This window comes from Mesocricetus auratus, unplaced genomic scaffold, assembly GCF_017639785.1.
Source record: "Mesocricetus auratus isolate SY011 unplaced genomic scaffold, BCM_Maur_2.0 Super-Scaffold_100007, whole genome shotgun sequence".
Taxonomy (NCBI): Eukaryota; Metazoa; Chordata; class Mammalia; order Rodentia; family Cricetidae; genus Mesocricetus; species Mesocricetus auratus.
In genome coordinates this window covers 65,134,493-65,270,388 of record NW_024429191.1, presented here as the reverse complement: position 1 = coordinate 65,270,388, position 135,896 = coordinate 65,134,493, and the positions used below count along the sequence as shown (strand labels likewise).

The window sequence follows — 135,896 nt, the reverse complement described above, 5'->3', positions numbered from 1 at the left end:
GTACACAGAGAAACCCTGTCTCAAAAAAGCCAAGAGAGACACAAAGAAAATCCAGGGAAAACAGAGAGAAGAATATGCCTATCATTTCAGCACTTGAGAGCTAGGACAGATGATCAGTCTGGACTAGGTAGCAAGATTTGTCTTGGAAAAACAAACGTAGATAAACTGTACTGTGATGTCATCTGTTAGCCATAAAATAAAAGAGTTGATCACCAAAATTAAGAGAATAGATTCTGAGGGAAGAGTCAAGGGAGCGAAGGGGGAGTGGGCATAGGGGGAGGCAGAGATTTAGAATCTGTCCAAAGGAGATGAAGAAATTGTGGTCTGAGAAGCAGAAATGGAGGGAGCCCATGTCCTCAACCTGTGAAAAAAGGTGTTTATCAGTATATCCCCCTTGACAGTGAGTGGAGAAGGTAGCAGCTGAGAAAGGATGCTAGCATTTGGTTTTCAGGAGGCAGCTGTGACTGGTGTCTTTGTTTCTCCCCTTGATGGGACTGATACCAAACTACAAAGGGAAGAGGGTGTTGAGTGGCTCTCAATGAGGCCAGTAACACTCAGCCACTTATTCAAAGAAGGAGAGAACCAGAGAACTGGGACATTTGAAAGGGCAGCAGTATGGTGTGTTCTGAAAGCAGAGGCTCATGAATGTGTGAAAAAGCCCTAAACAAGGATAACGTAAGCAAAACCTGGGTTGTATCAATTCACCTTTTAGCTAAGACTAACCTGGTTATAAAGCCTTCAATGAGTATTGAGGAATGCCTGCCTCACCAGGCCACTGGGTTACAGCTGTGAACCATCTCAAAGAAAACCTGCTCTTGATGCTTGTGGCTAGGAAAGGAATCCAGAGCTGAGTGTGTGTTTGCTTTGGCAGGACTGCTGGGATTGAACCCAGGAATTAATGCCTCTGCAGCATTGTGCCCTGTTGCTGAGTTGCATAGCTGTGGGATGGGGTTGGGGGAGGTAGGGGAGATGCAGCAATAAGGTTGATAAAAGATAAAACAAGAATGGTGCTGCCTTGAATCCCAGCACCGGGGAGACAGACAGAGGCAGGAGGATCCCTGTGAGTCTCTATAGCAAGTTCTAGCCCAGTCAAGGCCGAAGAGTGAGACCCTGCATCAATGTATAAATGAACAAACACAAGAGGATAAAATAGCAGACTCAAGTGGAGCCAGGATCAGCCTCCGATGCCCTTTCTTTACAAGGGTTTCAAATGTTTGGGTGTGGTGGTGGTGAAGTCTGTAATCTCAGTGCTTGGGAGTTGAGCCATAGCAATAGCCCCAAGTTTAAGGCCAGCTTGATCTACACAGTGAGTTCGAGGCCAGCCAGGACTATTTAGGAAGACCCTGTCAAAAACTGGGAAGATGGCTCAGTGGGTAAGATATTGCAGGGTATCTGTTTACATTGTGTGAAGATGTGTCATTGGGATTGGTTTAATAAAAAGCTGAATGGCCAATAGCTAGGCAGGATTTCTGGGGAGAGAAAGGAACTCTGGGAAGAAGAGAGGTGGAGAGAAGCTAGCAAGACGTGGAGGGAGTATGACACACAGAATGGGAGAAAGGTAAAAAGCCATATGCTAGAACATTGATTAATAGAAACAGGTTAATTCGAGTTATGAGAGTTAATTGTGAATAAGCCTAAGCTAAAGGCCAAGCTTTCATAATTAGTAATAAGTCTCCATGTCATTATTTGGGAGCTGGCAGTCCCCAAGAGAAAACCTGACAAGAAAGACCTACTACAGTAAAGCACTTGCTGTACTACACACCTGATGACCTGATTTTGGATTCCTAGAACTCATGTAAAAGCTGGACACAGTAGTGTGAGTATCTGTAATCCCAGAGCCACCCAATAGGGAGAAAAGAAACTGAGGCAGGAGACTTGCCAGAAGTTCAAGGACCAGCTAGTCTGATATATGCGGCAATAAGAGACCCTGTGTCAAACAGGCGGAAGGTGAGGATGACACATAGGGTTGCCACCCCTATGACCTAATTTAGCTTTACTTACCTCTTTTAGGCTCTGGTTCCAAATATAGTAGCTTTATAGGATCAGATGTGTGGATTTGAATGGGAATACACATTCTGTAACAGACAGGGATAGAAGTCAAAGTTGGGGGAATCGGAATCTGGAGATTGGTTATTTATGGGAGTAGGTTGAAACTGGGAGCTAAGGAAATCTAGGCAAGTTGGAAATAAAGATCTCATAGCCAACAACCAGAGATGGCTACAACACAGAGGAAATCTAGTATGCCCAAGAGTGTCAGAGAAATGTTGATGTGTGTTTCTTGGTGTGATGGTTCCTCTTCACTATCAACCAGATGCTGGGAGACACACTTCTGGGCATGTTAACATGAGAGAAGACTCACCCTAATATGGGTGACACCATCCAATAGGCTGGTGTCCCAGACAGAATTAAAAGGGAAAAAAGGAGGTAACTAGCTAAGCACTCATGACTGTGGCCTGCTGGGCACTTCCACCACCATGCCTCCCAGCTACTGTGGGCTGTGTCTTTTCTTAAACCAAGATAGAGGTCTTCCCCTATGCCACTTCCGTCAGGTGTCTTGTCACAGCAATGGGTTCTCCATGATGTAGGGTAAAAAGAAAGAACACCCTGGCCCTGAGACCAGAGTCAAGGAAACACACCCTGGCCATATATCATTTTATTATTTTTAAATTTAAATTAGAAACAAGGTTGCTTCACATGTCAATCCCAGGTCCCTCTCCCTCTCCCTCCTCTCCCACCCTCCACTCCCAAATCCCACTACTTTCCTCCCTGAAGAGGATGAGGTCCTCCATGGGGGGTATCCATAGTCTGTCATTTCATCCAGGGCAGGGCCTAGGCCCTCCCCCTAAGAGTCCAGGCTGAGAGAGCATCTCTCATTGTGTGATGGGCACCCAAAGTCCACTTGTATGCCAGGGATAAATACTGATCTACAGGCTGGAGAGATGGCTCAGAGTTTAAGAGCACTGGCTGCTCTTCCAGAGGTCCTGAGTTCAATTCCCAACAACCACATGGTGGCTTACAGCCATCTGTAATGAGATCTGGTGCCCTCTTCTGATCTACTACCCAAGGCCCCATAGATTGCCTAGGCCTCCTCACTGACACCCACATTGAAGGGGTCTGGATCAGTCCCATGCTGGATTCCCAGCCATCAGTCTGGGGTTCAAGAGCTCCCTCTTGTTCAGGTCAGCTGTTTCTGTGGGTTAAACAAGCCCAGTCTTGACCCCTATGGTCATCAATCCTCCCTCTCTGACACTGGGTTCCTTGAGTTCAGCTCAGTGTTTAGCTGTGGGTGTCTGCTTCTGCTTCCATCAGTCATTGGTTGAAGGCTCTGTTTCCCAGACTCTCTGGCAGTGGGATTGTAGGCTGGCACTCCCCTGATCCATGTCCATTTATGAGTGAGTACATACCATGTTTGACTTTTTGTGACTGGGTTACCTCACTCAGGATGGTTTCTTCTAGTGCTATCCATTTGCTTGCAAATTTCAAGATTCCATTGTTTTTTTTTTCTGCTGAATAGTACTTCATTGTGTAAATGTACCACATTTTCTCTATCCACTCGTCAGTTGAGGGGCATCTAGATTGCTTCCAGGTTCTGGCTATTACAAATAATGCTGCTATGAACATAGTGGAACAGATGTCCTTGTTGTATGAATGTGCATCTTTTGGGTATATGCCTAAGAGTGGAATTGCTGGGTCTTGAGGTAGGTTGATTCCCATTTTCCTGAGGAATCTCCATACTGATTTCCATAGTGGCTGTACCAGTTGGCTCTCCCACCAGCAGTGGAGGAGTGTCCCCCTTTCACCACATCCTCTCCAGCATAAACTGTCATTGGTATTTTTGATTTTAGCCATTCTGACAGGAGTGAGATGGTATCTCAGAGTTGTTTTGATTTGCATTTCCCTGATGGTTAGGGATATTGAGCACTTTCTTGAGTGTCTCTCAGTCATTTTAGAGTCCTCTATTGAGAATTCTCTATTTAGTTCATTCCCCCACTTTTTAATTGGATCCTTTGGTGTTTTGGAGACTTGCTTCTTGAGTTCTTTGTAAATTTTGGAGATCAGCCCTCTGTCAGATGTGGGGTTAGTGAATATCTTTTTCCATTCTGTGGGTTGCCTTTTTGTCTTGTTGACTGTGTCCTTTTCCTTACAGAAACTTCTCAGTTTCAGGAGGTCCCATGTATTAATTGTTGACCTCAGTGTCTGTGCTACTGGCATTTATGAATCAACCAGTCCCCAAGCATGAAAACCAACCAATCTCTGAGCAAAAAACCCAACTAATACCTCGCTTGTCCCAAGTTCAGGACTTGAGATCTTACCAATTCCCACCCTGAAAATCTTCACCCTGGAAATCTCCACCGCTTAAGAAACCCCATGTAAGTTTTGTATCTGTTCAGTTTGGGGCTGCCTTTTTCCACCCTGGTAGAGGCAGTCACTCTCCTAGATTCCTTCCTCCCAATAAATCTCTTGATTGAAGTTTGGTGCAATGACTTTCTTGGAGTGGAGTGGAGCAGAGCTGTAGCAACTTTTACTGAAGCCAATCAGAGCTCTAACAGCTCTCACTGGAGTGGAGCAGAACTGCTACACTTCCACAGGGAAACTTTCCTTAGCTGCGCAGCACTGTAAAGAATTGCACCAGAGCAAGGCCAGAGCAGAGCAAAACTGTACCACTTTGGCTAGGGAAACTCTCCCTACTGGAGAAGAGCTGTTAACACTCCAAGGGATCTGAACAGAGCTGTAACACTTCTTGGGAGCAGCACAGAGCAGGCTGGGGAAACCCTCCCCTGCGGGAGCAGAGTTATTATACTTGCATTAGGAAACCTTTCCTAGATCAAGGACTATAACACTTGGCTAGGGAAACCATCCCCACCCCACACTGGAACAAAGCTGTAACACTTCTGTTGGGATACCTTTCCCTTTGGAACTGTAGGTATTCCTTGGCTTCTGACTGCCAGGATACCTTTCAATCAGAGCTGTAACATTTGTAAATGACATTTAGAGAATTTCAGAGTGCTAAGACCAAATGGGCCAAAGCCGGGCATTGGTGGCGCACGCCTTTAATCCCAGCACTCGGGAGGCAGAGGCAGGCGGATCTCTGTGAGTTCGAGGCCAGCCTGGTCTAATGAGTGAGTTCCGGGATAGGCTCCAAAGTTACACAGAGAAACCCTGTCTCGAAAACCAAATAAATAAATAGATAAACAAATAAATACCAAACAAGCCCATGGACTCTTGGTAAGATAAAGATCTCAAATATTTTCATTCAAATGAAGCTTCAAAGAACAGTTATTTGATGAGGTTGGAGAGCAGGTTCAGCTGTTAAGAGTTCTGCTCTTCCAGGGGACCTAGGTTCAGTTCACAGCAGCCACATGGTGTCTCACAACCATCCATGATTATCTTCAGTTTCAGGAATTTGACATCCTCTTCAGGCATAAGCATCCATGCAAGGAAAGCACACATGCACCTAAAAATAAACAAGTAAACACACAACAGTGAGTCTGAGCTTAGGGACTGTGGAATTATGGAAAAACTATGAACTGGTGTTCTCTGTAGATGCATCTGCATTGAAGATTCTGTAGATGGCTGACCTTGGCTGACCATGCACTATGATTGTAGAGAGATGGAGTGTTGCAAGGCAAGAGACTGACTTATCTTGGGTCATCTGAAGACCTTTAATAGCCACTGTTGCAACTGATCTCATTGTCTCTTGACTATGATATAAACTTCTCAGAATATGTTATTAAGTAGAGCAGGTCTTAGCCTAAGGCCAAGAATACGGTCACATGTGACATTTGTGGGAGAGAGAGAGAACTCTATTTGGTGATAATGTTACACCCAGTCCATTGTGCACCACAAGGAAGGAGATAGATAACACTTATGGGTTCCAAAGACTTAAATAATCACATTAGTGTGGAGTCGCTGATGGATCAGGACTGCAGGACAAAGACTTGGGAGCCTTGCTATTCTTGACAGCCTTAAATAGGGGCAGAAGCAGGGTTTATGAGCACAAAACTCACAAATATTTGTTGACAAGTTAAAGCCACAATTTTCACCAATCAGAAAATTAGGGACTTTCTTTGTATGTTCTATCATTGTCAACTGACACAAAATGGGAGCTTTTCAGTCCAACCAATCAGATTCATTTGTTCTTTCTGTTGTTAGGAACAGTCATAACGTTTTACAGAACTAAGGGGCATAGCAGACTATTTTTATTGTCTGAGGTGGTTGATTAGCCATTGGATAGTTCTCAGCTCCCCTAGGGCTTGGGAACCTGGACTTTTTTTTTTAACCATACAGGTAAAATGGAGTCTGAAGTCAAAATGGCAGTACTTAGGACAAGTTATTTTGCCTACTCCCTTCATTCCCCATGCCTTTGTCTTTGACTTGGGATTTTCAGGCTGTTAAGAGGGCAGGCAGGAGTGGTGTACTCTCTTCTGTACTTACTTCCAGCTGAAACTGGTGTGTCAGTTGTCAGAGCCCAGGAAGGCTGAAGGGTTAGTCAAAGGCTGGCCAATGGGGCATTTATAAGGAGCATCTGATTAGCTGTTCCAGGTGAAGGGACAGGTAGTAATCACATTGGCTGGATGGTTCACATCAGCTTCCAGCAAATTCAGAGCTCAGCAGTTTGCAGTCTGCAGGTGCTCCCAGGGTGGTGTCGGTTAAATCTGCTGAGACAAATATAGACTAAGGACAGAAGTTAAAAGTTAGGAGCTTAAGCCGGGCGGTGGTGGCGCACGCCTTTAATCCCAGCACTCGGGAGGCAGAGGCAGGCGGATCTCTGTGAGTTCGAGGCCAGCCTGGTCTACAAAGTGAGTTCCAGGACAGTCTCCAAAGCTACAGAGAAACCCTGTCTCGAAAAACAAAAAAATAAAATAAAATAAAAGTTAGGAGCTTAAAAGAAAATGCTATATTTGGAACTTTTACTTATCTGGAGTCTGCCCTGTGACAGGTGAATTCAAGCTTCATGGCCTTTTTTAACTCCCTGAAGCTTACATGTATTTTTAGTTTACCAAAAGAGAAAAAAAATTCTAGATATATTAGCATTTTCATTATACTGAAATCCACATTGTAAAAAATAAGTTAGGCTGGGCATTGGTGGCACACACTTTTAATCCCAGCACTCGAGAGGCAGAGACAGGCGAATCTCTGTGAGTTCGAGGCCAGCCTGGTCTACAGAGCAAGTTCCAGGACAGATCCAAAACAATACAGAGAAACTCTGTCTCGAAAAACAAAACAAGGAGAAGGAGAAGGAGAAGAAGAAATTGTTGTTAATAGGTATCTTCAAAACAGCTGGAACAGATTTACACCTTGGAGACATAGCAAAAGCTATGGCTTTGGGTTACTCTGATGAGAAGTACCTTTAAGTCTATACTTAGAAGACACAAAGAAAATTAAACTCTTGATCTTATGACTGAATAAGTAGTCAGTGTTCTACCAGTTTATCAGAACTCCACTTACCAATGTTAGAACTTCGAACCCTTGAAATCTCAGTGTAACAATATTCCTTTGCAGCTTGTATTTATATATAGTCGCCAGAATATAGTGAAGTCTGCAAGTCATACGAGGTGTATGAGATTAGTGTCTAAGACCAACTGTCCCGTCAAGCTGTATGCTTCTTTGACTACTAAGGGAACAAACAGAGACAAACAAAGCAGCCTGAACCCTTCATTGCTTGAGGGGGAGCATCAGTAGCTCAGGAACTGGAAGGCACAATGTGCTCCAAGAGTCATGGACTCTAACCTGAAAAACCTATGACACAGGCCTCTCAAGGAAACTAGACCAAGCCAATGCCATGATTCTCTGCAATTTCTTCTCTTTCCTGTTTTCTTTGCATTAGCATTTGACATTTTATATATGAACTAATTTGATTATAATTTTCTCTCCCAACATCATTAGAAAGTGACCTTTCTGAGAAAAAGACTCCATGTCAAAGAATGAGTGCTTTTGAACTTTTTGTCTTTTTATCTAATCGTTTACCAGAGACAGGAGTAGTTATTATATTCTCTTAGTAAAAAATTATACCTGAAACCTGTTTATTCTTTAACATGAAGTTTGTGAGCAAGGTAAACCTGTTTGCCTTATCTTAACAAATGAACTAGTAGCTATAACTAATGAATTGACTAATGAACTAACAAGATGGCTGTAGCCTTGAGGGAACGAGCTTATTGTCTGTTGTTGCCCAGCAGACAAAGCAGTTAGCCTAGCTGTCAATGTGATCAGAGACTTGAGGATTAACCAGAAGGGCAGAGACTAGTTCATAGTCCGTATTCAGATAGATATCCCAGGATCCTGTGGTCTCCATGGCAATGAGAGTACAGGTAACAGGATAGCCAGGCCTGGAAGATGAGAGACTTTTCTATGGAGGAGGACTATGGGTGGACTGACCTCACCTTGTCTAGGCAAAGTGGGGCAATAAACTCTCCAGTGTCCTGCTTGTCCACAATTCAGGCTGCACCCTGGACAAGCAAATGAGCCATTGGGACAGCCTTGCCCCGTATTTAACATCCTAGTGGTCCATCATTGTGTCCATTATCTTCTTGGAGATCCCAGTCACTTCTGGGATCTTGGACTCCCCATCTGCCATATGTTTAAATATCATAAATGCCACATTCAGCAAATCTCTGTCAGTTTGAGGGCCTGAGTCAAACAATCCCGGTTTGTTTTCAGTTATTTGTTTTAGGCTATACCTTGAAAACACATAAGGAACTAAATAAAGTTTTCCTGTGCTTGACTATAAGTATGCAGCATGACTATTAAGTATAGTTCTGAACATCTCAAGGCTCAGTCAACTTCAACAGTTTATAAAAACATAACAATTTGTGAATTGAAGGCATTTCAGTATACTCATAAAGAGACTGGAAACTTTCCTGATCCTCACATAGTGTACCATCATAGAACATACTAGTTTCTTGTATGACTCAGTTTACCAGAATAGTTACAGTTTAACAATGCTAGCAAAAACAAAGAGGTTATATACACATTCTTTAATGTTTTTGTAAGTTCTTGTAAGCTTGACTAATCCTTAAGGAGAGACATTCTTTAAGCCAATAGTTTTTTTTTAACTTTTTGTGGTGCGTTGTTATGCAAACATCTGGCATGTAGGCCACCCTAGGCTACTCCTGTAAAAAGTCTTTTGACCCCAGAGGGTCAAGACCCATAGGCTGAGAAACCGCTCCAAGTTCTTTGTCAGACTGTTTAAGGCCATCATCTCACTACATCGTAAGATAGAAATATCCCAGTTTCTGTTGCTTAGCTTCGGCCCTAACTATAGTTGGCCAGTGTGTGTTTGGGACTCCAGTGCAGTCAAGAGCCTTTCTCAGGATGGGCCTTTAAGGATATAAACACCATGTTTCAGGTTGACACATTTCAGTTAACAAGAACATTTAGTGAGAAGCAGCACTAAAGGGTTAAGAGCAAGGTTAGCACATTTGAGTATTTGCCCAGAACTATAAACATTGATGGATTAGGTCTTTGTTTTAATATTACCTATGTAGTTTTCTGATTATTAACCCTGTGTTAAAGTTTTAAGTGAACCTTTTTGTTACAACTATGACAGATTTTTAACCATATCCAGTAATTTATAAACCAATAATTTCTTAGCCTCTCCATTCTTGGTCTTCCTGTCTGCCAGTTTTTTGACCCCAGTCACAGAGACTTTAAAAGCAAGTCTGGTCCTGAGAAAAAGGAGTGGGCCATAACCCACTCTCAGAGGCAGCTCTTCAAGTAAACAGAGCAGCATAAAACAACTTTAATATTGTGTATACTCAGATGACATTTGAATCCCTATGGCATCAGATCCAGTGGCCAGAAAGCCCAAATATAAATTCTGAGCCTGGAGGCTGGCTGCAACAGTAACAGCTGAGTTGTCACCAAGACACACAAAACACAGTAAACTCATACTTTCAAGACCAGTCAGACACAGACATGAGGTGGCCACATTCATACGTTCAAAACAGACAGACTAAACTTTCCTTACTTCCTCCAGCTGTAATTTCAAGGGCGGGAGAGGGAGGAGACACACCAGATGTCCCACCAGTGGGACCTAGACATCCCACTGATCTATCAACTGGGCTCAAGAGGCAGATTGAGGCATCATCCCTGGGAAGACAGTATCTCCTAATGTATAAAACTTTCCTTTGAAAATCTTTGAAGCCTGTAGATCCAGGGTGTAAGAAAAGTTGAGGTAGTTTGCCCCATAATCTCAAAGTATAAAAAAGAGACCAACACAAAAAAGCAATACTTAAAAACAAAGCTGACAGTTATAAGAAAAATGAGAAAGGGAAACCAGAAGTTGAGGTGAGAAAACAACGACAGACTGACATAAAACACGAGACAGACAACGGACAAGATGGATAAATGAGACGGACAAGACTTCAGGCTATAAAGACACCAACCCGGCTTGTGATCTGAGACTCCAGGTCCCAGCCCAGGAAGCCCCTGGATCCTGCCCCACTTGGGATACTGAACTTATCTCACGTAACTGGAAACACCTTGGTCCACCAAGCCGGGAACGCCCTGGTGTAAGAGAGAGAGAGACGACTCTCCTCTTCCCTGGACTCAGGAGTTCTGCCATATCCGGCCTCTTTATTGAGTCCAAACCCTTGGCACCAAAACCTTACCTATCTCTGGAGGACTCACAGACTCCCCCTATGGGGCATCCGGATCCCGTTCCTCAACAGGAGCATCTTGGGGGAACCTCCAATGTTACACCCAGTCTGTTGTGCACAAGGAGGAAGGAGAGACAGCACTTGTGGATTCCAAAGACTTGAACAAATAACCACATAAACAGGGTCATTGACCAGTCGGGGCTGCAGGACAAGGACTCAGGAGCCTTGCTTTTTCCTGACAGTTCCAAACAGGGGCAGAAGTGGGAATTATAAGCACAAAAATCACGAACATTTGTTATCAAGTTACAGTTACAATTTTCACCGGTCAGAAGTCAAAGATTAGGGACTTTCCTTGTGTGTTCCATCATTGTCACAAAATGGGAGCTTTTCAGTCCAACTGATCCATTTGTTCCCTCTATTGTTAGGAACAGACATAATGTTTTACAGAACTAAGGGCATAGCAGGTTGGTCAGCCATTGGAAAGTTCTCCCCCAAGACTTGGGAACCTAAGCTTTTTTTCACTGTACAGGTAGGTAAAATGGAGTCAAGTCAAAATGGCAGCACTTAGGCCAAGGTGCTTTTGACTGTTCCCTTCGATAGCTCCCCTACTGGTTCCCCACCTGTGTAATCAGGAAATGTGCTGTTGTATAACCTTTTGTTCTGTGACCATAAAGTTAATGAGACCTCTTGTACAGTGAAATGCGTCACTCAAGGGAATGAAGCAGTGTTCCCAGGTCACACTCAGAATAAATTGTTTTTCAAAACAGAGTTGTTCTTTTACAGCAATCATATTTAGATTTTACTCACTTTTACGTGTATTCTCATGTGTTTCGTAAAATCATCTGGCAGAATAGTGAATCTTGTCACATTTCTATTTTCCACATGGCAACTAAACGTTAGATGAAACTTACAAAGGTAGTCTACAAGGTCACCTGCCTCGAAGTGGTGGCTTAGTTGAGGTAATCCTCCTCCTTATCTTCTGAGATTTTCGTTTACTTTATGTGGATAAATGTTTGCATGCATGTGTGTATGTACACCACATGCGTGCCAGGTGCGTGAAAAGGACAGGAGAGGACATTGGATCCCTTGAAGCTGGAGTTGCAGGCCATTGTGAGTGCTGGGAACCAGGTGCCCTGCAAGAGCAGCAAATGCTCCGAAAGACTGTGTCCTTTCTCCAGCCTCATGCTGGGATCTTCTTTACCCTCTCATCTACTGTGGTTTTTCTGATTTACCATTCAAAGATGACAGGTAGAGGACAGGCTTACAATATGAGGACTGGGAGACGGTGGCACATGCCTTTCAGCCCAGTATTCACTCGGGAGGCAGAAGAGAGTTTGAGGCCAGCCTGGTCGATAATGTGAGCTCCAGGACAGTCAGACTGTCACACAGAGAAACCCTGTCTCAAACAAAACAAACAAACAAACCCAACAAGCAGAGAAGGTTATTTTGTTTTGTTATTGTCTGTTTTGGGGATGATGGGAGGAGGTAGTATCTCACTCCATAGCCCTGGCTAGCCTGGTATTTGCTCTGTAGTCTAGGCTACCCTTGAATTTGTAGCATTCCTCCTGCCCCAGCCTCCTGAGTGGAGGGACTATGGGTGTATGCCACCACATCTGACTTGCAATACTGTCCTATAACAAGTGAGCTTTCCCAATATGAGTTACTAAAGGGAATCTCCCCACACATCAAATATTCTTGCTCTTCTCTGACGCTTCTTAAAGAATGTTGACAATCCTAGGGTGAGGAAAAGCAGGTCATTATTCCCAGCAGTGACCAAAAGTATTATTTATAAGGATGCTTGGAGAATTGAAACATCACTTTTTTGTAAACAGAGTAAGGGCCAAGTCGTGGTGGTACATGCCTTCAATCCCAGTGCTTGGGAGGCAGAGGCAGGTGGGTCTCTGTGAATTCCAGGCCAGCCTGGTCTACAGAGAAAGTTCCAGGACAGCCAGGGCTACACAGAGAATCCCTTAAGGAATCTCTGTGGTGCTGGAGAGATGACTCAACAGTTGAGAGCAGCTGCTATTCTTCCAGAGAACCACATCAGGTGACTCACAATCACCTCTAACTCCAGCCCCTTCCTCTGGGCCTACAGGCACCTTCACATACATGGCACACATACACAGATACACAGTCACACATACACATAAATAAAAATAAATCTTGAGAAGAAAAAGAAAAGAAAAGAAGGGCTAGTGAAATAGCTCTGTGGGTAGGGCTCCTGCTGCCAACTCTAGGGTCCACAGGATAGAAGGAGAAAAATGACTCTTACAAGTTGTCCTGTGACCTCCATATGTACAATGTGGCATTTCCATACTATACACACAAATACTCAATAACATGGAAACACACACACACACACACACACTCACATACACACTTTCATAAACTTGTTAGATCTGCAATCCCAGCACTCTAAAAGCTGAAACAGGACTGCCGTGAGATCAAGGCTAACTTGAGCTATCTAGTCAGTTCTAGGCTAGCCTGGGCTACAAAGTGAGATCCTATCTCTTTTCCCCATCCTAGAAAGAACAATCTTTTTTTCTCCATGCAAATTTTTAAAAATTTTTAAATTTAAATTAGAAACAAGCTTGCTTCACATGTCAATCCCAGCTCCCTCTCCCTCCTCTCCTGTCCCACCCCCCACTAACCCCCCAACACCCCACCCAATCCCAACTCCACTCTCCAGGGAGGGTGAGGCCCTTCATGGGGGATCTCAAAGTCTGTCATATCGTCCAGGGGCAGGGCCTAGGCCCTCCCCCATGTGTCCAGGCTGAGAGAGCATCACTCTATGTGGTATGAGCTCCCAAAGGCCATTTGGATGCCAGGGATAAATACTGATCTGCTGCCCGAGGCCCCAAAGAATGCCTAGGCCTCCTCACTGACACCCACGTTCAGGGGGTCTGGATCAGTCCCTTACTGGCCTCTCAGCTATCAGTCTGGGGCCCATGAACTCCCCCTTGTTCAAGAAATAACAACTTAAGAGAAAAAACAGCCAGGCCTTGGTGGCGCATGCCTTTGATCCCAGCACTTGGGAGACAGAAACAGGCCGATCTCTGTGAGTTCGAGGCCAGCCTGGTCTACAGAGTGAGATCTAAGACAGCTTCCAAAACAATACAGAGAAACCCTGTCTCAAAAAACCAAAAAGAAAAGAAAAAGGCAAGAATGGTGACTGACACCCATAATCTCAACATTGGGACACTGGGGCAAAAGAATTGCCTAGGGTTTAAAAGCAACCTGGGCCACACTGAGTATAAGACCAGCCACGGCTATGTAATAAGATCCTCTCTCGCGCTGTCTCTCTCTCTCTCTCTCTCTCTCTCTCTCTCTCTCTCTCTCTCTCTCTCTCTCTCTCTCTCTCTCTCTCTCTCTCTCTCTCTGTGTGTGTGTGTGTGTGTGTGTGTCCGTGTGTAAAACCTAAAACATTAAACATCTTTGAGCCTAACACCTTATGTGTATGAGTGTTTTGCCTGCATGTGCCTGGTACCCTTGAGGTCAGATAAGAGCACCAGCTCCTCTGGAACTGGAGTCACAGACAGTTGTGAGCCACCATGGGTGCTGGAAACTGAAGCTGAGTCCTCTGCAAGAGTAGCCAGTGCTCTAACCACTGAACCACTTCTCCAGCCCCATTCTAGTTTTTTCTACTGAAAGAAGCACCTTACAGAAGGAGACAGAGGGCAATTTGAGTCCTTTCCTGGTCCACACTCTACCCTATTAGGAGACCGGAGAGAGGGAGATTAATGTTTATTCTCTCGGGTCTCTCTCTTAGATCACTTTGGGCTACAGTCCTGTGGCAGAAGAGCAAGCATAGGAGGAGGCTTCTTCTTGCCTGGGAAGCTTTCCCCTTGCCTCTAATGACAAGTAGCTTTTCTCCAGAGCACACTGTGTGAGAGCCGCCCTTCCTGTCTGAGCATCTTTCTTACCCTTGGGAGGTTCTGCCACACCCTGGTAAATGGACTCCTGTTAAACAACTGCCTTTATTCTCATTGCCTCTGCCTTTATTTCCTGCTTGTTCTCTGGCCAAGTCATCTGGAAAATCAGCCACAAGACAAGTCCCTGGACATTTTCTTCCTCTTATGTACGTCCCCTCCTCTCCCCTCCCCTCCCCTCTTTTCTTCCCCTCTCTTCCACCCCCCCCCATCTCTTTCTTGAACACTATGTCATGTAGCCAAGCCTGGCTTTCAACTTCTGATCCCCTGCTTCTGTTTCCCAAGAAGTAAAGGATTACAGGTATGTTCTACTGTTGTGCCAGATTTGCGGAATCCCAGAGACTAACCCAAGGAGTCGACACTCTGATGCAAAAGCAAAGGTTTCATTTATTGTCAAGCTGGCCAGCTGGGTCTGTTTCCATGGCAGAGGAAATGAGAAGCCAACCAACCAAAAAGAGAAGCATTTTAAAGGGGCAGACCAGGGGCTGGAGAGATGACTCAGAGGTTAAGAGCACTGACTGCTCTTCCAGAGGTCCTGAGTTTAATTCCCAGCAACCACAGGTGGCTCACAACCATCTGTAATGAGATCTGGTGCCCTCTTCTGCCGTACAGGCATACATGGAGGTAGAATGTTGTAAGTAATAGGTTCAGGCATTATGCTGGCCTGCCCTGTTACCTGGCAAGATGCACTCAGGCAGCACTCTGGCCAGCCCAGAGTTCTGTGAGAACCACACAGGTGCAAAGGACCCCTTTAAAGGACTGACCCCTGCCCATTTGCCGTTTATGCTCTCTTACTCTCGTCTTCCTCTCCATCTTATCCTCTTACTCTTCTCCCTCCCTCTCTCTCTCTCTCTCTCTCTCTCTCTCTCTCTCTCTCTCTCCCCCTCATCTCTGCATGGGTTGGTTACCTCTCACCCCCCCTTTCCCTCCCTGTCTACCAATAAAATTCCACGTGGGATCGTTGAGTCACAGTTTGTGTCTCGTTACTGGGTAAACCTAGACATTTTAACAACATTGGTTCTTTGACCGGGAACCTAGACATTTTTAAACATTTTAACAACAGTAAGCATTTTAAATATATCAACGGATAAATCTTAAAACTAAAAAAAATAATAATAATAAGCGGGCAGACCATAAGGTTGAAGGCTACAAATTTCAGTTTCCATAGTTACTTAAGGTCATACAAAGTACAGAGTAAAGCAGTAGCTATATATTTTAAGCAAGATACATTTCAGTGAGATAAGACAGGGCATGGGCTTGCAGGGTCATGGGGGTCATAGGGTCTGTCAGCTATCCCCTGCCTGGGCTGGGGATCTTTACAAGTGGCAGGGGACCTTTGTGACCAACAATTAGCAAAGGGATGTTAACAGAAGTGGTGGACAGTCACTCCCTTCTCTGGGAGCAGGGGCTCAGGGGCCAGACATGGATGGCACGCCTGATTTAAGGAGTTAAATTACAAGTTCCCTTTCTTTGCATAGATTTTAATTATTGGTCCCTCACTACCATAGCTGATGTTTGTAAGGAGCTGGGAATCCAGCACAGAGCACAGTGTGGTTCTGTGGTAGAAGGCTAGTCCAGCATGTGGGAGGCCCTGGATTCAATTCCCAGAACTAACCAGTCTGAAGGAAGAAAGCAAACAAAATGGGTGGCAGGCTTGAGTCCCGGAGCAGGTAAAACCAGTTAGTCTTCAGCCCTCATAAAGCCTTCTGACACAGGCGTATCTTCTTAATACGGCAGTAAAGAAGGTAGAAGCTGCCAGTCGTAATGATACACGACTCTAGTCCCAGCACTGGGGAGGCAGAGGCAAGCAGCTCTCTGAGTTCAAGGCCAGCCTGGTCTACAAAGCAAGTTCCGGGACAGTTAAGGTTACACAGAGGAACTCTGTCTCAAAAACTGAAACAAAACAAAAACAAAACATATAAAAGGGCAGAAACTGGGAGTGTGACTCCCACAAGTAACCCTGGCACTCCGGAAGTCTGAAAAAGGAGGATTGTTACCAGTTTGAGGCCAGTCTGAGTTACATGGTGAGTCTGAGGCCAGCATGGTCAACGCTGGAAGTTCCAGATCAGTTTGAGTTACACAGGGAGCTTCTTTCTCAAACAAATAATAAATAAATAAGATAGGTGTAAGCATATTTTAAATTAAAAATAAAAATAATAAAGTTTGCCAGCTGTTATAATATGGTGCAAGAGGGACCTTGGTGGGGGCATGCAGATAGCGTACATGGGAAGTCTTATTGGGGGAAGGGAAGGAAGAGAGGGGAGAGAGACAGAGTGGAGGGGAGAGGGATGGACAGGGGATAAAGAGGATGAAGAAGAGAAGGGAGTAGGCAGAGTTCCGCTTTTTAAAGGGACCACACAGCAGGCCTGCCTGTCTGCCATGTGCACAGGGGTGGTGCCCTCTGCTGGGTCCCCAAGGGGCAGGGCCAGGTGTGTCTGGATTCTAACATTCCTCTCTTATTTACTTAAAAAGGTGAGGAGTTAGCCTGGCAGGTTCCAGGAATGAGGGCTCTGAGCTCTCGAGACCGCTTCCTGCTGACTTGTGAACAAGGTTAAGTTTGGGGGAAACTTTTTTTCTTAGGTTCTGGTAATTGAGGGAGGGGAGTGTCAAGACCAGGGGAAGGTGGGGAGGCTTAGGCTGTTTAGGTCCTGGTAATTGGGGGTGCATCTGACCTGTTCAAGGTTGAATCCAAGTTGACTCCCTGGAACTTACAAGAATTCTTAGAGTTTGTGAAAAGATCAAATTTAGACACATTAGTATTCCCACTGTTTGTAATCTGAGCTGAAATCCACATTGCAGAAAAGGTGGTGTACTCACATTGTGGCAGTATTCTGCCAGGTTAATAGCTTATCAGGATTTTATCAATTAATGTTAAGAATAAGAACTTTTGGAGTCTTGCCGGGTGTTGGTGGCGCACGCCTTTAATCCCAGCACTCCGGAGGCAGAGGCAGGCGGATCTCTGTGAGTTCAAGACCAAGCGAGTTCCAGGACAGCCTCCAAAGCCACAGAGAAACCCTGTCTCGAAAAACCAAAACCAAAAAAAAAAAAAAAAAAAAGAAAAGAAAAGAACTTTTGGAGTCTTAATATAACTATAGAGCGCTGGGTGATGGTAGCGCACACCTTTAATCCCAGCTCTCGGGAGGCAGAGGCAGGCGGATCTCTGTGAGTTTGAGACCAGCCTGATCCACAAGAACTATTTCCAGGACAGGCGCCAAAGCTACACTACTGAAGACTAAGGCAGAAGAATAATAAATTTGAGACTAACCTGAGCTATGTAGTAAGCACTAGGCTAATGCAGCCTTCACTACATTGTAAAATGTTGTCTATAAACAAATTAACTGTCTGGAATTATATGCTAAGTGAATTAAGTTTCAATGAAACTTATTGATTTATTAAAATCAATTCTTTGTATGTCTAAAAATACCCCGGACAAGGTCAAGAACTTTTGTTGAAACATGATAGTTTTTTAGATTTATTCATTCTATTAGTGGTTTTTCTTATGTATGTAGTGTACCATGTGAGTTCCTGGTTCTCACAGAGGTCAGACTCCCTGGAACTGGAGTTGTGAGTTGCCATGGGGTGCTGCAAATTGAACCCCAGTTCTCCACAGTAGCAACAAGTATTCTAGCCGATGAGCCATCTCTCTAGCCCCAATTGTTATTATTGTTTGAATTCTTTTGTTTGTTTGTTTTTCAAGACAGGGTTTCTCTGTAGCTTTGGAGGCTGTTCTGGAACTAGCTCTTGTAGACCAGGCTGGTCTCGAACTCACAGAGATCTGCTTGCTTCTGCCTCCCAACTGTTAGATTTAAAGGTGTGCGCCACCACAATCTGGTTTATTTTTATTTTTTTGGTTTTTCGAGACAGGGTTTCTCTGTATTGTTTTGGAGGCTGTCCTGGAACTCGCTCTGTAGACCAGGCTGGCCTCATATAGCCCATATGGGTCTCTGAACTCCTAACCCTCCTCCTAGTACCACCCTGAAAAGTGATGGGCCAACCGGAGTGTGCCACCATGCCCACTAACCTGAATTTTTGCTTTCCTCTTTTCTTCCCCAGAGCTTCTAACCCAATATGAAGCATTGGCAGGTTATTGTTTTAATTGCCTGATATCTTTGCCATTTTACAGTCTTGTTAGTGTGATTAATTAATTGGAATCCAGAGTAAATGAGGTGTCAGTATCATTCTGAGTTTGTCACTTCTTCCTTTGACAAATTATTCCATGCTGCTGATGTTATAATTTTAAAAATGGCCAGGAAAGCCAGGCGGTGGTGGCACACACCTTTAATCCCAGCACTCGGGAGGCAGAGGCAGGTGGATCTCTGTGAGTTCGAGGCCGGGCTGGACTGACAGCCTCCAAAACAATACAGAGAAACCCTGTCTCGGAAAACCAAAAAAAAAAAAAAAAAAAAAAAAAAGGCCAGGAAGAAGTCACACCATGCAACTGGGATCACTTGGGAGGTTTATTGGAAGAGGAAAGAGAAGGTGCAGAAAAGGGAACAGAGGACGGAGTAGAGACAGGTCCCTGGGGATGAGTAACAAAAAAGAAAGGGTGGGGGGGCAAGGCCAGCCTTTTATAAGAGACTATAGGGAATGTGCAGGGCGGGGCGGGCACTTGCTCTTAGTGGCTGCAGCTGAGGGCCTATCCTGACAGGACCCTCAGGGCAGGCCAGTAAAGATGGCTGAATACTGATAGCTGAACGTTGGCCATCTTCCCTTGAAAACTAAAGTTTCTGTCCTGCCAGGTCCTGCCATCCTTCAGCCCCAAATAAGCACACAGAGACATATTATTAAACTATTGGCCGATAGCTAGTGTTTCTACTGGCTAGCTCTCTCTTAATTATTAACCCATAACTATTAATCTATGTATTTCTACATGGTCTTGTCTTACCAGAGAACGCCTGGTGCATCTTATTTTCTGTCTCTACATGGCATCTCCTTCTCCTTGTCTGCTAGCACCCCCCATGCTTCCTGGCTGGCCATGGGCCAATGAGTCTTTTATTCATCAACCAATAAGAAAAACATATACAGAAGGACATCCCCCATCATTCCCTGGCACCTGTGATATAGTCACATGTTGTACCGCTTTTAATATTTTAAATACATCAGCAGATTTTTGTTTGTTTATTTTGTTTTTCAAGACAGGGATTCTCTGTGTAGCTTTGGAGCCTATCCTGACACTCACTTTGTAGATCAGGCTGACCTCAAACTCACAATGATCTGCCTGTCTCTGCCTCCCAAGTGCTGGGATTAAAGGTGTGTGCCACCACTGCCTGGCTGCATTAGCAGATCTCTGGAGCACAGGCTTGTAGTTCCAGTGTTTAGAAAGCAGGTGCAGGAGCCGGGTGGTGGTGGTGCACACCTTTAATCCCAGCACTTGGGAGGCAGAGGCAGGCGGATCTCTGTAACGAACGTTCGAGACCAGCCTGAACTACCAAGGGAGTTCCAGGACAGCCTCCAAAGCCACAGAGAAACCCTGTCTCAAAAAAAACAAAACAAAACAAAAAGTATCTGTTAAAGTAACAGGAAAGAAGGTCTTGCCTGGGCTCTGAGTTGGAGGGTGCATTAACAAGGGGGTTCTAGTGGCAGGAATGAAGGTACTTGGTCTCACTGCATCCGCAGTCAGGAAACAGGCTGGGGAATTCCTGTGCTTGCTTCGCCTTCTGTGTTTTATTCATACCAAGGCACCAGCTCATGGGCTGGAACAACACATTCAGGATAAACTTTCCCAGCCCAATAAACGGAACCTAGATAACCCACACACATTCCCAGCAGCTTATCTCCAGGAGATCCTATCAAGACAGCAGCTTTAACCATCACACTCTGGATTCAGCTCTCTTCTTCCGCTGTGGTTCAGGGGTCAGCAGAGGTCAGCTCAGGTCGTCTGGCTTGGCAGCAAGCACCTCTATCCGATGAGCCACCTTGCCACCCCAAGGGTCCTAGATTGTGGGCTTTCTTGTGTCTGCTGGAGGACGTCTGTGTCGTCTTCACCTTGGATCTGGCAGAGGTCATGACCTACCTCCTTCTATAGAAATCTAGAGGGAAGTGATGAGGGTACTGCTGGATCAGGAGTTTTGAGAGGGACCGCTCATGCTATTATGTCTCCTCCTTAGTTGTTTATCTTCTGTGCCAAGAAACTGTATATACCAGATAGCAGTTGTTCTGTCACTGGCATAGCCAACCTCCCGTACAGTTGACGGCTACAAAGGTACATTGCCTACAGTGTAGAAAGCGCACCCATCACAGGGAGATTTCAAATGCTGGTATCTGTGGTTTGTGGGTGTGGCTGTGCAAAGGAAACACATCTGGAGATAGGTGGAGCTGAGCGCGTGGGAAAGAATGAGGAACTTGCTTACCTTCCTTGAGAGGAATGCCCCGGGAGCCTGCATCCCCTCAGTCACTCTCAGGCACTTTAATTTTTGTTTAATTTAATTTAATTTTTGTTTAAAAACTTTTTAAAAAACATATTCTTGCCAGGCAGTGATGGTGCTTGCCTTTAATCCCAGCACTCGGGGAGGCAGAGGCAGGCGGAACTCTGTGAGTTCGAGACCAGCCTGATCTACAAGAGTTAGTTCCAGGACAGCCTCCAAAGTCACAGAGAAACCTTGCCTTGAACCCCCCCATAAAAAAACCCAAAAATAAAAAACACATTTTTATAAGCTACAGATAGCTTAATTTTTTAAAGGTTTCCTTCAATTGGAACTTCTTTTAGGGACCCACCAGTTTGGTGGTAAGACAAAAATTCACACACACTCATATACATACACACAACTTTTGTTATACCGATTTTTTGAGAAGTTGGTCTTAATCACCTACCCTTCCCTCAACTAAATGCATATGAAGTATGTGATAGATGCTCCTTAAAATTTCAAGTACAGGGGCTAGAGAGATGGTTCAGTGTTAAGAACACTGAGTGGGGGCTGGAGAGATGTCTCAGTGGTTAGGAACACTATCTGGTCTTCCAGAGGTCCTGAGTTCAATTCCCAGCTACCACACGATGGCTCACAATCACCTGTAATGAGATCTGATGCCCTCTTCTGGTGTGCAGGGATACATGCAGGCAAAATACTGTATACTTAATAAATACATTAATTTTAAAAAAGAGCACTGGCTGCTCTTCTGGAAGAGCAGGAGTCAATTTCCAGCTCACAGTGGCTCACAACTGTCTGTAGCTCCAATGCCAGGGGAACCAACACCCTGTTTGATCTCTGTGGGTGTGCCCATGGCACACGGACATACATTTAAGCAAACAATAAAATCAAAATAAATAGAAAAAATAAAAAATTCAAGTATGCAGTGTGCATTCGCATACAAATGAACATGCATAGACACATACAAACCACATACACACAGAAAAAGAATCAAAGTAGTGCTGCATTTCCTACAATTTGCATAGAGACGATGAGCATGGGTTCTGTTCACTAGGATGAGGATAACATGCAATTTCATGCAGTACTACTGCCTTAGTCACAGTTCTGTTGCTGTGAAGAGACTCCATGATACCAAGGAATCTCATAAAAGAAAGCGTTTAATTGGGGGCTTGTTTACAGTTTCAGACCATGAGCTGCATGATCATCATGGTAGAGAGCATGAACACAGGAAGGCAGGCATGGCCCTGGAGCATATCTGAGAGCACATCTGATCCACAAGATGAATGAGGAGACTGGGCCTGGAGTGGGAGTTTGAAACCTCAAAACCCATGACTCCATGACTGCCTGCAACTCCAACTCTAGGAGACCTGGCGCCCTCTTCTGGCTCCAAGTGTGCCTGCACTCACATGTGCACACACCTATATATACCCACATAATTAAAAATGAATCTTTTAAGAGTATCCTTTGAGGAGAAATGAATTTTGATCTAAGGGGAGGAGTTGTGGAGACTGAGCAAGGTTATAAATCCAATTCTGCTCAGACTGGCCCAAGTCTCTCTGGCATTGGCCAACCCAGTAAGCCAGTGGGTACACCATCACTAAGTAACCACTGTACTCACCCTTCCACATGGTCCAAGATAGGCCTAGAAGCCTGCTGTGGAATGATCCTTCTGTACACTCTAAAGATGTATTGCTGTCATTGTTAATAAAAAGCTAATTGAACTGGGTGGTGGTGGCACACGCCTTTAATCCCAGTACTAGGGAGGCAGAGGTAGGTGGATCTCTGTGAGTTCGAGACCAGCCTGGTCTACAAGAGCTAGTTCCAGGACAGCCTCCAAAGCCACATAGAACCCCTGTCTCAACCTCTCCCCCACATACACAAAAAAGAGCTGATTGACTGATGGCTACACAAGACTTTTGGGGTAGAGAGAATGCTGGGAGGAAGAAGGGTGGAGTCTCAGGAGTCAGGAGGAGACACCATGAGACACAGAGCAAGCAGCATGAGGTAAAGGAGCCTGGGGTAGCACACAGATAGATAGAAATGGATTGATTTAAGTTATAAGAGCTAACTAAAAACAAGCCTAAGCTATTGACTGAGCATTTATAATTAATATTACGTCTCTGTATGGTTATTTGGGAGCTGGCCAGTGGTCCCAATGAAAAACTCCACCTATAGAAACCAATGGGTTTTATGGGTTTTCTGTTTTGAGATTTTGAGACAAGGCCTCACCTTGCATCTTAGGCTGGCCTCAAACTCATCATCTTCCTGCCTCAGTCTTTCCAGTGCTGGGATTACTAGCACGTGCTACCATGCCTGGCAGACAGCAGGTTCTAATCCTTAGACAAAGCAGAGGCCTCAAATACAGCTACTTCAATCTTCCTAGAGACCAAGAACAAAATGGTCTGGTGTCACCACACATTGAAGAAAATGTGAGGACCACTGAAATGGCTGATTGGGTAAAGATATTTAGTGACCCATGTTTGGTTCCCGGAATCCACATAAAGGTAGAAGGAGAGAGTAACTCCACAAAATTGTTCTGTCACACACACACACACACACACACACACACACACACACACACACATCCCAGACATACACACAAATGGCAATTTAATTTTAAAAACAAGAAATATGGGGCAGTGGTGATACATGCCTTTAATTCCAACACTTGGGAGTCAGGTACAGGTGTATCTCTGTGAGTTCGAGGCCACCCTGGTTTACAAAGTGAGTTCCAGCCAAAACCAACAACAACGAGAGAGAGAGAGAGAGAGAGAGAGAGAGAGAGAGATAGAGAGAGAGAATAACCAATTTTTTCAAAAGTGCATGCAGAGAACCCATTGTCATTTAATTTACTCCCTAGTTTCCAGCTTACAGTGTATCTTCTTCTAGGGACACAGTAGAGGAAATTGCAGGCAAGGTCCCTATCCGAATGTCCACGATGAAGGTTTTCTAAACTACGACTGTGTGTGCTGGAGCCAGCTGTAGTACCTTCTTTCTCTTTTGCTGAGTCCCTGTGGAAACACAGTCTAGGAGCAGGAGGCCCACATGCTGATTCCAGCTGACTCCGTTCCTTTGGGGAAAGTGGTCATCACCTCTCTTGCCTCTCAAGGCAGCGCCAAGGGCTGCAGGTAGGAGCTGCTACACACAGCACTAACAGGCTTTGTTTCTGTGTTTTCCCATCGTTATGCTGTGTCCTCACTTATATTTTTGAAATGTGAGATTGGTCATCAGATATTTCTGTGTTTATTCTTTCTTTCTTTCTTTTTTTATTTTTTATTTTTGGTTTTTCGAGACAGGGTTTCTCTGTGACTTTGTAGGCTGTCCTAGAACTAGCTCTTGTAGACCAGGTTAGTCTCGAATTCACAGAGATTCACCTGCCTCTGCCTCCCGTGTGCTGGGATTAAAGGTGTGTGCCACCACTGCCCGGCTTTTATTCGTTTTTTTTTTTTTTTTTTTTTTGGTTTTACGAGACAGGGTTTCTCTGTATTGTTTTGGAGGCTGTCGGTCCAGCCTGGCCTTGAACTCACAGTGATCCGCCTGCCTCTGCCTCCCAAGTGCTGGGATTAAAGGCGTGCGCCACCACTGCCCGGCTTTATTCAATTTTTTTAAGACAGATTTTATGAAGCCCAGGATCCATTAAGTGTGGTAAGGAAGCTCTATCCCACCCTGTACCCCCAAGACAGGATGTCTTTTCTCTGTATAGCCCTGACTGTCCTGGAACTCATTCTGTAAGCCAGGGTAGCTTTGAACTCATAGAGATTTCACCTGCCTACCTCCCAGCTACCTCTACTTTTTAAAAGAAGGTGCACGCGCGCGCGCGCGTGTGTGTGTGTGTGGTGTGTATGTGTGGTGTGGTTGTAGGGAAAAAGGACCAGCCAAAGAAACACACCCTGAGCAGAGTCAAAGAAACATACTTTGGCCCTGCAACCAGAACCAAAGAACTGTACCCTGACCCTGAAATCAGTGCCAAAGAAACACACTTTGTCCCTGGAATCAAAGCCAGTGAAATTTTAGGGCACCCTGGCCCTAAAATTAGAGCCAAAGGCTAAAAAGGACCAGAGAAAGAAACACACTTTGCTCCTGAAACCAGAGCCAAATTTGACTCTAACCCTGTGTAGAAAACTAACCAATCTTTGAGCAGGAGCTCTAGCCAATCTGAGCTCAGCATTGAAATCTGACCAATCCCCACCCTGGAAGCCCTATATAAACCCTGTGTTTGATCAGCTTCTGGCTGTTCATGCTTCCCGGCTGTCTCTGCCAGTGTGGCTGAGGACAGCCACTCTCCTGGATTCTTCCCTCTCAATAAACTCCTTTGATGAGCTTTGGGTGAAGACCTTCTTTTGCAGCGGAGTAGAGACGACCCTGGGCATAACAGAGGGAGCAGGGCTTTAACACTTTTGCCAGGGAAACCTTCCCTTGGCAGAGCGGAGTTGTTACACTTGGCTCTCCACTCAGGGAGCAGAGCTGAACTGTAGCAACTTCACCCAGGAAAGGAGCAAAACTGCTACACTGGGCAAATATCCCCAGCTGAAGACCCTCTCCTGCTGGAGCAGAGTCGAGACACTGGGAAGCCTTTCCCTGAGGCAGGACTATAAACTGCTATGCTTACTGCAACCTGTGGTAGTCCTTGGCTCCTGAGCTCCAGGATACCTTTCCATCTGAGCTGTGTAACACTCAGTATTCTGTGACTCCCGAGTGCCAGAATACCTGTCCCACCCGATCCATCTGAAATGCCTACAGTGGTGTGTGTGTGTGTGTGTGTGTGTGTGTGTGTGTGTGTGTGTGTGTGTGTGTATGTATGTGTGTGTGCACGTTTGAGGATGCCAGAAGAAGCCATGAGATCCCCTGGAGCTGGTGCTGTAGTGCTAAGAACTGAACTCCCATCCTCTGGACGAGCAGGAAGTGGTCTTCACCACTGAGCAGCCATCTCTCCAGCCCTGAGACAGGTCCTGATAGACAAGGTCTTGATTCATAGTCACTGACTTTATGCTTAGGAACTTCCTGCCTCTGCCTCCCGAGTGCTAGGATTACAGTTGTGTGCGATCACAGCTCATATCCAGTACTATTCTCATTCCCATATTAAGGTAATCAAGGTAGAAAGGCAAGGATTTTTTAAAATTAAAAAAGGTCTCAAACTGGGCGTGGTAGCCCATGTCTTTTAATCCCAGCACTGGGGAGACATAGGAAGGGAAATCTCTGAGTTCAAGGTCAACATGGTCTACAAACAGGTTCTGTTACACAGAGAAACTCTGTTTCAAAAACAGAAACTGGCTCTGACCAGGCTGATCTTGAACTCACAAAGATCCGTCTGCTTCTGTCTCCAGCATGCTGTGCCTAAAGGCATCACCACACCTGGCTGAGAAGCATGGGTTATGCTGGCCAATACATAGGAGACTGTCTCAAGAATAGTAGAGAGCCGGGCGGCGGTGGCGCACGCCTTTAATCCCAGCACTCGGGAGGCAGAGGCAGGAGGATCTCTGTGAGTTCGAGGCCGGGCTGGCCCGACAGCCTCCAAAACAATAGAGAGAAACCCTGTCTGGTAAAAACCAAAAAAAAAAAAAAAAAAAAAAAAAAGAATAGCAGAGGATTCTCTAATTCTGTGTTGTACATACTTGGTTTTAATTTTGAAGTCTTTGTTGTTCAGGGTGTTTTATTTTGTGAATGCCCTAAGCAATTTCAGATGGTTTGTCCGCTCAGGCTACAAGATGGACACAATGTTTCCTGTTGGAGCCATTTCTCAGCCCTCAGAGCACCTTCTCCAAGCATTGCAGGTGGCTTTGAGCTCTTTCTGTATGGAAGGAAGGCTTTAGCTGGCCTGACCCACATTCTTGACCTCTTTCACACTTCTTAATTATCTGCTTCTGAAATGGTTTTGTTATAGGAGTGACGCAATTCTCCCGGTGGATGGATTTGTGACTTGTGCAGAACCATTGGGTGAAATTGGCAAAGAAGTGATTATTGGAAAATGGCATTCATCCAGTTTAAATGACTCCGTGTGTGTGTGTGTGTGTGTGTGTGTGTGTGTGTGTGTGTGTGTGTGTGTGTGTGTGTGTGTGTATGTGTGTGGTCAGAAGACAACCTCATGTACCTCCCACTGGTTTGAGACAAAATCTCTTTGTTGTTCATCATTGTGTACCACAGACTAGGTGACTGGGTGGTGATCTTGGGGAACTCTCCTGTCTGTGTCTTGTCTGGCTCTCGGGCGCTGGGATTACCAATGTGAACTACCCTGACTTTACATAGGTCCTGGAGGCTCAAGCACAAATTTCTCACTGTGTAACAAACGCTTCAGCCACTGATCTATTTTCCCAGCCCCACCCAACTCCATTTTTGAGTCTCACTGAGTAGTGCTCACTGGCCCGGCACTTGCTATGCTGATCAGCTGCCCTTGACGTTGTAAGCAATCCTCTGGCCCTCCCTCCTCAGTGCTGAGCCTACAGGCACATCCTGACATGTATGGATTAAATGAGGTTTTTTCCCCTTGGTTTTTCGAGACAGTGTTTCTCTGTATTGCTTTGGAGGGTGTCCTGGAACTCCCTCTGTAGACCAGGCTGGCCTCAAACTCACAGAGATCCACCTGCCTCTGCCTCCTGAGTGCTGGGATTAAAGGCACCGACACCCAACTAAAATGACTCTTTTGGAGGCTGTATTGAGGATTAAATTTACAGCCTACCACACACTAGGCAAGGACTCCACCACTGACCATAATCCCAGATGTTCTGTAACACACACACACACACATACACATACACACACACACACACACACACACACACACACACACACAGGGGGGAGCTGGAGAGATGGCTTAGCTTTTGAGAGCACTTGTTGCTCTTGCAGAGGACCCGGGTTCTGTTCCCAGCACCCACCTGGTGACTCCAACCACCTGTGACTCCAGTTAGCCGAATGCCCATATATACATAATACTAAAAAAAAAAACAAACCTAAAACATCAAACAAAACCAACTTCTTACCTAGCCAGGGTTTTGCTAAATTGTACGGGTTGACCTTGAATTTATGAACCTTTTCGACTCAGACATCCGAGTGGCAGGGATTACGGGCCTGTACCACCCGGCCCAGCCAATCAGAGCATCCATTTCCTTCAATGCCACAGCCTGACGTCACCTCACACCACTCACATCACTGCAGACTCCTCCCACAGCTTCTTCCTTTCTCGGTCTACTCTTAGGCAGCCACTAAAGCAGTGTAGTCCAGGTGGTTCAGCGGCTAACAGCTCTTGTCTCCTCTTGCAGAGGACCGGGGTCCATTTCCCAGCCCCGACGTGGCATCTCACAATCACCATTGAGCGAGTGTGGGCATCAGTCACCCATGTGTGCAGACATCCATGCAGGCACAGCACTCGCACACATAAAAGAAACCAATCTAAAAACAAAGCTGGGCAGGGGTGGCCCAAGCCTTTAACCCCACCACATGGGAGGCAGAGGCAGAGGATTTTTGTGAGTGCTATGTCACACAGCTGCAAATACTCATACAAACAAAGTTAAAAACAAAAAAGCATAGCCAGGGGCCTGGAGAGATGAGTCTAGGCTTAGTTCAGAGCAACTACATGGTGCTCACAAGCATCTGTAACTCCAGTTCTGGGACATGCAGTGCCCTCTTCTGGCCTCTGTAGATACTGCATGCACTTGGTGAACATGGAGGCAAACACCAACACATACAAATAAATGAATCTTAAAAAATATCAACAAAGAATAGCTGGGTATGGCAGTGCACAACCTTAGTGCCTCAGCACTTTGAACAGAGAGGCCAGTAGTTCTCTGAGTTCAAGGCCAGCCTGGTCTATATAGAGGCTCTAAGGGAAAAGAAATGAAGGAAGAAAGAAAGGAGCCGTCAGCACCCAGAGACTAAGGCAGGAGGGTCAGGTCGTGAGCGCTACATCCGTCTGGGCTGTATAATGAGATCTGGCTCACACGAACAAACTGAAGAAGCCAAAAAACAAAAAAAGAAAAGTCAAAACAAAACAACAAAGTCATATTGTGTCTCTTCTGTAACCTAAGCCCTCCACGAGGCAGCTAACGACAGCCTCTATCTCCAGCTTCAGGGGATCCAATGCCTTCTTATGACCTCTCCGGATATCTCACATGATACACACACACACACACTCACGAACGCGCGCGCGCACACACACAGGTTTGTTTGTTTGTTTTTATTTTTTGTTTTTTGAGACAGGGTCTCTCTGTAGCCCTGGCTGTCCTGGAACTCACTCTATAGACCAGGCTGGCCTCAAACTCACAGAGATCCACCTGCCTCTCCTCCCAAGTGCTGGTACCAAAGGCGTGCATCACCACCATCATAAATAAAAATTTTAAATAATCCCCCTTTGATTTTCTTTTTCAACAGCAAGCCAAAGGCCTTCCATGGTGCCTCTCCCTTTCCCTCAGCCTCTACTTCTCTGCCACACCTCCAGCTCTTTCCACGGCTCAGTGAGTTGCTACCTTACTGGTGCCTCGCTGCTCCTCCTCTACACACTCTGTCCTGAGGCCTTTGTGCATCTCTTCCATGGGTGAAACATCCCAGGAAGCACATGGTCATCAGTCCATTGCTTGAAAGTTACCTTGTGGGGCTGGAGAGATGGCTCAGTTGGTACAGTGCTCGGGAGGCAAGTATGAGAACCAGAGTCTAAACACCTGCACCCACCCCGATTAATTAAAAGGCCTTAGGAACGGTCCCAGTACCCACATTAAAAAAAAAAGTGTTAGAGGTAGATAATGCTGCCCCTGGAAGCAACTGGTTATTACACAAAAATTCCAGTTGCAGGTGTTTCTTCATGGAGGCCCCAGAGACCTAATACAGACGATTGCCACTGTTGCTCCTTGCTGGGGACTAGACCAAGTGCCTCACATATGCCAGGCCATTGTAGCTGTGGTCTCAGAACTATGCTCCCACTTTCTGTCTGTGTCTTCCTGTGAACGTGATCTCTAGATAATCCTTTGCCTACGGCTTCACACTTTTAGGACTATCTTTCATCTGTAAAAGTAGCCTAAGCTAATAAAAATCTAGCCCCAATAATTAGGTGAACTTTAAAACATTTTATGAGATTTTAGTAAAATGTGGCCAGGTTTTGTATACCCCGTGGCACTGAATATTGGTGTAATCTTGCAGAAGAGTAATATCTGGATTCTTTCGGGAAACTGGAAGAAAAAGGACTGAAGTTGTAGTTTGGTTAGTGTGGTGCTTGCCTTACATGTGCAGGATTTTGGGTGTTGCAGGGAGGCAAGGGGGGAGTGGGGGGGCTGCAGCGGTGGTGCACACCTTTAATCCCAGCACTCGGGAGTCAGAGGCAGGCGGATCTCAGTGAGTTAGAGACCAGCCTGATCTACAAAAGCTAGTTCCAGGACAGCCTCCAAAGCCACAGAGAAACCCTGTCTCAAAAAACCAAAAATAAATAAATAAATAAATAAAAGAATGTATATCTCAGTTTCCAAAACCAGAAATTTTTGTCTTCCCCATTATCGTCGTATTTTTTGTTTGTTTGTTTTGTTTTGTTTAACTATAGCTTTCACAGCTCTTGGCCTCAGATTTTTAAACCTCAGAGCTTTTGATACAGTCCTGAACGCTGCAGGGAGCTCAGCAGGGTCTTTGGCCTCTACTTACTACAAGACAGAAGCGGCCCTCCCGGAATGTCTTTTGATTTTGGCGGGAGTGTATGGGGCTGGCTGGGGTTGGGGTCTTAACTCTTGGGCTAATTAAGGATGACCTGGCTTGAGGGGGTGGGAGGTGGGTGAGAAGGGCGCTGGCTGGCTATACCCAGATGCGACCACTAGAGGTCACCCTAGACCCATTATTATTTGAATTGGTGTTAACTGGGCTTTGAGAACTACCAGTTTATCATTTGATGGTGAGTGGCGAAGGTTTAACCAAAGCATTTGACTAGTTGCTGGTTCAAAAGAATTCCAGATAAATGATGCACATATTCTAAAGAAGTACTCACACGGCTTCTTTTCTTTTTTAAAAAGTTACACTTGTGCAAGCATGTGTGTAACTACTGGGGAGAACACAAACTGATCATCTCTCGGGTAGGGTGCCAGTAAGATCAGAAAAACAACACCATGTAAAATCTCAGGAAATAGGAAGGACAGGATTTAAAATGCCTTCCCAGGTAATAAAACTGGGAAACCGGGTAGTGGGAAGATTGTAGCACACACCTCTAATCCCAGCAGTGGCAGGGGGGTTTCTGGGAATTGGGAGTCAGCCTGGTCTACACAATGAGTTCCAGGCTAGCCAGCGCTGGAAGCATGGATCCTCATTGGGCTCCAGATGGTACTTTCCTCACAGAGACTTCTTAACCGTGGCTAATAGTCATCTTGCACTAACCTTACTGGGTTATCCCGAAGGTCAAATGCTCTGGTTAAACCTTCGTCTCTCACCATTGAGTGGCATTGAGATGTCCCGAAACCCTCGAAGGGCACCACTGCCTCCAGAATGCAGTTCTGCTTTTGTGACTCCTTGCAAATCTTTCTGTGAATTGTAACATAGAGTGTGTGGAGACAGATGGGGATGGCTTAGACCCGAGAGCTGAGAAGAGGGTGTTACCAGCTCCCGATTCACTTTCTGGTTTTTTTTTTTTTTTTTTTTTAACGAGACAGGGTTTCTCTGTATTGTTTCGGAGGCTATCGGTCCAGCCCGGCCTCGAACTCAGAGATCTGCCTGCCTCTGCCTCCCGAGTTCTGGGATTAAAGGCGTGCGCCACCACCGCCCGGCCACTTTCTGAACAGAAGGTCTTGAGTTAAACTAAGTGTGGTGGCTCATGGCTATAATCCCAGTGTCTTAGTTAGGGTTTCTGTTGCTGTGAAGAGGCACCATGACCATTACAACCGTTATAAAGGAAGACATTTAACTGGGTGGCTTATACTTTTAGAGGTGTAGTCCATCGTCATCGTGGTGGGACATGGCAGTGTGCAGACCGCATGGTGCTGGAGGAGCTGAGAGTCCTGCATCTTGATCCTCAGGCAGCAGAGCCGGTCTGCCGGGCGTGGCTTGAACATATATGAAACCCCAAGGCCCGCCTCCACAGTGACTTGCTTCCTCCAACAAGGCCACACCTACTAATAGTGCCACTCCCTGTGGGTCAAGCATGCAAACACATGAGTCTGTGGGGGCCTTACCTACTCAAACCACCATACCTAGTGTTTGGAAAGCTGAGTAGGGGAGACGGCCTCAAGTTTGAGTTCAACCTGAGCTGTAAATAGTAGGTTCTAAGCCAGCATGGGTGTCTGAGGGTGTCTACTGATGTGACAGAATACCAACACTGAAGAGCAAGCTGGGGAGGGAAGGGTTTATTAGGTTTACACTTCAGCATTGCTGTTCATCACTGAAGGAAGTCTGGACAGGAACTGAAAACAAGGCAAGATCACGGAAGCAGGAGCTGATGCTGAGGTCATGGAGGGGAGCTGCTTCCCCTGGCTTGCTCAACCTGGCTTGCTCAACCCATCTCACAGAACCCAGGACCAGCAGCCCAGGGATGGCATGACCCACCATAGGTTGGGCCCTCCCTCATGGATCACTAAATCAGAAAATACCTTACCGTTGGATCTCAAGGAGGCATTTCCTCAGCTGAGGCTCCTTCCTCTGATGACTCCAGTTTGTGTCAAGTTGACACACAAAACCACCCAGGACAATGGGACGTAATGCGAGACCCTATGTCAAAACGACAACCAAACTGGGGAGACAGCTCAGTCCCTAAAGCGTGTATGACACAAGCGGGAGGACTCAAGCCTGAATTCCCAGCACAGTGTAAAAGCTGGGCCTATAGCCACGGTGCTGGGACAGGGTACAGAGAGGTGGAGGGCGGGAGCTCACTGCCAGCCAGTCCAACTGAATCAATGAGTGAGCTCTGGGTTCAGTAAGAGACCCTCTGAAAGATAAAGTGGAGAGGAAGACATCAGACATCGGCCTCTGCATTCATGTACACATATGTGCACCTGTACTCAAACATACCCAAACAACACACACACACACACACACACACACACACACGAGCGCGCGTGCGCACGCACACACACACACACACACACAGAGAGAGAGAGAGAGAGAGAGAGAGAGAGAGAGAGAGAGAGAGAGAGAGAGAGAGAGAGAGAGACAGCGCTCTTGCTAGTCCTGGTGGTTGATACCAGTTACTAAGGAGGCTACAAAAGGATCTAGGTAAAGACCCAGGCCTGCTTGGGCTACTGAGTGAGCACAAGGCCAGTCTTGATTCTGGAAAGAAAAAGTAAAGAGAGCTGGTGTGGCCAGGCATGGTGGCAATGCTTCTAATCCCAGTGTTTAGGGAGCATAAACATCTACATCTTTGGGAGTTTGAGGCCAGGCTAGTCTATACAGGGAATTACGGTTACATAAGGAGACCTTGTCTCCGAGAGACACACCTCTGTAATTCCAGCAGTTGGGAGGTGGAGACAGGAGGATCAGAATTTAAAGTTAGACAGCCATGATTGTGTGTGCACACCTTTTTTTTTTTTTTTTTCGTTTTTCGAGACAGGGTTTCTCTGTATTGTTTTGGAGGCTGTCCTGGAACTCGCTATGTAAACCAGGCTGGCCTAGAACTCACAGAGATCCACCTGCCTCTGCCTCCCGAGTGCTGGGACTAAAGGCATGCGCCATCAACGCCCGGCTGATTGTAGACATCTTTAATACTGGTTCTCAGTAGGTGAATCTCTGTGAATGTGAAACTAGCCTGGTCTACAAAATGAGCTCCAGGATAGCCAGGGCCACACAAAGAGACCTTGTCTCAAAAACAACAAAACAAAACAAACAAACAATAAAATCTTTAAGGTTGGAACCAGGAAGGATAGCTTAGTATTTGCCATGCAAATGAGCAGACTGGAGTCCAATTCCCAGCACCCATGTGACAGGTAGGTACAGCAGTCTGTCTGTATTCCCAGTACTTGGGAGGCAGAAACAGGGGAGGCAGAACAAGCTGGATAGGTGGACTATCTGAATCAGTGAGCTCTGGAATCAAGTGAAAGATCCTGCCTAAATATACAAGGTAGAGAGCATTAGAAGATGTCCAGTGTCTAACTCTGTCCTCCACAGGCGTTTGCATACATACTCAAGAGAACACTCACATTCACGCACATTCAGGACAAGCGCAAAGGGGAAGGCCGTGCTCACAGACACAGAGTTTGAGTCCAGCCTGTGTTATAAGAAACTGTATCTTAAAAAGACAAACCCAACAGGCCAGGTGTGGTCACAGATACTTTTAATCTCAATTGAGGGGGAGAGGCAGGTAGATCTCTGTGAGTTCAAGGTCAGTTTGGTCTACTTAGGGAGTTTCAGGCCAGCCAGGCTACACTTGAGACTCTCAAAACAAACAAATGAGCAAACAAATGAAACAGGACTAGAGGCCTAGTTGTGGTGGTGGCGAACACCTGTAATCCCAGCACTCGGGAGGCAGGGGCAGGCAGTTGTCTGAGTTTGAGGCCAGCCTGGTCTATAAAGTGAGTTCCAAGACAGCCAGGGCCACACAGAGAAACCCTGTCTTAACACACACACACACACACACACACCCCTTTTTAAAAATAGCAGCGTTTTTGTTTGTTTGTTTGTTTTTTGGGACAGGATTTCTCCGTAGGTTGGAGACTGTCCTGGAACTCTCTCTGTAGACCAGGCTGACCTCAAACTCACAGAGATCCACCTGCCTCTGCCTCTGCCTCCTAAGTGCTGGGATTAAAGGCGTGCACCACCACCACCCTGCAAAAATAGCAGTCTTAAATCCTTGTCTATTTTGTGAAGTTTAACGCTGAAAAGACATTGATTGCTGTAGCGCAGGGCTGGCTAGATGGCCCAGAGAGTGTAGACCCTTGTCACAGAACCTGCTGTGCTGGGTTCAATCCAGGACCCACAATGTGGAAGGAGAGAACTAACTCTCTAAAGTGGTCCTGTGACCTCCACACGGATGCCCCCCTTAAAATAAATACATGTGCGTCTGTGGTGGGGGAGTAACTTTTAAAATGTTATTACAGGATGCAGTAAACTGTGACGTGCCACATAGAGAAAAGAAAATGTGAGGTTCTTGTGTCAACCTCTTCAGTGTGGAATTCCCATTTTCCCCTGGCACTCCTCAGTGATTAATGGGGCTACACTTCAGACAGCGATCAACACAATGGATTCACTCAGGAAATGTGACATTTGACAGCTTTGGATACAAAAGGATTGTACGATTGTTCTTTTCTGCAAACGAAGCCCCAAGCACCAACTGGTCTCATGTGGTGTCAAGTTTCCAGCTGCCCATGGCTGATGGGCTGAGGGCTTTGCAGGTGGCTGTTTCCCGTCCCATTTTGATCCTATTTACTGTGACTGGAAGGATCCTGAAGTTTTGGGACTACATAAGGATGACACTCTACACAGGACCCCAGAGTGACGTCGGAGGGAGCCAAAGTCAGCACTGGCTTCTATTATTACAAGAAACACCTTGTAATGATAGGGAGTCCCATGGCTGGGGAAGTGGAGAGGAGAGTAGCAGGCATTCAAAGTTATTTCTCAGCTACATAGTGAGTTTGAGTCCAGTCTGGGCTACATGAGGTCCTGATTCAGGAAAGCAAGACCATGAGCAAACAACCTCAGGAGGTAGCTGTGCTACAACCACAATTCTGGTTGAAAGTGGTCAGGACCAATTAAGTTACTCTGCGCTGTGTGGCTTCACCCATAGGCTACCCAGACTGGGGAAACTTCTTCGAGGGAGTTTGAACTGCATTGGGCTGGGGGCAGGACTCAGTGGCAGCTCATTTGCCTTATATGATAGAGTCCCCAGGTTTGATTCCCACTATTAGTAAATAAGTAAATGAAAAATATAAAGTGCCATTTAAGACATTTGAAGACTCACCAAAATGTACTGACTGGTGTGGTGTGCTGTGTGTGAACTTCAGGGAGTCCCTGCACAGCTACTGTAAGAACAAAGGGGACGGTCACCTGACCAGCGCATACCTGGCAACAGCCTTTTTTCTTTAAAGATTTGTTTTTGTTATTTTTATTTACAAGAGCGTGTGTGTGTGTGTGTGTGTGTGTGTGTGTGTGTGTGTGCTCATGCACATGCGCACATGCATGCATATAATGCCACATATGTGCATTCCCCTGAAGGTCAGAAGAGGGCCTCAGGTTCCCCAAGAGCATGAGTTACAGTGATTGTGAGCTGCCGTGTGGGTGCTGGGGACCTAACTGAGGACCTCTGGAAGAGCAGCAAGTGCTCTTAACCACTGAGACATCTCTCTAGCCATCCCCACCCCCTTGTTTTAGGGAGAAAATACCTATCTTGCAGGTTGCCTTAAGAATGGATCAGGCCAGGCTGTTGGTGGTTGCACACCTTTAATCCCAGCACTCGGGAGGCAGAGGCAGGCAGATCTCTGTAAGTTCGAGGCCAGCCTGGTCAACAAAGCAAGTTCCAGGACAGCCTCTAAAACAATACAGAGAAACCCTGTTTCAAACCCCCTCCCCCCCAAAAAAAGAAGAATGGATCAGATGCCCATCGGTGGTCAGGCACTCCTTTAGTCCCAGCACTTGGGAGGCAGAGGCAGGCAGATCTCTGAGTTCGAGGCCAGTCTGATCTTAGAGTGAGTTCTAGGACACCCAGGGTTATACAGAGAAATTCCTTCCTTTTTTTTTTTTGGTTTTTCGAAACAGGGTTTCTTTGTGGCTTTGGAGGCTGTCCTGGAACTCACTTTGTAGACCAGGCTGGCCTCGAACTTACAGAGATCCACCTGCTTCTGCCTCCCGAGAGCTGGGATTAAAGGCGTGCGCCACCAACGCCCGGCTGAGAAATTCCTTCTTGAAAAACCATAAACAAACAAATTTAAAAAAAAAACAGCCAAAAGAATGAATCAGACACTTCTCTGTATGTGAGATGCACTGGATGAATAGAAGCAGTTATTTTATTAAAGGAAGTTCATGCCCAGAAAGGTCCAAGGTACTTAGCAACAGTCTGCAAGGCACATCTTTAGCTACATTCACTCCTGAAAACAGTGACTTGGTCAGAGCTGAAAAGCGTTTATTGTACATAAAGAAACAAAGCACAGTTACAATGTCTGTCCACACAGGAAGATGGCACCAGGTCCTCCTCTGTGATGTAATGCCACGGGACTTTACTGATGGGTGTTGGGGGGAGAACAAGCAGTCAGCCTGTGAAGGGCCCTTCCCCCTCCGGACAGGGGCAGAGTTGGAAGTTTTCCCAGGTGGGATGGCAGTGTGGGAGTGTGCAGCCTTTACCCTTCAGGAAGTTTCCATTGTAGTGTAATTTTTTTTAATGCAGCCTGCCCCTTTTATTATAGAACATCCCGAAATTTCAGGTTCAGCATGTTCATTCTTGAAAGCAGGACTGCTATCTTCAGATCAGCACACTGAGAGAAGACCCTATCCGTTGATTCCCACTGGATCCAACTCAGCTGGGAATCTGTCAAGAGGAGCGACCAGGTGCCAGGTGCTGGAAATGCACTGTTGATCTGATAAGTCCTTGCCAGCGGGGCCTGGCGGAGAAGACAGATAGCTGATAACTCTTCCTAGGGAGTGTGGAGGGCTGGGTGATGTAATGGAGCTATGAATAAAGTGTTATTCAGAGCACTGGGGAGAAAGACATTAATTTCATTAGGGAGGGTAAAGGAAAGTCCTCTAAAGAGACATTCGATCTGCTTGCTCTTTGGACTGAGTCACCAGGCAAACAGCTTTTCTTTTCTTTTCCAGTACTGGAGGTCAAACCCAGAGCCTTGAATAGTCTAGGCGAGCACTGTACCACAGAGCTGCTTCTACGCTCTTACTAAGAGTATCAATATTATTCATTTGTTTTGAATATTAAAGATTCTCTCCAGGTTTGTTAGATGTGTTGAGATAGATTTCAGATGAGCGGGTCCTTTAAAGGCACTGGACACCCGCAGGGGGAGCTGGGATATGGTGGTGATACAGTAGCAACCGGTAAAACAAAGGAAATTCTCCAGGTTTATATGTAGATTTTAGAGGGGGGGGTCTCTGAGCTTAAAGAGGAAGGGTTTCTGAGGTCATCAGGTCTAGGAAGACCACTAGAGAGGATATAATGTGCTAATATAGGAAGCTGATACTAATGTCCCAACCTTGGGGCCTTTACAGCTTATGGAAGGTATAGGTGGGGTGTAATGCATGGTATACTGACCTCAAGTTTACACTATCAACCAGGCTGGCTTTGAACTCACAGAGATGTTCCTACCTCAGCCTCCTGAGTGCTAGAAATACAAGTATAACCCACAAAACTGTTTTTTTAATTTGGGATTTTTTTTGTTTGTTTGAAGCAGGTTTCTCTACATAGCTCATTACGTACTCAGGGCTGGCCTTGAACTCACAGAGATCTGCCTGCCTCAGGCACAGGCCTCCTGCTTCCCAAAATCGGCATTTAAAACATGCACCACTACTCAGGTGTATTTTGATTTTCGAGACAGGATATCACTCTTTAATCTAGGCCAACCTCGAATGTGCAGCCATCCTACTGCCTCAGCCCTCTAGGTTGCTAAGATTGAAGGTGGGTGGTGTCACGCCCAATGCTCAGATTCTTGGCATTAATGAATGAGTAAGGGGCAGTTGGAGAGATGGCTCAGAAGTTAAGAGCACTGGCTGCTCTTCCAGAGGTCCCGAGTTCAATTCGTGGCAACCACATGATGGCTCACAACCATCTGTAATGAGATCTGGTGCCCTGCCCTATTCTGCCCTGTAGGCAGACAGACATGCAGGTAGAACACTGGATACATAATAAATAAATCTTTAAAAAAAAAGGAAAAAAAAACAAGTAAAGGAAGCTAGGTGGTGGTGCACACTTTTTTTTTTTCTCGAGACAGGGTTTCTCTGTATTGTTTTGGAGGCTGTCCTGGACTCCTGGAACTCCCTCTGTAGACCAGGCTGGCCTTGAACTCACAGAGATCCGCCTGCCTCTGCCTCCTGAGTGCTGGGATTAAAGGCGTGTGCCACCAAGGTCTAGCCGGTGGCACACACCTTTAATCCCAGCATTCCAGGGGCAGATCTCTGTGAGTTTGAGGCTAGCCTGACCTAAAGAGCTAGTTCCAGGGCAAATAGGGCTGTTACTCAACGGAAACCCTATCTCAATCAACCAAAAAACAAAACTAAAAAAACAAAAAACCAAGACAAAGAGAATGGACAGGAGGCCAGGCTGACTTGATCAGGTGGAGTAGAGGACAGATCCTGGAGGGTCAGAGGGTTTGGCAGTCCTGGTGGGTGGGCCCTGGACTACCAGAAGGAGTTTGTTTTGATGACATACCATCTGGCTAAGTAGAAAATGAATTAGAAGCAGGGAGATCTCCTGAGCACTTGCAACTTTCTCAAAGCAAGAGGCTCAGACCATGGTGGCCTTAGTAAAGACAGACATGCTGAGAACAAATGTGGTGGTTTTGTAAGAGCAAGGTTAACTCCATCCTCAGAAAAAGCCTCCTTAAGAAATTCCCTGCTTAGCCGGGCGTTGGTGGTGCACGCCTTTAATCCCAGCACTCGGGAGGCAGAGGCAGGTGGATCTCTGCGAGTTCAAGGCCAGCCTGTTCTACAGAGCGAGTTCCAGGACAGCCTCCAAAGCCACAGAGAAACCCTGTCTCGAAAAACCAAAAAAAAAAAAATCCCTGCTTGGCACAAGGCTGATTCAGTGCCAGCCAAGGAACCATAAACAGTTCCAAGGAGCACCCAAACTGTGCCCACCCTGGACAGAGTGACCCCATCCAGGTGGTCAGGCAATGACTAATTCTGGTAAATGACATTTTCTCATCACAACTGTCCTTGTGGGCAACTATTAGTAACAATTTTGAAATTCTCCTAGCCCCCAAGTCAACAAATCCAAAGGTCACCTACTCTTACCCAATCCCGAACAGTCATGGCACATACCAGCCTGCTTGTGATCTTTTCCTTTATAAACCCCTTGCAATTGAGGCCAGGCACCCTTTTCCTGCAGCTGCTGTGCCAGTTTGCTGGACAGGGTCCCTGCTGAGGCTTGTAACTTAACATTAAACCTTATGTGTTTGCATCAGTGAGTCGGCTGGTACTATTGCTCTGAAGGTAAAAGTGTTAATATTTAGGCACCTGTACTGGCCTGCCCTTGGAGTCCTGACAGTCACTAAGAGCACCACCTGTGCATATTTGCTACATTTCTTTATAAAAGGTGGGCTTTGCCTACCTCCCATTTCTTGATCTATTTCTCTTCTATCACTCTTGTCCTCAGGGACCTGTCTCTGCCCCCTTCTCTCTCCCCCAATAAACCTCCCATATGTGCCCTGGTGTGTTGCATGGTTTCTTCCTACTGTTTTTTAAACTATTACAAAAAGGACTTGTGCAGCCTAAGTAATAGGTTTTATGACCCCTGATAACAGGTTTCTCTGACGATGCAGTAAGCCAGTTCAAGTATAACATCAGGTTTATTTGAACAAAGCAACCTGGTCCAGGTGAGTTCTCCAGTTCCAGAGATCGAGGCCAGAGAAGCCACAAACCCAAACTAAAGCAGGGAGATTATATAGGTTGTAGGTGAGGAGTGATGATGTTTCTGCCAGAAACTGGGTTTGTGCCCAAGTATGGTCAAAAGCTGAATGTTTTAGAGGGTAACTTGGGTGGCTGGTAACTTCAGGGGAGGAAGCTGCAGTAGCTGCCAAGAATTTGGAACTGGGCTTTTTGGTGCCTTTGTTTGGAGACTCTGAGTGGGTGGGGTTTGGAGGGGGAGGGATGGGGCATCCTGGATCATATAGGGGTGAACTGGAGGTTCCAATAAAACACCAAGGACCTGAGTTTGGCCCCTGGAGTTTAGGGATGACTTATCCAGAAGTTCTCAGGACAGGCAGCCTGGAGTATGCAATAAAAAAAAAATTACAAGAGTGATCCTACTCAGCCGGCCGTTGGTGGCGCACGCCTTTAATCCCAGCACTCCGGAGGCAGAGGCAGGCGGATCTCTGTGAGTTCGAGGCCAGCCTGGTCTACAAAGTGAGTTCCAGGACAGCCTCCAAAGCTACAGAGAAACCCTGTCTCGAAAAACCAAAAAAAAAAAAAAAAAAAAGAGTGATCCTACTCAACAAAGTTGCATTTGGCACTTGAGGACTCTCTTGTAGCCGGCAAGGATTACAGTGCCTCTAATCCGTAATCTCACTTTGCTCTGAATGAAGTCATCTTGAAGGGCTGGAAGGCTGGCTGAGTGGCTAAGACTACTTGCTCTTCTTCCAGAGGATCAGGGCTACACTTCCAGCATCCACATCAGGTGGCTCACGACTACCTGTAGCTCCAGCTCCAGGTAATGGAACACCTATTTTTGGCTTCGTAAGCACTACATGCACGTGGTGCCTATACAGACAGATACACACATAAAAAAATAGTTAATAGAACTGTTGAATTCAACCAGGTAGATAAATGAGAAAATATCTTTTGTCTGCAGAAGGCAGCGATTTGACATTAACATGGAGGTCTCTGACTTGGACAGCTGGCTAAAACTGATTGTTTCCCTCCATACAATTAGAATGCCACTCTAAATATATTGTTTTCCTTATTTCGTTAAATATGTCTGTGAGTTAAGTGTACTGGATTATAGAAGCAAGCAAAACAACACACCAAGGAAGAAAACCAAGTAAAACTAGTTCTCCCCTCCTCCAATTTCTACTTTTGCAAAACAAACAAAACCAAGGCGGAAGTCGAGAACTGACCCCCACAAGTTGTTCTTTCCTGACTTCTACATTTACACAAACACACAGCAAAGTAAATATGCTTTAAAGATTGACCTTGAAAAATGAAAGAGAGTCGGGCGTTAGTGGCACACGCCTTTAATCCCAGCACTCCTGAGGCAGAAGCAGGTGAGTTCAAGGCCAACCTGATCTACATACTGAGTTCTAGGACAGCTGAGGCTACAAAATAGAGACTCTGTCTCACAAAAAACAAACCAAGCAAATAAATGAATATAAAAAGAGAAAACAAGATGGGTGGTGGTGGCACACACCTTTAATCCCAGAACTCAGGAGGCAGAGATAGGCGGAGTTCTGTGAGTTCAAGTTCAAGGACAGCTGGACTACAGCTCGAGTTCCAGGACCGCCAAGAAACCCTGTCTTGGAAAAAAAAATAGAGAAAACAAAAACAAAAGTGGCTTTGTTCATAGCTGCAGCAGGAACCCAGGATTGATAATGGAAGCTAATGGAAAAGAATTGCTTGGCATCACACAACAGGATGGGGCAGTCAAGCTGATACTACGATTGTGAGACCAGGAACCTTTTTTTTTTTTTTTTTTTTTTTGGTTTTTCGAGACAGGGTTTCTCTGTAGCTTTGGAGGCTGTCCTGGAACTCACTTTGTAGACCAGGCTGGCCTCGAACTCACAGAGATCCGCCTGCCTCTGCCTCCGGAGTGCTGGGATTAAAGGCGTGCGCCACCAACGCCCGGCTTGACCAGGAACCTTTTGAAGTCTATCGCCACAATTCTTTTTTTTTTTTTTTTTAACTCTGAGAACATTTGTTGCTGTCTTTTTACATATTGCTTCATCTCTGTTGTTGCCCTCAGGATAAATATCTGTCTATTCTCAACGGTCCATTGGCCCGAGCTTCTTTCCTCTCAATAGGTTCTCAGAATAAGTCCTAGTCAAGCAGGAAATACGGCACTGAGTAAATAAAAATGTACCTAGGCCAGTGAAGGTGCTTGGGTTTACAGAGAAAGAGAACCTAGCACTTAGCTGCTTCCCCCAACTTCTTTGTTTCAGTTCTCCTTTTTCCTTGTCAACTCATAAAGCTTGGCTCCTTTGGCTGGGAGGAGGCATGATCTGGCTTAATATATATATATATTTTTTCTGGCAGGCTGATTCTATTGTTTTCCAGCCTGATGGTTCTGTTGCCTCTTCCAATTGCCTGCAGTCACACGGCAGGCCTGCAGGGGTCCTCAGAGCACCCCACAGCAGGCAGGTCCTTAGCTAATGTTATCTTTTATTTAAACAGAAAACAGTTGCCTCCAATCTTGTTACATAACATACCAGTATTCTGTATCCTAGGGTATATAGAATCTACTGTTAGGGGGTGGGGAACCTGTAGATACAAATATACTCACTAAAACAATATTTCGGAAATGTAACAAGTTTGATTTTCTGGTTCCTTATTGAATCTACAACCTCAAGCACACAACGAATGAAGGTTTAAGGACAAAGAAACTACCCAGGAGGCATCCCTGCGCTAGTAAGCAAATCTAAAGAATTTAATATATATATTCCTTTGGGTTTTTTGTTTGTTTGTTTTTGTTTTTGTTTTTTGTTTTTTTTTGAGACAGGGTTTCTCTGTGTAGCTTTGGAACCTCTCCTGGCACTCCTGCTGTAGACTAGGCTGGCCTCAAACTCCCTGAGATCCAGGTGGATCTGCCTCTGCCTCCCAATTACTGGGATTAAAGGTGTGCACCACCACTGCCCAGCTTTACTATACATTCTTAAAGATTAAACCTTAAACCTTTCAAGTTTGTTATTACTTAGTTGAAGGTCTTTTGCCCCCAGGATTTAGACTTCTCAAAGTAGTCAATTGTAAACAATGAGTGTCCTTACACTGAAACTGATACCAGCTATCGAATATGAGGCAGTTTTGTTTTTACTAACATTGGGACTGAATTCATTCCTAACCACATGATGTACATTAACTGAAGACAACTTGGTTGATTGCACGTATATTAAAAACAGCTGGGTGGAGTTACAGGTTAAGTTTTGAGTCACCTGGGGATCTACCTAAGCACCATACTGGGTTTATGTGTAAATTACTACAGGGTAGGAGACAGAAGTTACCTGCGTCTCCTGCAACAGCAGCTCATATCCAGAAACCGTCCTTTTTTCCCCTTGTAATCTAAGGGGTCTTTTAACTGGCTATGCAGTTGAGGATGACCTTGAGCTTCTAATCCTTCTGGCTCCGCTTTCCAAACACTTGGGTTATAAGGTATGGTCCACCCTGCCCAACTACCATATATTTTCTTCTTTCTAAAATGTCGGTGAAAACATGTTTTTGCCCCCATGCCATGCAGAGCCCCAAGTGACTTAGAGAAAAGGCTGGACCTGCTCTGTTCGCTGGCTCTGGCAGGAATTCTTTATCAAACTGACCTGTTTTCCGGCTGGAAGACTCTGCCCCACTCCACCCACCTGGTACCTCCCTGGATTTCCCGACTGTCATGAGTTTATTTTTTAACCTTCTCTTCCTTGAAAAGCACCACCCCACTGACCCAGAATGCCAGCTCCTCCTCTTCGGTCATTTTGACCATTCTTTCTCTACTTTCTGGTGCCAAGTGACCTCATTAACCTCTGAAGACCCTGGAAAACCATCAGCAATAGGGCACCCCAATTCTTCTAAAGTCCTTCAGCATGCTCTCCCACCCCCAGTGCTGGGGAACTGAACCCAGGGCCTCGCACACATACCAGTTCTAACTGGTCGAAATTACTAGCAGGGCAGAGAGAATAGAGAATTGTCTCTGCTTCTGAGCAGGGCATGGGTTGGCATGGTGAGATCGGTACTATCTTATTAAATCCACCTGCCTTGAAGTCTGATCTCCACTTCTGGTAACTTAGGCTCTACATCAGGAATTAAAAGCAAAGGGAGGAATTACTATCTAGGTTCTCCAAGCAGAAGCACTGTAAATCCCACTTCCCAACATTGCCCTAGGTCCTGGGAATCCCAGTAAACCCAAACAAACAGCCTCTTATCTTAGAGAGCTCACCCATCCCAATCATCTCTCCTCCCAGCCCCGCCCGCTAGCTGCCCCGACAGGCGGGACCCGGACCTCGCCACACTCCTCGCACGCGCGCCCCACCAGGGCAGAGGGGCGGGTGGGGATTGGGGGGCGGGAGGCAGGGGAAGCAGGGGCGGAGTTCCGTCCTCCGTTGATTGGCTCCTCGCTGATGGGCTGCGGCCGTGCCAGACCAACCAGTGGCGTGTTGCTATGTGCTGAACCGATGGGATAGGCGCGGGGGCGCGTCCGTCACCCGGCAAGCCCCCGGCCCGGACTCGGAGGGATGCGGAGCGGCAGTGGCGGCGGCGGTGGCAGAGACTGTGGCTTTAAGAGTGCGCAGGGAGCGCTAGAGTCAGCCGTGCAGTCCTTCGTCGCCAAGCACTCGGGAGCAGCCGAGCCAGGCGCTGGCGGGACCGGGCAGCCTGCCGCCAGGTAAAGGGATCGCTGGCCGGTCGCGCGTGGGCGTGGGGCTCTGTCCGCGCGGGTTCGGGCTGTGAGCCCTGTGGGCGGTCGGGCTCCCGCACAGCGCGCAGCCCAGCTCGGTTGGGACGATACTGGCGAGGTCCCTCTGGGGCTCCCGCAGGGTTCCCGGGGCTCCATGGGCGGGGAGCCGACTGCCGCGGCCACGTGACCGGTTTGTTTACAAACACTGGCGCGCGCTCCGAGTTCGGGGCTTGGGGAAGACGGCGAGCAGACGGGCGATGGTGGGGAACCGCAGATCTGGGCGCTGCCGCTTCCCTTGTTCGGCGCGAATCCACCCGGCGCGTGGCACACGGTGACACCGGGCTGTCTGGTCTGTGTCTCCACCGAGACACTGGGGTCTCAAAAGTCCCCGAGTGCTTCGCCAGCTCCAGGCCGAGGGAACCACAGCGAGTTCCTGCCTGTACGCTTCCCGGCGCCTCCCCCAGCGGCCTTGCCGCTAACTCTGCCGCCAGACCCGCTGTGGGGGCCTCTGCGGAGGGTCCCTCCCCGGAGCTGGCTCCTGTCTCTCCCTGCTTCAAGTTTCACCTGTCTGGTAGCTGACTCCCTTCTGGTGGCTTCCTGAAACAGTGGGGCTTGACTCGCGTCTCGCGCCTGGCGCTAAGGAGGGGGGAGGGAGCACGCCTGTTCCGTTGGACCCCTTGTGTAAAGAGCTGCCTGCCACCTCTGACTTCACTTTTACTCCACCGTTTTTAAAAAGCTGAGTGGGCATCCTCCGGTTTATCCAGCAGCCTTCCACAGTCGTGTCGCTGGAAATGGCAAATGGGTCTGCCCAGGAGCACTGCTGGGGTTTTTGCTTTTTGGCCTCCTTGTTGATTTATTTGTTGCCACGTTGGAGTGTCTTTGAGCTAACAAGGGCCCTAGCTTTTAGTCTTTTGTCCTCTTCGTAAGAAAGATGGGCGCTCTGTCTAGAGCACTTGATAAAACTACGGATTACTTTCTGTACCCCATTTACAGAACATTAGAGGCACATGGGAATTGCAGTGAATTTCGTGCTTGTAGCTTTGCATTAGTCTGGTTTGCGGGTTCACAGAAACTGATCAGTAAGATGGGGTTCACATTTCTCCACCTTTTTTTCACACACTGCTGTAGGCTTTACCTGAATTCAATCTACCAATTTGCTGCTTTCTTAGCATTTAATGCTGATTGCTCATTCTTTTTAAAATAATTTTTAAAGTTCTTTAGTTTGCAAAATAATGACTGTCATGACATTTCATACATATGTATCATTGTGCCTTCTACATACTCAGCTATCACTGTGTGTGTCTCCCGTCGTCATGTCTGTCCCCTCTTGCCCCTTCGCCCCGCCACTTTTGTCCTGAGCTGTCCTGAGTGTCTGTTCTGACAAGCCTAGCCTGAGGAGAGCTGGGTAAATTTCCCTTTGGCACTATGATTTACTCCCTATTTCATGACAGGGTCAAATGGGAGGCGTGGGTGCCTGCTCATGCCCTACATCCATTGGGACTCTGCCTTAGCAGTTTAGATTCTGTCTGCTTGAATTGAGGTAGGAGTGGGGAATGGAAAATAAACAGCATATATGAGAATAGTTGTCCTAGCTAAGAATAGGGGTGTATGACCAACCCCAGAACTCTTAAAATGTAGAGGCAAGGGGAATCACCGCAAGTTTGAGGCCAGCCTGGTCTATATAAAGGGATTCCAGGGCTGTGTAGGGAAAAAACCTTTCAGTTCTTTAGAACCATGATTTTCAAGCTTTTGTGGTATCCATGGTAAGGAATACATTATAGCACTGTGCACTGGCCTGCTACTAAAAGAAGTTCTGGGAAGCAGTGACTATTACCCTAACTACCTGCAGCATGCTGATTTCTCTCCCCCCCCATTAAAAATCAGCTGGTGGTCATGACTCATTAATTTGATTTCCTCACCAAATGGGTCATGATCTTCAGTTTGAGAAACATTGGTTTAGGGCGGAGGTCTCCTTTAGCCTGAACGTGCATGATGGCCAGAGTAGTGTTTAGAAATACTGTGGTTAAAAGAAATACATATGTGTATATGTGTTTTACATACACATTAAACACACACACACACACGTATGTATGTATGTATGTATGTATGTATGTATGTATGTATGTATGTATAGTGTGCTAATTACTCCAGAGACATGATCGAATACTACAGCCCAGGCTGGCTTTGAACTTTTCTGCAATCCTCCAGCCTCAGCCTCCATAGTGTAGAGATTACAGGCATTTGGCACCACACACCTGTTTGCCAGTTGGGGCTGCTGCATCTGTAATAAGTGGCCCTTTGGATGACGATGAAGTAGCTGATGAGAAACACTGGTCTACTGGGAGCTGATGGCAATGAACACCGAGAGTGAATGTGAAGTGCAGAGGCAGGCAGCTCTCCCACACTTGGATGCAAGCTTTCAGGTCACTCAGCTGCTAGCCAGTACCCTTTGAAAAGGGGCCCGGCATGGTGGTGTGTACACCTTTGGTCTCACCTCTCCAGAGGCATTGGGACCCTCTCTCAAAAGCTCAGGTAAAGAGGTAGCTAGTCCTTGCAGCCCATTCCACTGCAGCTCGTGTGAGGCTGATGCTCTGTTCTGTAGCCCTGGCTGCTTCTGCGTGTGTGCGTGCGTGGGGGGCTGGAGATGTGAGCAGTGCTGACGAGCTGCTGTGCTGTTCACAGATTACATGCGTTCTCATTGTCATAATGATGTTAATGGTTTTGAGGCAGTCACTGTGCCTAGGGGATTAACAACTGGCCAGCAGAAGAAAGGATTGATTTTGTTTAATGTCTGGCTGGTATTCCAGACTGTTAGCCTGAGGGAAAGGCAGGCTGTGACTTTATTTTGATTTGGGGGTTGGGGGGAGTCAGGGACTTGTCTGTCATCAGATGCTAATAAGAGACTCAAGCTCCCACAGCTCTTGCCTAGTCAGCTGCTTCTTTCCCTTGCATGAGCACAGAGTGTGCAGGTGGGTCCTCTTAGTCACCCGTTCCTGATGCTTTTACCTCTGTCTTCAAGCACAGATAGACAAACACACCGCTGGAGCTACACATTTCCTTGTCCCTCTTTTTGCCCAAACAGGTTGGTGGAAGAGATTTCTTTGAATTAAAGCTTCAGTTTAGCTTTACAAAGGACACTTAATTATCCACATTCAGATTCTACTATGGGCCTTCTTGGCAAAGAAGTGCCTTGTAGGATAGTATTCACTGGGAGATTGTTTAAATTAACGTTAATAACTCTCTATTTGGCCTAGCTGCTTACATTCAGCATATCCAGTTTTGAGCACATAGAAAAAAAGAAAAAATGACAGCCATGCTGTGGTGATGATGTAGGCCTTCAATCCCCATGCTCAGGAGGCAGGGGCAGGTGGATCTCGGCCTGGTCTACAGAGAGTTCCAAAAAGCTACACTGAAAAACCCTGATTCAAAAAAAAGTGACCGGTAAAAGGATTGGAAAGGAAATCGGGCACTGTTTCCCTTGCAAACTATCTCAGCATTTCTCTGGGTCTGTCAACCCCAAACCACTGGGTAGTGCTGACAGGTACAGAGCACCATTCTGAACTCTAGCCCACAGTGATGGAGGGCTAAGCCAGTGCCCTCCTTCCTGCCAGCCTTCCAGCTAAAGGCACTTGTTAGGGCTGGCAAATTTTTGGTGATGCTATCCATAACAAAAGGCACTGTCTGCCTGAATTTCCAAGTGAGCTGTGCTCAGGCACTTCAGTATAGATAGTGAAACTTCGTTCTCTGTACCCTCCCCAGTCTGTCCCACCTTAACCTGCCTTTCTGTCCTCATTTCTGCTTCTGCTGCAACTCCTTGGGCCTCTGTGAAGTTCCTGAGACTTGCCGTGCTGTTTTTGAGAGAGTCTCTTCAGGGGCTCACAGGCTGGCTCTGACCTACTGGTCTCCTTGCTAGGATCACAGGTGTGTGTCACCATACCCAGTCTTAGACATTTTTTCCCCTTCTGGGTTACAGCCTTTTCCTTTTGATTTATTTTACTTGTATGAGTGTTTTGACTGCATGTATTTATGGTGCCAGGTTAGAAGAGATGATCAGGGTCCCCTAGAACTGGTTGTAGGCCACCCAGGTCCTCTACAAGAGCAACAAGAGACATAATCTCTAACCCTGCTTGTTTTTGTTTGTTTTCTACTGTTAGTTTCCTGGATGATAGCCAGCTCCTCCTAGTTATCAATGATGCGCTCCTCTTTGCCCACAGGCTTTTTTAATCCCTTAATTTGGTTTTGACAGGGTCTCTTGTATCCTAGGCTGGTTTTGAGATTTTTTTTTAAGTACAGCGTCTATTTCCCTAATGGTGGAATTACAGGCTGAGTTCTGTGTCTTGCTGGTCTCCCAATGTCATGCATACTAAGCAAGCAATCTGCCAACAGCTACATACCCAGCCCCCAACTTTATTATTAGTTTTACATCTGAAAATATATTGTCTACTTGTTTATTAGAATGGAATATTGAGAACATTCATTCCATTCTGACTTGCTCTCCTGTCAATACTTGGCATTCAGCAGATGCTGGGTAAATACCTGTTGGTTAAAAGCATAAATGACTTAGTCAGGCATTGGTGGCACATGCCTTTATTCCCAGCACTTTGGGAGGCAGAGGCAGGCGGATCTCTGAGTTCAGAAAGAGTTCCAGGACAGGCTCCAAAGCAATATAGAGAAATGCAGTTTTGAAAAACCAAGAGAAAAAAAATGACCAAAGGAGCCAAGCTCTAGAATAGGAAACTGCTTCTTTTTTTTTTTTTTGTTTTTTTGAGGCAGGTTTTTTTCTTTGTTATCTTGCTTAGCGTCCAACTCACAGAGATCCACCTGCCTCTGCTTTCCAAGTGCTAGGGTTAAAGGTGTGAAAGAGAATGAGAATAAGAAAATTTTGTCTGTTTCCTGGAATGAAGATAGTATTTTCAGAATTTCTTTGGCAGCTTGCATTTTTCACAGTAATTTTTAAATTCCTTTATTCCGTTTATAGGTTGCAGTCTCTCAAAGCACCATGGCCGCTTAACCAAAGCTTCTTAGTCGCTTATTGCTAGTAAACATCTCCTGTGTCTTCCATGAGCCTCGCTGTTGGTTTTTTCTTTCTTGACGTGCATTAGCATTTCTATCAGTAATCACACATTTCATTAATGCCAGCAGGCCCCACAGTGGAGCTGAGGGCCTGGTTTTGGAATCGGAAAGAACCGGATAATTAGCTCTGTGACCTTGGGCAGTCTACAGTTCTCTAAATCTTTGGTCCTTATTTGTAAAATGGGACTAATAATAGTTGCTATCACTCAGGATTTATGAGAGGATTAAGTGAGAGAATGCAGGGGAAACCAGGCCTAGAGCTTGGCCCCTAGGAAGTACTGCTATTAATAACAGCATTACTAGTGTGAGGCACCTTCCTGTTTCCCGCTGACAGGAGTCCATTCCCAATCAATTGATTTGGCAGTGATTTATATTAAGTAATTTAACGGTCAGAGAAACACTCACATCTGACAGAAATAGAATGGTCTCACTGTGTAGCACTGACTAGCCTGGAACCTTCTGCACAGACATTCACCTGCTTCTGCCTCCTGAGTTTGGGATCAAAGGTGTGTACCATCAGGCCTGGCTGGAATGGAAGTTAGAGATCATCAAATTGTATACAGACTGCTGTCCAACAGTTTTCTTTTGAATCTTCTTTGAGATGGGGTCTCCCTGTAGCTCAGGCTGTCCCACTAGCTCCAGCTGGCTGCACTTACTTTAACTTGCTACTTGGGATTTAGTGTCTTTGGAAGAAGTAACATGCTGTTAGCTGGGAGGTGGGAGGCTGGAGCAGGTGGATCTCTGAGTTCAAGAGCAGTCTGGTCTACAGAGTGTCCTACAGGACAACCAGGGCTACACAGAGAAAGCCTGTCTTCAAACAAACAAACATACAAACATACATACATGCTGTCTACCTGCGACCACTGACTGGAAGCTGCGTGCTGAGGCCCTCTTCTCATCTTCTCCAGAAGTGCTTTCCCTGGAAAGAGCTTTATTTAACTTGTTTTCTGCCATTCTCAGGGTTTAGATTGTATGTCTCCTTTAAGGCGTTCCCCCAGGGAGAAATTCTTTTAGAACATAGTGCCTGGAAAAAGCTTTGGCCCTCCAGTGGAACTGGTATGCTTTCTTCTCCTCTCTCTCTCTCTCTCTCTCTAATTGAAAATTTATAACTGCTCATATTTCTGTTTTTGCTTTGGCCGCCAAAGCCAAAACTGTGACTTGATTTAATGAACTCCATAGAGACCTGCATCCTAATTTTTTTCAGTGTTAACCTTATAATTTTTGTTTTTTCCAGTCTCACATGAATGATTTGTAACCTTAGATATAAGCTAGATATCTGTTGGACTGGGAGTTAAGTATAGTTAATTTTGTTATAGAAATCTAAACACTGAGGCTTAAGAAGGCAAAAAGCGTCGGGCGTTGGTGGCCCACGCCTTTAATCCCAGCACTCGGGAGGCAGAGGCAGGCGGATCACTGTGAATTCGAGACCAGCCTGGTCTGCCGAGCGAGTTCCAGGACAGCCACAGAGAAACCCTGTCTCGAAAAACCAAAAAAAAAAAAAAAAGGCAAAAAGCTAGGCATGGGTGTGCACATCTGCAATTCCAGTAGTTGGAAGGTGAAGGCGGGTAGATCAGCAAGTTCATGGTTCGCCTAGCGTCTGAGGAAAACAAAAGCCCCAAGTACAGACCATACCTTCTGTGTCTGGGTCACAGGTTCTTCTATTCCTGCAGTTTTAGCCCTAAATGCTCAGTGTTTTAATCCTAAGCAAACCATGCTTCCTCCAAGATGACTGGGCAAAGGAGCCTTGCTCATGCCGGCGGGTTTCCCCTGTGCTGCAATGTTGCCGCCTGCATTTCTGCTGCATGGCTGTTCTGTCTGCCCAGCTATAGGACAGCCCTTCCCTGTGGTCTTGAGAGTGGGGCGTGTCAGCTCAGAAAGAAGCAGGCCTAGAGTTCCCTTGCATGTTTCTTGCTGGAAAGAAAGCCAGTGTGCAATGGCAAATGGCTACCATTGGGCTCAGACGGGGACCCTGGGTGAATGGTAGCTGAACTTTGTTGTATTGAATTGACTTTATTTTGTTTTGATTGATCCAAAGTTTTAGTCCTGGGGGCCACTGACCTTCCTACTCATTTGCAGTGTTTTGTTTTTCCAGTTCTTTTTGGGAATATGTAATCCCTGGGATTTGGGAGTTTAGGATCGGCCACAACTGCCGGTGAAGTAAAGAATAGTTTCTTGACCAGTAGAGGAACTTCTAACTTGGGGCTGAAATGTAATCTTGTTTTTTTCTTTGTTGTTTTGTTTTGTTGTTTGAGACAGGGCTTCTCTGTGTAGCTTTGGAGCCTGTCCTGGAATTCCACTCAGTAGACCAGGCTGGCCTCAAACTCAGATTCGCCTGCCTGTGCCTCCTGAGTGCTGGGATTAAAGGTCTCTAGCTTTGGAGCCTGTCCTGGCAATACTCATTCATTCTCATTTTCTCATTTCCCTATTCTCCACCTCCTGTGGTCCAGGCTACTTTGAACTCCTGGATCTCCTGCCTTCACCTTCAGGCAGGAATTTGAAGATGCCTGGTTTCTTCTCGATTTGAGGAAAAGGTCATCCCCACATTTAACTAGCACCTCAGACTAAAGACTCCATTAATAAGAACCAAAGCTAGTTTGTTTGTGTGCCTAATCTGTCTTCTTCCCTCTGGTTCAGGCTATCCCCCCTCTTCTTAGTTTTGCAGTTATTTTATGTGTGTGGATGTTTTGCCTGTCCATGCATCTGGTGCCTGAAGAGACCAGAAGAGGCTGTTGGATTCCCTGAGACTGAAGTTTTAGATGGTTGTGAGGCCACCATGTGGGTGCTGGGAATTGAAGCCAGTGCTTTTTTTAACTGCTGAGCCATCTCTCCATTTATTGTTGAAGTATTGATTCTGGTAGTATTCCAATGACATAGTCCAGATACACATTATCTTATGCATATTGTATCATTGTAGGTATGTGGTGCATACCTATTTAATCCAAGCATTTGGAGGCCAAAGGATTGTTTTGATTCTGAACAGGCCAGCCTCAGAGATCTGCCTGCCTCTGCCTCCCAAGTGCTGGGATTGATTTAGCTGCTCTGCTAAAGTGTAGTCTTGGTGGTTTTTTTTTTTTGTTGTTGTTTTAATACTCATTACTCAGATAAGACCCTTGCCGGGGTCTTAATTTGTGTGTGTATATACATTTTATTTTATTTTTGTGGTGCTGGGAGTTGAACCCAAGGCCTTGTGCCTGGCAGGCAAGCATTCTGCCACTGAGCTAATTCCCCAGTCTAAGGAATAGACTTTGAAAGCTTTCCTTTGCATTTTGAAGCATTCCTTCATCCCTATATATTATCTCTAGCCGTATATTTTGTTTTTGTATTTCGAGACCGTGTCTTAGTAAGCCTCTTAGACTGGCCTTGGCCACACTGTTCTACCACATGGCATGTGAATTCTTTCATTCAGCTTAAACTGGAGGACACAGGGATGAAGAATACATTCCCTCAGACCTCGTCTGGTTTGTCAGGGTAGAAATGATCTATCCCAGTACCAGGGAGGAGGGAGGAGCAGAAGGTGCAAGAATTCAAGGCCAGCTTGAGCTATGTCACCAGTTGAAGCCCTCTGCCTAGGTTTGCCTTGAACCTTGATCCTCATGCCTCCGCCTCCCAAACACTAGGGTTTCAGGCATGCACCCCCACAGCCCAGCCGAGCTTGGCAGGTTTGTGCTTCATGTCCACCTTTGGGATAACCCATAAACTTAAATGGAAAGGCCCAATTGGCAAAGTGCATGCAAATCTATCCTCCATGCCCCAGGCCTGAAAGGAAAAAAGCATTATCTGTGAATAAGGTCTACCTACTACTCCCATGTAGAGAAGCCCAGAAATTCACCACAGAGTCAGTCTTCCTGGGCTAGCAATCACATTTTCTTGTAAGCATCCTTTTGATACTATCTCTTCCCTTTCTCACAGTTTTAAAAAAGTTAAATTTTGAGATTCTGACTGTGGAAAGGCAGGGGAGCTCAGCCACAGACAGTCTGTATCTAGAATGTGGGATTTATGTGAACTGGGAATAAAAGCGAGGAAGCCAGAAGCACACTGACAGCCGAACAGCAGAACTGTATTGGCAGGTCTGGGATGGAGAGCTCATAGTTAATTGGGGCCCCAGCTGTGCCCTGGAGACCCATCAGCAAGAGAAGTCAAGGTCGTGACAGCGCCCATAGTCCAAAAGACATTAATTCAGCACATGGTTGAGTTTGGGAAGCACAGATGTGTCAGGCAATCACTTCAGGAAAAGCAAAGATGGATCTGGGCTGTTCTGAGTATGAGTTCTGAGGGGAGGGGGCCAGGCCGGAGCTTGAAGGCGAGGAGAGAGAGAATTCTGGGCACCGTGGCTTCTGAAGAGAGGCTGTATCATTTCCTTTGGGGAGTGGGTAAGTAGGTAGTCACACTGGGTCTCCCTAGTTAGCTAAGCCTGGGCTGAAACTCGCTTGCCTTGGCTAGCCTCAAGTGTACAACAGTAGTCTTGGTTCCTCCTCCCGCTTTCTGGGGTTCCAGACAGGACTGCTCCTAGCGGAGTCTTCCTAAAGCTGTGCTCTCAGTAGAGTGTCTAAGTGGCTGTTTTTCATTATAGTTCAATATAGCCCTGCATTAGGGACAGAAGAATGGAACAGCTCCGTGGGTCACAGACCATAGAATGAATGTTACTTGTTTTGTTTTAACCAGGATTGTCATCTGGGAGCACGATCAAATACAAAAGGCTGGCACTAAAGGGTGGCAGAATTGGCCTGGAGGAAAAAGGGTGGATCAGGCCCTCTCCTGCATTCATTGGAGGCAAAGTTGGGGGTGGGTCCTATGCCTGGCCTGGCCCAAGGCCAAGATCTACAGTTTAGACTGCCTGTGGGTTTTATGGGGCACCCTGGGAGAGGATGCCTAGGTCGGAAGTTGAGAACTTCTCTAGGGTCCAGAAGGCACATACAGCCTGGGTGGGGTCACGTATGAAGCTCTCATGGGGTGTAGTAGAGTATATGAAGGCTCAGGGAGGGGGAACAGAAGGGTGACAGCAGCCAGGTAAACAGAGGTTCACGTGGAGTGGTTCATCTGGGCTATGACCTCACAGTGCTGAGTCACAGACACCCATCTACCAGCTCTGGTGATTTGGCCCCTCAAGAGTTAATTGCCTTTGCGGAGTGTTAATGGTGAGGCCTGGAGTAATGCCCAGAATTAGATCTGAGGCTTGAGCGGGTGTGTGCAGGAGAGCAGGTAAGCACTGAATAAGGTTTAAAAAGTCACCAGCATCGTCCCTAGTTAGCCAGTTTTCAGGGCTCCCCAGTGTGCTGAATTCATAATCCTGGAGAGAAACCCCTGTGAAGGATGGGTCAGGAAACGGGACCTTGTCAGGCATTTCCTTGTCTTGTGGGATAAATTCTATCTCAGAAAGATAATTCATTGTGTGTTGGGATAAGGGCCTGCCAGCTGTGCTTAGGGTTTGATTGTGTTGGGTATTAAGGGATGAGCAGGTGTTTATGGGGCACAGGAGATAGATTAAAATATGGCAGGTAACTGGAATAATTTGAAACAGTATAGTAACTAACTTGGTCTGTTAGGTTTAGAGGGGAATGGGGAGGTGCTGAAAATTTTGGCTCAGGCTCTTGGTACTAGCCGAGGGGTTTGGACTGTGCCCTGTAGTGTGGTAGGTTTTGAAACCTGAGAGATGTGCTCAAATTGTATTTTAGAAATAGAATTCTAGAATGAGCTGGAGAAAGAAGAGCTGAGTCAGGGAGTCAGGAAGCTAGGACAGTAGGCCATGGTGAAAGAATGGGGCTTGTATAATGTTACTGTTAGGATTACCATGGATGATAGAATTAAGCACAGACAGGACTGGGGTGTAGCTTAGTGGTAGAGGTACTTGCCAGGAGTGTCTGTGGCCCTGGGTTTGATACCCATCATGATAAAAAAAATCCAGGCAGTTAACCAAACCATACGAGAAAACTAGAGTCAACTGTTTAGGGGACCTGAACCAGGAAAAGAGTTACCTGCTTGGTCAGTGGGGTCTTTGAAGAGATGCCGTGGGACTGAGGCCCTAGTGGCTTAGCATCTATCTGCCTAATGTGTAAGGCTCTGGGTTCAATCCCCAACACCTACCTGGTGGTTCACAACTATCTGTAACTCTGATGCCCTCTGAGCTCTGCAGGCACTCTCTGCACCTATAAACAGAAGGCAAAACACTTAAGGACTAGTGAGATGACTCAGTGGGTGCAAGTCTGGAGAATTGAGTTTGAGTCACCTCTGAAAGTCATCCTGATGCTCACACATAGTAAGAATGTACAGGCATGTATACACACATCCATGTACACATACACATTCACAGAATAATAAAGTTGTACTTGCAGGGAGTTGAACTCAGGGCCTCATGGGCAGGTAAGTTCTTCTGGTTTGAAAGAAAATGGCCCCAAAAGGGAGTGGTGCTATTAAAAGGTGTGACCTTGTTGGAGGAAGTATCACTGTGGGGGCAGACTTAAGAGAGAGGTCTCTTGCTTAAGTTCTCCTCAGTGTGACTTTCAGTTGACTTCCTGTTGCCTGCAAGATGTAGGTAGCACTCCCCGCTCCAGCACCACTCTGCCCGCATGCCGCCATGCTCCCCTCATGATGATGAACTGAACTTCTGAAACATGAAATGTTTCCTTGATAAGAGTTGCCATGGTCATGGTGTCCCTTGACAGCAACAGAAACCCTAGGACAGTGTTCTACCACTGAGCTTCACCCCAGCCAGTGGTGTCAACCTTGGTAAGGTTGGTTTGAAGTGTCCTCTTAGGAGTTTCCTAGAAGTGCCCTTTAGAAAAGGGGTCAAAAGAGGCAGAAGCAGAACACACAAGCTCGAGTGTTCGTAGAGGAACAGGCGTTCAGGTAGGTGCATCCTGGGGGAGAACATGGAGGAAGTGAAGCCTTGTGAGCTGTGTAGCTCAGGCTGACTGGAGCTTGCTTTATTGTTTAGGCTGTTCTTAAACTCCTCACCACCATGCCCAGCTCGGTCTTACCGAGACTTGCACCTTGATTGTCTCATTGCACGTGGCCCATACTTCTGTCACTCAGTCTTGATTGTGATTAATGATCATGAAGCATTACCAGGAACTTCTGTAGCTCTTTGTTAGTCAGCCTTAACCGGAGGATCCAGTGAGACCATCAGCAGTCCATGTTCATGACCTGCTCTGACCCCTGTTGAGCTGTAGTTTGGTGTTCTCACAGAGGCATGCTTCAAGCAGCATGCAAAATGGTCACATGATAAGTACTCTGTAGCCCAGGGTGGGTTAGAACACCCTATGTAGGTTAGGATAGCCCTGAACTATGGCAGTCCTCTTGCCTCAGCCTGAGTGTTGACTTACAGGTATAAGCCTCCATGCCTGGTTTATTCTGGGATTTTGTATATTAGATTTCTCATTGTCTTCCCTGTCCGCAACAGGAAATTTTCAAAAATCCGTCTACTCAATTCCAGGATGCTTTTATATACCTTGGCAGGTTAGGAGTTTTCTTTTGCTTCCCCTGATTATGAGAAGTTCAAAGCCAGATTTGCATTTGAACTCCAGTAGTATGTTAGCAGTTTTAAGAGCATTCATTTCAAGCTATGTACATAGTTCTCTCATGTGGAATCTGAAAATGCTGCACACTGGCCATGAAAGTAGGCAGGAACGGGGAGGGAAAGAAGAGTTCTTGTTTAGTTTGTTTTTTTTTTCTGAGACAGGGTTTCTCTGTGTGTATCCCTGGCTGTCCTGGAACTCACTCTGTAGACCAGGCTGGTCTTGAACTCACAGAGATCCGCCTGCCTCTGCTTCCCGAGAGCTGGGATTTGTGTAAGGAAAGAAAGGAAGCAATCACATTTTAGTTAAGTGACCTTAAGTGTCTTCAGATGTAGACACAACTTGTAATATTTGATCTTGATAGCCAGACATAGCTGCTTGTGCCCAGTACCTAGTATGCCATGTAAGTTGGGAACTGTTTCTTTCTCCACACAGATGTGCTAACAGATGTGAGCTACCCCAGGTAAGGTGCTGTACTAAGAGCCATGCCATACAGTTCTCTGCTAATGGCAGATGCACCATTCTGCAGCCACTTCCGAATGGACTTTCTAAGACGAGCATGTTTTTAAGACCAGCATGACCTTGCTGTATTGAAGGTCTTGAGAAAATGAAGGTTGGTGGATGGAAGATGCTTCACTGTAGGGCAAGGTTCTTCTACATTAAAACATGGAATCAGAGGGACTGGAGAGATGGCTCAGTGGTTAAGGACACTTGCCTTTTCAGAAGAGTCCCAGCACCTACATGGCAACTCAGAACCCGCTGTAACTGCTGCCCAGGGGCACCCACACCCTCTTCTGACCTCTGAGGGCACTGAACACACATGGTGCATAGACACACATGGAGACAAAACACTCATGAGCATTACATTTTTTGTTTTTTTTTTTGTTTGTTTGTTTGTTTTTCAAGACGGGTTTCTTTGTGTAGCCTTGGCTGTCATGGGCTCTGTAGGACATAGAGATCCTCCTGCCTCTGCCTCCCAGGTGTGTACCACCACCGCCTACAAAAACAGTGGAAATACGGCTGGGAATGGCCATGCAAGCCTTTAATCCCCAGCATTCAGCCACCACCACAACAAACTATTGAGTCAGGATTTTAAAGAGAGAAGGAGTAATGTGTTTTGGAGGCTGTCCTGGAACCTGCTCTGTAGACCAGGCTAGTCTCGAACTCATAGAGATCTGCCTGCCTCTGCTCCCGAGTGCTGGGATTAAAGGCATGTGCCACCAACGCTCGGTGGTGACACACACCTTTAATCCCAGAGGCGTGGGGTGGTGGAGCCCCAAGTTCAAGGCTAGCCTGGTCTGCAATAGTTCCAGGACTGAGAGAAACCTGTGTCAAAGAGATAAGGAGTCCTAGAGATTATATAAGATTGTCATGCGATAGATATCTGCTCACATCAATATTAGACCCTGTATCCAGGTTGAGAGCAATGCTTGCCTTGTTTCTGAAGGAACATGACTCCTTGCTGTCCAAGCTGGGTTTTGTTATTTGCCACATGGATTTGAATTTTTCTGTGATCCAGGGCTATACAAGAAGTATCTGTAAAAGGATAACTGATTTTTTTTCCAGTTTGATTTTTTTTTTTGGTTTTTTGAGACAGGGTTTCTCTGGCTTTGGAGGCTGTCCTGGAACTAGCTCTGTAGACCAGGCTGGTCTTGAACTCACAGAGATCCGCCTGCTTCTGCCTCCCGAGAGCTGGGATTAAAGGCATGCGCCATCACCATCTGGTTGTTTGAGAGATTTTTGTTTTGCTTTGCTTTGGGTTTTGAAATGTGAGGCAAGGTATCATTGTGTAGCCCTGGCTAGCCTGGAACTTACAACATAGACCAGCATGACTCAAACCTTGGAGCAGTGGAGTGCTGGAATTGTAGGCCTGCACCATCAGACCCTGCTCATGCCTTTATTTCTGTTATTTGATTTTGAGGCCGGGTCTCACTATGTAGTCCTGGCTGGCTTGGAACTCTGTATGCAACCTCCTAACCACCATGAATCAACCAGGGGCACAGGAACACTGGCATATTTGGTAGGAACAATAACTTCTGTGCCCTTTCCTGCTTGATGATAAGAATGATGGTAGTTAATCAGGGTAGTTGAGAACCAGTACAGGTGTTGTTAGAATATTTCTTACTCTTTATTGTTTGACTTATCTCCTTTGGGATGAAGGTACTGAATCCAAGTTTACCTGCCCAAGCTGTCTTCAAACTCATGGCATCTTCCTCCCTCGGGTTCCCAAATGCCAGTTCTATAGTACCGCCACACGTACCTTGGTTGGCTTAAGTCTGAATGGACAAGTGAGGGCTTGGTGAAGGACAGGATAAAGTTATACCAGACTGCAACAAAACTATGGAAGTGGTGTGTTGTTCCCGCAATGGTTCAAGTTGTCCCGTGCAAAGCACTGGGTCACCTCATTTGGTACTTAGTTGGAGAGGGGAGGTGAGGGCCAGTATGTTGTCACCCAGCTAGGAAGGAATAGAACTCATTTGTGAGAATCTGGAGCTCACCTCTATTCACCTTTGGCACCTGTGGCAGTTCCTCCATGGGCCAGCTTCTGAGGCTGTCTGCTGCCTGGCTTCCAGGTCACCTCTCAGGTTCCTTATGGCTTAACTAAAGAAAGAGTACCATTTTGCCCTCAGTGATACCTGGAGAGATAGAGTTCTGAATTTCAGTGGCTACTGTGACCTCCCAGTGACAATGGCCTGTCAGTCAGGAAAGCCCCTGCCAGGCTCAGCATGTTTTCCCTATGTCATTGGCTCTGGATGGTCTTTCTGAGATCTTTGTTTTTAATCATAATATTTCACATTTTCCTTTCCATGCTGATCACCAGGAGCCAGCTGCTGGCGGGAGAAAGTCTTCCTTTAATTTCCTCTGGATTATTAGTTCACTTAAAATGCTGTTTAAATTGTACACAAGCATTGAGGCTTTTGATTATTGTTGTGAATCAACTGGACTTCGAAAAAAGTGCTCAACAAGTTGGACTCTTGTATTCCTGTACACTGTGGCATGGTTTGCAGGGACCAAAGTTCACAAATTAAAATGTGCCAAGTTCTGTAGCCCTGTATACCTAATTTCTCTTTAGAAAAACCATACATTTTCTTTATTGAGAATTAAATCTCGCAATTTAAAACATTTTAAAATGGTGTGATGGCTATTCTCGATTGTCAGCTTGACTACATTTGGAATTAACTAAAACCCAAGTGACTAGGTATGCCTGTTAGGGATTTCTCTTTTACTTTTTTGGTTTTCCCAGACAGGATGTCTCTGTTGTCTTGGGTATTCTAGAATTCCCTTTCCTCTGTAGACCAGGCGGACCTTGTACTCACAGTTTTACATCCACACACACATGCTCTACCCCTCTCAGTGCTGGGATCACAGGCATGTACCACCACCACTCAGAGAGGGACTTTTTTCTTAATTCATTCTAAGTAGGATTTTAATTTGGATCTTTCAGGTAGGGAGATTCACCTCTAATCTGGGCCACTCCTTCTGCCGGAAGTCTATATAAGGACAGAAGTCCACTGGCGCTCAACTCTTTCAGGATTCAGGCATATGCAGGTAGACAGCCATTAGACTAGCTGGACCATAGCCTGTACCACTGCCTGGACCAGTGTAATTGTGTGTGTGTGTGTGTGTGTGTGTGTGTGTGTGTGTGTGTGTGTGTGTGTGTTTTAAAGGCCTGGTGTTCATGTCTTATTTTCCTATTTGGCCTGTGTTCTTATGAGATACAGAATGCCTCTTGCCACTGCTTCACAATTCTTTATTCCAGATTTCTTTTTTAAAGAGAATGTGTGTGTGCACTCGGTGCATGTGGGTGCAGGTGCAGCACTAGGCTAGAGTTACAGGCTGCTGTGAGCGTCCGATGTGGATGCTGGGAACCAACTCTGTCAGAGCAGTGTGAGCGCTTACCACTGTGCCATCCCTCCAACCCTCTTGTTCACTGTCATTCTTGCCCCACTTTGTTCTAGGTCTTTTGCTTGTTGAATATGGTAATGTTTCTAATTAATACATTCTATCTGCCTTATGCCCCCCCTCCAGGATGTCCCTTCTCTAGGATGCTTGTGAAATTACTCACGAGCAATAATGCAAGGCATGGTAGTTGTACATCTTTAGTCCCAGTGCTCTGGAGGCAGAGAGTTTTGGATCTCTGAGTTCAAGACCAGTCTGGTTTACATATCTCAGGACAGCCAGAGTCACATAATGAGACTGACTCAAAATATTCCCCATTGCCAGGTGGTGGCACACAGCTTTAATCTCAACAGAGGCTGGCGGATCTCAACGAGTTCATCCCTGTGAGTTTGAGGCCAGCCTGGTCTACAGAGTGAGTTCTATGAATGCCAGGGATGTTATGTTACACAGAGAAACCCTGTCTTGAAACAAGCAAAAAATACCCCTCACCAAAAGAACAATGATTCTGCTATATATAAGGCAAATGTCCATGGTCTAGTCTTTTCAGGGCTTTCCAGCACCATGCAGCCTGGGCCAATACTTTTTTATGGTGGTTCACCATTGTATGGGTCCATGTTTGTGACCTACTCAGCATTTTTTTTTGAGACAGTAGTTATGGAGCCAGTCCTAGAACTGACTCTGTAGACCAGGCTGACCTTCAACTCACAGATCCATCTGCCTCTGCCTGCTGAGTGTTGGGATTAAAGGCCTCGCCTCCACCACCTGTCCATACTCAACGTTTAATACATGCTGCAAGTTTTTTGGATTCAGGGCATAACCAAGAGCCTCTGTGTACTTTTTTTTAGGCTTCCTACAGAGAAGTGAGAAAAGAAATAATTCTACTCCAGGGAAATGCATAACTGAGAAGCTGCCTGTGTGCATAAGAAATCACTCTGTGGCCTCTGTTAAGCAGAGAAGCTGCCAGGGCCATTGTTTTCCTTTTTCCCTGGTGTTTGTGTAAGACCCAGGGTTCGTGCTGCTCATCCTGGTCCCTGAGCAGTCAAGGCTGTGGACTTGAAACATTTGGCTTAGGCAGCTGGGCATGGAGCTGCACGCTTCAGCTCTAGCAAACTGAGGCAAGAGGTTCCAGGCCTGCCTAAGCAATGAAAAACAAAAACAACCCAGACCAAACAAAAAGAACCCCTTGGCCCCAACCTTCTAATAAGACAGAAGCACTCAAGCATGGACTGGGTACTGCCTCCTGTTCTCTTCCTCTTCTGGAATTCTGTCCTTGCTAACAGTAGAACAAGAATATTGGAAATACTGAGGGTATGTCAGGAAACCCAACAGAAGGGCAGGGAAATAGTAACTCAGCCCTGTCAGCTTTAGTCCCGGAAGGCTGGTTTGGGATCCAGGCACCTGTATCTGATGTGGCTAAGCCTGAGGCATTGTCTAGGGTATCCTTTCCCACCTCTGTCTACTGCCAATATTCCTGTGTTGTCCATGTAACCAGTCCTTCATCTTGAACTTGTGGGAGAGTGAGCAGGGAAGACATCATCATGCCCTGGCCCTTGTGGCTTTGAATCTGAATCCCTTCAGAAATCTGACAGATCACACACGAGAGCGCGCACGGAGCTCCCATGGCTCAAGGATGCTGTGAAGAGGATTGTTCACACGGTTGGATAAAGGGTAGTGGCCACTCCATTGTAGTGCCCGTCAGTGGTGGTTTCCAATCAGAAAGGTGTAGAGCCCACATGTGATGGCTGTGATGGGGGGGGCAGCCTCCCATGGGAGACTTGGCTCTATTAGTGGATTTAGAGGAAAAGAACTGGTTTTCTCCCAAGTCCAGATGGATCCCAGACAGTCCAGCAAGGGAAAGCCTATTTTATTTGTCTCCTTCCTCCATTTCTCTAAATAATTTAATCTTCAAAGCATGATACAGGTTAATTAACACTCATGGGTCTCCTGGGAAAGTAGGCAAATGGGAATGCCTCCCCTGTTAGTTGAAGTTCAGGGAATAGACCGGTGCCAGAGCTGTAGGTGAGCAAAACTTCATTCATGTGGTTCCAGTGGGAACCTGTTCCTTTCCCCATTCTTAGTGTCCCGGGTTCCCAGGACAATGAGAAGGCTAAGACTAGGAGTCTTCTGCAGGAAGTAGTGGGAAATGTGAGAATTGAGAAGAAATTGTGACATTCATGGTCATGCGTTTTCAGATGTTATGCCATTAATTTTAGTTCATTTACTTGCCTTTTAAAATACACTTAAATACATACACTGGGCATCCTGTCAGAGTAAGGAGTTGCAAGCTGGCTACCACCCTTCAGGACATTACTAAATGGGAAGTTAGTCTTTTGTGCCCCACACTTATTCAGCAGAAGCTGTTGTGTGGTTTGCACCCCTGCAGGTGGTGGCTTCAATCATTGGCATGCGCCTGGTATCTGAAAATGGATGAGATACAAACAGGACTGTTAGATGTGGTAAATGGGGGGGGGTTGCTAGGAGGGCCTCCCTGAGGGCTGCAGATAGCCCATCTTCAGTCCTGGTCTGTGTCCAGGGACGGTGGCGATGCCAGTCTGCTAGGCACCTGTGTAACTCTTGGGTTAATAGTGAATCTCCACCTACCTAACAAAGCCAGCAAGGCTGGAGGGGGTGCAGAGTGAGGGAACACAGAAGAAGATCTTCTCTGCGGCCGGTGTCTGCTGCTCCCTCTCTGGGGCGGCACGTGCACTCATCTTGTAGGAAACTTTGCTCCTCCCGCTGATGGTGTTTCCCTTTGCTGCAGGCTGCTGAGACCCGGCTGTAGACCTCTGCTAGAGAGTCCTTACTCTGAAGACATCACCAGTGTGTGGAGCCTGCCGCACACCCACCCCCTGCCAAACCACGGCCTTTACCTGTGTCTTTCGCTGTTTCCCGTGCGACCCATCCTGTGGGAGTGCCTCGTGGGCTGCCCCAGAGTTCACCCCACGCTCCGCTGCACCGATGGTGAAGATGACAAGATCCAAGACTTTTCAGGCATACCTGCCCTCGTGCCACCGGACCTACAGCTGCATTCACTGCAGAGCACACTTGGCCAATCACGATGAACTCATTTCCAAGGTACTGCTCTCACGGAGGCCTTTCTTGCCTCCCAGTAAGGAAGGGGGAGTTTCCTGTTCCTGGGGTCACAGACTTGCATGCTCTCTCATACAGTCTGGGATATTTGCATGTTGTCTTTTATAAGGGCAGGGCTGACCCACAGGCTGTTCACTCAACTGAAAATTAACTCTGATTTGCAGGGACAGAGTAGTTCAGTTTATATTGGAAATGTCAACCCTGTTGGAGACAGCACACAGTTCTGTAGTCTATCGGGTCTCTGCATGTTAGGCAAGAAGTCTTTCACAGAGCCACACTCCCATCCCCATTGTAGCAGCTTCATTAGTTCAGACGGGAGAGCCCCTGGCAAGCCCCAAGGACAGTTGCGAGGCTGTAGCATTATGAAAACTTAGCCTTTGGGGGAGGGAGGAACAAAAGTTGAAAAGCTGAGCCACTGACCCGTAGGGACCTTTATAAATGAAGTGATACAGGGTGACATATGATCATAGCTGAAGAATGAGTCCTCTTCCCAGAGGTGCCTTGACAGCTGCTTCTGAAGCTGGGGCTGGGGGTTACTAATGAATAAGCCCGGTTCTTGATTGTGTAACACAGGAACTGAATACTGTGGGCAGCTTTCTCAGGGGAACTATCTCCCTCCTGGCCCTGGATTCCCAGGGGAGGAGAAACAGGTTTTACTAGGCTAGATGACAAAGAGAAAAAGATCGTGGGAGAATTTCCCCCTTAATAGCATCTTTCCTGAGAAGCTAGCCTCCACACAATTAAGGGCCTAACAGATACTTAATGCAGACCCAGACTAAGGAAAAAAATTAGGGATCCCACACTATTTATAAGAACTGACAAAGGCATTCTTGCTTTCTTCTCCTTGGGTTTGGTAGTCTCAGCCCAAGATGGGTGACAGCTCCGGCCAGCAGTTACAGAACATTCTTCCTCAGCTGGCTGACGTGACTGGCACATGAGGGCTGCCCAAATAACCAAGTCCACAGACATAGATTCGGAGATGCGGCTCTAGAACAGAATCTGTTGTTGTGGGTCTACTTCAGGCTGCTCAGTAACCTACAAGCTCATACCTTGGTCCTCCCAGGCCCTGGCTTCAGCTGTTCCTCTCTCCTCTGCATTCCTGAACTTTGTCATTTACACTTAAGCCAGCCTTTAACTATATCTTGTGGATTTCTAATGAGTTTGGGGGAATCCTTGACTGGAAATTTATTTGGATGTGGGAGGCCATGTCCATGGGAAAACTAGCCAGTCTCCTGGCATGGAATGTGAGCCAAAAACTTGTATTTGAGTTGGCGCTGTCTCCCTTCCACAACCCTTTTCTGTAGACGTTTCCAAAATAAGTCTTTCTATCTAAGAGGCATCTAAGGCACCACTTTACCACAAGAAGTGTTTTACGGTGTAAGAAGTCAAGGCTCCAGTACGCTTGTACTGCTATATACCTGACACTAAAAATGCTATTCCTCTTACCTTACCCTTGTGATTCCTTAAGGTGAGTGATCATTGGTCATGTGCTATACCAGCGGGGAAGCTGTTTTAGTCTGCAGGTGCTCAGTAAGGATGTCTTGGTCTTTTATTGCAGCTGGGACTGAAAAGATGGATAGAAGCTGTAGAGATGGTAATGGCTCTCAGGTTATAGTTGCTGTATTTAGTCAGGAGAACAGGCCTTCTTTGATGGCCCTCCACTTCCTTGCTTTCTTATGGTTAGCCAGGAGACACTAACAGTCTTCCATGGATGTGGAGGTGGGGTCTCTAAAGTCTCTGCCGGGAGCAGCTCCCCCTGGCCACCTCATGAACCCTTCCACGTCCTTCTTTTCTGTCTGACTTAGTCCCCAGATCAGAATTTGACTCATGGCAAAAATCTCAGTAAATGATCAAGTGAACGGATAGATGGAGCCTTGGGAGAAGATGAGGCCCCCCCAAAAAAGCTTGTGGCTTGTGCCCTCCTTTCTGCCCGCCCCTTCTGGGACAGGAAGGCTCACAAGTCCAGGCCAACGTCAGCACAGACTTTAATTTCATTGGCTGCAGCCAGTGCACAGATGGGGTACATTAGAGCTGGATGATTTAAAGAGTCGGGTGAAATGCCTGGCTGGGGGAAGAGTGAGGAAACTGCTGGGCATTGTACAAAGATTCCTTTATTTTCCTCGGCAGCCACCCCCAACATTAAATAATCTATACATTCTTATGCACATCTGCTTAATGGAAAGATCATTGCCTCGGCCCCCTCCTTGGACAAATGGACCTTTTCTTTCCACACCCCCTCCCCATTCAGGAAAGTTCAAGGAGAGAATGTCCCTCCTGTTCTCCCTCTTGACTTAATCTCCTGTATGGTTGCAGAGTCTGCCCAGTAGGAGTTGAGAGCCGGGCAGCAGATAGCCGGGGGTGGGTGCAGTGGAGAATTAAATGAGGCTTTGTACTTGAAATGGGGTCTTTAGTAGAGAGCTGGACCTTTGTTTTGGGGGCAAAATAAAAGTGAGTCTGCAAGTGATGCCGAGGTCTAGAGAATGGAGTGTGTGCCTGGGACTTCAGGGACTTTAGGCTCCCTTTCTGGCGGCCTGGCTAAGCCGTCAGGGAAATGCAGCACTGGAAAGTTTTAAACAACAGCAAGAGTGTTGATTCTGGTGGTGGGTAGCTCTGATGGGTTTGCTTCCTGCCCAGCTTGACATACCCGGCTGTCCAACCTCTGGGTCTCCTTTCGTACTCACAAAACGGGCAAAATGATATTCACTGTTGGTGGAGGCTGCAAAGGTGGTGTAACAATGAGCCATCCTGAATAAACATTTCCTTCTCACAATTCTAGAAGCCAGAAAACCCCAGATTTGGAAGTTTGGCAAACTCAGTGTCTCAAGGTTTACTTTTCAGTTCACAGGCAGCTTCTTGTTATTGTGTTACTACCTTCCATAGTGGGAGGAGCAAAGGATCTTTCTCTGGCTTATTTATTCATTCTTGTATTTTGTGTATGTGTTTTTGAGAAAGGCTTGCTGAGTTGCCCGGAATGTTCTTTTAATTGCTGGACTAAAGAAGTCCTTCTGCTTTGGCCTTCCAGGTATACTGGGCATGTGCCATTATGCTTGGCTTGTTCCGGTTCCTTTATACTGACAATAAACTTCACTTATGAGGGCTCTGCCCTCATGGCCTAATTTCCTAAAGGCCACATGTCCCAATACATCTATTGGCAGGCGGGGCAGACATTCAGACCATAGCAAGGAGCACATAGTGTGTGCCTTCATGGGCTGTCTCCATAGCAGGACTTACCTCATTGGGTTGCTACACACACCTCAGATGAGATCAGGGATGCATGGGTGGCTTGTAAATGACAAAGATCTTTGCAATATAAGGTTGTTTTACTTCTTCTCTTGGCCTTATGATCCTAAATCTTACATGCATTGTGTGATTCAAACTCAGGTCCCCATGCTTGTACAGCAAGCCCCATATCTCCCTAGTGGCAACATTTGAACGCTATAGCCAAAGCTTATTCCAAAGAACTTTTAACCAGAAAGGTAATATAAAGCAGGGGTATTTTGCTTAATAACAGTCGTGAGTGTTCCATTAAGACCTGGATGTACCAGAGGGACAGTTGATAGCCTAATGTGTCTGTAGGATGTAACACAGCCTTTGGTCTGTGGGAGGGGAGAACTTTGAATTGATAATAGGGAATGTGCTGAGGTGTCCTACAGTCTTTCTCTTAGAGGGTGTTGTGTTCTACATGCTGGGGTGTTTGTCTGCAGAGAGGTATTTTCTGTTGGCATGAAGAATTGCCTGCACTATTGTTTCTGTCAGCCCCAGAATAAAAATACTTTGGTTATAAAATAACAATGGCTTCCACTGGATCAGTGAGTCTGTCTGCCTTAACCTCCCAAGCAGTGAAGATCCAGAGGCCTGTGCCACCAAGTTCAGCTTCTGTGCGGAGGCCTTCCTTTGTCTTCCTGCCAACCTTCAACCGAGCAGTAGGGCGTTTTGGAACTTGTGACTTCATTCCAAGACTTGATCCTTATCGGAAGGGCATTGTGGGAGGCTGTTGGGTGGGTGTCCAGCACAGGTGGAAGGAAGAAATATTTTGCTAATCACCCAACCTGCTTGTTACTGTTTAGTTGGATCTGTGGGTCTGGTTATTTTCTGGAGACAGGTCCTCTAGAAACTGTAGACTGTCTAGTCTTGGTGAAGAAACAAGTCAGGGTGTGGCAGTGACCAGCCCTGTGTTGGTCACTGTGCCATGTTCTGTTTGAGAGGTCTAGCCTGGGAACTCAAGCTGGGTTTATTCCTTGTGGGCTTCCTTGTGCTGGCTGTGGGGGCATTTGGACTTTCTCTTAGATGATTAGATGTTGGGTTGCTTTAAGAAGAGGGGGGCAGGTGGGTAGTGGTGTTGAAGCTGTGTTAATCTAGGGCTAAGCTGACCTTAGTTTCTCACCTGTGCCTCTGAGCCGTAGAGCTCTACACACACCTGTGGTTCCCAGCAAGCCTTTTACATCTCATTCCAATGTAGTGACTGGAAGGTTGTGGACATGGTGGGATGCTGATGTGATGGTACAGAGGTCTGCCCCATCTTGCTGACAGTCACACGAGCAACAACTTTGTCTCTCACATTTCCTAATGTTTTCAATACTCTCTCTGGGCTGGGCGGTGGTGGCGCACACCTTTAATCCCATCACCCAGGAGGAAGGACAGCCTGGTCTAGAGTTCCTTCCCCCTTACCCTCTGAATGGGTCATGTGACCCCTGAAGGGGCCACACCCCATAGTTGAGAACCTCTGCTCTGAGGATGTATCGGTTGGTCGAGTGCTTGCCTAGCATGTAGGAAGCCCTAAATTGGGTCCCCAGAATATGGCAGCCTGTGCATGTAATTCCAGCACTAGGGAGTTGGAGACAGAGGATCAGGAAGTTCAAAAGTCATCTTTGGCTACATAGCAAGTTTGAGCCCAACCTGAGCTACATCAAATCCTGTCTCAAAAAGAAAAGAAAATCATATGAAGAATATTAGAGTAGACAAAATGCCTGCATTTCCTTTTCTTTAGGCAAACCCAAAAGCAAAGTAGACACTGCGTGTGAGAGCGGTGCTGACCTTCCCACACAGTAACGGGGAACATGTCCATATAACAGGATTCCCTAACTAACCCATGAACTTGTAGCTTGCAAGTTATGTTGAACTCTCAGTTTGAGTGTGTTTGCCCGAGCGTATGTAAACCATGTGTGTCCAGTGCCTGAGGATGGTCCTGAGCCATCATGTGGTACTGGGAATGGGACTCTGGTCTTTTATAATGCCTACTGACGCTCTTAACTGTTGAGCCATCACTCCAGACCCTTACTTTAACAGAAAATCCAATGGATGTATGCTCTGCTGGGTTAAAAAATTGAAATAAAATTAGTATTTCTATTTTGACAATGGAGAGAGAATAGGATTGAAGCTTAATCTATAAATATCTATCTCATGGACGTTTTTAGAGTACTGGGCCTCCAATTCTATGAGGTAGTTAAAGGGCCCTGACAACCAGGAGGTTGAAACCATCGCTGTGAGGCCTAGTTGGGAGTCTTGTGCTTTTGAGTCTGCTTTCTTTTTTAAAGTCTCTCTCTCTCTCTCTCTCTCTCTCTCTCTCTCTCTCTCTCTCTCTCTCTCTCTCTCTCTCTCTCTCTCTGCCTGTCTCTCTCTCTCTGCCTGTCTCTCTCTCTCTGCCTGTCTCTCTCTCTCTGCCTGTCTCTCTCTCTCTGCCTGTCTCTCTCTCTCTGCCTGTCTCTCTCTCTCTGCCTGTCTCTCTCTCTCTGCCTGTCTCTCTCTCTCTGCCTGTCTCTCTCTCTCTGCCTGTCTCTCTCTCTCTGCCTGTCTCTCTCTCTCTGCCTGTCTCTCTCTCTCTGCCTGTCTCTCTCTCTCTGCCTGTCTCTCTCTCTCTGCCTGTCTCTCTCTCTCTGCCTGTCTCTCTCTCTCTGCCTGTCTCTCTCTCTCTGCCTGTCTCTCTCTCTCTGCCTGTCTCTCTCTCTCTGCCTGTCTCTCTCTCTCTGCCTGTCTCTCTCTCTCTGCCTGTCTCTCTCTCTCTGCCTGTCTCTCTCTCTCTGCCTGTCTCTCTCTCTCTGCCTGTCTCTCTCTCTCTGCCTGTCTCTCTCTCTCTGCCTGTCTCTCTCTCTGCCTGTCTCTCTCTCTGCCTGTCTCTCTCTGTCTCTGCCTCCCCTCCCTCCCTCTCTCATATGTGCCTGTGCTTTTGTGGGGGCAGAGCTGCCACCCACCTTGTCTCTTCCTGGCCTAGAGTTCAGTGATTAGGCAGGCTGTCTGACCTGCCGACCTGGGAGCCCCAAGAATCTCCTGTCTCTGTCTCCAGTGCTAGAATTACGGGTGCATACCACCACACCCTGCACACCTACCTTTGTCTCTCACACCCAGTGTTTTACGTGTATTGTGGGATTCAAGCTCCGGCCACCATGTGTGTGCGGCAAGCACCATAGCTCCCTAGAAGCTTTAGTTTTTTTTGTTTTTTGGTTTTTACGAGACAGGGTTTCTCTATTGTTTTGGAGGCTGTCGGTCCAGCCTGGCCTCGAACTCACAGAGATCCGCCTGCCCCTGCCTCCTGAGTGCTGGGATTAAAGGCGTGCGCCACCACCACCCAGCTTCCCTAGAAGCTTTGTAAAGCGGGTTGTATTTCCAATCTGAAATTATGAGCTAACAAAGTATTAGCTCATTCGTCTTTCTCCAGAGCTGTCTGCTGACCACCTAAGGGGTGTGTGTGCATGGTAAGAGAGCTGAACAGAAGAATCTTTGAACCATCTAACTTGGTTGGATTTGGTAAAGAGCTGTTTGGAACTGTAAACATTGTACCATATGGTGACTTCAGGATGAGATGAGACCGTTTATGAGGATGAGGCTGATCCCGTCTGTGGGGACTGGGTTTGACAGTTATTGCCAGTATGACACCTGTGTCCCATTAGCCTGTGTGTTACTTGAGATGGTTATTATGTCATGTTATCTCTAGCATAGGCTTTCAAGATGGCAGATTTTCTGTTGGTAGAACATTAGCACCATAAGGCAGGTTTGCACTGGGGAGTCCGAATCTAGGGGTCTGCGGACTACTAAAGGTATCCCTGCAATTGCATGTGTAATAATATACACATATGCATTTCTGAGAAAGATAACGTCCACCAGGTATTTGAAGTTGATTGAACAAGAAACCAGCTAAACTCTTATGTGCATAGAGTGAGGTTCTGTGAGAACTTGAAAGAAGTGCCCACGAACCAGGTATGGTGGCACTTGCCTGGCAGTCCCAGCACTAAGGCAGGAGACTGCCACCCACTGTAGGAATGGGTGGAAGGGCAGCATGAAAATGGGCATGAGGGAGCCTATGAGGATAAGCCATTCTTCTGGGTTAGTAAGTGTCTGAAAACAGATTGAAGGAGTAGGTTGAAGCCAGATTGTTGATTCAGGCTTCATCCTGTTGGCAGTTTGGTACTAAAGACTGGGTAAGTCATGCTGTGGCCAGCTTGTGATGAGAGTTACTGTCATGGAAGACAAGCCTTTGAAGAGGGACTGAAGTGGCAATGGATTTTGTCCATTGCTACACTGCTGTGGTCTGAATGTTCTGGAAACTGCATGGTACTTCAGGACCCACCGTGGACTGCTGCTTGGCCATAGTTGAACCCCATCACCTTTTGGAAGGAACAAGGGGAATCAGTTTCAGTTCTTAGTCTTCAGCTGAGCGTCAGACTGCCCCCATAGTCATGGTCGCTGCACCTGGGAAAGTGAGTGACTTGACATGTGTTATCCAGTGGGCGTCTGGGGACCAGGACTGATGATCATCATCTTTGTGTACTTGCTGCAGGCTACAGAGAGCTGGAACACAAATCTGCTCAAACGCAATCTCTTCTGTGTGGGTATTTTAAATACCAAAATGAGGCATGTCCTGCAAGCCTGCCAGATTTTACCTCTGAGGTATTTGGACACTTAGTGAGGTGCTTATAAACTTGTGTTTCCACTCAAAATGCACGGGGATATGTGTCTGTATAGCATTATATATGTATCTTTGAGACAGGGACTTGCTCTGTAGCCTATATAGTGTAGTCCTCAAACTTACTCTCCTGTTTTTCAGCCTCAAGTGCTGAGATTACAGGTAGGCATAAGCCACCACTCCTCTGGCAAGGAACTTTCTCAGAATGTTCATGTTTGGGAACAAGACTTAGCTGTAGGACTGCCCGCCTTCTGTGGTTTTGTTTTAGCCCAGACTCTTCCTGTGACCTCTGGAATGATAAAGCAGCTAATTAGGCTGCTGGCCAGAGTCTACTCTTCTTGTACAGAATGCTATTCCATTTCTTTTAAATACAGTCTTGATACCTGCCTGGTGCTGGGATTATTATAGGGGTGGAATCCTAGGCCCAGCCTGAATAATACTGCTTTAAACCTTTGATTTAGGAGCTTGGGATGAGGAGATAGAGCCGACACATTTCCTGTGGTGAGAGCCAGCGATCTTACTGAGGTGGGTTATGGGAATGCAAGGCTCACTTAGAGGGCAGAAGAATAGTACTGAGGAGACTGGTCTGGGCACTCTTAAAAATTAAAAGAGAAAAGTCTGCATCTATATTGCTGCTGTCTGTTGTGTGTCGACTCTCCCACATGAGTTGTTCCCTCCCTTACCAGGTAGGCATCGATGACTTGCCTCAGGCCAAGGTTACAGAGAAGTCAGATAGCCAATCTGGATTTGCCCAGTTCTTTTCACCTCAGCCTGTCTGTGTGGCCTGGGCTGCTGCTCCTTTGGTATTGGCTGACCTGTGACTGTGTTGGTGGTAGATACACCCTGTGTTGCTGACAGAGCCCATGCCTGGGGAATCTTCCTTATTTCTCCACTTAATTTCCACACATGGAATGGTGGGGGGTGGGCCCTGGAATGGAACCTAGGGGCCTCACCCATGCTAGACAGGCACCTTGCTACTACTTGAAAACTCCGGGCTCTACCCAGTCTCCAAGACCACCTAAGGGTTTTTCCTAGGAGCTCTGCCTTGCCTGTAAGACTCCCTCCCTACTTTGTCCATTCTTTGAATTATTATAGACCCCCCTGGTTTTTAGACCTCACCCCAGAGTCTCTTCTCCTGTCTTAGCCTCAGTTGGGATAAAGGGCCCACACCACTACAGCCAGCAGGTGTGCTTTTTGTGTAGAATTGCCTTGTTCCTAATGAGGTTCTAAATGCCTTTGAACCTGAGCTTTCTCGTTGCCTGGATTGGGCAGCCAAGACACAGAGAGAAACGGAGGACCTTTGGATTTTGTTCCCTGGCTTGCATGTAACGAGTACTTATCAGTGCCGGGTGGAGCCCCTGCAGCCAGGGAAATGAAGGTGTCAGCCTGGGATCCTCCAAAACTGCTCCACTCTTTGCATGTATCCAAAGAAGTGCATTTTCCTTTGACCCCGCCCACCAAGGCTGCAGTACAGTAACCGGTGAACCAGTCCACCAGCATTCAGATCACGGCTGTTCACCTGGTGTGTTTGTACAAATGAGTGTAAGGAACAAAATAAGAGTTTTAGAGAAAATAAACGAGGTAACCGGTGGAAAATAGTGTTTACAGTGGGATACAAAGTCCACGCTTAATAGCTGGCAGTAGCTTCTGCTGTTCCATCAAGATCTGCTGAGTACAGGTACAGGAGGCTTAGCTAGCCATCAGGTAGCCTTAGTGATCTACCCAGGCCTTTGCAATCGTGGAGTCCTGCTTAAATAGCAGCACCTAGCAGGATTCTTCTGAGACCTCTAGGCAGAAGAGGGGTTCCCATCTTCCCCGCTAATCTGTCAAGCAAGTTTGGGTCTTTGTTTTTGTTTTGCTTTTGACCCACATTTCAACCAGTTACAGAGACTTCAGTCCACTGTGACAACCACTGCCCTAGCATCTGGAAGAAGGTTTCCAAGCTGGTGTGAAATGCTATCAGTTTGCCTCATTCTGTAAGGGTGGGGGTTGGGGAGCTGGAGGGGTTGAGCTGGGGAGTTCTTTTGAAAGGAAGTGTTTTTATCTTAAAGCAAAGAAACAAAACTGATATCTTTGTTCCCAAAGTTCAGCAAAACTCCCGAGGGGAGGGCCTGACCTGGTGATCCTAAGTATTATCTTTGAGGTCAGGGCAGCCAAACTCTCTTCTCTCGGCTTCCAGTGTTCTCTCTGCTCCCTGGCCTCTGGCTGGTGTCTGGGCACTAGTCAGGAGGTGGCGGGAGAGATATCTCCACCAGCTGCTACTAAAAACAGCAGCACCCCCTTCCACTCATCCACAAACACATCTAGACCACAGTGGTGTCAGGGGCCGTACATAGCATGTGGTATTGCCACACCTTTCCCTATGGCTCCTCTCTTCCCTTTGGGTCTGTTTCTGGGAACAACCTAGAGCCATCTGAAGGAAAACTGTCTTGACTTTGAGGAGCCCCCTTTCCTCCCTGTTGACCCCATTAAGAACATTTTTCTTTCTTTTTTAGCATCGGTTTCTCAACAGATGGATAGAGAGAAGTGTCTGAGACAAGAGCAGCAGCAGACCTGTTGCTTGCTGTGAGCCCCATCCCACAGCTGTTAGACTCTGTGTGCAGCAGCAGGGAGAGACAGAAGCCTTAGCTTCACTGAGTGGTCCACAGAACCCTTTGGCTACTTAGTAGATGACGGCCAAAATGGGAGTCCTTACCCTGAGCCTGACCCCAGCTGTCATCTGGGGTACTGAGTAGCCAGTATTTCCACACTTTTCAGTTCAGATTGATTTTACATGAGATGCCTCAGTACATTTGGCGGCCCTCCTACTATCCTGTAGTGCTAAGACCTGTGCTAACTTAGTCTAGCAAAACTGCCTGCTGTTTGCTTCTGTTTGGAGGGGCCTCTCCCTGTTCCTTTGTTTATAACCTTTTCAAAAGTTGCCCAAGTTTCCTAGTTCTAGTGGCTTCCTCTTCACTCTCCATCCTGAAAGCTCTAAATGACAGGTAGGGTACTGAGGAGGGTTGTTTATTCCAGACAGATTCACCCAAGAAGCCTCAGGGGAGGAAGCAAGTGAAATCATATTTTTCATCCTCCCCTTACCAGGAGAAAGAGCCGCAGAATATATCTGTGGGGGAGGAAAGCTCCTCCTTGCCTGTCTGCTTCTCTGTGAAAACAACAGGCCATTCCGCCCTGGGCACTGAGAGGTGGGGGTGCTGCATAAGTACACGAGGAAGAAGGAAAGCCGATAAGATAAGCCCTGGCACATCTAGGTCACCAGGCTGCTGCCAGCCACCTGTGTGATTGGTCACCTTGAAACTGACAGGGGGAGGGACTTTGGTTCAGGGCTAGACTGGCCGACTTCCCGTGCCTTGGTTTATTCCATAAACATTTATCGAGCACCATTAGGTGCCAGGTCATGTGCTAGGTATTTCAGGCTCCTGTATGTCTCTTAACAGGCCCATGTGGATCCCAGGCTTGCAACCAGAGCTAAAAAAAGAAATGACTTCATTAAAATAAACCCAGCTTGTACAGGGGAGTTAGGGGTGGGATAAGAGCGAGGAGCCTGTCCCCAGGAGGGAGGGCCTCTCTGGAGTCCTGACCCTCTCTTGTTTGGGTTAAAGCCAAGGGTCTGTAAGAGTTTATAAGACCAGATAGTAAACATTAGGCCTTGCTGAGCCCATAGTCTTAATGGCCAACCTCTGCCGAGCTTGAGAAAATATCAGCAAAGAGGCAGAGATCCCCTGAGACTTCATGACAAAAAGCACCAGTGGCCCTGGGCTCCCTGGCCCTGCTTAGTGCCTGGGGTAGATGTTGGAAATGACTACTGTGAAGTGAATGTTGGGGAAAGTGGCCCCACAGGACTGGAAGAGGAATCTCTAGCTGGCGTGGCATGGATAGTGCATGAATTGAGACAACTGTGGAAAATTCCATTCCATTGGCTTGACTTCATTTTCAGCCGTTGAGTACCCACAGGTTCCCACCATAGGTTAAGCTGGCAGTTAAGCCAGACAGTGTAACTAGTCTCCTCACTCTAACTGGAAAATATTTTGTAGCCCTATGGGATAAAAAAAAAATCACTATTTTGGCACTATTTTCAAAATCCTGAATGGAAGGGTCAAGTCACTTTTGCCTGGCTTTGCACCAAACTTTCATTGTTGTATTGAACAAATCTCTTAACCGCTCTGATGGTTAAGCATACAGTGAACACTGCTGTGTATTTGCAGTTCTGGGGCCATAATATAATGCCTGTAGACAGCTTATGTTCTATTGCAAAAGACAAGTCTTTTAAGCAGCTTGGCAAAACACAGACTTTTTTGAATACCTGATTATTGTATACTATATAGATGTGTGTGCTATAGCTCCCTGCATAAGAGTGTGCAGAGAGAGTGTGTTTTAGAGAAAGTCAGGCCTGGGAGCCTCAGGTAATCCAGGGGAGCAAGAAGTCAGCAGGTGTGGGTCTCAGGGTACACAAGGCCAAGAGTTTAGACTCAATTCTGTGGCCTGTAGGGAACTACTAAACAGCCTGAAGGGAGGGAACAATGGGATTTGGTTAGAACTGGCAAGAACATGATAGTGTGGACTGTTCAGCTTCTGTTAAACTGTGTGGCCTAGAGCTGTGAGTGACTAGCATTATTGATCATGCATAGCAGCTGGTAAAGCATTGATAATGTGCTCCATCCCTCCCTGACGATACTATCAGCTAAACAGGGGTCAGGCAAACGACGGGAAGCCAAGGACTTTGAGCGGCAGACCTGTAGTGACCTGGAGGCTCCCAAGGCCTGGGCACTGTTGTCTAGCATGATGTACCAGCATAATTATTCAGGGGTGCCTGAATAATTAAAAACTGGCAGTTGTAGCCCCAACCTTGCTATTACGTTTATTTGTGTGTGTGCACATGCAGTGAGTTTGCCTATGCAAGAATATGTAGGAAGGCCAGAGGCCTGCAACATGGTAATTTGGCTGGGCTGGCAAGCCGTGAGTCCCTGAGTTAGTCTGTCTCCCAGCCATGTCCGGCCCTCTCTACCCACTCTGCTGTCACTCACTGCCACTGAGGTTATAGGTGTGTGCCGGCATACCCAGCCTTTCTGTGATTTGAACTTGGCCCTTCCTGTTTGCATAGCAATCACTTTACCCACTGAGCAATCTTCCTAGTCCATATTTGGATTTTTAGAGACAAGAACTTACCATAGAGCCTAGACAGGCCTTGAACTCAAGATCACCCTGTCTCTACCTCCAGGTGTGGACTAGCAGGCTGGCTGTGGTTTATTTGTGTGTGCGTGTATGTGCGCGTGCACGCAACAGAGAGAGGGAGGGAGGGAGGGGAGAGAGGAGAGAGGAGAGAGGTAAAGTATATATTTGGATATGTACCTGCTGTATCCCATGTGGGGATGTCAGAGAATCAGTTCTATCATGGGTCCTAGAAATCAGGCAATCAGACTTCATGGTGAGCACTGTCTCACCAGCCTCTATTTTTTTAAATAGGGTTTTTCTGGCTGGGATCCATGGCACAGGAGAGGATGGAGAAGGGAACACATGATCCTCAGCAAGGGTAGAGAGTAACCTTTCTAAAATTGTTTGCTGATTAACTCCCTTCTTTCCTGAAGCTAGACGAGGAGAGGAAATCGGGAGTCAGCAGGGCTTGGAAGCCTTAATTACTGTGATCCAACTAGGTCAGGGGAGTGTGACCTTTGGAGTGTCCCCCCCCCAAAGACATGATGCCTCAGCTCAGTGGAACAGAGTTACCCCACCACGAGGGGGTTGGGATTCCAGCACCCAGCCAAGGATTTCTGTGAAGCACAGACCTGCCTGTTCATTCCCTTCCCTGGCACCGGCCCTGCTGGGGCTGGTGTTGAGTTGCCCCACGCCCAGTCTCCTGTTTCACATCCTTCGCCTGAGATCCTGCAAGCCAGGGTTCTTTAACCTCCCTTTCCTGCTTGCATCTCCCTGATAGATAAGCTCCTGGGGCGGGTGGAAATGTGGCTACCCCCCACATACCTCCAGTAGACCCCTTTGTCAGTGGGCGCAGTGCCCTGAAGCTCCCTGGTGCTGTGTGGGGTAGGTTGGCGATAACTCTCTGCCAGGCCCCAGTCCTGCCCTGCTTGGCTGGGACCCAGTTGTGCATATGCAGAGGCTTTACCTTCGGGTGGAAATGGGAGCTGAGGGAGCCTGGATTTTGAGTCAAGAGACAAGGGAAGTCTGTTTGAGGTGTGAGCTCGGACACAAGGGCTCCCTGAACAGGTCTCTGTTTCTGTGTAATCTACCCTGGTCGTGCCAGATTCCCTGTCCAATCCCCTGGGCCGGACTGAACTGAGCCATGAGTGTGACTGAAGCAAGAGGGAGAAGCCAGTGGACAGAATGTCCCTGCCTTTGGACGCCAGGCTCCTTTGAAACCCTTTCATATACTGAGTAAGGATTCTGCCCAGCTAGCTGCACTGGTTTACCCGGTGAGACAAATGTGAGTAAATAAACATGGCAGCAATGAGGAAGTCCTCGCAGTCACTCACTTTGGAGAATATCCACCTGCTCGGAGGCCAAGATTCCCTCCCATTACGCAGTACCTGGAATCTGACTATAGAGATGCCAAGTTACCTAATAGAGTTGATGACCCAGTCAGTCTCAAGATGCCTTCCTATGACTATCAAAGATGACCTGTGGGTCCAGTCTAGAATGACTGGGCCTCCAAGTCTACATTGGTCTTGAGTATCCAGTTTTCAAATGTATATAGAAAGGTGGCAATTAAATGTTTGTCTCAGAATAACCCCAGCCTCTAGCCCAGGGAAGATGATTAAAAATAGATCTGAGTAGTACTTCCTGCCTGGCAGATGGCTGACAGCAAATGCTAGGGCTTGTGGCTGACCTTTCTTCTGAAGTCTGCTCTGTGTTTCCATGATGCTAATTGAGTCCCTTGCTAGACCTAATCAGAGACTCTGTAACTGACTGCAAAACCCCAGGGCTTGCTGTCCTGGCTCAACTCATGGAGCAGCATGAAAGCCCTGCAGTGTGTACCCTCCTCGGTCCAACTGGCTGCTCCTTGTTTAAAACTAGTTCTGCTTTCAGATTTACTGTTAGATACGGCACACCCTCTCCACCCCATCCGTGATGCAGAGGAATAAGGGAGTCAGAATGCCCCAATGTTTGGAAGTACACACAGTAGACTAGGTTCAGAGACAAAATGTGGGTGGCTGAAAGGGGTCAGGGCCTCTCTTTGGAGTCTATAAGTGTATAAGTGGCCCAGGCCCCATCTACTACTGCTTTCCTCACCCATGAAATGCAGATAATACTGTCCACATAATCATGGATTATCATGAGATTTGTGAAATGCTTAGTTAGCATGAATGCTTAGGGGCCTTCAACATGGCCCTGCAGCTAAAGGTGTCTGCTGCCAAGCCTGACCATAGCTCAGGCCTTGCAAATTGTATAGTGGAAGGAGAGAACCGATTCCTGCAAATTGTTCTCTGACCTCCACAGTATGCACATTCACAAAATATATCCACGAATATATGTAAAAATAAATGCTTTCAAGACCATGTCTCAAGGACATAAAACTGGAAAATATAAGGACTCTTCATTTTGCCCACAAATGGCTGATATTTGTACTCAGGTGGCTGAGGTGGGATCAACTAGTTCAGGGTTACCTGGGCTTCATATTTTTAGATTCTGTCTTAATTGCCTTGAACACCTGTTTGGACCACTGTTGCTTCCCCTCCCCCCCCCTCCCTCCCTTGGTTTGTTTGTTTGTTTGGTGGTTTGGTTGATTGGTTGGTTTTTGGTTTTTCTTTATATATATTATTTTTAAATTTAAATTAGAAACAAGGTTGCTTCACATGTCAATTCAGGTCCCTCTCTGTTTCCCTCCCCTCCTCCCGTACCCTCCCACCAACCCCCCCCTAATATCCCTTCATTTCCCCAGGGAGTCCCTCCATGGGGGTGTCCATAGTCTGTCATTTCATCCAGGGCAGGGCCTGGACCCTCCCCCAAGAGTTCAGGGTGAGAGTGCATCTCTCATTGTTGGATGGGAGTCCAAGGTCCATTTGTATACCCTCGATCTACTACCCAAGGCTCAATAGATTACCTAGGCCTCCTCACTGACACCCACATTCAGGGAGTCTTGATCAGTCCCATGCTGGGATTCCCAGCCATCAGTCTGGTCAGCTGTTTCTGGGGGTTAAACCAGCCCAGTCTTAACCACTTTGGTCATCCTCCCTTTCTGTCACTGGTTTTCTTGAGTTCAGCTTAGTGCTTAGCTGTGGGAGTCTGCCTCTTCTTCTTCCATCAGCCACTGAATGAAGGTTCTGTTTCCCAGACTCTCTGGCCATGGGATTGTAGGCTGGCACTCCCAGATCTATGTCTAAAATCCATATATGAGAGAGTACATGCCATGTTTCTCTTTTTGTGACTGTGTTACCTTGCTCAGGATGGTTTCTTCTAGTGCCATCCATTTGCCTGCAAATTTCAGGATTCCATTGTTTTTTTTTTCTGCTGAATAGTGCTCCATTGTGTAAATGTACCACATTTTCTCTATCCACTCTTTGGTTGAGGGGCATCTAGGTTGCTTCCAGGTTCTGGCTATTACAAATAATTCTGCTATGAACATAGTGGAACAGACATCCTTGTATGAATGGGCATCTTTTGGATGTATGCCTAAGAGTGGAGTTTCTGGGTCTTTTGGTAGGTTTATTCCCATTTTTATGAGGAATCTCCATACTGTTTTTCAACAGCCCTGGCTGTTCTGGAACTTGCAGTGCAGACCAGATTCAGCTGTCCTTGAACAAATCCACCTGCCTGCCTCCTGAGTGCTGGGATTAAGGGCCAGCACCACCACTGTTGGTTTCTATGGCATGGAATAGCGTAGGTTGGTGGGCTTCTGTCTTCCCTGGCTCTTTTTTTTTTTTTGCTCTCCAAGGATCTCCCTCTTCTATGAACAGCCCCAAACAGTGCTCCCATCCTCTCCAAACCCCAGCCATCTTTAAACTCTGTCTCCTGCTTGGCAGATTGTAATAAGCACCTTCAGGACACAGGCGGCTGTCTAAAATCTTCCGTGGTACCCAGCAGATCTTACAGATTTAAATAAAGGGCAGTAGCATGTTCACGTGACCAGACAACATGGCTCTGAGCCCTTCCTTCTCCTCCCTTCTTTACTTTCATAGATTGCCACCTCTTCCTTTGACCAGGAAACAATTTCCCAGGGCCTGATAATAACGCGCACTGAGCCCAATATTTTAATGAAGAAAGATGAGCACCAGATTGTATAGCAGGAATTCCAGTTTCTTCAGTTGAGAGCCCTAAGTCAAGGGATCATTAGGTAGATCAGCCAGTGAGCAACAGAAACACTAAACAGAAGTTTACCATGAGTGAAGAGATCTTAACCCTGAGTCAGGATGTTCAGTGTGCCAGGTGGCTGTCCTCCAGAGAATATGGACTTGGGTTTTCTCTGTAACAGGCCTTGCTCATTAGGGCCACCATCCTTGGGAAGAGGCAGGTTGTGTGGCTTTGGCCCTTTATCAGCGCCTTCTGTGCTCTGCTGATTTCTATGGTCATACAAGCAGCCTGAAGCATAATTAATTGCCCTTGTATGTGGATTAGCATTTCCAGGAGGAGGAGGTGGAGGTACAGAGGCATAGAGCAATGGCAGGCAGCCAAGTAGAGAAAATGGAAAAAAGGGGTGGCTGAAGGAAAGTAGACACTGCCATTCTGTTGCATGGAGCAGGGACTTGGGACCAGAGACATGAAGCTTGTAGTAAAGTGCTAGGACTAGGAATTAAGTCTAGCTTACCCAAGCACAGTCATGTGTCATAGTATTTCTGAGAAATTTGTTCCTTGATTTCAGTGCTGTACAGACATTACAGGGCACTTACGTAAACCTATGTAGTAGTTAGATAACCAGGCCTTCCACTCTAAAAAATTCTTTTTCATGAAAACATTATTTTAAAGTGATTCATACTAAAATGAGCATATTAGCTTTAACATAGGAAACAATAATAAAAAATCATTACAAATTAATATTTGAGCAATAGTAACAACCACTAAACTATAGAGTAACTGGATAAAACCTTGGCGTTTTTTGTTATTGTTTTTTGTTTTGCTTTTGTTTTGTTTTTCAAGACAGGGTTTCTCTATGGCTTTGGAGGCTGTACTGGGGCTAGCTCTCGTAGACCAGGCTGGTCTTAAACTCACAGAGATCTGCCTGCCTCTGCCTACTGATGTGCCATCACCACCCGACTGGAACAGAACCTTGTTAATCACAGAATTTGGGTGGTGGATAAGTGGGAATTGTGTACTGTATACTGGTATGCATTTTGTATATTGCTGACATTCTCCTTAATAAAATTTTCAAAGAAATCAAAAGTTTCATAAAATATACAAATAACGCCAAAGTATTTCTAACATTCTCAAGCTGTCTTAATTTTATAATGGATGGCCTGGAAATTAGCCATGTTGGCCAGGCTAGCATAGGATTCAGATCTATCTGCCTCTGCCTTCCAGGTGCTGGGATTTTAGGTGTGGGCCAGCCAACCTAGCTATACTTCTTTTATCACACCCACCAAACTGGTGAAGTTTAGTCTGAAGATGTTTGATGCCGGCATGAAGAACTTCAGATAGACAACCCAAAGAATGCAAGGCTAGAAAATTCAGGCAACAAAAGGGCTCACTCAGCTCATCTCAGGAATTTGGCAGGGTAGGGCCGGTTGGCTGTAGAAGGGGGTTACTCAGAAGATAGTGAGTTTGCTCTAAAAAGCATTTGGGAGATTTGGTTGCACTGAGGGCAAGAGCCATGTGGGTCTATGAAATAAACAAGATGAAGTCCTGTGTGCTTGGAGGGCTTCCAGTTCACTCAAAGCACAGCCTGCTACGGGGGCTTTCAGGGGACTGTGGTTACTGGAGCATTTGCTGTACAAGTCCCAAGCAGCCTTCTAATCCTTCTTTGCCAACGAATGGATTTTTAAGGAGCTAAAAGCTAACTTCTTAGTTTTGAATTATTTATTTCCAGGGTTGTGAAATAATCTTTCAGTAGTGAGCTGGAAAAGCTGTCTTTAGTCTGGGGCCCAGAGCATTCCCTGGGTGGTCCTCAGTCAGCCTTACACATCGTAGGCCCATAAATCAAGGGTTTTTTGTTTGCTTTTTTACTGGAGAGTGATCAAACTCCCGAAGCAGTTCATTCACTGTATGTGAAACAAATGTAGGGAGCTCACTGGTAAGCCAGAATTCCAATTCATTAATTTTCAGCGCTTAATCCTGAAGGCTTGAACTATGTGTTATCTTCCTTGAAGGTAAACCCACTTGAGCAAGAGAATTAAATTCAGACCATTAAGGAACTATGGCATCCGAGGAGAGGCATTTGAATAGCCTATGAGATTTCCTCAGTTCTGACAGACTGACCCATTCCTCTTCATTAAAGCTTTTCCCAGTGAACACCTGCTAGGGTAAACTTGGGGCATGTAGTCAGAAGCCTTGGACTTACTTACTGACCTAGAGTTAATGAGCTGAATGAAGCTGAGGACTTCTGAAGAGTCTCTGGGCTTTAGTTGTTCTGTTTTGGAGGTGAAATCCATAATGTGCACCGTACACCCTGGTGCCCACCATACATTTGGGAATAATCACCTTCATTTTTGGAAGTCATGTACACAATAACCTTGTTATCCCATCTTCGTGCTGGAGACTTTGACCCTAGGTACATTTCTTTTGGTATTTCGACACAGGGTTTCTCTGTGTAGCTTTGGAGCCTATTCTAGAACTTGCTCTGTAGTCCACGCTGGCATCGAACTCAGAGATCTGCCTGCCTCTTCCTCCCAAGTGCTGGGATTAAAGGTGTGCACCACCACCACCACCACCCTGCACATATTCCTTCAGTACTCTGTTTTCTACATCTATAAAGTGAGGTGACTTAACCTTACTCTTTAGAGGACTGTGTTTGCATCACAATTTGTTAAGTTCCATGTCAGTACATTTCAAGTTATTGTTGTGTGGTTCTTTCCACCATGTGTTGTTCTTAGAGAGATGAACTCATGTCATCAGACGTAGCAAGTGCTTTAACCGGGTGAGCCATCTTGCCACCCCTTCATTCTCAGTTACTGATTCTTTCCATTTTCACTTCAGTGATTGTTAGAAATATTTAGAAAGCAGTTCCTTCTGTGTAGCGTGTGGCTTTAGCTTCAGAAGGCTTTTACTGCATTAGGAGTCTGTAGGTTTTAACCACCGATTCACTGTCATCCTAAGGACATTTCATTGACTTTGGGAGTAGGAGTGCTGACTGAAACATACAAGTCAGCAGATATTTTGATTAGTGTATTTAAAATATATATATGTCATAGTAATAGAATTATCTTTCTTTAAATGACAGCAAGTCTGAATTGTTTTCAAAGGCCTGATGAATTTGAAAGAAATTTGAGCTCCAGTATGAATACTGTCAAACCTTTTTAGTTTTATACTTGAAGTGCATCAAATTCAAACTTGAATTTGATGCCCAGTGGCTGGCAGCCATTACATCATTCTACCCTCACAGTGGCCAGTTCAGAAAATGTTATCTTCCTAAGTGTGCCTTGTGAGAGTGACTTGCCAGCCTTGGGGACAGGGAGTTTGAGCTTGAGCATCCTCTATCTGCTGAAGAATGAGCATTTGCCATGCCTTACTCCTCCATGGAGGGAGAGGGAGGGAGGATACTGCGAGCTGGCGACATCTGTTTTCTCACTGCCTGTTTGTTTTCACTGGCATCTGTCACTCAAACACACTGCCACACTCTCAGAAGCTTAACCTGCCATTAGTTCAGCAGAGAACCTCCACAGTCACCAAGTCCATGGGTTTGAAGTTCATCCCTCAGCTGTCCTGTGGGGTCTGTAGTCCAAGGGCAATTTGCAAGGGAGTCTGGGAGACCTGTTGGCACAGATATTCTAAAAGCTATGATTGTGTGAAAAGAAACACGCTTACTAAGGCCTTTTTTATGAAGCAGGCTGCAGCCTAATATATATACACACACGCACTTAATATCACAACATCCCTCTTGCCTAGTATATTGTGGAGTAGGCAATTTTTGAAATCTTTCTGCATATGGATGCCACAGGCTCAGAAATGACTTGCCCAGGGACACGTGCCTAGGCTTCCCAAGCACCAAAGCAGCCTGTATTCTCCTTATCAAACATCAGACAGACATGACTGGATGACCTGTCCTTAGGCCCACCCTTGACACTGCAGGGCACCTGGATTAACAGGAAGGGAGTGTGAAAGGTCATCAAGAGGTGAAGATCCCAGGCTCTGCCTTTCATCACACAGGGCACTTAGCAAATACAGTGATCATGAATTCTCCTGTGCACACACAGCAGATATTTCTTCCTTTTGAACAAGTCCCTTCTCTGCCCCTCCTGTGTGCTTAAAGAAGGAGGAGGGTACATGAGACCCATAGGCCAAAGGCACGGAGGTGTGGCCTTGAGGGTCCATCCTGCAGAAGTTCTTTCCTGTTGTTGGTTTCACGGTGTCTGCCTGTGCAGCTCTGGGTCACATGCTACTCACCGCACAGAGCTGTAGGCAGCGACTGCAGGCCTGTCAACACCAGGCATTATCACCACTAAGGTTGCTAGATCCCACTGTGAAGGTTTTTGGTAAACCATGAAGATACACAAATGGCTTTGTTTTATCCTAGTCTTCCTGGTGACCTATGTCCCAGTGTGGAAACCACAGCCAGGAAATCCCTTCGTAATTAACCGTCTCCCCCATTTCCATGTGAGTCCATTTCCTTCAGTTCTTATTGTAGAGGAGATGGGAGAAATCCCCTGTGTTAGTCTCCTAACTAAACATTCAGTTTCTGTAAACTGCACGCTTATTCTAATCATGGAAGTCCCGAGCATTGTTCATTATTACCACTTTCCCATATGCTTCATCGGGGTGAAGTCCAGGAGGATCTAGTGCTGTTATACTTGGACTTCAGCCCTTTGCAATGGCTCCTAGGGTCTATTGTGACCCTAGAAACCCTCATGGACATTCACGATAGGCAGAGTAAAGGATGAGAATGAATAATAGGAAAATGGCTGACCTGATCCCTTCTCATAACATGCCACATCTGTTTCCTGCTGGGTAACGGGTGGCGCCAGCCAAAATTCCCAGGGAAAAGGTCTCACTGACCCTATGCACCCATAACTAAACTACTTGGCTACCATCCTGATGAAGCTCTAAAGCATTTCAAAGGTCAGTTCTAACCACCTCTTCAGTATAGATAGTGCCTCATGCAACTCTCTCTGTAGGGCTGGAGAGGAGCCTGGCTGCCGGGGCTGAGGTACTGCATGGCACACAAGAGAGAAAGGGTGACTTGGTGCCATCAGATTTCCTTCTGGGGTATGAGAATGTTCTGGAAGTATTGTTGAGTCAGAATCTTATATCCTAGCCCAGGCTGGTCTGAAACTCACCTGCCTCATTCTCCATTATGATGACACTTGAGTTACAAAGCGGGGAAGCCTCACCTTTTGTCATGGTAAGGGAGAGGCTGAAGAGATGAGATGGCTCAGCTAGCTGTTAAAAGCCCTTAGTGCTCTTGGAGTAGACCTGGATTTGGTTTCCCGCACCTACAGGGTGGCTTACAGCCATCCCTAACTCCTGAGCTCTCTGGGCTCCAGGCACACATGTGATGCATGTATACACACACATACAAAATACTCAGACACAAACTATTTCATTTTTAAGACAGGTCAAAGTCACCGAAGAAAAGAGACTTGAGACTCTTAAGCTTCTCCATCTCTTCTGTGGGCTCCTGAGAAGCCTTGAGTAGAAACAGATCTGTTCTACTCTGATCTTTTTTCACCTTGTGAGGCAGACTGGTTTCTGTTTTGTTTGTTTTGGTTTTTGAGACAGGGCTTCTCTAACAACTGACTGCTCTGGAACTCTTTGTAGACCAGGCTAGCCTTGACCGCAAAGAGCTCCACTGTCCTCTGTCTCCTGAGTACTGTGATTAAAGGCACGTACCGCCACCTGGCTACCTATTGTTCTTAGCTGCGCTTTGGACACGGTTTCTGCTCACTGTTGGGAGCTGAGAGTCAGGTAGCTAGTAAAGGGGACTTCATGGTCAGAGTTGGAACTTCTGGGGTGACTAGGGCCACACCTTACACAGATGTGCAGGGCCCAGTCCCTTCCCAGGGTTATAATTGCTCCCTACAGCTCTGCATTCTGCTGCCTCTACCTCCCAATGCTCCATTTCACTCTGAGACAGGTCTTGCTGTGTAACCTACGCTGGCCTCGAACTTGCTTTCCCTCCCCCTCCCCTCTCCCACTTCCCCCTCTCCCCCACAAGTGTTTGGGTTACAGGCGTGCACCACCACACCCAACTTCAGCAGTTCTCCTGCTTTAAAAAGGACTTGTTGCCTTCCAGACTTCTAACAGGGCCAGAAATGAGTGGTTTTGGTTACTAAACAGGAAACTCAAAGCCCTTTCCGTTTCTTTGAGCTGGCTGGAAGGGTTGGACCCACAACTGGTACTATACTTTAAAGGACAGAAGAAAACTTTTGTATGGCTTGAAAACAAAAAGAAACAAAGGCCTGCACACCACCAGCCTTGGTTGACACACAACATGGAAAAGAACTGCCTTGTTGCCTGGCAGTAATGACAGCAAACAAATGTGTCTGACAGTCTGGCATCTCCTGGTCCCAGTCCTATTTGCCTCGCTTTAATTGCTTCCTTAGGTCTCTTTCAGTTTCCCCACCTTCGGTACCACCCTCACCCAAGGGAACATCAGGCTGTGCCAGGTTGTGCTGGGCTGGGGCTGGGGCTGGGGCTGGGCCGGGCTGGGCCCCACAGAATACAGTGACCCAGCCAGGCTATTCTTGTCTGTGTCTATTTGCAAGAAGCCTGTTGTTCTCACTGTCTGTTTTTCTCATCATGAATGTTGAGTTGGCAGGGCCCCTGGGGTGGTGGAAGCCATGGCAGAATAGTGTCCAGACTTCTGCCTCTGGAAATGCAGCTGGCTGTGAGTGCCAGGTTGAGGAAGCAGTGGTAGATTCTAATCCCAGGGCGTACCTGAAGACACATTCCCAGCAGGAGAGCCCTGCTTGGGTCCCCTGGACTTGTGCCTGCATGCTCTTACCAGACATGCCCGGAGGATCTGTCCCGGCATACTTGTGAGCCACCTTTGAGCCTAAGGAGATTATTTTCTTTGCTATGAGTCTATCCCGCAGCCCCTGCTCTCTAGGAATTTTAATCTGTGTCAGGTTCGAAGTAGCTACTCCTAGGCAATGCCCTGAAGCAGATGGACATTCTCAGTGCAGTGGCATTTAGCAAAATGCTTGCCTGTAAGTTTGCCATACACATTCATGGGTTCCATGAGTGCGCTGCTATAAAGTGTTGTGAACTTAACAATTTACATGGAACTTGGAGAGATGGCTGCTCCTCCAGATGTTCTGAGTTCAATTCCCAGCAACCACATGGCAGTACATGATCCAGTGCCCTCTTCTGGTATGCTGACATGCAGACGAAACACCTGTGTATATAAAATATATAAGTATAGCTTTTTTTAAAAAAAGTATCTTATATGGAATCTGTTGCTTTTAATGTGATTTTATTGTTTGACTGTTTCATACATTTAGATGATGACTACTAGTTGGTTTTACCCTGTTACCCTCTTTGGTTTTTCTGTTTGGTTGTTTGCTTGAGACAGGGTCTTGCTTTGTACCTCTGGCTGGCCTTAGATCTCTTTAGAGATCCCTATGCCTGGTTAAAGCATGTACCACCATGCCTGGCTTCTCTGATCATGCTTAAAACATAAAAGCATAGAAAGAGCCCAGGAGGTGTTGCTTGCTGCAATCCCAGCTGGAGGCAGGAGGAAGGACAGCGGCTGTGTAATAAGTTTGTGACAAGCCTGGGTTGTGTACTTGGAACTCTAGCGAAAAAAAGAGAAAAGGAATAAACTGTAAATCAAGGTGGGTAAGAGGCTAGGGAGATGGCTCCATGGTTAAGAGCATTTGCTGCCCTTACAGAAGACCCGGGTTCAGTTCTCAGCACCCTCTCAATCATCTATAACCCTAGCTCCAGGAGGGCAGCACCCTCTTATGGCCTCTGGGCACCAACTTACCTACATACTCATAAAATTTATTCTGAGCCGGGCGTTAGTGGCGCACGCCTTTAATCCCAGCACTCGGGAGGCAGAGGCAGGTGGATCTCTGTGAGTTCGAGACCAGCCTGGACTACCAAGTGAGTTCCAGGACAGCCTCCAAAGCCACAGAGAAACCCTGTCTCGAAAAAAAAATTCTGGGTAAAAGAAGCCAAACAAACAATGGCGTAAAGGTGTGAGTGACAGACAGCATTGTTTACCTGCTGAGCCATAATTGAAAAAGAGATACAGGAGAGATGCCCACAGAAATCCTGAGGTATCATGGATACTCAGTGATCTGTCTTTTTTGTCTCACTGTTTACACCCTGGCTGTCCTGGAGCACTCTTAGGTAGTCCAGGTTGGCCCAAACTAACAGATCTGGGTGGGGTATGGTGGCACATGTCTTTAATTCTAGCATCCTACTACCCTAAAGAAAATGCACATCTTCCCATATAGTCTATTTTACAGATAGATGCCAAGTGATGTTCTGAGATCATAGAATAAATCTGCATTTGATAACCGGTTAGCCGGGCGTTGGTGGCGCACGCCTTTAATCCCAGCACTCGGGAGGCAGAGGCAGGCGGATCTCTGGGAGTTCGAGGCCAGCCTGGTCTACAGAGCAAGTTCCAGGACAGCCTCCAAAGCCAAAGAGAAACCCTGTCTCGAAAAACCAAAAAAAAAAGATAAAACTAAAGGGAGACTTAAACTGGTTATTTGCTGGGTTGGAAGGGGGGAGGATAATGTACTTTGTATTTCTAAAATATGTGAAAAAAGGAGCATGGTATGGTGGAGTACCACCAATGAGTTTTATATAAAAATGTACTATAATCTAGTGTGGTAGTGCACACCTTTATTCCCAGGCAGAGGTGGGCCCGTCTGGTGTACATAGTGAGTTCCAGGCATATATATATGACATCCTACCTCAATAAAACTTGTGCCACCAGGCCTGGTGATGATCCTTAATCTTGATTGCAGTGATGGCTTCACAGGCATACAGATATCAGCACTCATGAATTAATGCAGCCCAATAGTACTTGAAAAAAATATGCAGAGGCAGTTCACTGGAATAGTTAGCATTTAATATATGCTGACTGAACTGGATGTACTGGCTCATAGTCATCCTATCAGCTCTGGAGGTCGAAGAAGGAGGATTGCTGGGAGTTCAAGGCCAGTCTGGCCTACATAGTGAGATTCTTCAAATAAAGTAAGCATCATGTGCCAGATTCACACGCTATGTTCTGGGGGTTCAGAGACTTGAGGTGCGAGTTGTGCCTTCTGAAACGCACAGCATAGTTGAAGGAGTTTGATTTAAAAAAATAAATTCAGATGCAAAGAAGAAAAGTACTAAGGGAGAGTCCAGGACATCTTCTTGAGAAGGTTAGAGAATGGGGTGGGCAAAGCTGGGGTCTTAACTATTGAGTGCGACTGGGCTTGCACTAACGGGCAGAGTGGCGAAGCAGTAAGAGAAGAGGCCACTAAACAGGAACCTTTTGTTCCCTCGGGCAGTTTGTGTAAAATCTAGGCTTTGTAACCGGGACCTCCATGTTCAGTATTTGAGGCCATGATACCCAGAGCAGCTTTGTTGTTCCTGGGAGGTCTTATGCTCCCTTCGATGTTTCAGAGACTTGGTTCAGGTCTGGGCAGCAGCTGGGGAACATCTGCTTGCTCCTTGAACTGCACCTGGGCAAGAAGGCATCCAGCTGTTCCAGCTGTTCCAGTAGCAGCATCTCCACAAGAATTCTGCCTTTCTCTGTGGCCTGTGGTACCAACTTCCAAATACCCGTACTTCTGACAAAATGTCGGAGGCACAGTGATCTGTACTCTGTGTGGCGCTCTTCTTGTCATCTGTCAACTAGATGCCCCAGATTCCTTCAGAGTCCCTTGCTTCCCTGTTTTTACACTTTTTCCCCCCCCCCAGCTGACTGGGAAGTTTAATTCGGATACAATTGTCATACCACATTAAAAATGCGAGCAGCAATACAGAGCATGGCAGCCAGGTCGCTGAGTGAAACAAGACTTGGGAAACACGGGCAAGGCCTGTATTAATGGAGTAGACGGCAAGCTCTGGCTCCTTTCTGTCCTTTCTGTCCCATCCGTGCTACCTCTGCCACATCCAGAAGGCAGACCTAGCAAGAGGTTGAAATGAGACTTGTGCTGAGTGAGCATCTCCGAGACCCAGAGACCAAGCTGCTTAGACACCAGCAGCAGAGCCCTGGGACCCGAACTGATGTTCCCCAGAGCCAGGCGAGCATGTACAAGTTCTCATGCTGGATCTGAGTAAGAAGAGGACTGGCAAGTGTTCCATGAAGTGGTGGCCAGCAGCACACATCTGGTTGAACCAGGAGAGGCGGCGTGGATTAACCCTCTCAGTGAATTCACTGTCAGGCAGTGTCAGGCATGGAGGGCTATTTAGTTACCTGGAGTTATGTCGTTAGATAAAGATCGTGTTTCTCGGTATACCCCATGTTAGTGCTGGTATTCCAGGCTGCACCAACACACCAGCCAGGCTGCTTTTCTTGTAACCTGTATACCTGTGCCTCACCTCACCTGAGCTGGTAGAAATAGCCCACATGTGGGCTGGCCTGATCTCTGTTAACTGTTGGTTCTGCCTTCACCCTCTCCCCCATGCCCCCTACCAGCTAGACTCCTTTATGTCTGCATTTCCCTTCTGCACGGAAGGTCAGGCTTGTGATTTGGGGTCTGTTTCCCATATGGGCACAGGACATGGATATCTAACTATTGATTTGTTTCTCTTGTATTTCAGTCGTTCCAGGGAAGTCAAGGACGAGCATACCTCTTTAACTCAGTGTGAGTGTCTCTGAATGGAGCATCTATTTATTGGGGAAATTCTCCAGGGACTGGGTACTCACCAGTGATTCTGCCTTAATAGTATTAATAATAACCCAGGGGACATTCCCTAGTCAGTGTCAGTTACCTTAGGGGAAGTTTTGTTGGCAGCCTCTCCAACTACAAATACTGTAATTGCCAGCACCGGATCTTCCCCCAAGGAAGACCTTGGGGAGCCTCTGCCAGACCTTCAGCACGGAGGTCAGCAAGACCTGAGCTTTGGGATTAGGGAAGAAAGCTGGGGTGAGAAGAACCATAGGGGAGCCTCATCCTTTCTGTAGAGGATGTCTACACATTGTCAACCATGGGCACTTGACTCATAGCCTCGACTGGAATAGGAAGGCAGACCTCACAGACACTTGATGAACTATGTAAGGAAATGCAGCACAGCCTGAAACAGGAGTTCTATGAAGGAGAATAGCATGTTTGATATTCAAGGCCTACTCATCCTTATGATAAGGGCTAAAACAAATGGTCTTGTTCACCATCCTATGTGTCGGGAGATGTTACAAGTCCTGGTATAAAAATGAACATGTGCACCCACTCCACAGTTACCAGAGAGGGAAGAGATTACTGGGCCGGCGAAGGCAATGCTGCCAAACCTCCGCAGCACAAGCTGCATCCCTGGGAGTCCTTACTGTAGGAGAGAACCCATTCCCAAAGTTGTCCTTACGTCCACACATGCACCATAGCACACACACGTCACCCCAACAAGTAAATGGGATCCAATTTTTTTTAGTTACAAGAAAATTTAAATCCTAAGCAAACTGTCATCCAGGGTTATTTTGGTAAACCTACAGAATTTAATCTTGCAGATCTACAATTTATTCCCACTGAGATATTTTCATGTGGCTACCTTTGAGGGGATGTTTTTCCATTTCTGTTTTAGACCAGTTTCTTCTCAACACTGGCTTCCCTGGGAAGCAGCCTTGTTGAGTCAGTTTTTGCCAGAAGCTCAACTTGAATGACTAACGGTTGTTTACCCTTCTGACTAACCTCCCGTTCTCTTTCTGTCTTTGGCGTAGAGTTAATGTGGGCTGTGGGCCTGCAGAAGAGCGGGTGCTGCTAACAGGACTCCATGCAGTTGCAGACATTTACTGTGAAAACTGCAAAACCACTTTGGGCTGGAAATACGTAAGTACAGAAGAGCCTGGGTGGGAGGGACTGGGAGCAATAGCAAAGGACCTCCTGGCTGAGGAATGCCTTCCTTCTTCCAGAAGCTTCCCTCCGCCCTGGGGGGCTCTTCTCACCTTTGACCATGACAAGTAATGGTCCTCCATGCGCACTCCTTCACCTGTCCTGGAAGCACTCCTGGTGGTGCACACGTCCACTTTTATAGCAGGACTTTGTAACATCTCCTGACAGCTTGCTGTGTGGTAGGGACAGGTTATGTAACAATACTAGGAAATGGCTCAGTCAGCAAAGTGCTTGCCACAAGCATGAAGACTTGGGTTTGTAATCCCAGAGCTCTCTGTAGGAATAAACCAGGAGAATACCAGAGGCTTGCTGGCCAGCCAGTCTAGCCAATTGGTAAGCTCCAGGTTCAATGGGAGATTCTGTCTCAAAAAAGCAACTGAGGGAGCTGGGCAGTGGTGGCACCTGCCAAATAGTAGGTGGCCTAGCAGTAGGGTAAGGGAGGGGGCAGGCTCTGTACTGGGGTTTATGCAGCCTCTATCACGTTGGAGCACAGCAGTGAAAGAGACGCATATTTTATTCATCTGCCATGGAAACAGGACCTGGTTGGCCTCATAACACTTGTTTCTTTTACTATCCTGTCTAAGCCTAACAAGTATGCCTTAAAGGGCTGGAGAGATTGCTCAGTGGTTGCTCTTCCAGAGGTCCCGAGTTCAATTCCAAGGACCCACATGGCAGCTCATATGGCCTATAACTCCAACACCAGGGTATCTTTGCACAGACATCTATGTAGGCAAAATACAAATACACATAGAATAAAATAAAAAAAAACATTAAAAAAGACTGTAACCAGGCTTTCCTGAATTCCTAGAAACTGGTGGGTTTCAGAAATTCGGGTTACCTGAGGAGTTCGCCTGTGTGTGTGTGTGTGTGTGTGTGTGTGTGTGTGTGTGTGTGTGTGTGTGTGTGTGTGTGTGTGTGTGTGTGTTTTAATGTTAATGTTTATTGCAACAGGGAATACTGTATAGCTTTACCTGGCCTGGAACTCACAGAGAACTGCCTGTCTCATAGAGCTAGGATTGCAGGCTTTGTTTTGTTTAGATTTTGATACAGGATCTCTGTATTATTATATAGTTCTGGCTGTCCTTGGATTTGCTGTGTGAACCAGGGCTATCCTCAAATCTACCTGCCTCTGCATCCCTCGTGCTGGGATCAGAAGTGTACACAACCTTGCCAAGCCTTTTTTTTTTCTCTCTCTTAAGGTCTTCGTGAAGGCCACTCTAGTCCTCCCTGTCTTCACATGAAGACAACTCCATGTCCTCAACTTAGCGCCCAAGTTGTCTTTAAAATATGACAGCTGCACTTCATCATCGAGTCACCAAAGGCCCAGCTTTTAAGCTTCTCAGAATTAAGACAATGCACAAAACATGAGCATCTCTGCTTTCCTTAAAGTTTATATTGCATGACAGGCAACAGAAATAAGACAGGGTGGCATAGCATGATAGGTAAAAGTTGGGATTTCAGGTTGAGTAGTTGAGAAAGAACTTACCAAGATGGTGGCATTTGAGCAGTGGTTTAAAAGATTGAAAAGAGATTGTCATGATATTGAGGAACTCAGAATGCCTGTGTGCTAGCATCTTCAGTAATCCTGACCTTTGCTGTCCCAGTGCCCCTCATTAGCAGCATCCCTGCTTCTGTGTCTCAGCAGTCACCTCTTTGCCTTTCTCTTCCTGTTTTTTAGGAACACGCTTTTGAAAGCAGTCAGAAATATAAAGAAGGCAAATACATCATTGAACTAGCGCACATGATCAAGGACAATGGCTGGGACTGACCTGACAGCATCCATCTGGTCCAGCATCCACACGAATGCCATCCAACTGAACATTCTACCCAAGCGTGAGAGAGTGACTGAACACTTGGTTCCATCCATTTAGGGGCCTTGCCATCAGGGGGCATCCTCCCACCCTGACGCCATCTTTCTGGGTGACTGGCCTCTAAATCACTGTCTCTGTCTCTTTGCTTTGTATCTGTTTGTGAGTTGATCTTGGCTTCTCTGTTCTAGTGTTGGCTGAAAACAAAATAACAAACAGAACAGATCCTTGGCCACGTGGTGGCAGTCCACCTTGAAAAGAGAGCTGCCTAATGGCCTCTTGTCAGAGCGGTAGCTTGTGGGCATGAGGAAGAGCAAAGATGGACCTGAGAGTCCTAGGGTTGGGGAAGGGGCATGAGGGTAGCGGTAGAACAAAAAACTGTACTGCTCTTGGGGACCTACCTTGAAATAATTGACTCTTTTGAAAGGACAAAGAGAAAAAAAATACCTCATGGCTGTGTTCTCTCTGACAAACTTCTGTCCTGACATCACATGTGCCAGGATAGCAGATTAGCACAAGAAATGGCCTGATTGACGCTGACAAGGCAGACCCTGGCATTCTGGGCCTGAGCTGGAGAATGTCCTGCTAGTGTGGGGGGGGGGGGAGGAGGAGGAGATAAAGACCACATGGGTTTTAGTGACGTTGATGCTCCCCTTCCCTGCTCCAACACCCCCCCCCCCCAAATCTGGGCAATCGCCTTGTTGCTCTTCTTTGCTGTTGTAGGTGAAGGGAGGGATGAAAGATGTAAATGTCTCATTTAGCCATCAACACAGTGAAATTGGTAATGGAGGAAAGCCAGGGAGCGTGGGTTGCAGCCTAGGAGCAAGCAGGAAAAGTGAAAATTGGGAACTAGTCAGCAGTTCTATGGGAGTAATGTAGCAGGGGAGAGGTTCTGGGAGGAACAGTTGATGTGAGTCAGTACAGGCTCACACATCTTTCCTCAGTACAGTAACTTCCATGGGATTAACAAATCTCTGTGCATAGTGGGTTTTTTGTTTAGTTTTCTTTTTTTTCCCCCTCCAGTTCCATCATAACCTGGGAAGCAAAGACCCACGATTCCCTCATGCCTCTATTGTTCTTAGACCTGATTTTTTTTAATGTGGAGAGGCCCAACAGTGAGGAAGAATTATAAATTCAATATTGCCCACTCACCTGTCTCCTGACTCAAGCTTCCTTGCATTGGGGATGGGGAGAAAAATCCCTCATTGCATTGAATCAACACTGGATGTTTTACAGCAGTTCAGTTATTATGCGGCTCATGGCCGAAATCGTTTGAATTCATGTCATTTCTTAGGCAGAAAATAATGTTAAAATACACTCATACTAGGTAATTGTCAGCATGATTTCTCTAAGTAGGCTGGTCCTACAGGAAAATTTCACCTCTTTAAAACAACCAAATAAAAGAGTTCACGGCGATCAGAATTGATTGACCCAGATTAAAGCAGCTGACCCAGGACATTTTCCAAATCTCGTCTTCAGCAGAACTGAATTCTAGCAGGAGAGAGCTGCGACTTTGCCCCCCTTGTCCTGATCTGGGGATGGAAGAACTGAGACTTGGCCCTGCTGGTGATGCCAGGAGGGTGGCAGAAAGCAGGCCAGCTCTGTTGAGCAGCAGACTGCTCCTCTGATGGGACACAAAAGGATTCCTAGAAACAGGGTTTTGTTCCTCAAGTCTCCTTGTCCAGAGCCTTGGATCACTAGCTCAACCTCCTACCCCCCCTGGGCTGCAGGGCTGACTGGGCCTCAGAAGAACAGAGTTTTGCTTCCTGAGAAACCACCCTGAGCCCCCCAGGCTCAAGTTCTCAGTGACACACATTTCCACTTTCACATTCCTAAGCGGGTTTGCCAGCTCTGGAGTCATGCATTGTCATGCCCACCCCCCAACCCTGCCAGAGGGAAGTGGCCTTCATTTAAGGATTTGGTTATATACCCCTTTGCTCAGGGAATATCCCAGCTATATTAACTACAAGTTCCTCTTTTTTTTTTTAAATGGAGGATGGGGGTTAAATAAACATCTATTTTCTTTAAAAACTAAAATTAGTGACAGGTAGAACCCAGATATATGATGCCCTGCCATTCTCAAGGGTCAGAGAAGGAGACCAGTGTGCCACTGTTTTTCCTCGGGGTGGGGTCCTTGATCATCTTGGATCAGAGCAAGCTCCAGTAGGACCCGGATTCTGGCTTTTTCTGGAAGAGCATCTGGTAGGTGTTCAGCACCATACTTGGTGCAGAAATGGCATGTAATTAGTTTGGGGGTGGGACCAAACTTGTTAGGCTTGGCTCTGTGACAGTGACACCAAAAGTGCTTCTTATGACCTCAGCTCCATTCCTGGCTCCCTTAGCAGCATTAGAGGGTCCACAGCTGAGCAGTGGAGACACACCCACTCAAGGCCTCGGTCAGTTTCTTTATTTTCCTCACCAAATTATCAGCATAACCAAAGACCTCATCCATTCGCCCCACATAGATAGGTTCAGGGAATTGGAGTTGGTGTGGTGGACTTGGGCAGGGGTGGGTGCGTAGGGAAGAGAGAAAGGGAGGGCCCTGAAGTTCTGTACCTCAGCCACCAGCTGCCTTCGTTTTGAACTGAAGACTAGCTGACCAACTCTTTTCCATCTCCCCTGTGCCATGGCACCCTGGAGTAATCCACCCCCCTTCCCTATATTTCCATAGTCTGCTAATGGGTGAATCAGCGTGAGTCAAGTGTAGCCAAGCTTGATGCCCACAGCTCTCAGCTGGGCCTGGCTGAGTACAGCCCTAGCACCTATGACAGTCAAGTCATGTAGATAAAGTAAATCTTTGCTGGTAGATCAATGTGTACAAAAACAGAGTCCCCTTTATAATAAAGTTTCCAAGTATATATACAGTCTCTTGTGAAATATACTTTTTGTAAATAATATTTAATTTTTTAAAATAATATATTTGGTGCTGTATTCTCAGACCCCTGAGAGGACTTTTATTTTCAATTCTATGGCTTCCTCTGTGTTTCTTGAAATATATTTTAAGGGAAAGAGTCATCACCAAGATTTTTAAAAAATCTGTCTCTTTAAAATGGATTGAGGCTTTAAAACATTTTTTTTGCATTTTTTGTTTGGATTTTGCCCCAGTTGAACAGACTGTAGTAAACTACCAGTTTGTGAACTGATACTTTTTTGCCCAGCCTTGGCTGGAAAAGAAAAAAGTTTTAGTAGTAACAACTTGTAATTACTGTAGTTGGGAGAACTTCTAAGAAATTGGAATGGTTGGGGTGTGTGTGTGTCTGTCTGTTTGTCTTCGTTCGTTCTGGATTCTTCTGTTTCCTTTTCTACTGAGGATACCATATGAACTACAGTTTACACCTTGGGCACATAGTTTTCCCTCTCTGGTTTCCATGTCTGAGTGGACCAAAAGCACAGAGCAGGATTTTCTTTCTCTGAGATGGAGCTGTGTGGCCAGTTCTTCCCCAGTTCCTTCCTCTGGGTGCTTAGCTTTTAGAGCTGGTAAAGCAAACCTATGAAGATGAGCCTGGAGTCAGGTACATGCTTCTGAGATGTGAGTGGATCAGTCACACATCCCGGGGTTGTTCTAGAACCATGTCATACTAAATGTTAACTGGTTCAAGTTAAAAGGACATTGATAAGACAGTAGCTTTCCTTCCTCCCTCTCTCTCCCCCCTCCTCCATCTCTCCCTCCCTCCCTCCCAAGGTCAGATTGCTTTGGTTCAGGCAGAAGCTGGCAAATCAAATTTTGAACACAACTTTTGTATTTCAAAAAAAAAATCTGCCTCAATGGACAATACATTCTAGTTTTGTGAGTAGAAAAAATTGTTTTTGAAATGAAATGTACCAGAATAAAAGATAAAGCCAAGAAAGACATTGTCTTTACAGAGTTAGTTCTGCCCAGTGTTTTACAGTGTTTTGGTGAAGGTGGGAGCGAGTTCCCTTTTCCTAACCTACAGAGACTGGTGTTACCACAGGTCTGTCTGTCTTGTATTGTTGGGATTGGAATTGTTTTTGTTTTTCTTTGGTGGCATTTTACACCCCTCTCCCCCAGGTCACTTTGCTTCAAAAACAAAGGCAATTGTTTCTGAGTAATTTGTCTTCACCTCTTTCCTGTATCTGTACATAATGATTCAGTATTAGTGAGAAGTGCATTGTTTGTCATTTCCGATCTGTGTTGGTGCTCATTTGAGAAAATAAAGTTTTCAAATATTAACTCTTGGAGAATGCATCTGTTTTTGTTGCTAACCCTGCTCACAGACCTGTTGAGTCCACAAAGGGCATGTCCCTTTAGGATAGCAAGCCAGTTAGTGAGCGAATCTGAGGTCATCTCCTTTCCCCTGGCTTTAGCTGGCAAGTGCAGAATGACCTTTATCCAGTTATCTATGCCATGACCCACCTTCTGAAAGCTCTGCCAATGACGTCATTGTCTCTAGACATAAGACTGCATTAAGAAGCAGGTGAGCTAACAATGGGAGATAAATATCCACAGTCGTAATCCATAGCGAAAAAATTAATATCAAATCTTGTTTCAGTATTGAATTGAGATTATAAGCCTGACAATTCTGTCACTGTGATAAGTTTGTTTTACAAGTACATAGTCATGAATAACCAGTCACTTGTAAGTATAGTGCTTATTGGTGCCTCCCTTCAAAAAAATCATTTACATCTTAATCCAAGACTTAATGCATGCTAGGCTAGGCAGGGACCTCTACTGAGCTAGATGCCCAATCCATGCTCCGTATTTTAAATAACTTCTTTAGAGGCATAGACATGGTGGTGCATCCCTATAGTCCCAACACTGTGAAGGCAGAGGCTGATGGATCTGAGTTCCAAGACAGCCAGGAGCCAGTACTACACAGAGAAACCCTGTCTGAAATACGTGTATGTGTGCGCGCCAGTGCGTGCGCATGTATGTGTATAAAATAAAACCCCTTGCTTGCTTCCCACAGTTTTTCAGCTATCTTTTCTGGGCCCAGCTGCAGTTGTCTTTTATTTGTCATTGAGCGCATTATCTCCTTCCTGTGACTTGTTTTGCTTCGGTAGACTTCCTGTTATCATGTTATCATATAACTCTTGTTTGCCTTTTGTGGACAGAGACGCGAAAAAATACATGCAGCAGCCAGCCAGTCTTGGTGCTTTGCTTGCAGAACCTGGAACAGTGTCCTTAAGCTAAGGCACTTCCTCACATCACCCCAGGAGTTCTCACTGCCCTATGGGAAGACTGTAACATGCTGAGTGTTCTCATTTCTTTACAAGTGATGGGTCAGGAAACAGCCCATCTGACTCTTGGGTTCTCCCCTATACTGTTTCAAGCTGGGTTTTAGTGATTTTTATTTTTAGATTTATTTTACTTTATGTGAATAAATATTTTGCTTGCATGTAAAACATTGGAACTGGGTTCAGGGATAGTTGTGAGACACCAGAAGGATACTGGGAACTGAGCCTGGATCCTTTGCAAGAATAAGTACTCTTAACCACAGAGCCATCTCTCTAGCCCCTGTTTTATTTCAGACAGGGTCTCACTATGTAAGCTTGGATGGCCTAGAACTCAGGTACTGGGATCAGCCGTCCAGCTCAGGTTCCAAACTTTAGTGCCTCTCCCTTCAGCCTTAAATTGGCTGTGGCTTCTCAGTGACACAACCTAGTCTGTCCACCTTGGCTGCCCTTTGCTCTACACTCCATTTTGTTTTCACAATAATTCTTCCATTTAAAGATGAGGAAACCAAGACTCTTGAGACCATAAAATAAATCCCTAAGGCAAAGCTGGGATTTTGTGAGCCTGATGACTGATGCTATAACATTGGCACTGGGGAGACTGGGCTGGGAGGATTTCACTGAGACCTGCCTGACAACCATATGAGACACTTTGAAAATACAAAAACGTTTAGGACCTCCGTAGTGGCGGTGCACGCCTTTAATCTCAGCATATGGGAGGCAGAGGTGAGTGGATCTCTGAGTTCAACTTCAGTCAGGTCTACAGAGCAAGTTCCAGGGCTATAAAGAGAGAGACCTTGTGTCAACAAAAAATACAGATGAGCTTCTGAAAAGAACATAGCAGTAGCCCACCATGACATTTCTGTGTAGGACCCTTTTTGACAGATGCTAAACATACCAATATGTCAAGATTGTTTTCTTTCTCCTTTCTCTTCCCCCTTAACCTCTGACAAATATAGAAGAGTTTATCATTAAAAACAAAAAACTTTACCATTATTTAAATTTCTAGGTCCAGGGGCCTGGGAATACAGCTCAGGACAGATGTAATGGCCAACAAGCAAGCAGCTCCAGGATTTGATCCCCAGTACTGCAAACCATGCTGGAGAATGACAAGTCCAAGCCATCCTCAGACAAGTTGTTTGAGGTCTGTCTGGGATGCATCTGAGTCTGTCAACAAAAAGGGCAAGCTTTCAGGCATCTTGTCTATCTGAATTGGCCAGGACCAGCTTCTGTGGTGAGTCCTGTCCTGAAAAAATATGGCTCAGAGGGACCAGCAAGATGCTGTTTGCCATTAAGCCCGAGTGCCTGAGAGAAATCCTGGCATTTTGGCCACTGAAAACCCAGAGCTTAGGACTAGGAACCGAGAAAGCCTAGCATTTTTTTCAGGACTGATTGGAGCTACTGGACTCCTTCCCTCATCTGAGATCCCAGCCATGCCTTCCTATACTCTCTGTAGCTGTCTGTAATCCTGTCTACCCTACCTGTGGTCTCACAGGACAGGAAGGTGAGTTAGTGTAGAAAGGGTAACTAAATGAATGATGCCATCTGTGCAGTGGTTAGGGGAGACTTCTAAATAATGTGACTACCTTGGGGGTCACCCCACAGGGCTATACATACCCGGTCACTCATGCTTCTGTAAGTAATCCCAGCAAACTCACTGGTTCCCAAAGTTGGATCTTAGCAGAAAGGTTGGTCTACTTTGGTCTCTCTTTGGAACTGTGTGTGGGGGAGGGGAGGGTAGATGTTTGTGTTGTCTGTCCAGAAAAAGTTCACTAAATAAACAGCAGACTTGGTGGTTCACCCCTGAAATCCAGCAGGAGGAAGGCAGAGGCAAGAGGACTGAACTTTCAAGAGCAGCATATATTTTTTTCTTAAGACTACTTTTTAAAATGAAATGTCATGTGTCAAATGAAGATTTCTAATTTCCAAGTGATACGAGAATCATTTTAATATAACAGCCAGAGTATTCTGAAGGCACTTCCCAAATTATTTGAAATCTATGACAGAACAATTAAGTGGTTGGGGGGATGTTAAAATAGTGTTAATGATTTATCCCAAGTTCATGAACTCAGTCATACTGGAGATAGTGGTGGCTGCCTGTAATCCCAGCCCCTGGAAAGTAGAGGCAGGATGAGAGCAAAGGTCATTCTGGGCTACAGCAAAAACAAAAGAAAAACAGCCAGGCGGTGGTGGCGCACGCCTTTGTGAGGCAGAGGCAGGCGGATCTCTGTGAGTTCGAGACCAGCCTGGTCTACAATAGCTAGTTCCAGGACAGCCTCCAAAGCCACAGAGAAACCCTGTCTCGAAAAGCCAAAAAATAAAATAAAATAAATAATAAAGGAGTTTTCTTAATTTTGGTTTTTCTATTGCAGAAGCAAAAATGTTTCTATAGAAAGTTCTTGTGTTGTTTATGTCTTCCCCACCCCTTTTTTGATCCTTAATAGAGTTTAAAACATATATTCACTAACACGGAATGAGCTGACCTTCATTTGGCTGCTGTGATCTATAACCAACCCAGTGAGACTATGGTCTGAATTATGCTTCTGCTGGTGGCCCTGCTCTGTGTTAGATGTGATGTGTGAATGACCCAAACTGCTGCTAATCTAATAGGAAACCTGTTTAGCCTTGTCCAGTGTCCAAACCTTTACTGCCCCAGCAGTTGGCAGAGGACTCCCAACACCCACATCTCCTGGAGGCTCTCAGGCTTGACGTTTCCATGGCAACAAGACATAGCCAATGTTCCCGATTTCATTTTGTTAGATCTCAATGATATTATAAAAGAAATTGTTTACCAAGGAGAATGCCAGCCATCTGAGAGTGAAGACTGCAGGGGAGGAAGCATCACTGACCTTCTGGAGACTTCTTTATAGGAAACACCTACGGGAGTTTCTGTTTAGCAAAGGGGTTGGGCAGTCATCCTGGAAAGAGCTCCCTCCCAGATGACTGGCACAGGCCAGTTGAGTCCAGAGCATTGGACACTTCCTCTTGCACTGGTGAAATCCACATTTAGCTTGAGGGAGGCTTGTCTTAAAAGGGATTGCATCAAGACTGATGAACCTATGCTGTGTTGAAGCTACCTCCTGCCTCTGGGCTGAGGACCCTGGGGCTTCATGCCAGGAGTTTCCAGGTTCTCATAGATGGGTCAGTTACCCACTGAGGCTCGACTGACTCTAAGAGTTGTGAGGAACAAGTCAAGGGAGGTCTAGGAGGGCTAGGTGCCACACAGTGGTGAAGGCCAAGCTGGATATGTGTTTATTAACATGGGAAAACAGACATGCAACAGCACAAAGAGAAGCACTAGTAATATAATGGAGGCTAACTATCTCTCCCTTCAACTCACTGAGATGCGCCTGCCTCTGCCTCCCAAGTGCTGGGATTAAAGGCGTGCACCACCAACGCCTGGCAATTCTCTCTTTTTCCCTTTTGGTATCACTTCCTAAACAAGTTTGTCACTTTAATACCTTGTCCTGCTTTGGTGGTGCTAGTGTGACAAGAGTAGGAACTGACAAAAACTGTCAGAATGAACATGTGACAGAAGCCTGTCTTCTGAAGACTAGAAACCATCCTTTCCCTGGCATCTAAGGACGAGAACACGGTGGGAAACAAATGTAGGCCCACCGGAGAGGTCGGCAGTTACAAAAGACTTTATAAAGCCCTTGTGCTTTGGGCTAAGCCACATTTCTAAAAAAAAAAAAAAAACAATTGATGAGCCTAAATGCTGAGGATGGGGAGATGGCTCAGAGATGAAGACTTTGTGTCCTTATAGAGATTCCCAGGGTTCCTTCCAGCCATCGAATGGGCATGGCAGCTTACAACCACAAAAACTCATTCTATAGAATACTGTGCTTCATTCCTTTTTTTAAAGTTTCATTTATTTTATGTGTATTGATGTTTTCTCTTCATGTATGTCTGTATGAGGGTGTCAGGTCCCCTAGACAGGAGTTTCAGACAACTGTGAGCTGCCATGTGGGTGCTGGGAATTGAACCCAGGTCCTCTAGAAGAGCAGTCAGTGCTCTTAACCACTGAGCTATCTCTCAGCCCATGTCTCATCTCCTTAGAAAAAACAACGAACCTCAGTTTTACAACTAACATTGGACATAGAACTCAGGGTCTTGTACATACTAGACAAGTACTCATCACAGAGATACATCCCTACTCTTCTAATCTGCTTTTTGTTTAGTTTTGAGACAGTCACATTGCCCAGCTTGGCCTGTCCATGTGTTGTCAAGGTTGGGATTGCAGGTTTGTAGCCACCAGAAACTAAGGATAAAGGGCCAAAGCCCCAACACTCCAAGGGTTTCCTCAGTCCCTGTGAGAATGTTGCTTCAACAAGAGAGTGCCTGCTTCACATGCCCAGTGAAGAAAAGGTCAGAGTTGCCCTGGCAATTACCGATTGGACCAGAAAGCGTCTGTTGGAAGCTGAGACTGTAGCTCAGTGATAGAGCATCCGCCTAAGTGCAGGTCCTGCCTTCTACCTGGCCTCAACCCACTCCCCACAAAAGTAACAACAGTTGTAGAACGGCTTCCTGGGAACCTTGCTGTGCAGCTCCCCTTCCACTGAGTCACTGAAGCTCTTAGCTGGTGGCTCTGGAACAGCCCTTATCAAGTAAGCTGTATTTGTCTGTCCCCTCTAGGACAGGGTCATAGAGTTTCCCTACCCAGGGGCATGCTTCTGTCTACTTGTAATTCCAGCCTTAGGGAGGTCGAGGCAGGATTGTCAGAAGTTCAGAGCCATCCTTAACCACTGAACCATCTCTCTAGTCCCTTTTTTTAAATTTATTTATTTTTGTGCATTGGTGTTTTGCCATGGGTGTTGGGTCCCCTGGAACCGGAATTATAGACAGATGTGAGCTGCCATGTGGGTACTGGGAATTGAACCCAGGTCCTCTGAAGGAGTAGTCAGTGCTCTTGAGTTCAGAGCCATCCTTAACTACTTAGAATTTGAGGCTAACCTGACCTACATGAGCTCCCATTTCAAACAAACAACACAAAGTAGTTCTTTTGAGTCTAGGGAGAGGTTCAGAGGGTCAAGTGCTTGCAATGTAAACCTGAGTTTGATTCCTAGCACCCCACAAAAATGTGGTTTGGGGCACACACATATAATCCCATTGCAGGGGAGAGGTAGAGACAGGTAGATTCCTGGGTCTTTCTGACCAATCCATCATGGAGCCCCAGACCACTGACAGAACTTGCCTCAAAAATAATTTTAAAAACCAACAAAAATAATGCCCCACAAACATAGCAACTTGTGAGGAATGGCCTACTGCTTTCCCTTACATGCCCAACCCCTGGCAACACTTTTCTGTTCTTACTATTTTGCTCTTTGGGGAATTCCATACACTCTGTACCTCCCTACCCCTGCAGCCTTCATCATGCTGGAGTGTGAATCCAGCACTGCTCTGAGCATACTAAACCAGAGCTCTCCCCATGGAGCCACACTCCCAACCCCAAATGTAGCCATCTTTATTTGTTTTGTTTTAGAGACAGGGTTTCACATGATAGCCCAGACTAGTGTGGAGCTCACTGTGTAGCCCAGCCTGACCTTGGACTCAGGGTAATCTTCCTGCTTCAGCCTCCAGAATGTTGAGATTATAGGCATGAGCCACCATGCCTGGTTCCATATGTAGCCTTCAGTTCCCTCTCTTTCACCTAGGATAACGGTTGATGGATTCATGGACCCATAAGGAGTTCTTTTTTACTGCTGAATAGCATTCCATTGTATGGATATACCACAGTGTAGCCACTGTCAATGGACATTTGTGTGGTTTCCAGTTCTCTACTGTTATGAAAAAGCTGCATAAACATTTGTGGATTGGTTTTATGTGTGTGTGTGTGTGTGTGTGTGTGTGTGTGTGTGTGTGTGTGTGTATGGGGAATTCCTAGGAATGAGATTGCAGGATCTTGTGGTAAGGGGAATTTTAAATTTATAAGGAACTACACAACTATTTTTTTCTAACAATCACATCATTTTGTACTCAGCAGCATATTAGAATTCTTGGTTGTGATCCTTGTCAGTATTTCAATTAGCCATTCATTCGTCAGTTTAGTCATTGTGACAGATGTGCATGTTCCCCCACCTCTGGTTTTTATCAACACTTTTCTTTCTTGGAATAAATGTACAGAAAATCCTATTTAACAAAAATCCAAGAGGAAATTCAAGGGTGACTTTCTATATTGATTAAAAGTTGGGAGCCCGGTGGTAGTGGCATATGCCTTTAATCCCAGCACTTGGGAGGCAGAAGCAGGCAGATCTGTGAGTCTGACGTTAACCTGGTCTACAAATCAAGTTCCAGGACAGCCAGGACTGTTACACAGAGAAACACTGTCTTGAAAAAACAAAAAGAAAAGAAAAAGGGCCAGCGAGATGGTTCAGAGTGTAAAAGCCCTTGCTGTACCAGCCCGATGACCTGAATTTGATCCCCAGAATTCTCAGTGCTGACTCCAAAAACGATATCTGGGATGGGCTTGGGAGAAAGAGGGGAGGAGGGGGAAGAGACAAAGAGGAGAAGCCTGGGGGTGGGTGGCACATGCCTTTAATTCCAGCAGATCTCTGGGAGTTGGAGGTCAGCCTGGTCTACATAGAGAGTTCCAGGACAGCCAGAGCTACATATTGGAGACTCTGTCTCAAAAACAAAAGAGAGAGGAAGGGAGGAGAGAAAGTAGGAAGAACTGGAAAAAGAAGAGGTAGGGAGAGGGGAGGGGGAGTCAGAGCAAGCTTAAGATGTGTGTAGGATGATGCAGGAACATGTATAACAGAACGGCTCAGGGGTATAGTTCATTGGTAGAGCACTTGCGTAGCACACTCAGGACCCTGAATTCAGCACCCAGGACCCACCAGCACCCACAGGAACAAAACACCCCCTGGCCCACCCTGAGACAAGGGTCTGTCACATTTTCCTCCTTCAAGTCCACAGTGCTTGTTTTATGAACTGGCTATGACAGTCATCTCTTTCAAACCAAGTGAAATGGACAAGGGACAGCAGGAGCCTAGGGGTGGAAATGTCAGCGAATCCAGGTGACCTTCTGGCAGAGCTTACATTTGGTTTCTGAGCGATGGATCAAAACACAGAAACAAGAGTCTTCTCCTAGTTTCCAATTCCGTTCGGGTCCATTTTCCCCAAAGCCCCAGGGTGGCACAGCATGAAGGCAAATGTGAAGTCTGATGAAATATAGCACCATATTTGAGAGCTGGAATTCAAACATTTGGTTTCAAGAATAATGGGGTCAAATGAAGGGCGATAGCTGCTAGCAATAGTTGGGCAGGTACAGGGCACAGCTCTGCGTCCATCGCCACACGCCATAAGAGCCTGTCATTAATCATCACATAAGCCCTTAAGGTAACCCTTTTGCTAACTCAGTTTCCTTCCTTTCCTTGTCCCTTTGATCACATAGCCCAGGTTTTCCTTAAGTTCATTATGTAGCTGAGGTTGTTGGGAATATGGGCAAGGGCCACCATGCCTGGCCTTAACTCTGTGTGTGTGTGTGTGTGTGTGTGTGTGTGTGTGTGTGTGTGTGTGTGTGTAGGACAAAAATCCATATGTTCCAACTTAATTGTCATGTTGGGGCCATCCTTTTTTTGCTTCCCAGGCACCACAAGGTGAGCCCATTACACCCTCCCCAACATGATACAATGCCTTACCACAGGCCCAAAGACCACTCCCTCTGTGATATTTTGTTGGAGCCACTTGAATAAGAACTGATACTTCAGCCAGGCAGTGATGGCACAGACCTTTAATCCCAGCACTGGAGAGGCAGAGGCAGGCGGATCTCTGAGTTAGAGGCCAGACTAGTCTACAGAGTAAGTTCTAAGACACAGCCAGGGATATGAAGAGAAACCCTGTTTCAAAAAACCAAGGGAAAAAAGAGCAGATGTGTCTGAATGGAGAGGAGACAGAGGTGAACCAACGATGTCTCCCAACAACCCCATCTCATCGCAGCACCGTCCCTTCCAACTTTACTAGGTTTCATATCTAGTTTGGTTTTAGCATCTTTGGTTTTCTTCTTCCTGTCATTCAACCCTCACATTTGACTCATTTTCAAGACCCCATCTCCAACTGAGTGTCATCCTAGCCCTCCTGTTTAGGATATTTGTGTTTTTATTTCTTTCCAGGGCTGCAGGGCACGTATCTCAAGGTCCTACATGCTAGATAGGCACCCTACTGCCTTCTGTGGCCTGAACCACAGTAGTCTCCTTACCCAGCCAGTTTCCCCACTTCCTGCCATGCTCCTTCCGGTACGTTTCCAACAGTCCTGTAGTGATCTTTTCAGAGCACAAACAAGAGCTTGTCACTCCCCTATGACTGCATCGAAAAACTAGACTCTTCAAGGCTCTACATATTCTGAATCAAAGCCTGGCAACTCCCGGCCGTGTAGTCCTTGAGTCTGCCTTCAACACACCCACTGCCTGGGGACTTGGCACAGAGGCTTTTAATACAGATGTCAAGTACTTCAAGAGGCATCCTGTGGCTACTCCACATCACCCCTTTGTCTTCCTGTCACTCTCTAGTCCTAGTCGCCCAGGTTTGTGCTCCTCATCTCATCTGTCCCTAATTCCTTCGTCCCCTTTTCTCCCCTCCTTCCCATTTCTTCCTCTTCTCCCCTCTTCTCTTTTAGATGACTTACAGGGTGACCTGACCCTTTGTTGCCTCTGTGCCCCACATGCTTTGCACATAGTAGGTGGTCCATGAGCATGTCTCCACTAGGGTGGAGTCGCTGATGGCTACTTGCTGTGCAGAAAAGGGGCCCCCATCACCCAGGATCCAAGTTCAGTCTGACCAATAGCGAAAACATGGAGCTGCACCAGCTGAAATTGTGGGAGCCTCGTCATTTCTTGGGTCCTGAAGTATTCGTCTTTTTTATTTGTTTTTGAGATAGAGTGTGTAGCCTGGCCCAGAACTCTGTGCGAACCAGACAGAACTCAAATTCACAGAAATCTGCCTTCCTCTACCTCATGAGTGCTGGGACTAAAGGTGAGTGTCGCCATGCCAGACCTTAGATTTTAACAGTACCCAGATTTAAAAAGCTATCATGGCTAAATGGCTCTAGAAATTGTTGCTTGGCTAGTATCCTTTTGTTATTATTTTTATTTTTAATTACTATTATTTAAATTGATTTTATTGCCGGAGTACAGGAGATATATTTATACTCCCAAGGCAGAGGTTGAGGTGGAGATGGGTAAGGCAGTAAAACACACTGGGGGGGGGGAGGCAGAGAGAGGCCGAGGTTTTTTTGTTTTGTTTTTGTTTTTTGAGATAGAATTATAGAATTTCTTTGTGTAGCCTGGGTGTCCTGGAACTCACCCTGTAGACCAGGTTGTCTTTGAACTCACAGAGACCCGTCTGCTTCTGCCTGGCAAGTGCTGGGATTAAAGGCCAGAACCGCCACTGCCCAGATTGAGGGAGAGTCTTTTTTTTCTGTTTTTTGAGACAGGGTTTCTCTGTGTAGCTTTGGAGCCTTTCCTGGCGCTCTCTCTGTAGACCAGGCCGACCCCAAACACACACAGATCAGCCTGCCTCTTCCTGAGGGAGAGTCTTATAGTGAAGGAGTGAAGGAGTTAATCTAAATTTGGGTATCTGTCTGAATCAAATGGAATTTAGCATTGTTATTCTTGCTGCTCCTCTCAAGATGCTTGTAGAAGGCAAATGCTTTCACAGTTAAGTGGTGGAGCATCTCAGGACGTTCAGGGGCAAGTATCCATCGCTGTGTCCCAACATCCCATGGACTTTGAAATTCTCAAGATTTTTTTGCAAGTCACAGATGTGCTTGCATAATGCCATGTGACCTCTTCTGATCCACACCAGTCTCTGAGGGAGTCTGGTTTCACTCTGCATTGCCAGATGCCAACTTTAGCCTTATGGAGGATGTTACTACCATCCGGCAGAGCCCATTTGGACAGGTTCTTCCTTTGGGAGTGTGTGTAACCCATGATGGCTGTCTGGCAATAAAAAGCTACTGTTTCATTATTGAGAAAGGGTCTCACTGTGGAGCCTAGGCTGACCCAGAACCCAGAACATGTATGTAGCCCAGGCTTTCCTCAAACTCACAATCTGCCTGTTTTGGAATATTTATCTATGTAAAGATATGTTGCATTTGTTTACATTGAATTTTATAATTATGTAAAGATAGATGCATTGCCATTTTACCCTGCCTGCCTAAAGCACCTGATTAGTCTAATAAAAAACTGAATGGCCATTAGCTAGGCAGTAGGCAGAGAGAGTAAGTAGGAGGGGGGGGAGAGAGAGAAAGAGAGACAGAGACAGAGAGAGACAGAGAGAGAGACAGAGACAGACAGAGAGAAGAGAGGGAGATGCTTGGGGCCAATCAGTGAGGCCGCTGCCATCCAGGCAGGCATGGAGTAGGACATACAGAATGGAAGAAAGGTAAAAGCCCCGAGGCAAAACATAGATGGAGAGAAACAGGTTAAGTTATAAGAGCTGGTGGGACAAGCGTAAGCTAAGGCCAAACTTTTATAACTAATGTTAAGTCTCCTGTCATAATTTGGGAGCTGGTTGGTGGCCCAAAAGAAAAAGCCTGTTGGTCAGGCCTTGGTGGCACATGCCTTTAACCCAGCACTGGGGAAACAGAGGCAGGTGGATCTCTGTGAGTTTGAGGCCAGTCTGGTCTACCAACCGAGTTCCAGGACAGCCTCCAAAACAATACAGAGAAACCCTGTCTCAGAAAACAACAACAACAACAACGCCTGCTGCATCTTCCTGCTTTAGTTTCCCAAGTGCTGGGATTATAAACACGTGGCACTATGCCTGGCTTCTGCACAGATTATTTACACCTTGATAGAACAACCAAGACCCTCACTAGTAGTCCATCTCTTCCATCCCAGCCATCTTCCAAACCTCTTGGCCATTGTTACAAGACTCTGCAGAGCAGGTAACTATCCTCATCTTGCATGTAAAAAACCTGAAGCCTGAAGAAGAAGCATAATGTGTCAAGGTCAAAAGACTGATAGAGAGGAGATGAAGTTCAGACAGAGATCTGTTTGGCCCTGATGTTCTAAACTGGTTTTATGGCAGACTGAATACCAAGATCCTTAACTCAGGGGGTAGATAGCCTGATATCCATCAGCTAACTAATGCTAATTTAGGAAAACAACCTGAAATAAAGAGTTATAAAACAGTGACTCTAATTAGCTGGCCCAGCAGGAATGGTGGGTCCTATCTACTGAAGTGCAGGGTTATTGGCTTCTAGAGATTCAAGGGCAGGACTACAGGGACCCTGAAGGAAAAGAGTTTTGAAAGATGGCAAGGCCATGAAGAGCTTCCCTGGGGTTTGCCAGGGAGGGCAATGTCCTCACAGAGGAAAGAAAATTCTGGGGGTCAGAACCAAGGAAGCCCGCAAAGGAGACAGGTGTAGGAGAAGAAAGTCCCTGGCAGTGAGGCCAGCAGGATGCTGGGGGCCGTGGAGCGGAAAGGGAAGCGAGATAAATGCTTCCCAGCAAAGAGATGGAAGAAAGGTGGTTCAGCCTCCTCCCTTCTCCCAGAATGCATTTCTAGGCACCCCTGACTGAGGTGCCCTTATGTTCTTCTTGGGGCTTTTGTTTTAGAAGCCACCACCATCAATGCCAGGCTCAGGGACTTTCAACTGCATAGTAAAAAGAGACCTTCATGTACAATTGCTACTGAAGTCTCTCAGTTTGTAAGTGCCACCCTTTGGGCCTTCCCTCTCCTCTTTGAAATCAGACACCGAGCCACCACTATTACTTTCTGTTGCTGTAATCCTCTCACTAGCATCCCTTATGGTTTTTATTATATACACTTGATAATTCTATGCTCACTCTCTAGGCTACAGACTTTTGTTTCTTTTTCAGTTCATTATCTTGTGTTAAGAACCTGAGAAAATCAACAAGATAGACAAACCTTTGTCCAAACTTACCAAACAGCAGAGAGTGAACACGCAAATTAACAAAATCAGAAATGAAAAGGGGGACATAACAACAGACTCTGAGGAAATCCAGAGAATCATTAGGTCATACTTTGAAAACCTGTACTCCACAAAATTCGAAAATTTAAAGGAAATGTATGACTTCCTGGACAGCTATCATTTGCCAAAACTAAATCAAGAACAGATAAGCAACTTAAATAGACCTATAACCCCTATGGAAATAGAAGCTGTCATCAAAAGTCTCCCAACCAAAAAAAGCCCAGGTCCAGATGGCCTCAGTGCAGAATTCTACCAGAAATTCAAAGAACAGCTTATACCAATTCTTCTCAAAGTGTTCCACACAATAGAAGCAGAAGGGTCTTTGCCAAACTCATTCTATGAGGCTTCGATAACCTTGATCCCCAAGCCACACAAAGATACAACTAAGAAAAAAACTTCACACCAATATCCCTCATGAACATTGATGCAAAAATACTCAATAAAATACTGGCAAATCGGATCCAAGAACACATCAAAACAATCATTCACCACGATCAAGTAGGTTTCATCCCAGGGATGCAGGGATGGTTCAACATACGAAAATCCATCAACGTAATCCACCATATAAACAAACTGAAAAACAAAAATCACATGATCATCTCACTAGATGCTGAAAAAGCCTTTGACAAAATCCAACACCCCTTCATGATAAAGGTCTTGGAGAGATCTGGGATAACAGGGACATACTTAAACATAATAAAAGCTATATACAGTAAACCAACAGCCAACATCAAACTAAATGGACAGAAACTCAACGCAATTCCTCTAAAATCAGGAACAAAACAAGGCTGTCCACTCTCTCCATACCTTTTCAACATGGTACTTGAAGTTCTAGCTATTGCCATACGACAACAAAGGGGGATCAAGGGGATACAAATTGGGAAGGAAGAGGTCAAACTTTCACTGTTTGCAGACGATATGATAGTTTACATCAATGACCCAAAGAACTCTACCAGGGAACTCTTACAGCTGATTAACACCTTCAGCAAAGTGGCAGGCTACAAGATCAACTCAAGAAAATCAGTAGCCCTACTATATACAGATGATAAAAGGGCTGAAAGAGAAATCAGAGAAACATCACCCTTTACAATTGCCACAAACAACATAAAATACCTTGGGGTAACGCTAACCAAACAAGTGAAAGACCTGTATCGTAAGAACTTTGAATCTTTAAAGAAAGAAATTAAAGAAGCCCTCAGAAAATGGAAAGATCTCCCATGCTCTTGGATAGGTAGGATCAATGTAGTAAAAATGGCAATCCTGCCAAAAGCAATCTACAGATTCAATGCAATCCCCATTAAAATCCCAGCACAATTCTTCACAGACCTTGAAAGAACAATAATCAATTTTGTATGGAAAAACAAAAGACCCAGGATAGCCAAAACAACCCTGTTCAACAAGGCAACGTCCGGAGGCATCACCATCCCTGACCTCAAGCTCTATTACAGAGCTATAGTCCTGAAAACAGCTTGGTATTGGCACAAAAATAGACAGGTAGACCAATGGAATCGAATTGAAAACCCGGGTATTAACCCACACACGTACGAACATCTGATCTTTGACAAAGAAGCTAAAAATATACAATGGAATAAAGAAAGCATCTTCAACAAATGGTGCTGGCATAATTGGAGACTGGCATGTAGAAGAATGCGGATCGATCCATGTTTATCGCCATGCACAAAACTTAAGTCCAAATGGATCAAAGACCTCAACATAAATCCAGCCACACTGAACCTCTTAGAAGAGAAAGTGGGTGGTACCCTTGAACGAATTGGTACAGGAGACAGCTTCCTGAACATAACACCAGTAGCACAGACAGTGAGATCAACAATTAATAAATGGGACCTACTGAAACTGAGAAGCTTCTGTAAGGCAAAGGACACAGTCAGCAAGACAAAAAGGCAGCCCACAGAATGGGAAAAAATATTCACTAATCCCACATCTGACAGAGGGTTGATCTCCAAAATTTACAAGGAACTCAAGAAGCAAGTCTCCAAAACACCAAAGGACCCTATTAAAAAGTGGGCTGCAGAACTAAATAGAGAGTTTTCAATAGAGGAGTCTAAAATGGCTGAGAGGCACTTGAGAAAGTGCTCAACATCCTTAGCCATCTGGGAAATGCAAATCAAAACAACTCTGAGATACCATCTCACTCCTGTCAGAATGGCTAAAATCAAAAACACCAATGACAATTTATGCTGGAGAGGATGTGGTGAAAGGGGGACACTCCTCCATTGCTGGTGGGAGTGCCAACTGGTTCAGCCACTTTGGAAATCAGTATGGAGATTCCTCAGAAAAATGGGAATAAACCTACCACAAAACCCAGCAACTCCACTTTTAGGCATATATCCAAAAGATGCCCATTCATACAACAAAGATGTCTGTTCCACTATATTCATAGCAGCTTTATTTGTAATAGCCAGAACTTGGAAGCAACCTAGATGTCCCTCACCCGAAGAGTGGATAGAGAAAATGTGGTACATCTACACAATGGAGTACTATTCAGCAGAAAAAAAATAATGGAATCATGAGATTCGCAGGCAAATGGATGACACTAGAAGAAACCATCCTGAGTGAGGTAACCCAGTCACAAAAAGAGAAACATGGCATATACTCTCTCATATATGGATTTTAAACATAGATCTCGGGAGTGCCAGCCTACAATCCTATGGCCAGAGAGTCTGGGAAACAGAAACTTCATTTAGTGGCTGATCGAAGAAGAGGCAGACTCCCTTGGTTAAGTACTGAGCTGAACTCAAGAAAGCCAGTAACAGAGAGGGAGGACTGATGATCAAAGGAATTAAGACTGGGCTGGTTTAACCCCCAGAAACAGCTGACCTGACAAAGGTTAACTCTTGAATCCCAGGCATCAGCCTGGGAATCCAGCATGGGACTGATCAATACCCCCTGAATCTGGGTGTCAGTGAGGAGGCCTAGGGAATCTATTGAGCCTTGGGCAGCAGATCAGTACCCATCCCAAGTATACACACGGACTTTGGACTCCCATAGAACAATGTGAGGTGCACCCTCACCCTGAACTCTTGGGGAAGGGTCTAGGCCCTGCCCTATATGAAATGACAGACTATGGACACCCCCATGGAGGGCCTCACCCTCCCTGGGGGAATGAGGGGATAACGGGGGGGGGGGGGAGTGTTGGGGGGAGGGCACGGGAGGAGGGGAGGGAATGGGAGAGGGACCTGGAACTGACTTGTGAAGCAACCTCGTTTCTTATCTAAATTTAAACTGGAAAAAAAAAGAATAACAACAACAACAACAAAAAAAGAACCTGGAACAGAGCTGGAAGGTGTGGTGCACACCTTTAATCCTAGTACTCTGGAGACAGAGGCAGCTGGATCTTTGTGAGTTCAAGGCCAGCCTGGTCTACAGAGCTAGTTCCAGGGCAGCCAGGGCTGTTACACAGAGAAATCCTGTCTTGACAAAACCAACATCTTCCCTACTCCTCCAAAAGAAGAACCTGGAACAGGTGTTGGGCATAGTGACTATTAATGTCTTTAATCCCAGCACTCAGGAGACACAGGCCAGTGAATCTCCTTGAGTTTGAAGTCAGCCTGATCTACACAGAAAGGAGCCTTCCAGGCCAGCCAGGGATATATCAGGAGCCTCTACCTCAAAACTAAAATATCAATTGTTAAAATGATTGGACAAGTGTTTGAGTAGCTGTTCCTTCCACAAGCTAGTCTTTGTGCCATGCAATATGGACCATGCTCTCAGAGGTGTTGAGTATGCCTATGACGTAGAGATGGGAGTTCCAAGCTGCCCTTTTTAGACAGAGTCTTACTACCCTGGCTGGCCTGGAACTTACTCTGTAGTCCATGCTGGCCTCCCACTCACAGAGCTCCCGCCTGCCTCTGCCTTCTAAGTGCTTGGTTTAAAGGTGCAGACCGCCATACCCAGCATGGGCTGCTCTTATGGAAAGGGGCCTGAGTCAAGTTACAACCAATCTTTTCCTCTCCAGCACTTGCCCCAGTCAGTGCCAGACCAGAGGCTGCACACAGGGGTGGGGGGGTGGGGGGTGGGGGGCGGTCGTGCTGGGGCTTGCCCCGCTCCGCTCCGTGCTGCCAAGACCTCTGGCTTCATGTCAGGCCTAAGCCAGCCTTTGACAAGCAAGGAAGTGAGCTGAGCTAGAGCAGGCTCAGTCTCCTAGCCCCACCCCCACAGGTGAAGGGGTTTGATGAGAAGAACCACCTGGTACTGGGTACGAGAGCCCTTTATCTGTGGTCTAATAATCAGGTTTCGAGGGCAGATCAGGTCTCTGCTGGTTGAAAGTATCATGGTGCTATTTTGTTGTGCCTTTGACCTTCCTGATAGGAGTGTTTCCTCGATAGATGGGGGTTAGGCATGAAAAAAAGAGGGTTTTTTTTTTTTTGGTAGAGTTCAGTGTGATCAAAGTACCCCATCCCATCCAGCTAATCAGAGCTCCTGTAAGTAGGTCACCGTATTACCGCAGAGGCTGAGAAAGGATGACCTTGGTAGACTAACTCCCGTTTGGCACAGAACTGGACACTCAAGGTAGCTGAGGGATCTGCACAGTAGATATGCCAGCAGCCACACTTTTTCAGTGGTACCCAGGAATACCTGGGGGTAAGATCACAGGCTGCATGCCTAGATCCTGCTCCAAATCGGGGTTAGAGTCACAGGATGGAAAGCCCACAGCAGTTGGCTGTCGTTTTAGTCTCCCAACCTCTGCACCAAACCGCCTCAGCTGGGGAAAGGCAGCCCTAGCCTCCCCCTATACTCCCAGCTGAAGCATGTGCTCCCTGCAGGCCCCTAGCAACCCGGCTCAGGAAGGGCGCAGCTTCCTTGCTTGAGATGTATTATTAAACTGTAATCATACTGCGAGTGGAGTCAGCCAAAGCAGTGGCTATTAATAGGGAGGTGAAGAAAGCTGACTCAGAAGGAAGCTGACTTAGGCTGGCGAGCGGGCCGGGCCACCTTGGCCTACAATCCTGTACAAGAAGAGGTCAGTGGACAGACAGACCCGAGCTCTTTCCCTCCTGGGCAATCATCAGTTATCTGGGTTTCTCACTTTGGGAAATAGAAAACTTGAAGCGGTCCTGAGCAAAGGGCATTAGTTGTCTCTCCCTGGTCCTTGGGGACACGGAGCTATTTGTACATAAATAGCTGAAGAAGCTGTGACTCAGCAGCGACTCTTCTCTCTCCTTGTCATGAGTCCATGGGACTTGGAAAGGGACACTCGGGCTCCACTTCTGTGGCCTCTTTTGGCCAGGCAGCCAGTGCCGACCCAGCCAGCCCCTTAGCTGGTCAGAGCTCCTCAGAGGGTGAGACATCTGAGCAGGATGATTCCATTTCTGACTTGGTGGCAAGGCTTGGGGAGATGGCTGCTAGAGACAGGTGGGCGTGGAAAAGTGAGGGGCCACAGGGGACCTTGAAGTGTGGGGACAAGATACCCTTTGTAACTTGTGAAACGGATTGCACTTCCATGGGTCTTGGCCGTGTAGACATCATCTGGCATCAGGAAATGGGCCAGATCCTCAAAGCATGCCCAGAGGATGTCACGGGAGACTTGAAATGGCTTCTAGAGTTGGACTCCTGCTTTCCAGTCCCTGTCAGACCATAACTCACAGTCTGAGTGAGCGTTTCCACCAGACATATATTAAGTGGTATAACACCCCCCCCAGAGAGGTAAATAGTGAAGTGACTTGGTGACAGAGATAACATGAAAACTTGAGCCTGTGTGACACTGAGGGAGAGAAGCCAGGCTACAGCTAGCAGTGTCTGTACTTGAGGCACATACTGCCTTTTGTAATCTCCCACCCAGACAGCTGTAGTCTCTTATTTGTTGTTATTGTATACTCACCCTGAGGCCACGGATGCAGGTGCGTGCATGCATTCATGTGGTGTGTGTGTGTGTGTGTGTGTGTGTTATGAGAACTTTTAAGTATGTCCAGAAAAAATTCTTTTCATTGGTTAGGTATGTTTCCCCAAACTAGAAGACCCATTTTGGTTTCCGGATCACTGAAGAAGAACAGAGTTCAAACATGGAAGATACCTTCTCCTGCTTCCTAAACTATTGATTAAATATTCACTGGACTTCAGCTCTGGGTAACCTGGGGACTTGAAGATTATAGAACAATTTAATGATATCATTCATCTGTTTGGGGTTGTTTGTTTGCAGTATTTGTGTGCATGCTCAGCAAGTACTCTACCACCAAGCTATGTCACCAGCCTTCCTTGTACCTGTCTGTCCATCCATCTGTCCATCCTTCCATCCATCCATCCATCCATCCATCCATCCATCCATCCATCCATCCATCCATCCATCCAACCATCCATCCATCCGAGACCCACTCTTCCTAAACTGCCCAGGCTGGCCTTGACTGAGCTTGCCATCTTGCTAGCTCAGCTCCCCCAGTGGCTAACATCACAGGCCTGCACTTACACCCTCAGGGTCATCTGATCTGGTGTGGTTTTTTTTCTGCAGCTTTCTAACACATCTTAGCATGATTTCCTGTGGTAAGAAGGATCCACAGATTACTGCACATGGTGGCACCAGCCTATGAGCCCTGCACTTGGGAGGAGAGAGCAGGGGATTTAGAAGTTAAAGGTCCAAAATAATACAGAGAAACCCTGTCTCAAAAAACAAACAAACAAAAAAAGTTCAAGGTCATTTTGAGGTACACAATGAGTTGGAAGCCAGCCTGGGCTTCATGAGATCATCTTAAGCAAACATATCCACATGGATCTGCATCTTTAGTTACCTAGGTGTCCATTCTGTATGCTTAGATATGTCTGTAGAATAACTTTTTTCCCTTTAAATTCCCAGCATAGGGGGCTGGAGGGATGGCTCAGTGGTTAAGAGCACTGGCTGCTTCCCCAGAGGGCTGGGGTTCGATTCCCAGCACCCACATGGTTGCTCTCTCTCAGTCACTGGTAAATCCAGTTCCCAGGGAATCTGATGCCCTCTTTTGGCTTCAGTGGATTCCAAGGATGCACATGGTACACAGACAAGCGTGCAGGCAGACACTTGTACACATAAAATAATAAAATTAATTTAAAAAGTTCCCAGCCGGGGGTTGGAGAGATGGCTCAGAGGTTAAGAGCACTGGCTGCTCTTCCAGAGGTCCTGAGTTTAATTCCCAGCAACCACATGTGGCTCAGAACCATCCCTAGTGAGATCTAGTGCTCTCTTCTGACATGCAGGCAGAATGTTGTATACATAATAAATAAATAAAATCTTAAAAGAAAGAAAGAATTGTGGGGTTTAAAAAAATTCCCAGCCAAAGGGGAAGAAAGACATCTCAAGGTGGTGTAGCTTTCCTTCCATTGATTGTCATATGAGTCAGTTCCTGAGCCCGAGAGAGATCCCAGGACCCTGAACACAGGCCTTGGGCTCAGCAACACACAAGGGTTTTCAGCCCACAGCTCTCACATCATACCACACCCGGCTTATGGGAACATGTCGTCTCTTTATAGACATACCATGCTTGCAAAGAGCCTGAGAGAAATGGAAAGCAGATTCCCCTCCTTTTGAAAGGCAAATGGCCTCAGAATAGTGCCAATTAACAGGAGAGTAGAGGCATCCAGGCCCAGACAGCTGCCTTCTCTCTCTGTGGTCAAAGTTAATTAATTCTCACTGTACCTTGAACTAGGTCACCTGCAGGTCTGTGCTGGGGATAGGCCTGGCTATCAGAGAGGACATTGCCCGACTGGTTCTTGGGGTGATCTCCTAGGGAGGCATACAAAGGGGGTATATTTCACCTTTGTGTGGGATTGTCTTTCTTCTTCCAGAGAAGTGACCATTTTCAGATCTGTGGGTGGAAAGGAAAAATCTTCCCAAAATAACCTCTTTCTGTAGTGGGTTTGAAGCCGGACCCGGCTGCTCGCACTATTTTTACCCAGCTCTCAGTTCTGGGTGTAAATAGCAGCTCTGGCTGTGTTCTCTCCCTGCAGCTGACAACAGGGTCAAGCTCTTTGAGGCAGAGGCGTCCTGGTATTTTGCACAGATAAAAACCAGACAGAGTTTACCCTCAGTACAGGTGATGATTCCTGGACCATGGGGTCAGTATATAAACACAGAGACATTGCCATGGCTCCCTTATCTCTGCTGTAAACACCAGGCCGCATGACAGCCACGGTGTTGAGGCAGGGGCAGAGTCACAAGGGAAAGGGCAGGCCCACAAAGCCCTGTGCACTCCCAGGGTCCCGAAGCTCGGGCCACGGCCCTCACTCCCTCTGGCACAGTCAAACTTTTTCTCCTGTGTTGTTTCACTGTGACGTGTTTTTTGCCTCACAGCCACAAGATCAGGAGCTGAGGAAAGCAAGCATTTACTCGGAATGTAGAAGGTCTCTAAAACCACTTAGTTCTCCAGAGAATAGGGGTCCACAGCCTTCCGCTCTAGAGTCCCTTTGAGGCCATAGAGACAGAGCCAGCTCCCTCCAAGTTGACAGACCACATGGAGCTAACCAAAACTCCTTGTCTTATGTCTGTCATGGGAATGGGAGAGAGGCAAGTTTGTCTTGCTAGGGGGCATCTTGTCATGAAATAAAGCAGCAAAGATGAAGATGTGCCCACCACAGCTGGTAATTTTCTACTGCTTCTTTTCTGAACCTCCTGCCTGCACCTCACACATGCTGAGATCACCGGTGGGCACTACCACACTTGGCTGCCAGCAACTTCTTGGAGCTGCCATGACTCCCTTACTCATCAACCCAAGTGTTTCTCAAATATCTCATGCATACTCAGAACTGCACATCTAGGTAAAATGGTTCCAGTTTCATATTCTTCTGGTAGACGATTTTGTAGGAGGCAAGAAAAAGAATCAGAGGATAGGTAGGAGGCTGAGAAATTCCCCCAGTCAGCTCTTTTGGAGGAAATGGTTCTGATTGATTCTAGGCAGCTGTCTATTGGTAGCTACAGTGGCACTGGAGAGCTTTGGATGGTTCAGTGGGGACAGGGCCTAGATGAGAAGATGGCTTTCCCTTTGAGAATTGAGGATGGGAACACATTGTCTCAAACTGCTGTGTCCTAGATTTCCATTGTTAGTCTGGGCTGTTCCCAGGCTGGATGCAAAATCCAAATAGTGACCTCCAATATAGGCTAGAGTGAATCTGTCTCCAAAGCCACAGGCTGGAGAAATGTCTCTGTAGTTAAAAAAGCCTTTGTGTGTTTGATTCCCAGCACCAATGTTAGGCAGCTCCCAACAGCCTGAAACTCCAGTTCCAGGGGATCTGACTCCCTCTTTTGCCCTCCACAGGTACTCCCATACATATGTGTAACATAGACACACACAAACATGACATTCATATATGTAAATGAAAATTTAAAACAAAACAGATCAGGTGTATTGACACACACTTTTACTTCCAGTGCTCAGGAGGCGCAGGCAGGTGGATCTCTGTGAGTTCAAAGCCAGGGTAGTCTGCATAGCAAGTTCCAGACCAGCCAGGGATACATAGTATCTCAAAACCAAACCAAAGGGAAAACAGCAACAGTTAAACCAAAGGCAGACACATGGGGATGTAACTCAACAGAGTAATTGGCCTGTATTCAATCCCTGAGTTAGGGCAGGAGGTGGTAGCACATGCCCTTAATCCCAGCAGAGGCAGGCTGATCCCTGAGTTCGAGACCAGCCTGGTCTTTAGAGCAAGTTCCAGGACAGCCAGGACTACACAGAGAAGATCTGTCTCGAAAAACAAAAACAACAAAAGAACACTGAAGAAAAAAAGGGAGTGGTGATGAATGGTAGCTGAGGCTGTAGCTCATGTAGTAGTAGTCTACTTGCCTAGCATGCTTTGGTCCTATGTTTGATGCAGTACAGCACAAACCCGGTGCAATAGCACGTGCCTGATATCCCACTCAGTAGGTGGAGGCAGGAGGATGATGTTTTCCAAGTCATCCTCAACTGCATTGGAAGTCTGAGGCTAGCCTGAACTCCCTGTTTCAAAACAACAAAACCACCACATAAACCCCTAGGAAACAGAAGCAGGGCAAAGCGCCCATGAGAGAAACCAAAAGCTCATGGCAGGCAGGCACACTGCCAGGCTGGCCATGGCTTTGACCGAAGCTCATGCCCCAGTGTTGACACAGTGGAAAGTGGGAACCTGAATCAAACTGCTAAGCCTGCATTTCCCAGAATCCACCCCGATGCACCCTCTCCTGCCAGCAGGAGTTCTGCTCTCCTAGTGACTCACACACACTTGTGCTACTCTGAGATCATCCAGAAAGACACTGACAGTTGGCGTGGGAAGTGTATGAGGCTTCCGTGCTCTTGGGACGCCTTTGATGGGCATGGCGAGTGGGCACAAAGGACTATTGCCACCAAGTGCCCCTGGTTATGTAATTTCTTTCCCACATGAATTCAAGTTTCTTTGCCTGAATTTTGATTTATTTCTCCCGCCCCCCTTCCCCGCCCCCAAACAGAATATGACTATGTAGTCCTGGCTGGCCTGGAACTTACAGAGATCCACCTGCCTCTGCCTCCTGAGAACTGGGATTAAAATCATGCACCATGCCTGCCCCCCCCATTTTATTTGTGTGTGTGTGTGTGTGTGTGTGCAGGCACATGTGAGCTCATGTCTTTGTGTATGCCAAGGCACACGCATGTGTAGTCAGAGATCAACTTGTGGGAGTGTCTACTATGAGATCTCAGCAAACGAATTCAGATCAGCATATTCAGCCACGGGCCTCTACCCCTCAGTGTCTCCCCAACTGAATTTTTTTCAATGCTTTCTAGGCTAAGAGCTCTAAATTCCTGTGGAAGGTGAGTATTGCCATGGTGTATGAGCTATTTCTGGAGACAGATCATTTAGATTCAACTCCACAGCTTAGAAGCATCATCTATTTTGGCTAAAAGCAAAGTAGAATTATTGACAGATTCTCACCTAGCACACAACAGGTCTATACAGTCTCCCCACTTTTAATTCCTTCTGCTCCCCACCCTTCCCTTCCTGATCCTCCTCTCCTCTATTTAGAAACGGGGGTCTCATTAATTTTACTCAGACTGCTCTTGAGCTCACTCCGTAGCTCAGATGGCTTTAAACATGTAATCCTCCTGCCTTGGGCTCTGGAGTAGCTGGGACTGTATCTTTGTGCCACCCTGCCCAGTCACTTTGTTTTTCTATTTTATTTTGTTTTCTTTTAAGACAAGGTCTCTTGTAGCCCAGGCTGACCTTGAACTCACTTTGTAGCCGAGGATATTCTTAAACTCCTGGTCTTCTTGACTCAGCTTCCCAAGTAGCTTAGATGATAGAGCCCAGAGGCCTTCCTGGCTGATGTTTCCTTCCTTCTGAAAGAAACCCAATTAGCAGAGCACTCTTGGCTTCACCTCCTCGCCCCTCCCTGAGAAGGAGGTGGAGTTGGGGATGGGTAGGAAGGAGAAGAAGCAGGCCTGGGAGCATCCCTTTTTCCTGTCTGGCTGGATGCATGCTTTTCTCCTGCAGGCTGGGAAACAGGAGCTCATTGTGGTCCAGGGTCTTCTCCCTGAGGGGCCAAGATGGTCTGATTCTAAGCTAGAGTCCTGGGAACTTCAAACTTTGGACAGCATGAGCCACATTATTCATTTATCTGCACTGAAGATTATTTTGGGTTCTCATTTAATTTACTACTGCCTTCTGATTCCATTAGAAACTTGCAGGGAAGGGAAGGGACTGCTATTTTTAGTCCCCCACAAAGACCCTAACAGATTTTTACTGGGAAACTTCCTGCTAAGTCAGAGAAGCTGGCTCCCAGTGCCTTGTTACTTGTGTATAGAATGCCAGGATCCTTAGCTGTCAAATGAGCAGATGGAGTGGGAAGGTGTTTTCCCATCTGAAATGCATCAACGGTGACATAAGGAATGCCCTGGAATGCATGGATGATGGAGAGAGACATTCCATGCCATCATGCTTTATAGTCTAACCAGGGTGTATCAATTGCATGGTTTAATGTTGCAAATGAAAGAAAGAGATTTCAAACATTTATTGGCTCATTGGAGATCTGGGAACAATTGGAGCCAGAACTCAGACAACACACATCTTCCTTGGCTCTGCTCTCCCTGGGCTGAATTCATTCTTTAGCCACCCATGACATCACTCCTCTCTCTCCAGGCAGCTTGGTGCCTCCCACTCTTTGACTGCAGCTGTGTGGATATACTGTTTACCAGGCAGTGAAGATCCTAGATGTCCCTTCAGACTCCTGAGGTCTACTGTGATTAGACCGTATAGGATAGTTGGGGTCATTCACTCAGAGGGCAGTATACACTGAGCAGCTCACACCCAGAGGGTCCCACCCTGGTGTAGGAAAGTTGGGTTGTCTATGTCTTTCTGTCTATCTCTTTACATGTGACTAATTTTTTATTATCCTGTGTATGTGTGTGTGTGTATGTATGTGTGTGTATTTGTGTGTATGTGTGTGAGTATATGTGTGTATGTGTGTGTATATATGTGTATGTGTATATGTGTATGTGTGTGTATATATATGTGTGTGTATGTGTGTGTGTGTGTAAGTGCATGTGTCACAGAGTGCAAATGGAGGTTAGAGGACAATTTAATGGAGTCCATCCTCTCCCTTTATGTGGTTCTGGGAATCAAATTGGGGTTTTGGACCTTGCATGGCAAGTCCTTTACCGACTGAGACTGAGCCATCTCACTGGTGCTCTGTCTCTGTTTCTTTTCCTGTTGCTGTGATAACATATTCTGACACAGGGGGCTGGAGAGGTAGCTCAGTGGTTAATAGCACTGGTGGTGGCGATTCTTCCAGAGGGTTTAGGTTCAGTTACCAACACCCATCCATACATAGCTCCAGTTCCAAGGAATCCAGCACCCTCTTCTTGCCTCTGGAGGCTCCAGGCACACAGCACACAGGTGGTACACAGACATGCACACAGGGAAAGCTCCCATATACATAGTTTTTAATATAAAAAAAGAAATACCCAGGCTGGGCATTGGTGGCACACGCCTTTAATCCCAGCACTCGGGAGGCAGAGGCAGGCGGATCTCTGTGAGTTCGAGACCAGCCTGGACTACCAAGAGTTCCAGGAGAGCCTCCAAAGCCACAGAGAAACCGTCTCGAAAAACCAAAAAAAAAAAAAAAAAAAAAACCCTGAAAAAAAAGCAATTGAAGGGGAAAATGGCTTATTTTGGCTCACAATCCAGAGGTGCAGTCCATCCTGGTGGGGCATCAAGGCAGCAGGAGCCTGAAGCAGGTAGTCACATGACACCCACAGAAAACAAATGGGTGAATGCATGACAATGCTCAGCTCGATTTCTCCATTTTGTACAATTCAGGAACCCTGGACCAGGGAATGGCCCCACCCACAATCAATATAGGTCTTATTAATATAAGATAGTCCCTCTATATCCAGAGGCCCACCCTTTCAGATGCAGAAGCCCATCTTTTTTTTTTTTTTTTCCAGACAGGGTTTCTCTGTGGCTTTGGAGGCTGTCCTGGAACTCACTCTGTAGACCACGCTGGCCTCGAACTCACAGAGATCCGCCCGCCTCTGCCTCCCAAGTGCTGGGATTAAAGGCGTGCGCCACCAACGCCTGGCTGCAGAAGCCCATCTTTGGTGATTCCAGAGTATGCAAAGTTGACAATGAACACCAACTATAACATGGGGCCTTTCCACAAGACTCAGTCATTTGGACATCTCTTTGGAAGGGAGAAGGGACCACAACTCTACTGGTTACTTTTTTGTCAACTTGACGTGAACCTAGACATATTTGGGAAGAGGGATCTTAATTGAGACAATGCCTCCATATGATTGGCATGTAGGCAAGTACATGGTACTACTGTCGTGACTTTTGTTTGATGGGGGAGGGCCCAAGTCACTGTGGGTGATGTATCCCTCGCCTAGTGGTCCTGGACTCTATAACAAAGCAGGCTGAGCAAGCCATGGGAAGCAAGCCAGTAAGTAGCATTCCTCCATGGCCTCTGCTTTCCTGTCTCCAGGCTCCTGTACTGAGTTTCTGCTCTGATTTTCCTCAATGATCGAGAGTGATCTGGATGGGTAAGATAAACCCTTTCCTCCCCAAGTTGCTGTTGGTCATGGCGTTTTATCATAGCAGTAGGAGAGTAAATAATACAACATACGATAGCCATCTACGACAGAAAAAAAGACAAAAAAAATACAATGAGAATTCTCTGAAGGGACATTTCAGTCAATGAAAACGGAGACCTGGTGATTAGCAAGCACTCTCTCTCGACCCTGGGTATGGGTCTGGTCTTGCACTCCGTGGTTCTCACTACTCAGGAGGTTGAGGCAGGATGATGATCAGTTCAAGGTCAGCTTGGCTTGAAGAGTGGGTTTAAGGTCAGCCCAGATAACATAGTGAGACCCTGACTCAAAACAAGAAGTGAAAAGAGAGGGCAGCAGAACATTTATTTAGTATGTGGGGGGCCCTGGTCAAATATCCAGTACCCCCCCATCAGAAAATAAGGCAGATATCATGCCACTAGTTGGTGTGCCAGGTGCAGGCCTGGGAAGCCAGAATTTACATTGCAAATTCTATGCAGGTGTTATTCAAAGCAGACTTCTGGACACTGGGACTAATGACTCTGCTTTATTTTGGTTTTTATGCATGGGCATATGTATATGTATGTTTGCAAATGCACACACAGACCACAGAACAACCTGGGATGTCATTCTCAGAAACTTATCCTATCTCTTTTGAGACAAGGCTGGACTTTTAGGCTACACTGGCTGGGCAGCAAGCTCTAAGGTTCCTCTTGTGTCCACTTCCCTAGCACATGGATTCTGGGAACTGAACTCACGTCCTAGTGCTTGCAAGACAAGCTCTTTACTGAGTAAAGGGATCTCTCCATCCCTAGACAGTGCTTCTTTTTTATATTTTTGGCCACCAGTCCAACAAGACAAAGGGGCAGAAGTGGCAACAATGGACATAGCCTTCCAGGAGACAGTGTCAGTGAGACAGCTCAACTTTATTCCAGAGTGAGGGGAGATGTAAGTATGGGGACAGTGACTGAGGCACCACCTAATTTGCATTAAACAGCACGTTCCTAGTACAAGTCTAGTTACCATGTGGGCAGCAGGGGGAAAGCTTCTGCAGGGGACTGTGTCAAGGGTCACCCTGGAGATAAGTCAGGTATCCTGGCCTCGGGAAAATCTCCAGATAAGGTCAGGTAGAGAACAAGAAGCCCCCCTCACCAGGGGGAGGGGGTCTTCCATGTTGCTGAGCTCAGAGAGCTGCCAGGCGGTGGTAGACTGCAACCTCTGAATAGTAGGGCCTCCCAATACACTATATATATTAATTTTAGCACGAATCTAATTGGTCTTAATAATAAAAACCTGGAGTCAGACATAGGGGTAAATGCTGAAAGATTAGAGAAGTAAGGAACAGGAAAAGTCACCTCTCACCTCCACAACTCCTCAGACTGAAAAGGGCAGAGCTCCTGTCTCTGTCCCTGCCTTATATTCCTCTCTCTGCCCAGACATATCACTTCCTGTCTCCTGTCTATACAGCCTCCAGGCTTCTATGGTTGATTAATGAATGCTAACTCCACCCTCTGATCTTCAGGCAAACTTTGTTAGAGCACAAACAAAATATCACTAAGATAATATACTAATGTAATACATTAATATTACACACACACACACACACACACACACACACACACACACACGTATGTTCTGGCTGTGGTGACACATGCCTTTAATTCCAGCATCTCTGAGTTTGAAGCCAGTCTGGTCTACATAGAGAGTTGTAGGCCAATCAAGCTATGAATAGAAAACGGGCTTTAACTTTTTTTAAAAACCAAGTCTCATGTAGAACAGGCCAGCCTCAAATGTACTGTGAAGTTGAAGATGATCTTGAACTTCTGCCCTCTGCCCTGTTCCACCTGAATGCACCACGGTGACAAGTTTATGTGGTGGACCCAGGGCCTTGTGCAAGCTAGGCAAACATTCTACCACCTGAACTACATAACTGGCCTCTAGGGATTTTGAAACAGGTTCTCATATAGCCCAGGCTAGCCTCAAACTTGTTTTGTAACCGAGGACCACCTTAACCTAGAAACCTTGCTGCCTCCACCTCCCGAGTGTAGAGATCACAGGTGTGCCACCATGTCCAGCACCCTTCTGTTTTAAAAGGAAGATCGCAGCACGTGCCTGAGAGAGGCTGGGAGGGTAACTGAGGCAATGTCCATAAAGAAAAAAGTGCAAGTCACCTCACTCAGGCCACCTATTAGTGTGGATTGTTATTTTTATCAGATGTAAGGGCTAACCATTAACCACACTGGGGCAGACCAGCACCATATGAGCCATGAGCCATGAAGATCCACTGGTCCTCAGTGTTCTAAGTTCAAATGATCTGTGAGCAAGATATACCCTGATCGAGCTGAAGACCCATGGAGTGCAGCCGAATGCATCGTGTAAAGGGAGCGTACTTGCTAATCGCCACTGCTGGTTCACAAGATCTGCAGGAACCTGCCAAGCAACTCAAAACTGTCCGTGGTGCCTGCGCAATCCCTTATTCTTCCAGATGTTCACCTGCCTCTGTCTCCTCGGTGCTGGGTCAATAAACATTTCTAGGTACCTTTTATGTAAGAAGCTATGGCAGGGAACTGGGGGTATGGCTCAATGATTGTCTTTTCTCAGTGGATGAAAAACTTGGGTTTGGTACACAACCATCCCCCCCTCTAAAAAAAAAAGAGCCACAGCTGGGGCACACAGTCTGGTTATGCAAAAGGCTCTTGAATTCTTTTTAAGATACGGAAGAGATCATGTAGCCCAGGCTAACCTCAAACCTGCTGTGTCTCTGAGGATGACCTTGAATTTAGGATTCTTCTGACTCCATGTCCTAAGTGCTGGGATTGCAAATATGTGCTGCCCCATGCCTGGTGAGTGCAGTGTTGGGCATGGACCTGGGTCTTTAGGCTTGCCAGGCAGGCTGTTACTAAGTAACATGCCCCAACCCTCCTTTTAAAAATGGACACTCCTTTAACCCCAGCACTTGGGAGGCAGAAGCAGACGGATCTCTATGAATTGGAGGCCAGTCTGGTCTACAGAGTAAATTCCAGGCCAGCAGGGCTATGCAGAGAGACCCTGTCTCAAAAACAAAACAAAAGAATAGGTACATTGAACCAGAGAGATAGATTCCCATCTTAAGAGCAATTACTGCTCTTCCCGAGGTTCTGAGTTCGGTTCTCAGCACACACATCAAGTGGCAGTCAGCTGCCTTTAGCTTCAAGGGATCTGATCCCTCTGGCCTCCAAGGGTACCCCCTCAACAGCCACATATACACAATTAAAAATTAAGAAGATAAATATTTACCAGTGGATAAATTATTCTAAGAAATGACAAGCAAGCTGTGTGTAATGACACAAGAGAGCAATGCCAGTACTTGGGAGGCTAAGGGGATGCATCTGGAGTTTGAGGCCCATTGGAATACACAGTATAGTCCAGTGGACCTGGGCTTCAGGGACACAAAAGGCAAAACTGGTTCCATTTCTAGAGGGATGAGCTATGCCTGAGAACTGACCTTGAACTAAGCCATAAGCAAGTAGGTCAGGAGAACCCAACCAGTCATTCCAAATCTTCTGCATAAATGTGACTCAGCCCTCTGGACACGACAACAGTAGCCTATCTATGCTTTTTCTATGGCTCCTATACTGACTTGTGTCACAGTTGATGATTTATTCACCTACTTATTTGGTCATTCACTCATTGAACCATGATAGAAGGCTCACTTGACCTGGAGTCATGCCAAAGGCACAAGGCAGAGTGAGGTTCTATATGCTAGGAGCTCATACCAAGCAGGGGAAGCAGGGTATGTGTGTGTGTGTGTGTGTGTGTGTGTGTGTGTGTGTGTGATGACGATAGCATGACAAGTGCTCCATGCCCTGAGTGCTTGGAGATGAAGTCTTCACAAAGAAAGTGACCTGGAAGAAATTTCTAGGGGAACGGGAAAGCCCCTGAAAGAGGAGCTGATGGGTGTTTTAAGGTTGTTGTAAGTAGTTTGGTATGCAAGGATTCTGGGTGCGCAGGAAAAGCGCCTGAAGAGGTAAGTGGGCTTTAAGTCATGAGGGATGCTATTTCAGCAACCAAGACGAGAGATGGTAAGGTCTTCAAGACTGAAATTGGAAAAAGAATGAACTCGACGAGTTTAAGAAAGAACAAAGGGTAGCTGGGTGGTGGTGGCGTGCCTCCCGAGTGCACGCCTTTAATCCCAGCACTCGGGAGGCAGAGGCAGGCTGATCTTTGTGAGTTCGAGACCAGCCTGGTCTACAAGAGCGAGTTCCAGGACAAAGTCACAGAGAAACCCTGTCTCAAAACCACCCACAAAAGGAAAAAAAAAAAAAAAAAAAGAAAGAACAGAGGGATCCAGTCAGCAAGACTCGGTCCACTAGGTAGGCGGTGATTCGAGAAAAGAGAGTTACTAAAGCAAAAGTTGGACATCATGGCCCCTGCTCCTAATCCCAGCACTATAGTCTGAGGCAGGAGGATTGTGCAAATTCAAGGCCAGTCTGTGCTGCATTAAAAAAAAAAAAAAAAAAAAAGACCTGGGAAACACTTGTGCAGCTGAGGAAATGGGGCTCCGATCTCCACAACAGGTAATAGACCGGCGATAACACGCTGTGTGAGATGTCCACATGACATCCGCTGGGCATGCCTCATGCCTCATTTGTAGTTGATTCTTCCTTAAGCGGATGGAGAGGTTAAAGTGCACGCTGTTCCCAGCATCCACCTAGGGCTGCTCTCACCTACTTTGACTCCAGCTCCAGGGGATCTGATGCCACCTTCAGGCCTCGGAGGGCACTGCATGAAAGCGCATACCTCCCTACCCTCATATACACCTAATTAATTTTGAAATGAAAATATTTTTATTAACTTTTGGTTGAGGCAGGGCCTTGATGTAGCCGACCTGGAACATGCTACATAGACCAGGCTGGCCTGGAACTCACAGAGATCTGTTGGCCTCTGCCTTCCGAGTGCTGGGATTAAAGATGTGTGCCACCACACTGGGCCAGAATATTTTGAAAACACTGGCTTCAGAGTTGAGAAAGATGGAGGTTAAAGGCTGGCTTTGACATGGGTAGGTGTCTTGTCTGTGGATTCGTGGCACAGCTGAAGAACCAGGAAAGCTAAGGCAGTAGAGCCACGCTGAGGGCACTCGAGCTCAGCCTGGTCGAGGAAGGTGGCCGGAGCAGCAAGGTGGGGTCAAGGAAGCAAAGAGAAGGCTCCAGAGAAGAGCCGGGAGAACCAGGAGACAGCTGGAAACCACAACAAACACGAAGAGGCAGCCACTAGGTCAGAGCTGCTGAGAGAGAATCCCTGTGACATGTCCCCGCTAAAGAAAGTTAGCGGAAGCTTGACTCGCATGCGCATGCGTGAAGCCCTGCGTTCCCGTCCCAGTGCTACATAAACCAGATATCGCAGTTTATACCGGTAATCCCAGTGCTCAGAAGGTGGAGGCAGGGGAATGAGAAATTCTCGTCTACCTAGAGAGTATGTGGAGTGTTTCTTTTTTTCCTTTTCTTTCTTTCTTTCTTTCTTTCTTTCTTTCTTTCTTTTTTTTGGGGGGGCAGGGAAGGAGGGAGCTGAGGTCGAAACCCAGGGCCTTGTGTTTGCTAGGCAAGCGCTCTAGTGTAGGGGTAAGCCCAGCATACTGTCCATGCCAAAAAGGGGCGTGGTGGAGTTGGCTTGGCTCTCCTACTTTAAATCCAAGCGTATTGTTAAAATAAAATTCAGAATTTCTGTATTATATCAAAGAGCCATTGATATAAGACACACACACAATAACAACAACAAAACAGAATTAGGGGCTGTCATCTGTGTATACTCGGTTCCTTTTCTGAAAGTCTAATCTCGAAATGTTTACTGTCTTCTTTCTTGTTGTCTTTCCTGGTATGCATACATATAAAAGTTGAAAATTTCTCTGTTAACATTAATGCTTGAGTTTTCCAGAGAATGAGTAGTTTCTTAACAACAATCCCCACTTCATGGACTCCACCTGATTCAACTTGACGCATCTAAACTGCCCCACATCATCGACTCCACCTGACTAGTACCGTCCTAAAACCGGTTTGGAACTACATCACTGGACACAACTCTGGACCAAGGAACTGAAACGGTGCACCTTCTACTATCTGGCCAGAGCTTCAGACAAGAGCTTCAATCAACATTAGAATTTCAGTCAAGAACTTCAATCAAGCATCTCCTGCCAAACAGAGACTATTTAACCTACTTAAGACTCTTGTTACACTAACATTTTCTTCCCTCAGGTCCTCATAAGATTGTCATCCTCCCATTTCAGCAGGAAGTAATTTTGAGAATACTACACCCCCCTTTCCTCCTGTTGATATTACAGGATAGTTTACACCTGTTAATGTTAGTTTTCAATTATTTTAGGATTGGGCTTGGAAGGAGGTGTTCAGACTTGGGCATCCCTTTCAGATAAGTTTAGGATTTAGATGGGATAGGTATGTTTAGTTTAGGATATAAGTAGATTATAACTTGCTTATCACCTTCTATGTATATATGTTGCATATGTTTGAGTTTTGTATCAAGTTTAAATCTTTTATTTATACTAAAAGTGGAATTGTAGGGGTGAGTCCAAAATACTGTCCACACCCAAAAGGGGAATGGACAAGCATACGTAGAACAGTTAAGACATTTACAGAAAGAGAAAAAAAAGTACTCTCTCTTGGAAGCTAGCTACTACATTCCCAGAGCTTCTATCCCTGTTTATCTTGTAAGTATATTTAATAAATATATTAGACCTCTTTTTCAGATGGCATTATTTCCATCTTCACTCTACCACCGAGCTAAATCCCCAACCCTGGGCATGTGAGTGTTAATCTTCAAATTCTACTAAAAACCTGGTGCACTGGCCTGCGTATTTCTTTGCACTGGGTCTTCAGGAGGACACACATGCTAAATGCTATTGACTGTGGATACTGTGGAAATGTCGTTTGTTGGGATTGGAGAGCTCAATAGAAGTTGCTGGAACATAGGAATTGATGTAATTTGTTTGACATTTAGAAAAGTCGTTCTGAGGCCACCTTCATAGCGTCTCCAAATGTCATGCAGCATTTCAGTCCTTTGCATCGCTTGTCCTTTCAGCCTTGTTTGAGTATCTGAAATGGCCTAGAGCATGCTGGGGACAAAAGGCGCCTTCTCATCTCTCAAGGAGCTCATTGTCCGGCAGATCTAAACAAGGGACTGTCACTGAGGTAGTCCCAACTGCAGCTGAGGATGGAGGACATCCCAGTGCAGAGGCAGGAAACATGGATGCTAGCTAGCATGCTTAGAAAAGTCTTTCCAGAGGAGGCAGGAGTGGGTGGTGGAGGCCTGTAATCCCAGCAGGCAAATACTGCTGAGGTGGCAGCAGGAGGATCAGGAATTCTAGGTCAGCCACTAAATAGCAAGTTCCAAGCAGCCAGGGGTACATGATACCCTGTCTCACCTCAGCACTTTGGAGGCAGAGGCAGGTGGATTTCTGTGAGTTCAAAAACAGCCTGGTCTATACAAGTAGTTCCAGTATGGTCAGGATTATACAGAGAGACCTGTCTCAAAAAAAAAGTCAACAAAGCAACCCCAGCCCCCCCAAAACCACCCCAAATCAAACCAACCAGCTAAACCAACAGAAGAGGTAGTGTCTTCCAGGTGACACACTGGAGGACGAGGGACTGTAGAAACAAGAACAGAACCCAGAACCCAGTGTGTCCAAATGGTACAGAGGACGATGCAAGAAATGAATGGGGAGAGGTGGGTATCAGGTGGCTTCTTAGGCCCCTGTAGCCCTTCTAGAGTGTGAACTTGCTGGGATGTACCTGAGTGGTACTTGCCTGGCATTCACAATGCTCTGGATTTCAATCAGATAAGAGGGGAGGGAGGGAGGGAGCAAGGGAGAGCATCACAAATGTGGAGGTCCGAGATGTGAGGTGTGTGTGTGTGTGTGTGTGTGTGTGTGTGTGTGTGTGTGTGTGTGTTGGGAGAGTTCACTCTTTCTGCCATGTGGGTTCCAGGACTTCCACTGAGCAATCTAGCTGCCCTACTCCCTTGCTTATATATTTTTTAAAAATTTACAGGGCTGGAGAGATGGCTCAATGGTTAAGAGCACTGGCTGCTCTCTTCCAGAGCACCTGGGTTCTGTTCCCATCCTTTGTGGAGGTTCACAGCTGTCTGTAACTCCAGCTCCAAGGGATCCAAAGCCCTTTCTGGCCTCCATGAACACTGCAGGCATGTAATTAGGACATACACACAGGTAAAACACCCATACATAGAAAATAGAGATAAAGATTTAGTTCTGTACAATTTTTCCATCTCTTTCTCTCTATTATTTCATCCTGTCCTTTGTTCCTTTCTGTTTGTACTTTCAAATGCTAGCTGGTCTGGCCTATCCCTAGGGAGGATAAAGGCAGGGCGTTATTTATGGCTTGTCTATGCTTTGGTGTGGAGAAAAGAGTTGCAGATCCCGACACCCAATTCCCACCCATGATGGGGATCTCACAGAGGGTCTTGGGCATGCTTGGCAAGTGCTCTCCCACTCACATGTCCAGCTTTAGGTTTTTGAGACAGGGTGGCCTGAAACTTAGTATTCTCAAATACTGAGAACACAGGTGTGCACCACCGGGCCAGCTTGCATCCTGACTTTTGGTGATAGTAAGAAAGTAACGGGAGGCAGAGGCAGGTGGATCTCTGTGAGTTCGAGGCCAGCCTGGTCTACAAAGCGAGTTCCAGGACAGCCTCCAAGACAATACAGAGAAACCCTGTCTCGAAAAACCAAAAAAAGAAAAAAGAAAAAAAAAAAAGAAAGAAAGTAACAGGGGCCGGGCGTTGGTGGTGCACGCCTTTAATCCCAGCGCTCGGGAGGCAGAGGCAGGCGGATCTCTGTGAGTTCGAGACCAGCCTGGACTACCAAGCAAGTTCCAGGACAGCCTCCAAAGCCAAAGAGAAACCCTGTCTCGAAAAACCGAAAAAAAAAAAGAAAAAAAGAAAGTAACAGGGTCCCAGAAATAACTCATATCACCCAGAGACCCTCCTCTCACCCCAAGCTGTCTGTGTTCTGATTTTAAAAGGAGCTGGTATCCCCAAGGGGGTGAGCAGGGATCTTATTTGCAGAAAGAGTTCTAGACATACTACTAACAATGGGGGCCCCTGAAAACTCAACATCACCAAGAAACTGGCTAGGTGAACAGATCTCCCAGCTGCACCCTCAATCTCCCGCATCGGAATCTGTTCTATTAAGGTATGCCAGAGTGACACCCATGTACGTGCTGGCTTGAAAACTCTGATTTTCGCAATAGGTAACTGCCTGGTTGGTAAACTTTATGTCATAGTACTGGAACCTGCACTTTGCTTTGCATGGCTGATTGACATATGATCGGTTTGTTAGCCTCTATGAGTACACGTTTATGTCTAAAAGCAAACTCTTCTCATGTTTTCAAAAATGATTTTTTCATCGGTATCAGGGAT

General features: G+C 46.3%; 1 protein-coding gene and 1 non-coding gene across 5 annotated transcripts; both read left to right on the top strand.

Moving 5' to 3' along the window:
* Positions 1-41,215: 41,215 nt before the first annotated feature.
* Positions 41,216-41,350, top strand: LOC121141672. Its single transcript, XR_005878636.1, has one exon.
* Positions 41,351-42,917: 1,567 nt separating this feature from the next.
* On the top strand, positions 42,918-99,564 carry Ypel2 (yippee like 2). 4 transcript variants are annotated; one of them, XM_021231073.2, is made up of 5 exons: positions 42,918-43,041; positions 64,253-64,566; positions 92,285-92,328; positions 93,393-93,501; positions 95,243-99,564. In XM_021231073.2, the coding sequence occupies exons 2-5, from the start codon at positions 64,450-64,452 to the stop codon at positions 95,330-95,332; spliced, it is 360 nt and encodes a 119-aa protein (XP_021086732.1). In that variant the 5' UTR covers positions 42,918-43,041; positions 64,253-64,449; the 3' UTR covers positions 95,333-99,564. The 4 variants fall into 4 exon arrangements, 3 of the variants coding, with proteins under 3 accessions (XP_021086732.1, XP_012973815.1, XP_040605355.1); XM_013118361.3 differs by lacking the exon at positions 42,918-43,041 and adding an exon at positions 43,671-43,779; XR_002384178.2 differs by lacking the exons at positions 42,918-43,041; positions 95,243-99,564 and adding exons at positions 43,686-43,779; positions 44,753-44,995 and having other exon boundaries at positions 93,393-93,478.
* Positions 99,565-135,896: the final 36,332 nt, after the last annotated feature.

Coding starts and splice junctions, on each gene's coding strand:
- Ypel2 (XM_021231073.2), top strand. CDS start 64,450: ATGGTGAAGATGACAAGATCCAAGACTTTTCAGGCATACCTGCCCTCG. Junction 64,567..92,284: donor ACGATGAACTCATTTCCAAG/GTACTGCTCTCA, acceptor CTTGTATTTCAG/TCGTTCCAGGGAAGTCAAGG. Junction 93,502..95,242: donor CCACTTTGGGCTGGAAATAC/GTAAGTACAGAA, acceptor CCTGTTTTTTAG/GAACACGCTTTTGAAAGCAG.